Source organism: Hypanus sabinus, chromosome 27 (genome assembly GCF_030144855.1).
Source record: "Hypanus sabinus isolate sHypSab1 chromosome 27, sHypSab1.hap1, whole genome shotgun sequence".
Lineage (NCBI taxonomy): Eukaryota > Metazoa > Chordata > Chondrichthyes > Myliobatiformes > Dasyatidae > Hypanus > Hypanus sabinus.
This window is the reverse complement of record NC_082732.1, coordinates 23,053,668-23,197,846: the sequence shown is the minus strand read 5'-3', so window position 1 is coordinate 23,197,846 and position 144,179 is coordinate 23,053,668. Positions and strand designations below refer to the sequence as shown.

General features: G+C 44.8%; 2 protein-coding genes and 1 long non-coding RNA gene across 4 annotated transcripts in view; 2 read left to right on the top strand and 1 right to left on the bottom strand.

Moving 5' to 3' along the window:
• si:ch73-15b2.5 (rho guanine nucleotide exchange factor 19) overlaps positions 1 to 11,899 on the bottom strand; it is a 37,262-nt gene extending 25,363 nt beyond the window's left edge. The window contains exons 1-4 of the mRNA XM_059951948.1: positions 10,327 to 11,899; positions 8,461 to 8,702; positions 3,038 to 3,198; positions 1,339 to 1,491 (exon numbers count right to left, since the gene is read on the bottom strand). Coding sequence (XP_059807931.1) covers positions 1,339 to 1,491; positions 3,038 to 3,198; positions 8,461 to 8,702; positions 10,327 to 10,381 — 611 coding nt within the window. The 5' untranslated portion in view covers positions 10,382 to 11,899. The remainder of the gene's footprint in view (positions 1 to 1,338; positions 1,492 to 3,037; positions 3,199 to 8,460; positions 8,703 to 10,326) is intronic.
• Positions 1 to 37,412, top strand: part of LOC132382085 (uncharacterized) — a 46,862-nt gene extending 9,450 nt beyond the window's left edge. The window contains exons 2-3 of one of the 2 annotated variants that reach the window (XR_009508200.1): positions 3,008 to 3,162; positions 37,195 to 37,412. This is a non-coding gene — a long non-coding RNA (uncharacterized LOC132382085). Of the gene's footprint in view, positions 1 to 3,007; positions 3,163 to 8,372; positions 8,502 to 37,194 lie in introns of those variants that run through there. The other variant, XR_009508199.1, reaches the window with a different exon arrangement.
• A 33,958-nt stretch (positions 37,413 to 71,370) lies between these two features.
• On the top strand, positions 71,371 to 117,753 carry epha2b (eph receptor A2 b). Its single transcript, XM_059951943.1, has 17 exons — positions 71,371 to 71,597; positions 76,183 to 76,250; positions 77,550 to 78,210; positions 96,106 to 96,261; positions 96,998 to 97,327; positions 98,102 to 98,226; positions 101,568 to 101,730; positions 103,328 to 103,415; positions 104,154 to 104,212; positions 104,606 to 104,731; positions 105,256 to 105,438; positions 105,556 to 105,617; positions 106,607 to 106,816; positions 108,239 to 108,388; positions 110,195 to 110,388; positions 113,470 to 113,625; positions 115,866 to 117,753. The coding sequence occupies exons 1-17, from the start codon at positions 71,513 to 71,515 to the stop codon at positions 115,972 to 115,974; spliced, it is 2,925 nt and encodes a 974-aa protein (XP_059807926.1). The 5' UTR covers positions 71,371 to 71,512; the 3' UTR covers positions 115,975 to 117,753.
• The last annotated feature ends 26,426 nt before the right edge of the window (positions 117,754 to 144,179 follow it).

Here is a 144,179-nt window from a genome sequence, read left to right as displayed (position 1 = left end):
AACTGCAATGAGGTTTCTACATCAGACGTGCAAGATTACCACACAGATACATGTGGTATATATCTACATATCTATGTATGTACATAGATAATGCCTGAACAGACCTTATTACTTTGAGATAAAGTGCTAGATGAATGGGATGTTAACGAGCTTTCACACCTCCAAGTGACAAGGTCCCAGGAGGCATTTGGTTATCCCTAGTGGTCGTTAGGTCAGAACAAACAGGTTTTGCAAATTAGTTTAGAGTTTGAAGAGCATGGATGTCTTCCACGCGAGCACTGTGCAGAATGACCGAGTCCGGGCGCTGTTCCAGCAGCCTTTACAGGTACATTGACCAAGTCTTCTCGTAGGCAAAGGCTTGCTCGCCATCTGGACAACTATCGTCAGACCAATGAAGTCCAAATTTCCCCCCATTGTGAATTTTGGACAAGTTTGGCAATGGATAAACAGCAATGCCAATGCAGACAAATTTATTCCAGCTCATATAATGGTAGCAACTCATACCAAAAATATGCAAACACAAAATATATTCACTATATGCATGATTGCCAATTGCATGGCTTTTTTTAAAAAATGGTGTGCAAACTAATTTCTAGTCTTGACTTCTGGAAGAAAAGCACAGCAGTAACTGAGCTGCAAATATTGTTGAACATGGGAATAGAGGTCTTGAATACAACAGCAGGGATCTGATGCGATGTTGAGCCTTTAAAAGGCACTGGTGAGGCCTCACCTTGAGTATTGTAAGAGTTTTGGGTTCCTCATCTAAGAAAGGATGAGCTGGCGTTGGAGAAGGGAATGAAATTTATCATATGAGGAATGTTTGATAGCTCTGGGTCTGTACTTGCTGGAATTTATAAGGATGGGGGGGGCGGGGATCTCGTTGAAACCATTCGATTGCTAAACGGCCTAGACAGTAGGTGTGGGAAGGATGTTTCCCATGGAGGGGGAGCCTACAAGAGGGCACAACCTCAGGATAGAGGGGCATCCATTTAAAACAGATGTGGAGACATTTCCTTAGCTGGAGGGTGGTGAATTTGTGGGATTTATTACCACAGACAGCTGTGGAGGCCAGGTCATTGGGTACATTTAGGACATGGCATCAAAGGTTGCGGGGAGTGGGGTTCAGGAGGCGATAAAAGGATCAGCCATGATTGAATGGTGGAGCAGACTCGATGGGCCAATTCTGCCTCGGTGTCTTATAAGAGAGGTTAACCCGTTTCTTCTGGTCTCTATCACAATGCACAGCTTCAGACTGGATCCTTGCTGGATTGCTTTCAGGGTGACTGATGCTGTTCCATCAAACTAAGATGCAGATCTTTGCAAGCGAACTTCACTCACATGAGCTGCTGTAGCATCTTCTCCTGGTACATCTGATTGGTGACATACGGGACATAGACCCTGCGAAAATCAATGCAGTGCTGCAGCACGATGTCACTGATGTCTCTGACAAAGACGTTCTCCTCCAGACGTTCCTCCAGGTCCAGCAGAAACCTGTTCGACAACCACAAAATGCAAGTTAACCTGCAAGCAGAACAGTGGTGTTAAACAAAATGCAGCGCCAAGCACCATGTTCCAGGCAATTACAGTTACAGCACGAATGAGAGAAACCAGCAACCGTCCATCTCAATGGCTTGTGAAGAAGCGTCTCACAATCAAGACAAGGTGGCTACACAGTCACTCTTCACCCTTCATCTCCAATCACCCCACTCAGTCGAATGTTTTCATCCATTTCCAGACTTCTGGCAGCCAACAGATTTTCAATCCATGTTGGGAAATCATCCCACTCTTTCTGTCTTACGTTAACCATCCTTGTCACATGTTGCAAAATGCTAATTTTCAAAATACACTTATCGAAGTATGTACGAGGGATGATTGATAAGTTTGTGGCCTGAGGTAGAAGGAGTCAGTTTTAGAAAACCTAGCACATTTATTTTTCCTACATGTGCACACTTAGTCCAGCGGTCGTGGAGCATACGGATCCCTTCTTTGTAGAAGTCAGCGTCTTGGGCCTCCAGAAGTGGTCCACAGCAGGGATGATTGGTAAGTTTGTGGCCCAAGGTAGAAGGAGATGGGTTATACAGCTCTCGTTACATGCACGTGCAGGTCAACTCTTTTGAGTGATCATGCAGAAAGTTTGAAGAAGTTCTGGAGGGCAAGACGCCGTCTTCTACAAAGAAGGATCCGTATGCTCCACAACTGCTGGACTAAGTGTGTACGTGTCGGAGGGTACCATGTTGCAAAATAAATGTGCTAGGTTTTCTAAAATTGACTCCTTCTACCTTAGGCCATGAACTTATCAATCACCCCTCGTATACATTATACAAACGAGATTTGTCTTACAGGCACCCACAAAGAAACCCAAAAGAACTTATTTTTTTAAAAAATTGCCAAATACCCAATGTGTGCATAAGGGAAAAACAATCATGCAAACAATAAAAGTAAACAAATAGCATTCAAAACGAAAGCAAGTTCACAGACACAAAGCCTGGAGCAGTCAGAGCAGGCCTTAGCCTAGTGCAGAGTCGAGTAAATGTTGCCAAACTCACAGACACAAAGCCTGGAGCAGGGCCACACCCTCATCTTCAGCATGACATTCATACCCAGCAAATGTACACCTTTGACAGTAACTTGACCAAGTCTGACCCTTTCCATGAACCCGCAGTTCTCTCAAGTCACTGTCAGAGGTTGCCATCTCGGTGTTTACTCATGGCAAAGCCTTGAGCTGACAAACCCCAGGTCCCAGTGACACTAAGGAGTTCAACCATACATTTAAGATTTCCAGCACAAAGATAGTAGTATCTGTGCAAGATAAAGAGGGAAATACTTTGAATGTCCATGTTCCAGTTCTAGTTGAGAGTTATTGTTCAAGGGTTGTGTGCTTCTGCCCCACCATCCTTTTAAACTAGCTTACACGGCGATAAATAAAAGTGGTATAATTAAATAGTTATTGAAAGTCACTGTTCAGTGTTTACATGCTGCATAATTTAAAATATTTTTCACTTTCTAGAGGCATTGATGCTGTTCTACTTACACCCACCTCTCACTTGCTTCTTTCACTTCCGGCATGTTGGAGAACAGCGTGTGCCTCTCTGTGGGAGTTAGTACGTTCAACAGCTCTGGACACTTACTGAAATGATTGACAGCCACCGTCAAACTGCGCAGGTAAGAAGCCTCTGATGTGATAACTTCAAACATCGCCTGGAGAGAGGAGAGAGAGCGGCTGACAATGTTTAGTGGAGTTGAGCAGACTCAAGTTCAGTTCCCAATGACCCAGCAGCAGAACAATTACAAAAGAGAATCTTTATTTAGAGCACAAGACAAAGGAGTAGAATTGGGACATTTGGCCCATCAATTCCACTCCTCCATTCCATCATGGCTGGTTTCTTATCCCTTAACCTCATTCTCTTGCCTTCTCCCTTCAATTTTAACACCCTTACAAATTAACAACATCAACCTCCACTTTAAAATCTCAAATTTAGGCTGCAACAACAATGATCTGGAACAGCAACTAGATGCATACCAGGTCCAAATATCACACCTCCCACAACAAACATCTCTACTCGTGTCTCCAACAAAATTATCTTTAACACCTTTGGTTTAATAAATGCCATTGATCAGTCAGATCAGCATCCAGACAATTTCCAAGATGTCTACATCACAATCTCTGGGCGTCAATAAAAACTGAAGTCATTAAAACAACAATGATTAATCAATGTGATATGAGCTTTGCCTAGACTAGACATCCTGTTCCAAGCCCCATTAACCTTTCAGACCCCACCCTCAAGGATTTTATTTGCAGGTGCCCAAGATCCCTACATAACACTACAGCATAGAAATAGGCCCTTTGGCCCATCTAGTCTGGGTCAAACTAGTATTCTGCCTAGTCCCCTCAATCCACAGCCCTCCATACTCTAATCACCCGTTTACTATACACAGAACTACAGCACAGAAACAGGTACATGCTGAAATATTATTCTGCCTAATCCCATTAACCTATACATCACATTAAACTACGAACAGAAGGGCCTACAATAGAGAATACTAGAGTCAATCAAGGCTGTGTCTTGTCCCAACATTGTATCTCACCAATAAACTTCTAGTGGAGCTATCCTTCAGAATTGCTGCATGGTGTTCACCTTAGAACCAAAGTTACCCCAATTCAGTGGCTGAGCTACGACAGACAGTCAGGCTCACCTCCAAGCCCTGAACACTACCACTGAAGCAAAAGGTGATGGGCCTTCAACACAAGGAAAAGGTTATCTAATAACCTTCCTAGAACAATGAAGCTGCACGACAAGGCCCTTGGGAGTACAACACAAACATCCTAAGGCAAATGCAGATGAAATTTACCACCACCTTCAAAGTACCAGCATCATCTGTGGCCCGTTTAGCAGGATTCAAAACCCGGTTCCTCAGCCCAAGTCATCGTATTCTTCCAGTAAAACTTAATGATTTAGTAGAGTTAGTTGTGTGTTCCAAGTGTTTTGAGATGCTTAGTGACTTAAGGTCAACAGGTGAGCCCAACATCCCATACATTTGAGACCTGGGTTATGTCACTCGTCATCTCAAGACACTTGGGACATATAAATAACTGCCTCTACTAAATCATCTAGTTTTACTGGAAGGGCAAGATGACTCTCCCAAGTCAACATTCCTAGTCCAGACCTTAGGTACTCTAAGACAGCTTTGTTGGACAGGCCAGGACACCTACTTGCCCAAAACCAGACCTCAAACAAACATGCTCACGGGAAGAGATTACCAAGTGCAGAGAGAGAAAAAGGTGAAAGGATGAGCTCAAAGACTCTTACGTGAAATCCAAACCATCTATCGGTTCCAGGAAGCTCTACCCCACCAAAATTTAAAATTAAGAATAGTGTTGAGAATCAAGGGGACACATTAGGAGCATACACTCAGGGCCCTGCTTGCACAGTAGAAGGAACAAACATACCAAGCTATCCAGCCACCAGTCACCTGCTGTGGAAGAGGCTGCAGTTTCCACAGTGGACACATCATCCACCTCAGAACCCACAAATCCAGAGCAGATTAACAAGTCATCCTTTACCACAAGGGGACTTCATACGATTTAAGAACTCAATGAATTGCCTTACCCCCATCCTGGCCATGATACTTTCTATCAGCACCTCCAATCCAATATTGCTCTCCTGTTGTCCTCATCCCTCTGTTAAACCATCTTCGACGGCTGCACCTTCAACAACATGGCTCCACTGCCTAAATTCCTTCCTTAAAAAGTTTCTCTGCTCCTTGACCCTTTCTTTGTACGTACGTTTCTTTATCACTTATTCTGCCTAACCTCTCGTTTTCTCGTGCACCTGTGAAAACATCCTGGATTGTTTTAAGGATAAAGGACCTGTACAAGTGTTTCTGGTAGCTGCATTTGATTCAAACCATTGCCTATTCTACTTGCGAGATAAAGATGGAACAATGCAAAGATGAAAAAACTAAAGTTGGAAGGATACTACAAAAATCAAATATTCACTACTTCCAACAGCAGCAGGAATTGACTTTACATGTATTTGCACTAAGTACTCTCATCATTCCTTGTTAAAGTAATCCTATTGTTCTTGGGAAACCAGCATAGACTTTGGTCCCAAGCTCTAATAGCAACTCAGATTCAATGAGTTAACCACTCATCCCAGTTTAAAGGTACAGCTTCCAATTTCTCTTAGCAAACTCATTGCCATCACAAATAAGACACACATCGTTCTTCACCTTGATGTTTGGTAGCATGAGGAATGATCAAAAAGGGACATTAAGTTTAAGATTGCAAGGAAGATTTCCACTGGAAGTTTGTGAATGTTTTAGAAGGCTTTATTTCAATCTGAGGAGTTCCCAATTAACAATCTTGACTGCATGAAGATCTTTTATCAGAATCAGGTTTATTAATATTTACATGCATCTTGGATTTTGCTGTTTTGTGGCAGCAGTACGGTGCAATACATAACATTACAAGAAATTTACAAAAATAGTGTGGAGAGAGCAAAAATAAGGCAGTTCCATTCAGAAATCTGATGGCAGAGGGGAAGAAGCCATTGTGCGAGTTTCAGGCTCCTGTACCTCCTCCCTGATGGTAGTAATGAGAAGGGGGCACATCCTTGGAAGGTGAGGGTCTTTCAAGATGGATGCCACCTTCTTGAGGCATTTCGTTTTTGACGAGGTCCTCAGCGCTGGGGAGGCTAATGCCCACAGTGGAGCTGGCTCTGCAGTTTTTCGTCATGCTGTTTATTGGCCCCTCTATACCAGACAGTGATGCACCCAGTCAGAATCCTCCCCATGGTACATCTGCAGAAATGTCCTACTGTCTGGTGACACACCAAATCTCCTCAAATTCCCGAGTATAGCTGCCAGTCTTCCGTGTAATTACATATTTTGGGCCCAGGTTAGATTCTCTGAGATGTTTCATGCCCAGGAACTTGAAGCTGCTCACCCTCTCCACTGCCAACACTTCAATAAGGACTGGTGTGTGTTCTCCCAACTTCCCCTTCCTGAATTCCACGATTCCTTGGCCCTTCTGATGTTGAGTGCAAGGCTGTTGTTGTAACACCACTCAACCAGCTGACCTACCTCACCCCTGTAGGCTCCATCACCACCTGAGATTCTGCAAACAGTTGTGTCATCTGCAAATTTATAGATGCTGCTGGAGCTGTGCCCAGCCACACAGTCATGGGTGTAGAGAGTAGAGCAGTGGGCAGAGCACACATCCCTGAGGTGCGCCAGAGTTATTTGTCAATGAGGAGGCGTTATTTCTGATCTGCACTGACTGTGATCTGCTAACAAGGAAGTCAAGAATCTAGATGCAAAGGGAGATAGAGGTCAAGGTTTAGAGGTTGTGGATTAGTACTGAGGGGGTGATGGCATTGACCATTGAGCTGTAATCAGTAAGCAGCATCCTGACAAGTAGGCTCTGTCCAGGGTGGAAAGCCAGTAATATGACATCCTCTGCAGACCTGTTGTGGTAGTGGCCAGTCTGCACCAACTCCATGATATTGCTTAGGCAGGAATTAATTCTGGCTTTGATCAATCTCTCTGAGCATTTCATCACAGCTACTGGGCGATAGTCATTGAGGTAGCTCACCTTACTCTTCCTGGGGAAGAGTATGGCTGATGCACTCGAAGCAGATGGGATATCCAACTGCAGCAGTGAGAGATTAACAATGTCCTCGAACACATTGGCCTGTTGGTTGGCACAAGTTTTCAGTGTCCTGCCGGGTACATCATTGGAGCCTGACGCCTTCTTAAAAGAATCTGACATCAGCCTCCGAGACAGCGGTCACAGGGTTGCCAGATGCTGCAGGGATTCTCACAGGTGTAGTTTTGTTCTCTTTTTCAAAGCGTGAATAAAAGGCATTGAGCTCACTGAGGAGTAAAGCATCAGAGGCATTTATGATGTTAGGCTTCACCTTATAGGAAGTAATTACCTGAAAAACCCTGCCACAGCTGACATGCACCCAACTGAGCCTCGAACTTTGCCTTTTCTCCTGGATTTCTTGTAAAGTTCTGATTCACCAGTCTTGAACACCATAGATCTAATCCTCAGCAGACTGCGAATCTCCTGGTTCACTGTGGCTTCCAGTTTGCTTTGGTCCAGTTTGTCCTCAAAGGCACACAGATCTTAAAGACAGCAATGACTGGGATATTCTTTCAGATCCAAAGATGACTCCCTGTACAAGAATTCAAAGCAGTCTTGTAAGCACTCCCCCACCTGCCAATGAACTGTTGGTTAAGAGAGGATCTCCATTCAAACAACTATAAAAGAAATGGAGGGTTCAGTATTGTTAGATAAACAAAAAGGATTTCAAGCTGCTGATCTTTTATCCAGATTTCTATTGAAGTAAGTTTTACAGCCTCCACTTCCATTGTATTGGTTCTCCTTCGCCTTTCACACCTGAACTAGATCTCGTTTCAAAATATTCAATTCAACAGCACTGACGGTCCACTATCCACAGCATCATCCCTTCTGGGTCCCCCTTTTCACCTCACAGTGCTTTTAATCTTATGTCACCTCCATTCCTTTTCCTGGGCTGTTTATTTGCTGACTGAGAAAGAAACTGGGGAAACAGCCTCCCCCCAAGTTCTGCCGTCCCTCAACCACCCATTTACACTATTCCCACATTCTCAACAACCGCTCCAGATTCGACAGCTCACCCCTGCACCAGGATCAAACACCCTGCACATTTTTTTAGGAAGTGGCAGGAAAGATGTGCAGCCACTGGGAGAGGCTGCAAACCCACGGTCGGGATTGAGCCTGGGGCCGAGACACTGCTCCTGTCTGCCACCCACTCTTTTGCGGGACTCTTTACATCTTCAGCCCTCATAAAAGGACAGCAACCAAACCTCAGTTTCTTCCTTCACAGATGCTGCCTGACCTGCTGAGCTTTCACCACCCTCTTACCGTGTACAAACAGCACTGCACCTGTCTGTTTGTTACACAGCACTACTCACCTCCTGCAGCTTCTGCTCCTGGGCTGTAAGTACGTCCAACAAGCCACTGTTCTTCACCTCTGGGACCTGATGCCAGAACAAGAAGCTGGAGTCTTTGGGAGAAAGCTCGGAGGAGGTATTCACAATGGAGGATGCAACCAAGCCAGCGAGGGACAGAGTTGCATCCACGACAGAAGGGTCAGGCGCTGGCTTCGCAGGGGCTCTGTGCACGGACCGGAACCAATAATTCTGGTACAACGGCTCTGCAGGAATTAAACAAAAAACAACAACAACGAAGACAGTCTCAATGATCTATTACATCACAGAACATATAAAACCTACAGTACAATACAGGCCCTTTGGCCCACAATGCTGTGCTGAACATGTACTTACTTTAGAAATTACTTAGGGTTAACCATAGCCCTCTATTTTTCTAAGCTCCATATACCTGTCCAGGAGTCTCTTAGACCCTATCATATCCGCCTCCACCACTGTTGCCGGCAGCCCATTCCAAGCACTCACCACTCTCTGAGTAAAAAACTTACCCCTGACATCTCCTCTGTACCTCCTTCCAAGCACCTTAAATCTGTGCCCTCTCGTGTTAGCCATTTCAGCCCTGGGAAAAAGCCTCTGCTTATGCACATGATCAATGAAATATCTTTCAGCATGGAAAGAGATATTCAGTTAATTCACTAGGATAACTCAGAGACGAGATTCTGCAGATACTGGAAACCTTGAACAGTCCTCTCAAATGCTGGAGGAACTCAGCAGGCCAGGCACCATCTACAGAAGTCCCTTCCCTTCCTGATTGGGGGGGGGGGGGTCTCAGCTGAAATGTTGACTCTCTATTCCTCTCTGTATATGCTGCCTGACCAGCTGTTTCTCCAGCATTGTGCGTGTTACTTACATTAGACAACAGAGACCTGAAAAACATTGTCTCGTTTTACTGTGTACTGTACGACAATAAAAAGCAACTTGACTTGAGAGTCAGGTTCCATTCCCATACACCCGCGATTTCCTTTTAACCACTTAACCTTCAGAGACATGATGGTTAATTCTACAAGATTTCCTAATCATTTCCTGCACGAAGATTTCTTCCAGTTTTTCCACTGGTGGGGAGGATCTTAAACTGAGAAACTAATTCCCTAGTGAACCTCCAACATTAATAACGCCTACTGACACCTGAAAAATGCTCACAAAACATCTTTCATAAAATTAAGCATCCAGCTGCTGCACTTGAGGGTGAAGTCCCTTAGGAGATTTATAGCCATCGAAGGGAGGGCTATTGGTGCTGCATCAGCCTCCACGTTTTGTGATTGATGGAAGCCAAGCTTCAACCAACACAAGTCACTTTGGGACACAGCAATCAGGTCCCAGGTTCAGGCACAAGTTCAAACACTGAACTTTGACCTTAAAGGAGGCCCAGGTAACTTTAGTTGTTAGTTCAGAGTTCACCAGAGTTACTCCAACAGTTAAGCTATTACAAATCTGAGGGAGACGTGTAGAATACCACAGACCAGGCCCAGGCAGCACTATTGAAAAGAGAATCTTCAGGTTAGCAGTAATACTGTGATCTGGAGCATTAACTAGTGCTCTTTCCAGTTGCTACCTAACTTGTGGAGTATTCAGAGAGAGATATATAATGAAGGGTCTCTGCCCGGAACGCCGACTGTTCATTCCTTACCACATATGCTGCCAGGCCTGCTGAGTTTTTCCAGAATTCTATGTTAAACTGGATTTCCAGCATCAGCAGAATCTCGCGTTTCAATTAAAAAAAAATTAATTGCATACTATACAATCTACATAGACAGAATATTAAATATTAACCGTTTCCATGCCAAAATGACATGGGCCGAACCTTAGTGCCAGGCTACCCTCTCCACTTACGTGTTTTGACGTATTTGGATTTTCTCTTCGGTAAAGATTCACTTTTTTCAGACATTTCTCTTTCGCCCGTGGAATCTTCCAAGTCTTGACCACAAGTGAAAAGAAACCGCCCAGCACTCAAACTGAACACTAAACCTTGTCTTTAAAACCGTGCATGGTGGAGAAAGGAGGACTGTGCAAACCCGGGTGAAGCGTGTGGGGGAGGGTGGTTAGCCGAACCAAACCCAACAACCTCAAACGCCAAAACCGTGACAAAATTTCTCCACAACTCAGGAGTTATCCTGAGATAGATTCAGTCGGCTCACCCCAACACCTGAACCCAGTCCGCACTTAATCACGTCCAATTCTTAAATCCCTTCAATGGGGGATTCAGCCTCGATAATAATAAAAGATATCAGGCTCTCGCTAACGTTAATTATGCCAGCGGGTCAATAAATAAGCGCTCCCTCAGAGATCTCCACGGTGAGAGATGCCGGTTGGAAAGTGCCTTCGTCAGGTTAAACATTTCCCTCGGATTCCCCAGAAGCATCTAATTATCTGGAGCTGCCTGATGCCATTGCCACTAAATGCAAATAAATTATCATCTTCACGCACTGACACCGCCACTTTCCCCCTTCTGCTTGCTAATGCTTCCAATCTGTGACACTTAGCTGAAAGGCTAGAAACAAGCAATTAATTCCTCCCACCATCTACAGCTCGGTTTGGCATTTCCACATCCGGGGTTCATGCTCAGTGTTTGTTTCATTCTTCGCTAAGGCCTTTCTGATTTTAATTATTGCAAAGTTAGGATTCACCCACGGGAGTTGTGTTTAAAGAGGGATTTTTTGTGCGTGTGCCCGCCAGCCTCGGGTGACACCTTCTCCACAAACTCTCCAGATCGTTGCACGCATTTCAACGTGCATTGCCTCCTCCCGTGCTCCCCCCCACCACATACAGATAGCAGTTGCCATGGTTACTGCCGGAATTGTTGGTGTCCTTTCAATTATGTCCCCGTAGTGTTTTCATCAGCTCAGTAACGGTGCCTGTTGGAGATGTGGATGTATATTTTTAGAAACGGAGGGTGAAGTAGGGAGGGTCAAAAGTGCGAAGGCTAAATTTGTATCACAAAGCAACAAATATATGTATAATTAGTAAAGGAAAAGACAAAATTCCCCAAGCCGCGGAAAGAAACGAAGGTAGATTTGTTCAAACGCAATACTTCAATTTTTTTCCCCAAATAAAAGCGCGATAGGCAGTTCTTTTGAATGTAACAGCTACAGGAACTTATCTAACTCCACGGGATAGCGCAAAGCTATTACAGTTCGGGGCTTTTCGGAATTGGCAGGTGTTCCGCTCTCCCCCCACAGTCAATAGCCCTACCGGTTAGTAGGTTAATTGGTCATTGTAAATTGTCCTGGGATTAGGCTAACGTTTAATAGGTGGGTTGCTGAGCGGTGCTTGCTGGGCCTCTGCTGTGCTTCTGAATAATAATGAAAAATAAAAACAATTTTCCTGGAGATGTGAAAGGTGTGTTTGTTTTCAAATTGGAGGGTGCCTCTTAACTGCAACCTCAATCCGATGGAGGGATCCCCTGCCTTCAAAGTTCAAATGTTCACAGTAATTTTTTATTATCAGAGTATGTACATCACCACATACAACCCTAAGATTCTTTTTCCTGCTGGCCTACTCAACAATCTATAGAATAATAACTATAACAAGACTCAATGAAAGAGCAAGAAGAGTGCGGAAGACAACAGACAGCAAATGCAAATATAAATAAATTGCAATAAATAAGAAATCAAGTCAAGTCACTTTTTATTGTCATTTTGATCATAACTGCCGGTACAGTTCACAGTAAAACTGAGACAATGTTTTTCAGGACCATGGTGTTACATAACACAGTACAAAAATTAGACTGAGCTACGTAAAACACAACACAGAAAAAAACTACACTAGACTACAGACCTACCCAAGACTGCATAAAGTGCACAAAACAGTGCAGGCATGACAATAAATAATAAACAGGACAATAGGGCAGTAAGGTGTCAGTCCAGGCTCTGGGTATTGAGGAGTCTGATGGCTTGGGGGAAGAAACTGTTACATAGTCTGGTCGTGAGAGCCCGATTGCTTCGGTGCCTTTTCCCAGACAGCAGGAGGGGGAAGAGTTTGTATGAGGGGTGCGTGAGGTCCTTCATAATGCTGTCTGCTTTGCAGATGCAGTGTGTGGTGTAAATGTCCGTGATGGCGGGAAGAGAGACAACAAGATAAAGAGCCCTTAGGGTGAGATCACTGGGAACATCTCCTGCAGCTCCAGTGACCTGGATTCAGGTCACGATCTCCAACACCGTAGCGTCTATGTGTTCTCTCTACGACTGTGTAGTTTCCCCTGCAGATGTTCTGGTTTCCTCCCAAACCCCCAGAAATATTTGGGTAAATTGACCCTAGATTCCCCTCAACTCAACTTGGAAATGTATTGTTCTTGCAACATCAATGCAGCTTTCTGTTCAACAGCACCATGGGGAGTACCGTTCATGGAAGGACAGCACCACCACCTACTGAAGGGCAATGAAGGGTGGGCAATAAATGCTGACCTTTAAATAAATTAAAAACAAGTGGCTATTTTATAAACCCATTCTGCATCCATTAGGGGATTAGCTCTATTCATGAGGTAAGTATCATTGCACTGGTGACCATTGACGGTTCTACACACATGAATAAGCTAGGAAACAATGAAAGTACTTTTTTGTTAGGGATATTGGTTTAAGACTACAAGACCCTAGGAGCACAATTAGTCTGCTTGGCCCACTGGGTCTGTTCCGCCATTCAACCGTGCCTGATCTATTATCTTTCTCAACTCCATTCTTCTGGCTTTTCCCTCTAGCCTTTGGTGCCTTGACTAATCAAGAAGCTGTGAACCTCAGCTTTAAGTAAACTCAAAGACTGGGCCTCCACGGCTGTCTGTGCCAATGAATTCCATAGATTCACCACCCTCTGGCTAAAGAAATTCTTCCTCATCTCTCTTCAAAATGGATGCCCCTCAATTCTGAGGCTGTGTCTGCTTGTCCTAGAGTCCTCCAACTGTAGGACACATTCACTCCACATCCATACTATCCAGGCCTTTCAATATTTGACAGGTTTAATGCCTTAATCATTTTAATTTCCATTTCTTTCATCATAAATCTAGTTAGAGCTTTATTGTCATGGCTAATGACAACAGATTGCAGTGCCACCCCATTCAGTACACAACAGCATAAAAACACAATGACTAAATTTTAAAATAACATCTGAATTATTTTGAGTGACATCTATGTTGCAATTGAATTAAAGACAAACAACTCTAAACTTGAAATAAACAGAGGCTGCCCCATTCAACTGTTGCACCTGACCATGTTATAAAATATAATGATCAACTATGAAATAGCTTCAAGAATTATGCTTATGGATTGTACTTAGAGGTTGTCCATAGATGGGTAGTAGGGGCATTGTTCAATTGCACAACAGCCCTGGGGGAGAAAAACTTTTTTTGGTCTGGATGTTTGTGCAGAATTGTTTCTGTATCTCCTGCCAGATGGTACGAGATTGAACAGGTGAATACTGGGTGGGGTGAATCCTTCATGATTTTGCAAGCCTTCCATAGACATTGTAGATGGTTTCTGTATCTAGTAGTTGTGTCCCGTTGATGTTCTGTGCAGTCCTGATCACTTGTTGAAGTGCTCTTTGGCTGACCTTGTACCATACAGTCATGCAGTAGGTCAGTATGCTCTCAATTACACATCGATAAAAACTTACCAGCAGCTTTTGGAGTAGATTTGCTCTCTTTAAACTCCCAAGGTAGTATAGACCCTGCTGATCCTTCACTTCTGTCAAGGAGATGTTGGTGGTCCAAGAGAGCTCCTCTGTGATGTTCACTCCCAAAAACTTAAAGATGGAGACCTTTTCCTCTGTTTCACCATTTACGAGTAGTGGAGAAATTTTCCAGAAATCGATAATAATTTCTTTGTTTTTTATGTTGAGTGAAAGGCTATGGTTATTGTACCGTTCACCTCCTCTCCGTATGCTGCTTCAGTGTTGTTTGTAATTAATCCAATCGCTGTGGTGTCATCTGCAAATCTGATGATGGAGTCGGTGGCATAGGCAGGGGCACAGTCACATGTAATTGAGAGGGCTCGGTACATGCCCCTGCAGTGCACCAGCATTCAGGCTCAGGAAGGTTGCGGTGCACTTGCCTAGACCGATTGTCTGGGTGCCATTGGTAAGAAAGTCCAGAATACAGTTGGAAATTGATGTATTGAGCCTCAGATTGTGTAGTTGGGGAGTGTGGACTTGGAGGCAGAGCTGTAGTAGATAAAATGTATTCTGGTGTCGGTGTCCTTATGCTCCAGGTGTTCCAGTGCATTGTGGAGAGCGATGGAGATGGCATCCTTATAGGCAAACTGGTGCCGGTCCAAAGTAGCAGGGATGATGTTCTTAACGTGGGAGGTAACCAGTCTCTCCAGGGACTTGGTATGATGGTTGATGCTTTGAAGCATGCAGGGACCACAGCAAGGGACAGACAGAGGTAACAGATTTCAGTAAAAGCCTCTGCCAGCTAGTCAGCATATTGACCTCTCAATTACTCTCTCGTGACATCATTTCCGATTTCTTCAAACATTTCACGACATTCTTTATTGCCCCTTTATGTTCTTTTTCTGAATTCAAATTGACTTTCTTGTTTTGTTAGTCCTAAATTCGAAAATGTTAATGTAATACCTCCTTCATGCTATGCTGCTGACTTATCCATGGTGAATAACTGTGATGCTTATTGATTTAATTTTTCTATTCATTCACGGAACATTTGCTGTACTTTGTATTTTGTGTGAGTGTATATCTACTCTGCACCCTAGTTGCCTTCAGGTTGAAAGTCTCCCATTGTTTATGCACACTGTGTTATTCTATATAGCTTTTTATTTAGCTTGGTATAATCTCTCAGAAACTGGCCTTTTCCCCCAGTCATGAACTTCCTCAGCATCTCACTGGAAGGTCTACCCACTGCAGTTGATAACAGTTCCTTGACATGGGAAGCAAGATAGAGATGTGAACTAAACAGGATAACCTGTCACAACCAGTTTACCCAAGAATGATTTATTTGGTAACATATCTGCCTCCGAGTCAGGAGGTTGTGGGTTAAATTCTGACTCCAGTGACTTCAATGCAAACCTTAGTCTGATGCTGAGGAAGTTCATTTCAATGAGAGTTTAATTAGAGGTCTTGCCTGTCCTCCTGGGTAGATGTAGGAGGGTTTACACAGCAGATGCAAACGGCAGTGCGGTATCTCAAAGATAGTTCAGTAGTTGCATTTAATATCAGAAAATGTATACAATATATAAACTGAAATTCTTACTCTCCACAGACACCCTTGAAACAGAACAAAAACCCCAAAGAATGAATGATAGAACAAATTATAAGAGCCCCAAAGCTGCCTACCCCCTCCCACACATAAACAGCAGCAAGCAGCATCAACTCTCCCCCTCCCCACTTATTCTAGCACAAAGCATCAGCTTTCCCACCACCCACCATGCAAGCAAAAGCAAAGCTCCCAAAGAGAGACCATGGTCTACAGTCCATCAAAAACTAACTGTTCACTCCAACTTTTTGACATCCTGTGTCTCTCACTAACAATGTGTCGTTCCTTCCAAAGCAGCGGGGAGACAACACTAACTACCTTGATGTTACTATCAGTCTGAAGCATTGCTTTTTAATTCGAGTTTCCCAAATCTAGAATCAGCAAATTGATTACCGAGTGCTGAGTCCTCTGACAGCCACTCTTTCCATCTTCGATGTTCCGGTTTTCAGGAAGCAACACTGGTGAGAATTTGTGTCCACAGGGCCACACAGGCCCCAAGGGCATCTGACCGCAGACTGTACCTGGACATGCTGAAACACAGCTGATTGGTGAGGTCCAAGAACGGGAATGCGCTGTCGTGCAGAACCTGTTTTTGAATGCTGCTGTAGATCAAAGATCCCGATAGGACCTAACAACCCTGGAAAGGAAAACAGAGATATTAGAATAGGAAGAACTTAACTGTTTCACTGATGAACTGGGAGAAGTTAGTGAGTTAATTCCCTATGCGGTTCTTCAGTCGACATCATTAAAGCATGACTTATTGACTGGGTCACATTAAAGTCCATGGGAGCTTGCTATGTGTAAAATGGCTGACTGCTATTCTTCATTCCTCCAAGGGGACCACACCTTGTTGTGGTTTGGAGGCTTGCACGCCTCAATGGCCTGGAGAGCGACGTTGGTCGTACTCAGAGCTTTATGGCTCTTGATAGGGTCACGCATGCTCAACAGGTCAAAGGGTAAAGGCCAGACTAGGAGCGGTCCACTGGTCCTCTAGCTTTGGAGGTTCAGCTCAGGGCTAACAACCCTGACTGGTCAATCAAAATTGTCACGGAAACACCAATGAAGAGTCCTTCTACATCTGAGGGCAACAGCATTCTTGAGTCCCCACCCAGGACTTGCATGACTGATAGTAGTGAAAACTGAGAGGAAGCTACTGACATGGTGAAGGAAGCCCTGAACACCGCCAGAGATGGAGGAGTTTCATTGCTGCCCTAAACACCAGTGGCTTAACAGAATAGTAAGCATTCTTCGTTACATTAGTGCTTAACAACAAAAAATATTGTAGATTATAGAAAATGTTTACTATTATTTCACAGATTTTGTTGAGGTAGAGAATTTGCTTTTTTCATCTTTATTAATGCCCTTAGTTAACAGTTCCACTCACCTCATTCAGTCCTAAAGAGAACCAAAATGATGGATGTATTCAAATGTGCCAAAACTTTATTCAACTGATGTCACTCAAGGGTTTAACAAAGGATGCATTTGCAACTTGTGATGATATCGGTAGATAGGTTGTATGTGAGCAGGCAAGTGTCATATAATGAACAATTACCTGGAGGCCTGGATGCCTGTCCTGGGTGTTGGAGGACTAACGGTGTGAGTAAATGGGAGGGAGGAAAGGGTCTTGTTTTGCTGTTGTTGTTTTGTTCCGTCTTATGTTTAGTTGTGTTCTCTTCTTGTTGCCGTGATGTTCTGTAAACATTGTCAGCGTGCTATTTTGGTGCTGGAATGTGTGACAACATTTGCAGGCTGCCCCCAGCGCATCCTTAGGATGTGTTGGTTGTTAATGTAAAATAACACATTTCACTGCATGTTCCGATAGTCATGTGGTAAATAAAATGTTTGTGAACACTTTGCAATGACCTGGTTTTCTGCATTAATTACTCATAAAATGTGGTCTGATCTTCATCCAAGTCACAATAATAGACAAACATAATCTGCCCCAAATTAATCATTGTCCCAAATTAAGCATTGAGGAACATCCAGGTGGACCTTTGCAAACTTGAGGTGTGCAGCAATGTCTTTTTTTTGGGAAAGCTGTGGATTCCTCTGTAGTGTCCTTCCATGAACACACCCTTCAACATGTGGACACATGAACAGAGACTTCGGTAAGTTTTAGAGATTTCTGCAGGTCTTTTGTTGTTACCTTTGGGTTCTTTATCTCCTCCTTCACCACTGCACATTATGCTCTTTGTGTGATCTTTGCAGGACACCCACTCCTAAGGAGAGTAGCAACAGTACTGAATTTCCTCCATCTGTAGACAATTTCTCTTATTGTGGACTGATAAACACTCGGGTCTTTAGTAATACTTTTGTACCCTTTTCCAGCTTCATGCATCTCTACAATTCTTCTTCTAAGGTCCTCTGAGAGTTCTGATCAAGGCACGGTGCACATAAAAAGATCTTTCTTGAGAAGCACGAGGAAATCTGCAGATGCTGGAAATTCAAACAACAACACACACAAAATGCTGGTAGAACGCAGCAGGCTAGGCAGCATCTATAGGGAGAAGTGCTGTCGACGTTTCGGGCCGAGACCCTTCGTCAGGACTAACCAAAAGGAAAGATAGTAAGAGATTTGAAAGTAGTGGGGGGAGGGGGAAATGCGAAATGATAGGAGAAGACCGGAGGGGGTGGGATGAAGCTAAGAGCTGGAAAAGTGATTGGTGAAAATGATACAGAGCTGGAGAAGGGAAAGGATCATGGGACGGGAGGCCTCAGGAGAAAGAAAGGAGGGAGGTGGGAAGCACCAGAGGGAGATGGAGAACAGGCAAACAACTAAATATGTCAGGGATGGGATAAGAAGGGGAGGAGGGGCATTAACGGAAGTTAGAGAAGTCAATGTTCATGCCATCAGGTTGGAGGCTACCCAACCAGTATATAAGGTGTTGTTCCTCCAACCTGAGTTTGGATTCATTTTGACAATAGAGGAGGCCATGGATAGACATATCAGAATGGGAATGGGACGTGGAATTAAAATGTGTGGCCACTGGGAGATCCTGCTTTTCCTGGTGGACCGAGCATAGGTGTTCCGTGAAACGGTCTCCCAGTCTGCGTCGGGTCTCACCAATATATAAAAGGCCACACTGGGAGCACCGGACGCAGTATACCACACCAGCTGACTCACAGGTGAAGTGTCACCTCACCTGGAAGGACTGTCTGGGGCCCTGAATGGTGGTGAGGGAGGAAGTGTAAGGGCAGGTGTAGCACTTGTTCCGTTTACAAGGATAAGTGCCAGGAGGGAGATCGGTGGGAAGGGATGGGGGGTCAAATGGACAAGGGAGTCGTGTAGGGAGTGATCCCCGTGGAAAGCAGAAAGGTGGGGGAGGGGAAGATGTGCTTGGTGGTGGGATCCCGTTGGAGATGGCAGAAGTTACGGAGAATTATATATTGGACCTGGAGGCTGGTGGGGTGGTAGGTAAGGACAAGGGGAACCCTATCCCGAGTGGGGTGGTGGGTGGATGGGGTGAGGGCAGATGTGCGGGAAATGGGAGAGATGCATTTGAGAGCAGAGTTGATGGTGGACAAAGGGAAGCCCCTTTGTTTAAAAAAGGAAGACATCTCCTTCGTCCTGGAGTGAAAAGCCTCATCCTGAGAGCAGATGCGGCAGAGATGGAGGAATTGTGAGAAGGGGATGGCATTTTTGCAAGAGGCAGGGTGGGAAGAGGAATAGTCCAGGTAGCTGAGAGAGTCTGTAGGTTTATAGTAGATAACAGTAGATAGGCCATCTCCAGAGATGGAGACAGAAAGATCAAGAAAGGGGAGGGAGGTGTCGGAAATGGACCAGGTAAATTGTAGGGCAGGGTGAAAGTTGGAGGCAAAGTTAATGAAGTCGACGAGCTCAGCACACGTGCAAGAGGTAGCACCAGTGCAGTCATCGATGTAACGAAGGAAAAGAAGGGGATGGATACCCGTATAGACTTGGAACATGGACTGTTCCACAAAGCCAACAAAAAGGCAGGCTTAACCGGGACCCATACAGATGCCCACGGCTACACCCTTGGTTTGGAGGAAGTGGGAGGAGCCAAAGGAGAAATTATTGAGAGTAAGAACTAATTCTGCTAGACAGAGGAGAGTGGTGGTAGAGGGGATTTGGTTAGGTCTGGAATCCAAAAAAACCGAAGAGCTTCGAGACCATCTCGGTGGGGGATGGAAGTATATAGGGGCTGAACGTCCATGGTGAAAATAAGACGGAGGGGGCCAGGGAAGTTAAGATCATTGAAAAAATTCAAAGTATGAGAAGTGTCACAACATAGGGTGGGAGAGATTGAACAAGGGGGGATAAGACAATGTCAAGGTATGCAGAAATGAGTTTGGTGGGGCAGGAACAAGCTGAGACAGTAGGTCTATCTGGACAGGCAGGTTTGTGGATCTTGGGTAGGAGGTACAAATGGGAAGTGCGGGGTGTGGGAACTATGAGGTTTGTGGCAGTGGATGGGAGATCCCCAGAGCTAATAAGGTTGGTGATGGTATTGGAGACAATGGCCTGGTGCTCCTTAGTGGGATCATGATCAAGGGGTAAATAAGAGGAGGTATCAGAGAGTTGTCACTGTGCCTCGGCCGGGTAGAGGTCAGTACGCCAGACAACAACAACTCCCCCCTTATCAGCAGGTTTTATAGTGAGGTTGGGATTGTTGCGGAGGGAGCGGAGAGCAGAGCGTTCAGAAGGAGTGAGGTTGGAATTGGAACAGGGTGTGGTGAAGTCGAGACGGTTGATGTCCCGTCGGCAATTAGCAATACAGAGATCCAGAGCAGGCAGAAGACCAGAGCAGGGTGTCCATGAAGAGGAGGAGGGTTGAAGACGGGAGAAGGGGTCATCGGTGGGGGTAGGAGAGTCCTTGTCAAAGAAGTAAACTCGGAGACGGAGCCGGCGGAAGAAGAGTTCAGCGTCATGGCGTACGCGGAACTCGCTGAGGTGTGGGCGAAGGGGGACAAAGCTGAGGCCCTTACTGAGGACAGAGCGCTCTGCCTCAGAGAGTTGAAGGTTGGAGGGAATGGTGAAGACCCGGCACGGATGAGAGATGGGATCAGAGGGGGGAGGGAGGCTGGTGGTGTCAGTGGAGAGGGAAGGGTTGGGGTGAGAGGAAGATGGAGCCTCTGAGGGCCCAGGAGCTGACGATGGGATCTCAGGGAGAGGGGATGGCAGAGTGGTGGTGGGGGAAGGAGAGATGGGAGGTACAATTGCAGCAGGTGTAGACCCGGCCTGGAGTTCAAGGCTGGAGTCTCAGTCGGTGGTTGTGCAATCGCTTTGAAGCTGTCCATGGTCGCTAGAACACGCGTTGATGGTGCTGGAGTCCTGTGTTTCAAAATCCCCTGGGTCACTGGGGCAGCCGAGATCGACGGCCAAAGCCAATCCATGGCTGTTGGAACACATGGTGATGACACTGGAGTCCGGGTTTTCAATATGCCCTGGGTCGCTGGGGCAGCCGAGATCGACGGCCAAAGCCAATCCATGGCCGTTGGAACACGTGGTGATGGCACTGGAGTCCGGGTTTTCAATATGCCCTGGGTCGCTGAGGACCCAGTAAGAAGATAGTTGAAAGAGAGGCAAAAAGCAAGGTGGAAATGCTCATTTCCCCAGAAGAGTCACAGATCCAAGGCGAAGATAAGCATTGTGGCTCTTTGGAGGTTGAGTTCCTGTGTGTCAGTGAGCATAACTTGTACAACATTCAGGGTTTGGTCCATTCAGCCACATTCCATTCACTCATTCAGAGATGGTGCTTGGCTGTCTGCTTTCTCCCAGCACCTCAGATTCCAGCAAATACAGTTTATTTGTTTTCCGTAGCTTTTCTCATTACAACTGTTGGAGTTCACTGTATCAATCAAGAAATTTGAACCAACTCACAAATGAGCTTATAAAACAGGCCTCATGTCCTAGACTGGGGTCATGGACTATACTGAACCATAGTTTAGGCACATTAGATCCTCATTAGTTTCTGTTTGCCTTATTGGAAAAGTAGATGGAAATAGTAGGTGGAAGTAGGTATGAAGACATTTCTGATTCAAAAGTTCAAAGTTAAAAGCAAATTTATTATCAAGGTACATATATGTCACCATATACAACCCTGAGATTCATTTTCTTCTGGGAATACTCAATAAATCCATAATAGAATAATAACCAAAATAGAATCAATGAAAGTTCACACTAACTGGGCTTCAACCAGCATGCAGAAGTCAACAAACCATGCCAATCCAAAATAAATAAATATCGAGAACGTGAGTTATGAAGAGTCCTTGAAAGTGGGTCCATTGGTTGTGGGAACATTTCCACGACAGGGCAAGTGAAGTTATCCCCTTTGGTTCAAGAGCCTAATTGCTGAGGGGTAGTAACTGTTCCTGAACCTGGTAGTTCCTGAGGTTCCTGCACCTTTTTTCCTGATGGCAGCAGCGAGAAGAGAGCATGACCCGGGTGGTGGGGTTACCTGATGATGGATGCTGCTTTCTCATGACAACATACCATGCAGTTGTGCTCAAAGGTGGGGATGGGCTATATCCAATTCTTTTTGTAAGATTTTCTGTTTAAGAACATTGGCGTTTCCATGCCAGGCTATGATACAGCCAGTCAATATACTCTCCACCAAACATCTATAGAAGTTTGACAAAGTTTTAGATGTCATGTCAAATCTTTGCAAACTCCAAAGGAAGTAGAGGTGTTGTCGTGCTTTCTTCATACACACACGTGCTGGGCCCTGGACAGATTCTCTGAAGTCATAACACAAAGGAATTTAAAATTGCTTATCATCCAATGAGAACTGGCTCATGGACTTCTACTTTCATCCTCCAGAAGTCAATAATCACCTATTTTGACTTGCTGACATTGAGTAAGAGGTTGTTGTTGTGGCACCACTCAGCCAGATTTTCAATCTCTCTCTTATATGCTGACTTGTCACCTCTTTTTATTTGACCTACAATAGTGGTGTCATTGGCAAACTTGAAACGGGCATCGAAGCTGTGCTTAGCCACACAGTCATAAGTGTAGAGCAGGGGGCTAAGCACACAGCCTTGTGGTGCACCTGTGCTGGAGATTGTGGAGATGTTGCCAATCTGAACTGACTGGGTTCTCCACGTGAGGAAATCGAGGTTCCAACTGTACAAGGAGGTATTCTGGTCAAGGTCTTGAAGCTTCTTGATTAGTTTTGAGAGGATGATAGTATTGAATGCTGAAATGTAGTTGATAAAGAGCATGCTGACATATGCATCTTTGCTATCCAGATGTTCCAGGGTTGAGTGAAGAGCCAACGAGATGGCATCTGCTGCAAATTGGAGTCAATCCAAGTCATTTCTCAGGCAGGAGTTGATATGTTTTGTCATCGACCTGCCAAAACACTTCATCACTGTGGATATAAGTACTACTGGATGATAGTTATTGAGGCAGGTTACCACATTCTTCTTAGACATCAGCATAGGTGAAGCCTGCTTGAAGCAAAAGTACCTCAGACTGTCGAAGCGAGAGGTTATAGATCTCAGCCATTTGATCAGCACAAGTCTTCGGTCCTTGGCCAGGTACCTCATCTGGGCTGGATGCTTTTTGCGGGTCCATCCTCCTGAAGGATGCACTGATGTTGGCCCCAGAGACGGAAATCACAGGATCATCGGGGCCGTGAGAGTTTGTGATGGTTCCTCCAGGTTTTTGATGGTCGAAGAGTGTATCGGAGGTGTTGAGCTCACCTGGAAGCAAAGCCCTATTGTCACCTATGCCGCATGATTTTACTTTGTAAGAGGTAATGGCCTTCAAGCCCTGACACAACTGTCGAGCATGCTTCATTGGTTTAAGTTTAGTCTGGTATTGCCACGTCACCCACGTAATGGCTTTCCGGAGACCATACCTGGACCTTTTATAACTTGCTCGGTTGCCAGACTTGAATGTCTCTCATCTGCCCTCAGCAGATTGTGGGTCTCGTGTTTTATCCAGGGCTTCTGATTGCGGAAGGCTCTGAATGAGTTTCTGGGGCCACAAATGTCTACAACAGTTTTTATAAAGTCTGTGACGACCACGGTGTAGTCATTCAGACCCACAGATGAGTTCTTGAACTCAGCCCAATCCACTGACTCGGTAATCCCATAGGCACTCCTCTGCCTTCTGCGACCACCTCTTTGTTGTCTGTAAATCTGCAGCTTTGCTCTTTAGCCTCTCTCTGTAAGCAGGTAGGGAAAGGACAGCCATGTGATCCTATTTACCAAAATGTGGGCTGGGCATGGAATGATAGGCATTCCTTATCTGAGGATAACAGTGATCTAGTGTGTTGGGATCCCTGCTGCTACAGGTTATATACTGCTAGTGATTGGCAGGGATTTCTTCAAACAAGCCTGGTGGAAGTTAATCCCCGACTATAATTTGAAATGTGTTTGGGATAGAGTGATTCTTGTTTGGTGATGGCATCGCGCAGTATCAAAAGCACTTGATTATAGACAGCTGCTGATGGTATGTAAACTGTGGTCAGGATTATGGAGAACTCCCTAGTTAGAACAGATGGCATTTGATCATTAGGTTTTCAAGGTCAGAGGAACACAAGTTTGACAAAATCACATCTGAGAGTTTATCATGGAACATACACCTCCTCCTTTTGCCTTTACTGAATCAGCAGTCTGGTTCATCCTGTGAATCGAGAACTCTTTGAGTCTGATTGCTGTATCTGGCATGCTGGGAGTAAGCCCTGTCTCAGTTAGACATGGAACACAACAATCTCTTATTTCCCTTCAATACAGTCACCTTGCACTCAGGTCCTCAGTTTGCCTCTTCTGCCGAAGTAGCTATTATCGGGGTAAAGAATAACCCTTGAGTGCAGATGATAGTTGGACATTGTTCCATCTCCTTCAGGTGGACAAAGCTTGAAGAGAATTGAGATGGGGGGGGGGGGCAGTGGAAAAAACAAATAGTAGGTAATTGTTTAACTGGTAGCATAAAGAGAACTCAGGAGAGGAATGGAAGTCATTAGATAAGATTTACTAAATACCACAGCAAATCTGTAAACCTATGAACATTGCCAAAGTCATGTTGAAACATTAAGACAAATTAATTGTCAAAACATATGTACTTAAGAAAATAATAGTCATTATTTCTCAATGATCTGTAACACCCTACATTCAATGTGACCTGTTAGGCAGACCTCATGGTTATTGCTGCTTTACCTCAGCAGTAATGTCTCAGTGATAATCATATGCTTCAGTTTCAAGAAAGCCTTTGTTACTTAAGTGGACTCATAATAATTATGTTCAATCAAATACCAACTATGATCGTTGAGACAAAGCATCCATTATCACCGACTGCATCTTTCTCACCTGATTAAACTCTTAGGTCTGAAATGGGTGATCAATCCTGACATTGTGTAATGTAATTCTAAGAATAAAAATACCACAATAATCTGACGAAAGAGTACTTATGTTCTTAGCTTGTTATATTTAATAACACCAAAAATCCTGTTGAATAAACAAAAGCCACCCTGATTTTAAACCCATCTGCAATTGCAAAGGATCTTTCACAAGGAGGCAGGATTAAACTTAATGCTGGAAATGTTGAAAGGCAACAGTAAACATCACTTAGATCTATAGATTATCCAAAATTAAATATGATTGCACAGACAAGAGGAAATGATTTGCTCCATATCATAATCTTCAGAGCTTCCTCAAAATAATTCACTCACTTAATTGCTTTGAAGTGTGACTATTGTTATTCTCTCTGCATGCAAAGGCAACCTTTTCAAGAGCAAACCTGGTGTACAAAAGGCTCTCTCCAAGGACAATGAGTTGAAGATCAATTGATCCATCCCTGATCTACAGGCCTAGGAAGAATTTCCTTCATGTCATCACATGATCTTCCTGTGCATTCCTGCCTGCCAAGGAACCCGAGTACCTGCCGCAGTCAACAGAACCAATCGTCCATGACCTGAACTTTATTCAGGTTCGTTCGAGCAGGAGGATTCATGGATTCCAAACTGCCTTTTCGACTCTGAGAAGTGAGCTTTACCTGCAGAACTCGATTGAGATTCAACTCCCAACAAGTTACTGAAAGCCAAGTGATAGAGAGGCCTCCAGAGTTTTACGTGTTTTCTTATGACATCGATGGAGTCCATTTGGCCCATCGAGTCTCTGCCAGCTCCCATTCCCCCATTACTGGATGGCTGAGTACAATGGAAGTATACACAGCTCCAGCGACCCTGGGTCAATCCAGGCCTCCAATGGCACCTGCATGGACTTTGCATGTTCTAATTGTGACTGTGAGGGTTTACCCCAGGACATTCATTTCCCAAAGACATCTGGGTTGGCAAGGTAACTTGCTACTGTAAAAATTGCCTCTACTATAGGTGTGTGGTAGAAGAATCTGAGACCATTAATGGACATGTGTTGGAGAATAGGTCATAGGGAAATAAATGGGAGAATGGGATCTCAACAAGAGAAATGGGCTGAATGGCCTCCTTCTTTGCCGTGAGAAAATCCAAAATAGGAAAATGAAATTTCCTTTCTCAGCCACATGTTCACCAACTTCTCCCTAATTTTCCTGCCACCCTCTTAGTCGAGGGATAACTTGGAGCCAACACATATAAAATGCTGGAGGAGCTCAGCAGGTCGGGCAGCATCTATGGAGGAGGAAAATGAAGAGTTAACTTTCCAGTTCTGATGAAGGATCTCAGCCTGAAATGAGGTCTATTCATTTTTTTTCCCAGAGAAGCTGCCTTCCTCCAGCATTTTTGTGTGTGCTGATCCAGATTTCTGGCATCTGTAATCTGAGTAATTTACAGTAGCTGAGATTAACCCTCCAGCATGATTTGGGATGTGGGAGGCAACAAGTATGCCCGGAGCAAAGCTATGAGGTCACTAGGACAACATGAAAACTCCACAGTGTCAGCATCAGGCTCTGCGGCTGGGGCTGCGAGACAGCCCTATTACACAACCGCACAGCCAGCTTTCTAGAGTGTTATTTGCAAAATGTCAGGCATTGAAGTGAAAGTTCAGAGCCCGTGTTTGAATCCCAGCATCAGCACTGGGGAACGAAAGAGCTGATATTGATGAGCATGCTCACAAAGTTACTATGTCACCAAAGACTCCAGCAAATTGCTACAGGCGTACTTTGGAGAGCAGTTTGACCGATCACAGGACAGTATTAGGTTAGAGCAGGGGTCGGCAACGTTTACCACTGAAAGAGCCAATATGGACCCATTTCCCACAGAAGAGAAAACACTGGGAGCCACAAAACCCGTTTGACATTTAAAATGAAATAACACTGCATACAACGGTTTTTTTTGCCTTTATGCTATGTATAAACAAACTATAATGTGTTGCATTTATGAAATTGATGAACTCCTGCAGAGAAAACGAAATTACATTTCTGCATGCAACAAAAACATTTTGAACTCCGAAAAAAAGACGTTGGGTTGAAGGTTATTCCATAGGTAGTCTACCTTGGATCGAAGAATTAAAAGAAAGCGCGCACTGGCGGGTGTCAGGCATTGGCAGTGGTGATGTATATTAATAGCGATAAAAAAACACGTTGTAGCGGTGTGCTACGCGCAGCGCTAAAATAACGACACTACAGTCAAATATAACTTTATTCGGACTAAACAGCCTTGCTTTAAAGCCTCCCTCAACCAGTCCCCATGGGCGCGGATGCTCCAAAAGACAAGTACTCACAAACCCCTGTAGGCTATCTCCCTTAGCCGGAACGGTGGCTAATTGTGAGCCGGTTCGGATGTGCCAGGAAATGGGGTCTCCACAACGTTTTATTTAGATTGTACAAGATCACCATAATCTTCAAATTTCGAATTACATTTCAAAAACTAACAAACCACGGGGAGCCGCAGCACAGAGATGAAAGAGCCGCGGGTTGCCGACCCCTGGGTTAGAGGAACAACACCTTGCATTCCGTCTGGGAAGCCTCCAACCTGACGACATGAACATTGATTTCTCGAACTTCTAGTAATGACCCCTCCCCTTTTACCATTTTCCTTCTCTCACCTTGCCCGCTCATCGCCTCCCTCTGGTGCTCCTCCCCCATTTTTCTTTCTTCCATGGCCTTCTGTCTCTTTCACCAATCAACCTCCCAGCTCTTCACTTCATCCCTCCCCGGAAGGTTTCATCTATCACCTGGTGGGTCTCTCCCAGCTTTTAAATCTACTCCTCAGCTTTTTTCTCTCCGGCCCTGCCGAAGGGTTTCGGCCCGAAACGTTGACTGTGCTTTTTTTCCACAGACGCTGCCTGGCCTGCTGAGTTCCTCCGGCGTTTTTGTGTGTGTGGCACAGAACAGTTTAGGCCAGTTTGGCCAATGATATTTGTGCAAATCTTTCACCCTTCTCCAAGATCAATCTAACCCTTTCCTCCCTCATAGCCCCCCACTTTCCTTTCATCCATTCACCCACTTTTGAGTCCCTTAAATACCCCTACCTCTATCACCATTCCTGGCAATACATTTAATGCATCTCCCACTCTGTGTATTAAAAAAAACGTATCCCTGACACCCCTCCCTCCCCATACTTCCCTCCGGTTACCTTAAATACATTCACCTTGTATTAGGCATTGCCACGCCGGGAACAGGCCCATCACTGCCTGCGGCAGAGGTTCCAACGCACAGGATTGAAAGATGCTCCAGGGAGTTGTAGAGTCGACCAGCTCCATCATGAGCACAAGCCCACTCCGGCCCCTCACACCCCCCACCCTCCCCCCACCAGCCATTGAGGGCACCTTCAAAAGGCAGATTCTCAAGGAGGCAGCATCTATCCTTTAGGACCCTCACGTTCCAGCCATGGCCTCTTCTCACCATCAGGGAGGAGGTAGACACACACTCAGTACTTTTGGAACTATTCTTCCCCTCTGCCATCAGATTTCTGAATAGTCTTTCTTGCACTATTTATTAATTTTGTTTTTTATTGATATGCACAGCAAATTTCTGTCTTGTAGTGAGTGTACTGCTGCTGTGAAAGCAGCAAATTCCTTGGCATGTCTGAGGTCATTCAATATGTCTGAGGATTCAACAGTGGCTGGATGGGAGATGCCAGAGAGTAGTGGAGGATAACTGTTTGTCAGGTTGGAGGCCGGTGACTAGTGGTGTGCCTCAGGGATCTGTACTGGGTCCAATGTTGTTTGTCAACATTGGAGTGGAGGCCAAGTCTCTGGATACATTCAAGAGAGAGTTAGAGAGAGCTCTTATAGATAGTGGGGTCAAGGGATATAGGGAGAGGGCAGGAACGGGGTACTGATTGTGTGTGATCAGCCATGATCACAGTGAATGGCAGTGCTGGCTAGAAGGGCCGAATGGCCTACTCCTGCACCTACTGTCTATTGTCTATTGTCTTATACATTAATGATCTGGATGATGGGGTGGTAAATTGCATTAGTAAGTATACAGATGATACTAAAGTAAGTGGCGTTGTGGATAATGAAGTAGGTTGTCAAAGTTTGCAGAGAGATTTAGGCCAGTTAGAAGAGTGGGCTGAAAGATGGCAGATGGAGTTTAATGCTGATAAGTGTGAGGTGCCACATTTTGGTAGGAATAATCCAAATAGGACATACATGGTAAATGGTAGGGCATTGAAGAATGCAGTAGAACAGAGTGATCTAGGAATAATGGTGCATAGTTCCCTAAAGGTGGAATCTTATGTGGATAGAGTGGTGAAGAAAGGTTTTGGTATGCTGGCCTTTATAAATCAGAGCATTGAGTATAGGAGCTGGGATGTAATGTTAAAATTGTACAAGGCATTGGTAAGGCCAAATTTGGAGTATTGTATACAGTTCTGGTCACTGAATTTTAGGAAAGATGTCAACAAAATAGAGAGAGAACAGAAAAGATTTACTAGAATGTTACCTGGGTTTCAGCACCTAAGTTACAGGGAAAGGTTAAACAAGTTAGGTCTTTATTCTTTGGAGCGTAGAAGGTTGAGGGGGGACTTGATAGAGGTATTTAAAATTATCAGGGGAATAAAGAGAGTTGACGTGGATAGGCTTTTTCCATTGAGAGTAGGGGAGATTCAATCAAAAGGACATGAGTTGAAAGTTAGGGGGCAAAAGTTTAAGGGTAACACGAGGGGGAATTTCTTTACTCAGAGAGTGGTAGCTGTGTGGAATGAGCTTCCAGTAGAAGTGGTAGAGGCAGGTTCGGTACTGTCATTTAAAGTAAAATTGGATAGGTGTATGGACAGGAAAGGAATGGAGGGTTATGGGCTGAGTGCAGGTCAGTGGGACTAGGTGAAAGTAAGCATTCGGCACGGACTAGAAGGGCTGAGATGGCCTGTTTCCGTGCTGTGATTGTTATATGGTTATAATAAACTCGATTCTGATTCTAGTAATCCTTCTGCCTTACTGTTCTTTAGGTGGCAAAAGTCTGCTAATCATAACCAGCCTGGAATGTATTTGTGACAATAGGAGTGATCCGAACAGCCCACTGAAGTGCTTTCGCAAGCCATTCAATACTATCATCCCCTCAAAACTGATCAATAAGCTTCGAGACCTCCTTTTGCAATTGGATCTTCGATTTCCTCACCTGCAGACTCCAGTCAGTTCAGATTGGCAACAACATCTCCTCCACAATCTCTGTCAGCACAGGTTCACCACAAGGCTGTGTGTTTAGCTGCCTTCTCTGGTCGCTTTACACTTCTGTGTGGCCAAGCACAGCTCCAATGCCATATTTAAGTTCTCTGACAATACCAGTGTTGTTGGCCGAATGAAAGGTGGCCATGAATCAGCGTATCAAAAGGGAGATTAAAAATCTGGCTGAGAGGTGCCACGACAACAACCTCTCGCTCAATGTCAGCGAGACCAAGGAACTAGTTATTGACATCAGGAGGAGGAAACTAGATGTCTGTGAGCCAGCTCTCAATGGGGAAATGAGAGGTGGAGAGGGTCAGCAACTTTAAATTCCTCAATGTCATCATTTCAGAGAACCCGTCCTGGACCCAGCACGTAAATGCAGTTATGTCTGAATGACTGTGGTGTCCTGTCACACTCACCTCAATAATAAGCAAATGCTTTGAGAGGCTGGTCAAGTACTACATCTGTATCACCCATACTGGACCCCTACAATTCACCTACCAGCACAATAAATTGATAGATGATGCGATAGCCACAGCTCTGCACACCGTCCTTACACATCTGAGAAGGATGCTTATGTGAGAATGCTGTTCTTAGACTGCAGTTTAGCATTCAGCATTCAACACCATAATTCCCTCCAGGCTCAACAAGAAGCTCAGAGACCTCGGCCTTCTTGTGTTGCTGGATCCTGGGCTTCCTGTCAGATCACCAGCAGGTGGTAAAAGTGGGCTCCCTCACCTCCAACCCTCTGACCCGCAACACAAGTGCCCCATTAGGGCTGTGTACTAAGCTCCCTCCTTTACTCTCTGTACACCCATGACTGTGTCACCGCCCACAGCTCCAATCTGCTAATTAAGTTTGCTGACACTACACTGATTGGCCTAATCTCCAATAATAATGAGGCAGCCTACAGGGAAGAAGTCATCACCCTGACACAGTGGTGTCAAGAAAACAGCCTCTCCCTCAATGTTGCAAAAAGAAAGGAGCTGATTCTGAACTACAGGAGGAATGGAGACGGGCTGACCCCTATTGACATCAATGGATCTGGGATTGAGAGGGTGAACAACTTTAAATTCCTCGGCATCCACATCACCGAGGACCTCACGTGGTCAGTACATACTGGCTGTGTGATGAAAAAGGCACAACAGCGCCTCTTTTACCTCAGACAGTTGAAGAAGTTTGGCATGAGTCCCCAAATCCTGAGAACCTTCTACAAGGTCAAAGTTAAGAGCATCCCAACTGGCTGCATCACTGCCCGGTATGGAAACTATACTCCCCTCAATTGCAGGACTCTACAGAGAGTTGTGCGGACAGCCCAGCGCATCTGTAGTTGTGAACTTCCCACTATTCAGGACATTTACAAAGACAGTGTGTAAAAAGGGCCCAAAGGGTCATTGGGTACCCGAGTCACCCCAACCACAAACTGTTCCAGCTGCTACCATCTGGGAAACGGTACTGCAGCATAAAAGCCAGGACCAACAGGCTCCGGGACAGCTTCTTCCACCAGGCCATCAGACAGATTAACTCGCGCTGACTCAACTGTATTTCTATGTTACATTGACTACCTTGTTGTACATACTATTTATTATAAGTTATTACAAATTGCACATTGCACACTTAGCCAAAGATGTAACATAAAGATTTTTACTCCTCATGTATATGAAGGATGTAAGTAATAAAGTCAATTCAATGAAGAAACCTTTACTTCCCTAGAAGTTGCAAAGATTCAGCATGACATCTAAAACTTTGACAAACTTCTATAGGTGTCTGTTGGAGAGTATATTGACTGGTTGTATCACATTCTGGTGTAGAAAACCAATGCCCTTGAACGGAAAATCCTACAAAAAGTAGTGGATATGACCAGTCCATCACGGATAAAGCCCCCCCCCCCCACCATTGAGCACATCTACACGGAGTGCTGTTGCACAAAAGCAGCATCCATCATCAAAGACCTCCACCATCCAGGTCATGCTCCCTTCTCGCTGCTGCCATCAGGAAGAAGGTACAGGAGCTTCAGGACTCACATCAGCAGGTTTAGGAATACTTATTATCCCTTAGCCATCAGGCTCTTGAACTGAAGGGGATAACTTCACTCAGCTTCTCCTGTTCCATCACTGAATTGTTCTCACAACCTATGGACTCACTTTCAAGGACTCTTTCTCTTGTGTTCTTGATATTTATTGCTTGCTTATTTATCTATCTATCTATTTATTTATTTTTATTTTTTTTCTTTCTCCTCGTGTAGCCTCCATGCCCCCAGTTGACACCAGTTCGCCTAGGGTGAACTGCCGTCGCCCCACCAGTAGTGCAATACTTCTGTGTAATTACGGTGTAATGCCCCCATTACACGCTCACAAGACAAATACCAGACAATACCCAAAAGCGAGTAAATAATTGCAACTTTATATTGATTTCTTAGTGATGGGTTAGTAGAAACAGATAACCTAAAGGCGCCAAAGTAATAATCAGTTTGTTAGTTTGTGCACATATTTTAATACGTTGGAGCTCACGCTTCCTGTTCTCTTCCACAACGACCATCCGAGCCTTCGGCCACTGTCTGAACCACCGACATCTGGTATCCGTTGCTCTGGAACCGCTGTCCGCTCCACACACGTCCGTCCTCCTCGCCCTCCTCCCGAGAAAGACTGCGAACTCCCGCTCCGCTTACACAGACAAGATAGCATAACAATTCTCCATTGGTTACTTTTCCCCTTATCAATACCCATAACCCAAACATATGAGACACAGGATCCCATTACAGCATTACAGAGAAGCCATTTTGTTAGCCTGAACAGCTAACACCACTGTTACCGGTACTGAGAACCCTACACTTGTATTTGAACAGTTTGTCGTGTTTTGCATGGTTTGTCACCCTGTTGCTGTGGTCTTTCATTGATTCTATTACTATTATCCGATTTATTGAGTATGCCCACAAGAAAATGAATCTCAGGGTTGTATATGGTGACATATGCTATATGTACTTTGATAATAAATCTATTTTGAACTTTGAAGCCAGTCGGGCCATGGACTCTAACACTTAGAATTAGAAAGAAAATGAATCAAGCTTGAGTCTGAAGTTGGGAAGTGCCGTTCACACAATGAATGGTTAATTCCTGGGATGGCTTGTTACCATGGCAATGCCCCCAACCCTTCAGTCATTCTCCTGGCCTTCAGGTTTTGTGACAGCAGCTCTATGTCAGGATGGAATAGATGGGCAGAATAGCCTTCTTACTGTTGGATTTTTATGAATTTTCCAAGAGGCTGGTTCACTACTTGCAGTTTGATCTGAATCTTCCAATTCAGCCCCAGGCCTGAAAGTTTGCTCTGTTCTTGGTGATGAAAGTGTTAAGCAGTGTGAGACAGTTTCGCCGAAACTTTCCATTTGAGGCTCCGTGCTCTCATTGGTGACAGCACAATCCACGGTGTGCTGAGCCAGCTGCTCTTTGTAGTCATGGTGCTGGTCTACATTGCCACAGCATTATTTCTCACAGCATAAACAGGAAGTGCAAAGGTTGAACAATGACTGGGATCTTGTTCATTGTATGCACTAATGTCCTGATTGTTGTGTTGTTATCTTTTTATGCATCCCACTGTGCCATGAATTGTGAGGCTTCATCTCTCTATCTATGAATGCCATCTAACTTTGTACATCTCTCTCTCTCTCTCTCTCTCTCTCTGTTCCATTCATGTATTTCTCCAGTGCAGTCAGTGATCTCTTTATTGCCGGGTGTAATCTCCATTGTATTTACAGTAGATAACAGAAGAAACTTACCTGACTCAAAAAGCACAACCATTCACAGCTTTGTGAACGGTCAAGTCAAGTCACTTTTATTGTCATTTCGATCATAACTGCGGGTACAGTACATAGGAAAAATGAGATGATGTTTTTTCAGGACCATGGTGTTACATGACACAGTACAAAAATTAGACTGAACTACGGGGAAAAAAACAACACAGAAAAAAACTACAGTAGACTACAGACCTACCCAGGACTGTATAAAGTGCACAAAACAGTGCAGGCATTACAATAAATAATAAACAGGACAATAGGGCAGTAAGATATCAGTCCAGGCTCTGGGTATTGAGGAGTCTGATAGCTTGGGGAAGAAACTGTTACATAGTCTGGTCGTGAGAGCCCGAATACTTTGGAGCCTTTTCCCAGACAGCAGGAGGGAGAAGAGTTTGTATGAGGGGTGCGTGGGGTCCTTCATAATGCTGTTTGCTTTACGGATGCAGAGAGTAGTGTAAATGTCTGTAATGATGGGAAGAGAGACCCCAATGATCTTCTCAGCTGACCTCACTATCCTCTGCAGGGTTTTGCGTTCTGAGATGGTGCAATTTCCGAACCAGGCAGTGATGCAGCTGCTCAGGATGCTCTCGATACATTCTCTGTAGAATGTGATGAGGATGGGGGTTGGGAGATGAACTTCTCTCATCCTTTGCAGAAAGTAGAGACGCTGCTGGGCTCTCTTTGCTATGGAGCTGGTGCTGAGGGACCAGAATAGTTAGGCCAGTAACAGCAGCTCGTATTGTAGAAGCTCTGTTCTACGGAGTTTGTTCAGAAGAGAGTATTGTCATTAAAAAGATTTTGTGATACCAACAGGAGTATCAGGTGAGACACCAGAAGCCTCTCAAGGCAAAGCACACAAAATGCTGGAGGAGCTCAGCAGGTCAGGCAGCATCTATGGAGATGAATAAACAGGCGACCTTTCACATTGAGACCCTTCCATGACAGGAATTGTTCCAAGACGCTTATTCTAAACCTCGGGCCAACTCTATTCTGTTCATAAATGTGGCATATCGCTGAACTCTAGATCGTATAATGTATTCTGGGGTGATTCTAAAGTATGGTTTCATCCTAAATTCCAGCATAATCTAAAGGCACCTTCACTCTCTGGTATGGGGAGGGGGAGGTTGGAGGGGGCTACTGCACAGGAACGAAGCAAGTTGCAAAATCAGTCAGCTCCATCACGGGTACGAGCCTCTGTAGTATCCAAGACATCTTCAAGGAGCGGTGCCTCGGGAAGGTGGACTCCATCATTAAGGAGCCCCAGCACTCAGACCATGCCCTCTTCTTATTGTTACTGTCAGGAAGGAGATACAGAAGCCTGAGGCACACACTCAGCTTCTTCCCCTGAGCAAACACCAGGAAATCTGCAGATGCTGGAAATTCAAGCAACACACACAAAATGCTGGTGGAATGCAGCAGGCCCGGCAGCGTCTATAGGGAGAAGCACTGTCGACGTTTCGGGCTGAGACCCTTCGTCAGGACTAACTGAAAGGGAGTCATGGGACGGGAGGCCTCGGGAGAAAGAAAGGGGGAGGGGAGCACCAGAATGAGATGGAGAACAGGCAGAGCGATGGGCAGAAAGAGAGGGGAAAAAAAAGTAAATATATCAGGGATGGGGTAAGAAGGGGAGGAGGGGCATTAACAGAAGTTAGAGAAGTCAATGTTCATGCCATCAGGTTGGAGGCTACCCAGATGGAATATAAGGTGTTGTTCCTCCAACCTGAGTGTGGCTTCATCTTGACAGTAGAGGAGGCCATGGATAGACATATCAGAATGGGAATGGGACGTGGAATTAAAATGTGTGGCCACTGGGAGATCCTGCTTTCTCTGGCGGACCGAGTGTAGGTGTTCAGCGAAACGGTCTCCCAGTCTGCGTCGGGTCTCACCAATATATAAAAGGCCACACCGGGAGCACCGGACGCAGTATACCACACCAGCCGACTCACAGGTGGTGTCGCCTCACCTGGAAGAACTGTCTGGGGCCCTGAATGGTGGTGAGGGAGGAAGTGTAAGGGCAGGTGTAGCACTTGTTCCACTTGCAAGGATAAGTGCCAGGAGGGAGATCGGTGGGAAGGCATGGGTGGGGGGGCGGGGGGGGGGGAATGAATAGGCAAGGGAGTCACGTAGGAAAGCAGAAAGAGGCCCCTGAGCCATCTGATTTCTAAATGGACAGGAACACTACCTAACTACTTTTTTAAATTTGTTTTTGCACCACTTATTTTAACTTAACTATTTAATATACATACATATATATTTGCTATAATTGAGCTTTTCTCTACATTATCATGTATTGCATTGTACCGTTGCTGCAAAGTTAACAAATTTCACGACATATGGCGGTGGCATTAAACTTGATCCTGACTCTGAGATTCCACACCTGATCACTTGGAAATGTGATCAATTTCAGTGCACTCTCCGTGGTGGAATCTTTCCAGAAAGTATCTGATCATGAAGCTGAACACCATCCACACTGTCCACGTGATCTGTGATCTTCCTGTTGGGTTGTTTGTTCATGTGGTGCACTGAGGTGGTTGTGGTGTCCAATGGTATGTATTGTATGTCCAGATGCTACAATCATGATTTTCATTGATACCTCCTTAGCCACTACTGCAGAGATGGAAACATGAGGTCTGTTACTGTATAATTTAAAGGGAACCTGTTCAAGCTCCCAGCCTGTCGTGAACCATCTTCAAGCCTCATCCTCATCAACTCTCAACCATCCCCTTCTGTGACGTCCATCGCCAATACATTCAACAGCACAAAATTCTCCCACCAGCCCTTTGTAACTCCCTGCCCAACTTACTGACCCCACCCTGAAAATCCTAATCCTCCCACAACCTTAAGAGTCCTACCCTCCTACCGCCCATCTGTAAAAGGCCTGCTACCACTGCATTTTTCTCTGCTGTCTCCGCCATGGAGGGGCAAGCAAGGAAAATGACCTTTGAATCATTATTCTTACAAAACCTGTTCTAATACACACATATCACCTTGTGCCTATTGAGTAAATGGAATTTCAATTTGGGGGTGGCAGATGAACAATTGGACTTTAAAATGTACCCTGTGGGGTGGTAATGAATTTCTAATGGTGCGATTTAAAGACATAGGCCCATTCTTAATTCAGAGGAGCTAACGATGGTACCATCTTAGAGTTCATCGAGAAACAGTTTAAATTCTTCTCTTTGATGTAGTTTCTTTCCTTTTCAAGGTCTCTGGGGTCCTGTTTGAGTCCGTGATCTACAGCTGCACTCAAACTGTGGTTCTTCGCGGCGGTGGGTTTCCGCTCTTGGAGCTCCCAGTGTTTTCGCTATCTCCAGGAGCAGGCTGGAAGACGTGCGCCTATGGCCCTGTGGACGATCCAATTCCTCACTAGTGTCGGCGACTGAGGCACCGCGGGAGGTTGGAACGTCAAGATAGCTGTGCATGTTGCTGCCAAAATAAGCAATGCTGCAGATTGTAACACTGAAACAGCGAGCTGTTGGTCTTCCTCTCACTGTGGCAGGAGCATTACCTCTCTCTCCCTTGTTAGAGAGGTGTCAAAGTGTTGAGATGAACAGTGGTTTTTTTTAATGGACTCTGGATCATGGTCTCTTTGGGGCTTTGCTTTTGCTTGCATGCCGAGTGGTTGGGGGGGGGGGAGTGCTGATGCTTTTACTGAGACGGTGGGGGGAGAGTTGATGCTTTTGTTGCTGCTTGTGTGTGGGAGGGAAAGGGGGGCTTTGGGGTTCTAACATTTCCTGCCATTCATTCTTTGGTGTTTTCCTTGTGTTTCGAGGATGCCTGTGGAGAGTAAGAATTTCAGGTTGTATATGTATACATACTCTGATATTAAATGGAATAATCGAACCATAGAATACAAACACTGGGTGTTATTCTGAGTCCTAGGCCAAACCCAGAAATATGAGTGCATTGTTACCCATCATAAACCCCAGTTCAGATAATGCTCTTCCTGGTGTACAGTTCTTGTTTTGTTTACTTGCAAATCACTTCTCTTCATTGTATCTGTTCTATTTCTGCAGTCTACCAAACAAACATGAATAATTTCCTCTAATTACACTCTTCCTACCCCCTCAAATATTTCCCCATCATAATATGTCTCTGCTTTGGGCTCTATGAGAGCTCTGACCTTTGAAAGGCCTCTTTCCTGGCTGAGCAGATGGTCTATTTTACCGTAAGTATGGAGAGGCCAGTGTCTGTCAGAAGTAGGAGTAAAAGTAGTTTTAATTGGTTGGGAGTTGTTATGGAAACCACCACCCTTGCATTACTGGACAGTTGCAGTCCATCATGCAAACACATTCATACCTCTGCTTTGACACAGGCTAGTCTCTCTCTCCCATTCCTCAGGTTCCATGTAACACAGGTTGCAAAGCCTTAATCCAGTTCCAAAGCGTGCTGGTCCACACCTCAAATTTGCCCATAATTTCGTTGTAATTAGCAACCTCACTCAGAATGGCAGCAAAACTGGTGCAGAGAATAGAGTGGAGAGGGTACAAAATCACATACCAGAGATTCCCAGCTTTATCTGGAATCTCAACAAAACTATGGATCATTTGGGAAATTAAAAAAACATTTGCATAGAAAACATTTGGCAATTATTTTCTAGGGACAAGATTCTTTGATAAGCGTTGTAAAGAAAAATGATTATCTGTCAAGTAACCATATCTAGTCAAAAGCCAAAGTCCGCCATATATGATTTTGCTATATAGGAATAATTTATAGGGATTATTATTTCCTCAGCTGGTCTGGCTGTTGTACCCTGGGGCGTTGGGGGAATTGATTGACCCGGTGTGTGGATTGGACTCTGTAGTTCACGTTATGATGTGCTTCTGGTTTCTGGTTTCTGTTTTGTGTGATTTTGATCGCGGTGGACGGGCTCTGTGGCCTGAAGTTAATGAGCATCAGACAGAGAGCTAGGTTGAACTGATCTGAATATGCCTGGACTGCTTGGATGATTTGTGGTTTGGTGTTTCATATTCCGTGTTTTTCTCTCAGTTTCTTGTGCCGTTTGCACAACTTGTTCTTTTTTTTTTGCACATGGGGGTGTTGATGTTTTCCTTTGAACATGTTCCATGGGTATCTCTTTCTTTGTTTCGTGGCTGTCAGTGGGAAGGTAAATCTCAGGGCTGTATACTGCATACATACTTTGATAATAAGTGTACTTTGAATCTTTGACTAGGGGATGACTTTTCCTTTGATCAGCAAAACCCTGAGCAAGGGACTCAAAGCACCGACAGTTAAATATTTATCCAGTGACTGACTACACCTCTGTATGAAGTCATTTACAATAAGTCATGTGCCATAATAGTTAAGGTAGTTTGAAGACTATACACATACTTGGTAAATGAGTTAGTGGTGTGCAGATGGTGCAGGAAACAGAGTTAAAAGGAGGTTTCAAGGCTAATTTTTTAAAAACAAAATATACTTTATTCAAAAATAAAATTATGTACAATAAACCATTCAACGACTCTCAATCCTTTACAAATGTTTTCATTACGGTCTTTACATTTCCACACTCTTTGCCACCCAGGTGGCACTCTGTAATTCCATATTTACATACCTTTCTTGAGGGGTATACACCCCGTCCCCCTACCCCTCAACTTCCGCGGGAGAAGAACCCTAGACCGTGGTCCTTCCCCACCGGGCCCTTGCGGTGGCTGCACCAAGTTTCAGTGTGTCCCTCAGCACATACTCTTGCAGGTTTCAAGGCTAATTAAATAAATGAATCTCACTCTTATTGGCCATTTTCTGTATCTCATGAGTACTAGCTGATTCTGAGGTAACTGAAGCCAATCACTTTTCACTCAGTGTTGCTAATGGTGTAAGTAAAATTTTAAAACTGCAGTCAGCATGCTAAACTAAATTTCAGTTTGAAATCCATCCCCTCCACCATTCACGTGCTGGCCAACTTCCTCTGCGAACGCTTGACTCGTCCGTTTGCTCTGTGTGCTTATTCACACTTTCACAGCCAGGAAAGGTGACAGGGAGATCAGAGGTACTTTCATCAGCAATGGGAGACAAGCAACATGAAACATTCCAGGCGAAAAAGTCATATTCATGAGAAATGAGAAATACCTCACCTCTGATGTGGCAGCTGACAACAACTCCCACCCATACCTGTGCACATGCAATGTTTACTGACTTGGCCTGCTCTTTAGGCATTTCTCTGCTTAAACTGCTTTAACGGCAATCCAGTGGCCATTTTAGTAGGCCTTACATTGTGTAATACAGAGAGTACCTTGTCCAAAACTATTGCGATCAATCTTGCTCCCAATGTCTACACACGTTCATAACAGGTATTGGATCAAAAGTGAGAATCTTGCGGATACTTTTACCTATATCTTACCCCAAGTTCAAAGTACATTTATTATCAAAGTATCTATACTAAATACAATCTTGAAATTTGGCTCCTTACAGGCAGCCACAAAACATGAGAAACCCAGTGGAACTCATTTTGAAAAAGAAGAGCAGAAAAGAGAAGTTGTGTAAACAATAAGAGTAATCAAGTAACCTTCAGAACTGAAGTTCACGAAGCCATGAAGCCAGTCATTGCTTCAGCTGGTCCAGTAGCCTGTTTGTTGCAGGCCACAGCCCCAGTTCAATGCAAACCTCGTGGGCAGCGAGCTGTTGCACTGGCCTGTCCCCTGCCTCCTGAGTTTTTCGATCTGGCCAGACGCTCTAATCAACCAAACCTCGGGTCATTCCTCGCTCTGAGACTCGGGCCCTGCCACTTCGAAAGGCTCTCGGGTCTGGCCCCCCCCCCCCCCCCGGCTCGATTTGGCCCGTACCTCACCTTGCCAATCTGGCCCGGCGCTTAAGTCGGCCGATCAGTGGGATGTTCCTCACTCTCGAGCCTGGGACTCGTGAGTTGAAAGCAACAGATCCATATGGAGAAGCGGGAGAAGCAGTCAATTGCACGTGAGCACCTGGGGTCCCCAGAGGGTCCAAGTCGAGAAGCTGGATCCATGTTCCTGTCACATTGTCTGTGTTCAAAGTTAGGTCAGAATCAGTGTCAGATTTTTTAGCATTGACGTATGTTGTGAAATTTGTTGTTCTGTGGCAGGAGTACACGTTTAAAAACTGTAGATTACCAAGTAAATAAACAGTGCAAAAGTGCAATAGTAAGGCATTCTTGGGTTCAGAAATCCAATGATGGAGGGGACAAAGCTGTTCTTAAAACATGGACTGTGGGTCTTCAGGCTCCTGTATCTCTTGATGACCATATTGAGCCTTCCTGAAGTTAACAGTAGACTTCTATACTTGGAAGTGGAACCAATATTGACACTAGGTGCCTAAACTCACTGCCTGGGAATATAAATCATGCACACAGTAAAATAATTTCCCACTGTCAATCTCAGTCAGATTGAAGATTAAAACTAAAACTCAGTGCCAAAGTCACTTGTAGTCACCCATTCTGGCATCCTAAACTACATTAGCTAAGGTCGAAGTCACAATGGAAATTAATTTTTCAACTGATAATTCTGGGTCTGATCCCATTCTGTATGAGCCCACGCCAGGCAGCGGAAATGTTTCATGGAAAATCCTGCTTTGGTCTAAGTTTTGTGGAGGAATTTTTCATCCCTATTTAGAAACACCGTTTACTTGCCCACAGGGAAGGGAAGCATTTAGTGAATGGTTTAAAGGGACAGAGGAAGTTGAATTATGTGAGATGTCTGCATTTCAAATTATCTGCCCTACCCTGTAATGAAGCTAATGGTTGAAATTAATAGCATTACCAAGAGTCAATTAAACCCAATTTCCAATCCAGTCATTTTCCATGAGTTTTTATACAACAGACATGCATCATATTTAAAAGTTTTTTTTATTTCATAAGAATGGGAGAACCTCAAGAGATTGCAGATGCTGGTATCTGCAGCAACAACAAAAAATCTGGTCGAGTAGCATCTGTCAGAGTTGTCAGAGTTGACATTTCGGGTTGAAAATTTGCATCAGGACTGAGAGTGGAGAGGAAAGGTGGTCAGTATAAAGAGGAGAAGGGGAGTAGAGAGCAAAGATCCCTCATCAAGCGGAGGGCTGAGGACACTATAAGACATAGGAGCAGAATTAGGCCAGTTGGCTCAATGAGTCTGCTCCACCATTCAATCATGTCTGATTTATTTTCCTTCTCAACTCCATTTTCCTGCCTTCTCCCTGTATCCTTTGACACCCTTACTAATCAAGAACCTATCAAACTCTATTTTAAACGTAACTTGGCTTCCACAGCCATTGTGACAATGAATTCCACAATTCACCACCCTCTGGCTGAAGAAATTTCTCCACACCTTTATTCTAAAGGGACGTCCTTGTTGGTGATGAATAAGATGACAGGCAGGTAGTTCCAGGTAGGGGAGGTGTGAGGGGGAATGGAGTTTGAATACAGTTTGAATGGAGTTTGAATGATAGATGGAGGCAAAGAGAGATGCTGTTTGACCCCCTGAATTCTTCCAGTAGATTGTTTGTTGGACCTGAAAGTAATTGTCTGGAAACACCAGATGCTGTCTGATGTCATAAGCTGAAAAGACTCAGTCTTGGATGAATTAGAATTAGAATTTCTTCCATCCATCTCACAACTTGAGGGAGTAAAAATCTTTATGTTGCTTCTCTGTCGCTATATACAAGCAATAAGACCATAAGACATAGGAGTATAATTAGGCATTCAGTCCATCGAGTCTGTTCTGCCATTCTATCCTGGCTGATCCTGGATCCCACTCAACCCCATACGCCTGCCTTCTTGCCATATCCTTTGAAGCCCTGACTGATCAGGAAACGGTCAACTTCCACCTTAAATATACCCATGGACTTGGCCTCCACCACGGTCTGTGGCAGAGCATTCCACAGATTCACTACTGTCTGTCTAAAAAAATTCCTCCTTACCTCTGTTCTAAAAGGTTGCCCCTCAATTTTGAGGCTGTGCCCTTTAGATCTGGATACCTCCACCATCAGAAGCGTCCTCTCTACATCCACCCTATCCAATAGACAATAGACAATAGACAGTAGGTGCAGGAGTAGGCCATTCAGCCCTTCTAGCCAGCACCACCATTCACTGTGATCATGGCTGATCATACACAATCAGTACCCCGTTCCTGCCCTCTCCCTATATCCCTTGACCCCGCTATATATAAGAGCTCTATCTAACTCTCTCTTGAATGCATCCAAAGACTTGGCTTCCACTGCCTTCTGGGGCAGAGCATTCCAGATATCCACCACTCTCTGGGTGAAAAAGTTTTTCCGCATCTCTGTTCTAAATGGCCTACCCCTTATTCTCAAACTGTGGCCTCTAGTTCTGGACTCCCCCATCATCGGGAACATGCTTCTTGCCTCCAGTGTGTCCAATCCCTTAATAATCTTATATGTTTCAATTAGATCCCCTCTCATCCTTCTAAATTCCAGTGTATACAAGCCCAGTCGCTCCAATCTTTCAACATATGATAGTCCCTCCATTCCGGGAATTAACCTTATGAACCTACGCTGCACTCCCTCAATAGCAAGAATGTCCTTCCTCAAATTTGGAGACCAAAACTGCACACAATACTCCAGGTGGGGTCTCACCAGGGCCCTGTACAGCTGCAGAAGGACCTCTTTACTCCTATACTCAATTCCTCTTGTTATTAAGGCCAGCATGCCATTAGCTTTCTTCACTGCCTGCTGTACCTGCATGCTTACTTTCATTGACTGGTGTACAAGAACACCTAGATCTCGTTGTACTTCCCCTTTTCCTAACTTGACTCCATTTAGATAGTGATCTGCCTTCCTGTTCTTGCCACCAAAGTGGATAACCTCACATTTATCAACATTAAGCTGCATCTGCCATACATTTGCCCAATCATCCAACCTGTCCAAGTCACCCTGCATTCTCATAACATCCTCCTGACATTTCACACTGCCACCCAGCTTTGTGTCATCGGCAAATTTGCTAATGTTACTTTTAATCCCTTCACCTAAATCATTAATGTATATCGTAAACAGCTGCGGTCCCAGCACCGAACCTTGCAGTACCCCACTGGTCACAGCCTGCCATTCCGAAAGGGACCTGTTAATCACAACTCTTTGTTTCCTGTCAGCCAGCCAATTTTCAATCCATGTCAGTACCCTACCCCCAATACCATGTGCCCTAATTTTGCCCACTAATCTCCTATGTGGGACTTTATCAAAAGCTTTCTGGAAGTCCAGGTACACTACATCCACTGGCTCTCCCTTGTCCATTTTCATAGTTACATCCTCAAAAAACTCCAGAAGATTAGTCAAGCATGATTTTCCCTTCATAAATCCATGAATCCAGTCGTTTCAACATTCGGTTGAGATCCCGCAACCCCCCCCCCCCCCCGCATTCTTCTAAATTCCAGTGAGTACAGGCCCAAAGCTGCCAACCGCTCATCATATGTTAACCCTTTCACTCCTGGAATCATCGTCATGAACCTTCTCTGGACTCTCTCAAATGACAATACATCCTTTCTGAGATATGGGGCCCAAAACTGTTGAAGATATTCCAAGTGCAGCAGAAGGGAAATGTGGGAGGATATTGTCCAAACACCAAGACCGTATACATAATTGTTTTGTATACGTGTTAAGTACAGTCAGATATGCAATCAGATAGACAATAGACAATAGGTGCACAAGTAGACCATTCAGCCCTTTGAGCCTGCACCGGCATTTTGAGATCATGGCTGATCATCTACTATCAATACCCAGTTTCTGCCTTGTCCCCATACCCCTTGATTCCCCTATCCATAAGATACCTATCTAGCTCCTTCTTGAAAACATACAGAGAATTGGTCTCCACTGCCTTCTGAGGCAGTGCATTCCAGACCCCCACAACTCTCTGGGAGAAGAAGTTTTTCCTTAACTCTGTCCTAAATGACCTACCCCTTATTCTCAAACCATGCCCTCTGGTACTGGACTCTCCCAGCATCTGGAACATATTTCCTGCCTCTATCTTGTCCAAACCCTTAATAATCTTATATGTTTCAATCAGATCCCCTCTCAATCTCCTTAATTCCAGCGTGTTCAAGCCCAGTCTCTCTAACCTCTCTGCGTAAGACAGTCCAGACATCCCAGGAATTAACCTCGTGAATCTGCGCTGTACTTCCTCTATAGCCAGGATGTCCTTCCTTAACCCTGGAGACCAAAACTGTACACAATACTCCAGGTGTGGTCTCACCAGGGCTCTGTACAAATCCAAGAGGATTTCTTTGCTCTTGTACTAAATTCCCTTTGTAATAAAGGCCAACATTTCATTAGCCTTCTTCACTGCCTGCTGCACTTGCTCATTCACCTTCAGTGACTGATGAACAAGGACTTCTAGATCTCTTTGTATTTCTCCCTTACCTAACTCTACACCGTTCAGATAATAATCTGCCTTCCTGTTCTTACTCCAAAGTGGATAACCTCACACTTATTCACATTAAACGTCATCTGCCAAGTATCTGCCCACTCTCCCAGCCTATCCAAGTCTCCCTGAATTCTCCTAACATCCTCATCACATGTCACACTGCCACCCAGCTTAGTATCATCAGCAAATTTGCTGATGTTTATCTCAATGCCTTCATCTAAATCGTTGACATAAATTGAAAACGGTATTGATCAGTCTGATGGCCTGGTGAGAGAAGCTGCCCTGTAGCATGTTGCCTGGCCTTGATACTGTTTGCCAGACAGAAGCAGCAGAACCTGTTTGCGGTTGGGGTGATCTGGAGTCCCTGATAATCCTCCCGGCCCTTTTTATGCACCTGCTACTGTTAACATCCTGAGTAGAGAGAAGTTCACACCACAGATGCACTGGGCTGTCCGTTCCACTCTCTGCAGAGTCCTGCGACTGAGGGTAGTGCATTTCCCATACCAGACCTGGATGCAGCCAGTCACAATGCTCACAATAGTGCCCCTGCAGAAAGTCCCGAGGATCAGGGGGCTCGTGCTATTTGGGGATGGCAGGTTTTACCAGGGGAGGAGATGATTAGCCTGGGTCACCCTACCTGAGGGTGCTTTATGGTCATTAGGACTTCTGGTGAAAGCGGAGTCGTTTAAAAATAGAAAGTAGCAATGGCTACCAGTTGCTCCCGTTCTAAAGTGGCGTCCTGTAAGCCAGGGACTTTTCCTCGTTTACCTTGAGTCATACTTTGAGAATGTCAAACGTGGCCAGTAGTTTCCCTTCGATTCCACTTCCTCTGGACTTAGACACTCCCTTCCTGAAGAATGCCGAGTCCTACTGGATTCAGTAATGACCGGAATATCGAGCTCATCTTCCAAACCTGGCGTGAACGAATGCGCAGTGTGAGTCACCTTCAGTGAGAGTATTAAAATTAAAACAGTTAGTCCTTTGTTGTTCAGCTTTATCAGATAATAGCTGTATAAAGCAAGGATTAATAAATCCAAGGAATTTATTGTAGCTTTTCTTTTATCCGGTGGATAGCATGAAGGGGCATGTCGATGGAGTTCCTGCTTCTGGGTTCCAGCCTTTCCGAACCATTATCCGAAAGGCTAGGCTTAGATAGAGTAAGCACTCAGAATCTTTTTCCAAGTGTAAAAATGTCAAGGTACTCAAGGACACGCACTTACGTTGAGAGAGGAAGTTGAAATGGAACGTGCAGGGCAGGACTTTTACACAAGGAAGGCTGGGTGCAGGGAACGGGCTGCCAGGAGTAACAGCAGACGCAGACGTGATTGTGGTGTTTAAAAGGCATTTGCATAGCCACAGTAATGTGCAGAGAGTGGATCGTGTGCGGGGAGAAGAGATTTCGTTGAGTTTGGCATAACGTTCAGCACGGTCACTGTGGGCCAGAAGGCCTCTTCCTGTGCTGTTCTATGCTCACTGAGCTTCAACTGGAGAGATGATCTTTAACTGTGGTGCTTCTTGAGTTAACACTAAACTGGCTGTCCTCTCAAGTGGATGTAACAGTATCGCAATGTATATTCCTCATTATCTGGTTTCCTTACATTATCACATGTGGGATCTTTTTGTGCATGATTTGGAGGCTGTATTTCCTTTGCATTTATACTTGCAAAGTAAGTGCAGCTTTAACTTGCTTTGGAAGCATCTAGTACAGTGCCAGTGACTAACAATATGAAGTTCAGGGTGAGAAGAAGGGAAGCTGGAGGAGGCTCCTTCTGACCATTCACACCAACATGAACCAGATGGGCTGAATGGCCTGGTATTCCAAATTAAGTCACGTGAAATTGCATCTAATTATATCTCAGTTAGGATCATTTCCTCAACAGCTGTTGGAAAGCAACTTCAGTTTGTTTATTCGCAATTCTTCCAAATGGATACCAAGAGTACATTCAAGTAACAGCTCTTTCAGGTGTCAACAGCTTCAGCTACGGAGTGAAGGACGCTTACAAAGGTGTAAATGAGCCTGCTAGTGCAGTATCCATTTCTACAATGGTTCCTTAGACAACTAATGCTTGTTTTTTCACTCTCACCAACACAAGAAGTGAAATGCTGCCTTCAGGTTATTCCCTGCCAGAAATCCATCTGATTATGTTTACATTGGAGAGAATGTCATATAGCTGCATTCTTAAATTAGTTACAATTCACCACGTATGGCAGTGTCTTTTGTGCTGGTGGGGTAAGAGCTTGTTTGCAGGATCTTGTGCTTAGCATTGGTCTGGAGTGAGGTTACCAATAGGTCGGGCAGTTTCCTGGTCTTTAAACATCAAATGACCCATTGCCCACCCTACCCCCTCCTGCCTGGTCAAACAGTCTTTCATTCCTGATATTTATATGGATAATGAACTAAAACGTACAAAATGCAGAGTCAGGAAATTCTAGTAGGCTGGATGGTAAAGGTGTGACCACTTTGGTTTTTTGGTCCCTGCTGCCACCGAACGTGTAGGTCCTGCAGAGCGAACTATCTGCCATCTGGGACAGATACGGAAAGTCTGTGTTGGGGATTTACCTGTTCACATTGTGGGATCTAGCATGGATTTATTGGCCATCCCACCCATGCACCGGTTTGCAAGAGGGTGCAGAGGGCTGTGTCTCGGCCAGTTTCATCGCGGGCACAACCAGAAGACCAATAGACATAGGAGCAGAATAAGGCTATTTGGCCCATCGAGTCTTCCTCACCCACAAACCTCATTTTTAATAATAACTAACATCTTGCTAACCCATGAAACCAGGTTAACTAGTCCATAATTACCTCTCTGCCATCATATTTCAGAATGATGCATAAACCCATGAACACCATTTATTAGTCCTTTTTCAGCACTATTCTTTGGTTTTTGTAACTCATTGTAATTTTATATATTTGCACTGTACTGCTAGCACAGAAAAACAAATTTTATGACATATACACTCAGTGGCCAGTTTATTACACCTGCTCGTTAAAGGAAACATCTAACCAGCCAATCATGTGGCAGTGACTCAATGCATAAAAGCATGCAGACATGGTCAAGAGGTTCAGTTGTTGTTCAGACCAAACATCAGAATGGGGGAGAAGTGTGATCGAAGTGATTTTGACTGTGGAACGATGGTTGGTGCCAGACAGGATGTTTTGAGTTTTTCAGAAACTGCTGATCTCCTGGGATTTCCACACACAAGAGTTTCTTGCAATTACAGAGACTGGTATGAAAAGGAAAATATACCCAATAAGTGGCAGTTCTGTGGGTGAAAATGCCTTGTTAATGTGAGAGGTGATTGGCCAGACTGGCTCAAGCGGACGGTAGCTCAAATAACCACGTATTACAACAGTGGAGTGCAGAAGAGCATCTCAGAATGCACAGCACCTCGAACCTTGAAGTAGATGGTCTGCTGCAGCAGAAGACCACACCGGGGTCCATCCTGTACCTAATAAAATGGCCTCTGAGTGTTAGTGATAATAAATCTGATTCTGATTGTCCATGAGAAACTGGCGAGAACTGCTGCAGTCTATCTAATGAAGGTGTTTCCACTGTGCTGCCAAGTAGGGAGTTTGAACATTTAGATACAGAAATGATAGAGGAATAATAATATACTTGCAGGTCAGTTTAGCTTGTAACTCGCAGCATAACCCACTGGTGGTGTACTCTTAGGTTCCTGAAGCTCATGTTCTTCTTGGTTGTAGAGACTGTGTTTTTGGGAAGTGCTATCAGAGTACTCTAGACATCAAAGTTCAAAGTACATTTATTGTCAAAGTATGTATTACAGAATACAACTCTGAGATTCATCCTCCCACAGTCAGCCATGAAACAAAGAGACACCATGGAACCTGTTCAAGAAAACATCAAACACCCAATGTATGAAAAAAAAGAACGAATTGTGCAGAAGGCAAAATGTGAGTGAACGACAATGTATAGAATATCAAACATCAAACCAGCAGTCCAGTGGCATTCAGTTTAGTTCAGCTCAGCGTCGCGCTGTTAGCCAATGCTGACCGCGGGATCATTCTTCACCATAGTGCCACATTCCACTCGATTACCTGCTCAAAAACAACAAAAACAGAGGAGCATCCAGACCTTTCTCCCTCAGAGACAACAAAGTACCAGATCGCTAAATCAGCCCCAAAACACACCCATCAAAGAGTCAATCACTGGTTCCAATCACATGCAGCTTAGTAGCAGAAGGACAAAGAATTAAAAGTAGTTTCCAAGTGTATTCAGTGACTACAATAACACAACAAAACCCCATACATATTGTTTAAGAACACACCAAATACACAATTTACAGTTTCACGTTAAAACCTCGTCATTACTACCTACAACGCACTTGAACCCCAGTTGGTTGTGTTGTACACCGGCACCATCTTTTAAAAAGAGGTTACTGCAGTGAATTTTAAAGATGGTATGTACCAGTAATGGAAGACATGAATAGTTAGGGAATGTTTAGGGTATAGGGGAATGTCGAGCTTAAGAGATGTTCCCACTATATTTATCCTGGTAAGCTGGGAGTCTTCCATTGTACTTCTGATGTCCTGTCAATATTGGAATAGCTTTAACATCTCAGACATGAGATTGCCTGATCCAGAATATCTGGTCTCCAACTTGTTCTCATGGCCACCTTTGGTCTTCCAGGGTAAGGAGACATAAGCAACTGGATGCTGCCGCAGGAATGAGTGCATACTCTGGGGTTCAAGTGTGTTGTAGGTAGGAATGACAATATTTTAATTTTAAACTGTAAATAGTGTGCTTGATGTGTTCTTGAACTGCATCTGGGTTTTTGTTTTGTCATTGTAGCCATTGAATACACTTGGGATATGTTTTTTAAGGTGCATGCTGAGGGTTAGACTCAGTATAGCCACTGTAAAGGCTCTGTGGATCTTACTGCCACTGGATACTGGGACTGAGCCATGTGTAATGCTCTCCTGAATGTTTCACTGATACAATCTTTAAAGATGAGACATTAGGGATGTTGATATTGGAAGTGGGTGTATTGAATTGCTTGGTTCTGTGAATGAAGAGACTAACGTGTCCTAATCTGTACTTCTGTATATGTTATGAATAAAGTATATTCTTGGAAAATATAATTTCCTCAGCATTGGATAGCTGCCAAAATTGTACTGGAACAGTTTGGCTAATTCTGGAGCAGAATTATGTTGGCTTATTATTAATTGGTCCCATTGCCTTTGCTACATCCAGTGATAATTTCCTGATATAATGTGGAGCGAACACAAGGAACAGGTCGGACTTCTGTGATGGTGAGGAAGCTGAGGTGAATTATCCACTCTGTATGTCTGGCTGATTATGATTGTGAATCCTTTAGCCTTGTTGTTCATTTTAGAGAACATCCTTGGAGTCTCTTTCTTTCTGTTAGTTGTTTGATTGCCACCACCATTCAATATAGATGTGTCAGGGCTTCAGGGGTTTGATCTGCTCTGTTGGTTGTAAGATTGTACAGATCTACCGCAACTAGCTTGTTGAGGAGAGGGTCAAGGCAGTTTACCCCAAGGTTGTTTTGGTCACTATCTGCTCCACTATATTGTTGAGGATGCACCTACCTTCGAGCCATTCTTTCAGAGTGCCATGTCCTGCCTCAAGGAGAGAACGTCCACTGTGATTGTGTGGTTCTGTGAGTGCTGCCACCTTGGGCTTTGCTTGACCAGCCTGAGAGATTTCCCAATTTGGATACTGGTGCCCTGACAATCGTAAGGAGAACTTTGCAAGGTTCGTCCAGATTTGGTGATAGCAGACTGCGCGATGGAGAAGATCATTTCAATATTCCCGCCATCGTGTTGTAAGCGACCCGAGTGGAATATGAGATGTTGTTCTTCCAGTTTTCATTTGGGCTCCAAATAACAAGGGAGAAGGCCTGGCTTCACCAATGTGGAAGAAAGAGGCCACAGTGTGAGAAGACCAGGTTGGAAGAGGGGCAGGTGAACCACTGCCTCACTTGTAAGAGCTGTTTAGGTCACTGGTTGGAGGTGAGGGAGCAGATGAACGGAAAGGTTTATACTTCCTTGGGTTGCGGAAGGAACTGTTGGAGGATGGGGGTGGGTGGGTGGGACTCAATGAAGAGATGATCCCTGTGAGAAGTAGGAAAGCAGGGGAAGAGGAAGCTGTAGTTCGTGGTGGGATCTTAGAGCTGGCAGAAAAGATGGAGGATGATGACGTGTTGGATGCAGAGGATAGTGGGAGAAAGGTGAGTACCAAGGGAACCCTATCTCTGTTCCTTTTGGGAGGCGGGAGAGAGCAGACTGGCAGTAATTGGAAGGAGCACTAGTAAGGGCAACACCAGTAAGGGCAACATTGACAATTGCATTTGGCAGCTTGCACATTCTTGTGGCTCGGTTCTTCCGTCTCTGTTCTTGCCCTCTAATTTTTCCCATTCACTCACTGGTCAGGTAACCTTGTTTGCAATTTACAGCCCACATCAGCTGTCCTCAACTCCCGGCTGCAGGTCACTACAGCTCCGCACTCCATTCTCACACTGACCTGTCTGTCCACCCTTGAGCTTGTCTACTGCCAGGCTGAAGTTGAGGAGCAACGCCTTGCATTCTACCTGTGCAGTCCACAACCCAATGGCATGAGCTCTCTTCCTTTCTCCCCTTTCCCTCCCCACTTCCTTCCTTCTGACCACACCCCCCTAATTTTGTCTCTTTCCCACATGCTTATCTTGATTATCCTGTTTTACCACCCTTCAGCAGGCAACTGTTCATACCCCTACCTCCCCATCTTGGTCCAACTGCTTACCCCCTTTTCTTCTCTCCCTTTGTCTGCCTCCACCTGTTGTTCACCCGCCACAGTCTTCCAAGTCCACACTTGCTCACCTTCTCTACCTGCCTGCCATTTCATCCATTCTCAGTGCTCTGATCACCTGGGAATCCTTCTCCATCTCTATACTGGCCATCTCCCCTCTACTCTTAGTCCTGATACAACGCTTTGACTTGAAGTGTCAACAATACTTCCATTCAGATGCTGATTGACCTGCTGAGTTCCTCTATTCAAAGTCAAAAGTTCAAAGTTAATTTATTATCAAAGTACATATATGTCACAATGTACTACCCTAATTCATTTTCTTGCGGGCATTCACCGTTGAACAAAGACTGACAACCAATGTGCAAATATAAAATTAATTAACAGGCAAACAAACAAATAAATAATACAGAGAACACAAGTTGTAGAGTCCTTGAAAGTGAAGCCATAGGCTGTGGCATTTGTTCAGAGTTGAGATGGGTGAAGTTATCCACACTTGTTCAGGGACCTGATGGTTGAAGGGTAATAACTGTTCCTGAACCTGCTGGTGCGGGACCTAAGGCTCCCGTTCCTCCTTTCTGAAGGTAGTAGCGAGAAGACAGCATGGCCTGGATGGTGGGGGTCCTTGATGATGGACGCTGCTTTCTTGTGGCAGCGTTCCTTGTAGATGTGCTCAGTGCCAGGGTGGGCTTTGTCTGTGATGGACTGGGCCCTATCCACCACATTTTGTAAGCTTTTCCATTCCCGGGCATTGGCGTTTCCATTCTGGACCATGACGTCACTAGTCAGGATCTATTAGATTGCTTGTTGTTACAAATTCTCTCCGTGGCCTCTCCGGATTTACCCTATCAGAGACATCCTTCTCCCCTCCCCACCCTCCCTGCACCCTTACAAACTTCTTTTGTCTCATTCTCAGTTCTGAAATGCTAACTCTGTTCCTGCTCCCCTGGGTGCAGCCTAACCTGCTAAGTATTTCAAACACTTTATGTTACCACTTTATCCAGGATCTGCGGTTTTTTAAAATTTTGATTTTCTCCTCCATGAGTTTTTTTTTGCTCCTCATTCCAGTATCCCACACTCACGCCATTCTACAGATGCGCAGTAGGGATCATCCTGACAAGGGGCGTCACTGCTTGGTACAGAAACCGTTACTGCGATGGACAGGAAGGGTCTGCAACAGGTAGTTGACCCTTCCCAATTTTACTATCAGTAGATGCCATCAGAATGAGAGTTTATACCTGAACTTTGAATTGTTCTGGGTGTATCAAGTTGCTCAAGTTTGTTCATTTGCATTACACATCACCATGGTTACGACCACAGTGCCAAGAAAGGATTTAGGTAAAGGTCTTGCGTTAGACTAGTCATCACAGGCACACCCTCTAGTTCATTTTCATATCCATTTTCTAATGACACACACCGATTGAAAATGTATTACTGTGGCTGTGGTTAAGATCGGCACAGAAGACATCAGGAAGGAATGGGTGTGGGTGTGAGTGTCAGAATGATGTTGGACGCCAGGGTGAAGGATCAATAGATTCAACTTAATGTCAGAGAAATGCATACAATATACATCCTGAAATCCTTTTTCTTTGCAAACATCCACGAATGTGCCCCAAAGAATGAATGACAGTTAAATGTTAGAACCCCGAAGCCCCCCGATTCCCCCCTCACGTGCACAAGCGGCAGCAAAGCAATGACCCCCCTCCCCAACCAGCAAAAAAGCATCAGCACCCCCCACGAGCTCTCAAACGTGCAGCAAAGCATCAATAAAGACACAGTCTTGCAGTACCCCAAAGAATACTTGTTCACCCGGTAACTTGACCTACCACAGACTCTCTCTCCCGGATAATGGAAAAGGAGGTGTCCCCATTTCACAGCGAGAGGGGAGACATAACAAAACAACTTACCAATTTATGCTGTTAAAAGTCTGTTGTGTCGCTTTTTCCGAGCTCTGTGCCCAAGGATCTCGGTTCTCTGGGCACACAGCCACCAGCCAGCTTGCTGCTTTCGATCTCCCATGTACTCCCACGGCACCGACCTCGAACCTGCCTGTCTCCAGAGCCACGAAAATCCGGCACCCTGAAGGCGCGCTAGACTTCTAGGCCGTGTCCTTGGCATACCGAGAAACGGCTGGACGTGAGGCCCCAAGATTAGGTCCTGTTCCTGCAAAGAACCAAAGAGAGCATCTAACTCCAGGTCAGGGTCTTCAAGAGAACTCTGAAAAGGGAAAAAGGAGATAGTAACGATCGAAATAGAGCTGTTTCCAAAGATACAAACAAGGGAGTCGCCATTAGACACCATCATCCCACGCTCAGCAGCGTTAATCACTACCCAGTCAAACCATGCTTCACCAGGAGACTGGAAGCTGTGGAGTCTTAACACAGGAATGGACATCTGGCAAAGAGTAAAATTGGAAGAAAAATGAAAATATATCACTTCCAAAATGTATTTAAAAGGGGGTTTAGTGAGCTTTAAATTGCTTACACAAGGTGCACATTTAGAGGGAATGGGGAATTGTTGTTCCACAAAAGACAATCATACTGAACTTCCCCAGCCTTTCCCAATCACCTCCCTCTTCCCTTATTGCTCTCCTCTCCCCTCTCCCTCCTGGTAATAGTACACTGTTTTGTCCGTGTAATTAGAGATGCAGATAAGCTGGGAATGTTACTAAACAGCACAGTTCAACTGTGACCACAGATCTTATTTGTTAAAGTGAAGTACAGTCATCCTTCCAGTAGTGAACCAGAACTCCTTCTCACAGCCCCGTTCGTTTTACTGTTAAAGTGTAGTTCTATTACCGTACAGCCACATCTGAAAGCATGAAATTAAAAATATGTGCATTTCAAAGCACTATAGTTAGCTCAATTGAGTAATCAATTCTGTGGCTTTGTATCTCAGTTTTATGGACCACGAAAATGTAAATGACCTCATCCTCAGCCCAAAAAATTCTGGCAACACAGAGCTGAAAGTTGTTGAAGTGCTGAGAGCATTCGGACTGTCACCGATAGATTTGCAAAAACTCCCCGACCTTCTTACTCCGATTTATCCACTTCCTTTCCAGACCTGATGAAGGGTCTCAGCCCAAAACATTGACTGTTTCTCTTTTCCATAGGCGCTGCCTGGCCTGCTGAGTTCCTCCAGCATTTTATGTGTATAGCCCTGATAGATTAGGACCACTGATCGTAATATAAAGGAAAAGCTCCGTGTGCTTAGGGAGGCAATTGGAAGTCCATTAGAGTGCGATGGTGAAAAATAAATGAATTGATAAGTTCCTGAAGAATATAATTGGAAACCCTAAACCTAAGCCCAAGAAAGAACTCCAAACATGCCCTATTCCTTCAGTGTCACCAAGATGACCTGGCCACTATCATCATGAGGAAGTGTTGGAGATGGATTGGGAATGTGGTGAGAAGAGAGGCCAACTCCTTCACCAAGACAGCACATCATTGAATCTCTGAAGGGTGGAGGTAACACAGGAAACCAAACACAACTTGGCGCTGAAATTTAGATGTCACGAGGTTCGGATATGGCCCAAGTGCAGAGGGAGAGACACCGAAGTGGGTCGATAGTTTACAGACTTTAATGTGAACAGTGTTAAAGGGGAAAGAAAACAATAAATGCTAGGCCAAACAGGGCTGCTAACTAAAACTCTCGAATGGAAAAAAATGAAGCCTACACGGCGGCTGAAAAGAACAACTAAAATATAAAGAAATTACCGCTAGTCTTCAAAGTCAGTTGACTCGATAGTCCTATTTCTCAGGCAAGGCCAAATGCAAACAGGCAGCAAAATGTTGCTGTGCTGTGTCCAAGTCTCAAACAGCACTACAACAACAAGAATGGAGTTAAATACTATCACAATTAAATAATAATTAGCTGACATGTGCATATTCACAAGCGCAATTGCCATATCTACTGCGCTGCCGAAGCCATGGATGTGACAGTAGAGGCAGAAATAAGGACGAGCCAACCACACCTGGAGATAATGGAAAAGATGGCCAAGGACAAACAGAGATGGAGGACCTTCATTGCAGCCCTAAACATCAGTGGTGTAATAAGTTCTTTCCTCCTTCCTAAACCCAAGCAGTAATAATTCCTACCATATGTAAAAGTTCTCAGCATAGCTTAGTCTTGCAGTTCATTCTGCTCACTGTTGGTTGTCCAATAAAGGATTGCTGTATGCCATACTTTGGAAAGCTAACTTGACAATGCATCAGCACATACAAAATACTGGAAGAACTCATCAGGTCAGGCTATAAATAGTTAATGTTTCAGGCCAAGCCCCTTCAGCTAGACTATCCAGGTAATGCATGATTAGCTAGCTTTTCTTTAAAAGTTGATATACACTGAGGAGAAAGAAATGTTACTTATCAATTGTTTCGATACCCTTTGCAGTGGTCTTCTGCACTAGACTTGGCTGAAAGCATTTTATTTTTCTCCATCAAAGTCTGAGTTCTAAGCGTGGCAATGTGCCAGTCTGAAAACTTTAGCACAATAGATGGTGGTTTTCTTTCTGTAATGGATATCATGGGCTTGTTGAAGGTTGATGCATGATATCGTGAGCAGAAACTTTTATGACATGGATCTGAGTCAGCTGATGGGAACGGTAATGTACTGATTCACCCACACCTTAAGCTTTACTGGTAAACCAGTCCTGACAAAGATCAGCCCTCCTGTGGTCCCAGATTGTCAGGAACTCATGTTTCTGCTGTATTCAGCTGCCCATGATCCTTCCAAAGAGGGCACTACACAATTTGGGGGGGGGGGGGTTAGGCGGTAAATGCCCATAATTTCCCCTGGAACATCTGGACAGCAAGAATACATACATCAGGATGCTCTTTATTGAAAACAGCATGGCATTCAATACGTCACCCCCTCAAAACTAATCACTAATCGTCAAGACCTTGGCCTCAGTACCTCCTTGTGCAATTCGATACTTGACTTCCTCACTTGCAGACCCCAGTCAGTTCAGATTGGCAACAACATCTCCTCCACGACTTCCAACAGCATAGGTTCACCACAAGGCTGTGTGCTTAGCCCCCTGTTCAACTCACTTTACACTTATGGCTGTGTGGCTAAACACAGCTCCAATGCCATATGTAAGTTTGCTGATGATACCATTGCCATTGGCCAAATCAAAGGTGGTGCTGAAACAGCATATAGGAGGGAGGTTGAAAATCTGGCTGGGTGATGCCACAACAACAGCCTCTCACTCAATGTCAGCAAGACCAACGAACTGATTATTGAATACAGGAGGAGGAAACCAGAGGTCCATGAGCCAGTCCTCATCGAGGGATCAGAGGTGGAGAGGGTCAGCAGCCATAAACTCCTTGGTGTTATCATTTCAGAGGACGTGTTCCGGGCCCAGCACGTAAGTGGAATTACAAAGAAAACACAGCAGTGCCTCTACTTCCTTAGAAATTTGTGAGAGTAAGAATTCCATGTTGTATACTGTATACATTCTCTGATAGTAAATGGAACCATTGAACTACTGAAGACTCAGCATAACATCTAAAACTTTGACAAACTTCTATAAATGTGTGGTGGAGAGTATATTGACTGATTGCATCATAGCCTAGTATGGAAACACCAATGCCCTTGAATGGAAAATCCTACAAAAAGTAGTATGCCCACAAGAAATTGAATCTCAGTGCTGTATATGGTGACGTGTACCGTATGTATTTTGATAATGAATTTACTTTGAACTTTGAAAGCATTTCCCAAAGCTCCGACCAACTAGAAAGACAGAGTTTTGAATTTAAATCAACAATCCTTCATAATAATGCCAGGGAAATCCTGAAATTCTCCCACCCAAGATGGACTGTAGTGATTTAAGCAGGAAACCCACTTAAAAAGTCAGAGGCAATTAATGACTAGGGATCCCCATTGCTTTGAAATGTTTTTATATACATGAAGAGCAAGCAACTATTAAGGGATTACTACCTAAAAGGAAATAAACCAATTGATTAATTTACAGGGCTGCCTTTCATTTGAGCTTTGAAATCCCAGTTTGCTGCTCTCCGTCCGGTACGTGCAGGATGCTGACCATTTGAGGTTAGTGCTCTCACTTCCTTCCCTCTTCAAGTCACATTCATTTTGCTCCCTGTTTCTTTTTCTTTAAAACAGTTTTTCTGTGAGTGACCTGGCATGGATCTTTGTGGAGCGGGTTCCAATCTCTATTGCAATGCCCCTGAATTTTGTAGTGCAGCCATCTCCTTCGGCATCTTCCTCTAATGGAAGGAAAACAAAATCATTTTAAATTTTTAAAAAAGGCGAACAGACACCTTCTTCTTTACGGCTGAGTATCGCAGCCCAGATGGAGGGTCTCGGCCCAAAACGTCAGCTGTTTACTCTTTTCCACAGATGCTGCCTGGCCTCCAGCACTTTGTGTATGTTGCTTGGGATTATTTATTTATTTATTCATTTCGAGATACAGAGTGGAATAGGTTCTTCTGGCCCTTTAAGAAGCACCCCCCCCCCCAGCAACCCCCGAGAACCCCGATTTAACCCTAGCCTACCTGGTATGGCTTCAGACTGTGGGAGGAAACCAGAGGGCCCAGAGAAAATCCACTCATTGTTACAAACACCTCACACAGGACACCATGAATGAACTCTGAACCCCAAGTCCCCGAGCTGTGGTACCTGCTCAGTGGATGGGAAATGAGAAATCCAAATCTGAAAGTACAATTTGATTGAGTTAATTGATCTCAGGTAGTAAGGAGAAAGGACTGTTGAATCGGGTGAAACTCCACTTAACTTTGAGGGGAAACTCAAAGTTTCTGATTATAAGCACAAGAGGCTGAAGATCACACACAAAATGCTGGAGGGACTCAGCAGATCAGGCAGCAGCTATGGAGAGGAATGAACTATTGATGATTCGGGCCGAGACCCTTCATCAGGACTGGAAAGGAAGGGGGAAGAAGCCAGAAAAAGAGGTTGGGGGAGTACAAGCTGGCGGGTGATAGGTGAATGCACGTGAAGGGGAAGGTAGGTGGGTGGGGGGGGGGGAACGAAGTGAGAGATTGGTGGATTGAAGGAGGTGATAGGTGGAAACAGTGAAGGCTGAAGAAGAAGGAATTTGATAGGATAGGGGAGCAGACTGTGGGAGAAAAGGAAGTAAGAGGGACACAAGAGGTGGATGATGGGCAGGTGAGGATAAAAGAAGGGGTAAAAGGGGATCAGCATGGAGAATGGAAAAGGAGTGAAGCTGGAGGGGGGAATGGGAAAGAAATTACCACAAGTTACAGAAATCAAAGTTCATGCCTTCAGATTGGAGGCTAACCAGATGGAATATAAAGTGTTGCTCCTCCAACATGTGAGTGGCCTCATCATGACCGTAGAGGAGGCCATGGACCAACATGTTGGAGTGAGAATGGGAAGTAACGTCTTTGACTACAATTTTATTTGTCCTGCTGGGAAGTAGCTACTTGGCGACATTGGGTGAGTACCGGACTAATGTGGGCTGTCAAGTGCCTGAAGGCAAATGTTAACGCCGGTCCAAAACTTGCACATGCAGACGGATACACTGGAGATTTAACGTAATGAATTCACTCCTGTGGGATAGTCCTCTTTCACTCTTCACCAGGAGAGGGATGAAGGACAAACATTAAGAATGAATGAACTTCAGACTTCAATGAAAATCTACTAGATCGGAGGACAGAGAGCTGATGAATGCACTGATACATAAGGAAGCAAAGGTAAAACTTGATTCACGTGTGGTCACTGATTAATCTGTTTGATCTGTTCCGTAGAAGACTCCAGGAAGGTGTGGCTAGATATTATTTCCTAAATTGACATTTCAACACTTTGGAAATTTGCCCGATCAAATCATTCTGAGGTTGGGAATTCAGTCTGCCTTTCAGTCGCACGTAAAGGGTTCCCAGCACACCCTGAAGTAGAACGATATGAATGTCTCTGGTATTCTGGTTGAGGCAGGGCACTGGAAATCCCTTTCAAAGCCCGTGTTACCTGAGAAGGGAGACAGGATTTAAAGCGTCCAGCTACACCTGCCTTTTTGTTGGCTACGTTGAATAGTCCATGTTCCAAGCCTTCCCCAGTAATGCTCCCCAACTCTTCCTCCACTATATTGATGACTCTATTGGTGCTGCTTCATGTGCTCATGCTGAGCTCATCAAATTAATCAACTTTGCCTCCCATTTCCACATTGACCTTAAATTCACTTGGTCCGTTTCTGACACCTCCCTCTCCTTTCTCAGACTCTGTGTCTCCATCTCTGGAGATAAACTGTCGACCAACATCTCTTATAAACCTACCGATGCCCATGGTTATCGTGACTATATCTCTTCCCACCCTATCTCCTGTAAAAATGCTATTCCGTTTTTCTTAGGTCATTCGTCTCCAGTGCCTTTATTCCCAGGATGAGTCTTTCCTTTCCAGGACGTCAGAGATATCCTCCTTCTTCAAAGAACAGGGTTTCCCTTTCTCCACCATTGATGCTGCCCTCACCTGCATTTCCCAAACATCTGCACTCACTCCAGCTCAGTGATAGAGTTCCTCCTGTCCTTAACTACCGCCCCATGAGCCTCCACATCCAACACATCATTCTCCACAACTTCCGCCACCTCCAAAGGGTTCCTACTACTAAGCATATTTTTTTTTTACCTCTCCCCCACCCCCTCCCACAGAGGGATCGTTCCCTCTGTGATTCCATTGTCCATTCATCCCCTCCAGGCACTTGTCCATGCAAGTGGATGAAGTGTTGCACCTGCCCGTTCACCTCCGTTCAGCGCCCCAAACGGTCCTTCCAGGTGAGGCAACGCTTCATCTGTGAATCTGCTGAGGTCGTCTGGTGCTCCCGAGGCCATCTCTGTTGGGCACCTCTACTCCACTCGCCGCAGGTGGGACTTCCTGGTGTCCAGAGATTTTAATTCCCATTTCCCATTCCTCTTCTGACACGTTGGTCCATGGCGTCCTCTTGTGCCACAATGAGGCCACCTTTGGGGTGGAAGAACAACACCTTATGACGTAAATATACATTTCTCCTTCTGTTAAAAAAATTCCCTCCCCCCCCCCTTGTATTTCTCACTCTGGCTTCCTACATCTTCTCACCCACCTATCACCTCCCCGTCCACCTTCCCTTACCCCTGTGGTCCACTCTCCTCTCCTCTCAGATTCTTCCTTCTCCAGCCCTTTACCTTTTCCAATCACCTGGCTTCACCTCTCATCTTTTAACTAGCCTCCTTCCTTTCCTCCCCCCACCTTTTTATTCTGGTGACTTCCGGCTTTCCCTTCCAGTCCTGAAGAACGGTCTCAGCCTGAAACGTCGACATTTCCATAGATGTTGCCTGACCTGCTGAGTTCCTCCAGCTTTCTGTACGTGTTGCTTTGGATTTAAAGTATTATTGAAAAGGAGAGAAAGCCCTTCCTTCAGGCAACTCCTCTGACAGTTTACTGCTAACTAGAAACCTGCTAACTGATGGACGCTGATTGATTAATAGCAGTTGGCTGACAATAAAAAAAAATCCAGTTTTTGATTAACAAATGCCAAATAAACTATACGGGTGATTAGGATTGTTTACTTACCTCCTTTTTGGATCGCAGGAGGATAAAGCAGCTCTTCCACCTACTGTATTCTTATTTGTTACTGGGTGTGTCGCTGTTTTCCTATGTTCTTATACAGAGAAGGAGGCCATTCAGCCCATTAGTAGAGAGGGATCGATTAACCAAATCCCTCTCTTCTAGTTATTTCCCTCTATTCGCTTTCGCATGCCATTAACTTCCCTTTCATCCTCCTACAACCACGGGCCCCAGGAGTAATTAAGATTCCAATTAGAACATCTTTAGGCTAAAGAAGGAAACTGGAGCTTCCAGAGGAAATACACGTCAATCAAACTCAAAGTCAACTTTATTGTCATGTGCACAAAGAATATTATCATATTCTTACAGCAACAAGCTTACATGACAGTCAGCGTCTCCAGTTGAGACCCGTCATCTGGAGCCGATGAAAGAACTTGATAAGAAATATCAACTGTCCATTCAGAACATAAGAAATAGGAGCAGGAGTAGGCCATCTGGCCTGTCGGGCTTCCTCCACCAGTCAATAAGATCATGGCTGATCTGGCCATGGACTCATCTCCACCTACCTGCCTTTTCCCCATAACCCTTAATTCCCCTACTGTGCAAAAACTATCCAACCTTGTCTTAAGTATATTTGCTGAGGTAGCCCCCACTGCTTCATTGGGCAGAGAATTCCACAGATTCACCCCTTTCTGGGAAAAGCAGTCCCTCCTCATCTCCGCCCCAAATCCACTCCCCCGAATCTTAAGGCTATGTCCCCTAGTTCTAGTCTCACCTACCAGTGGAGACAACTTTCCTGCCTTTATCTTATCTATCCCTTTCATATTTGTATACGTTTTTACATTTAATATATATAAAATGTATTTCCTGCCACAGATGCTACCTGGACTGCTGAGTTCCTCCAGCAGTTTGGTTATTGACATGGATGACTGAGGATTATGAGAGAACTTCTACAGATGTACAGTGGCTTTTGGCTAGTTGCATCACAGCCCGACGCACTGGAATGCAAGAGGCTTTAGGGAGTGGTGGATTCAGCCTGGTCCAGCATGGGCACAGCTCCCCCACCATCTGGAATATCTACAGGGGGTAGTTTCTCAGGAAGGCAACATCTAACATTAAGAACTGTAAGCATCTGACCATGCCCCCCCCCCCCCCCCGCCGAATCTCACTGCCTCCTTCAAGCGGGAGGTACAGGAGCCTGAAGACCCACACCTCAAGGTTCAACAACAGTTTCTTCCCCACTGTTTCTTAAGCTGAGCAGGAAAACCCCATCATTACCTCGGACTATACCTCCCTCAACTAGCGCTAATGTACCAAGCTGGATGAACTCAGCAGGTCAGGCAGCATCTGTTGACCGCACATTTCAACGGATGCTGCCCGACCTGCTGAGTTCATCCAGCTTGTTTGTACGTGTTAATTTGACCACAGCATCTGCAGTGTACTTTGTGTTTACTAATGTTTGCCTTTTCTCCTGTTACGTAAGTTATGTATAATGTATGTCACTTAAAGATTATATAGACTTGTATTGTCATGTTTGTTGTCAAGTTGTCAATAAAAACCTTGTTGAACAGAATTCTGCTTCTCATACTATAGTTAAAAATAGTATGATTTTATATTCCCAGTACAATTATTCTCAATACTCACAAGGAGGAAGACAAGAATTAGAGAAATGAGTCCCTTGTGCCAGCTTGGGTCTTCCGTCTGTGTCTGTATCAAACATTTGGGAACATTGGCTGCAATCACTGCTTGTCTTTGTCTGCGTGATAATTGGCATTCGTGCCAGTCCAAAGGGCCTTCCTGCTGTCATCAGTGCACATGCAGACACGCTCCTGTACCTCAGCCAAGAGGCTCTTTATTATATGTGAGTTAGGATCCTGCGTGGCCAGGCCAAAGAAGATATTGTTGTACAGAGAGTACATCCCAATGTGAGCGTGTGTGCTGACAGTGGGAGTTTTGTAGCTATTGTAACACGGTCAGTGCACATCAGAAGCTGCTGGTGAACACTTGGTTCCTCTAACACAGTAAATGAGCCAAGAAGCTCATTTAGATTTCCATGTCAACAAATGTCCTTTATGTATGGAGGGCAACGAGATGCCCCATGACACTTTACAGCAAAGTTACCAATATCTCCCTACCATCCATCAGGGACATTTATCAGGAGCACTGCGTACAGAGGGTCCTTCGTATTATCAAGGGACCCGTCCATCCATCCAGCATCTTTTTTGAAATTCCACTATCAGGTAGGAGACTCTGATGCAGAAGTACAAGAATGGACAGGATAAGAAGTAGTTTCTTCCCCCAGGCCATTAGGCTTCTGAACTCCCTGCCACAATGCATTCGAAGTGCCACCAGTTAAGTTGTACTATACCCTACAATATTTAATTTATCCACTTCACTTTGTATATGTATGCATAATTCATTTGTAGATTTAATTCTTACTTTCCTACGTTATTGTGCATTATATGTGTGGTATGTGCTTCACACCCTGGTCTGGTGAAACGTCTCATTAGGCGACATACCTGTGTATAGTTAGACGACAATAAACTTGACTTGACATGTAGGGAGCTATCAGTTTGAATTACAGTGTGAATGAGATAATAACAGATAGGAAGGAGATTTAAAGGAGCATTCTTACCACAGAAGAGATTTAGTATAGTAGCAGGATTCCAGGATTTAGGGCTTTGGCAGCCAAAGCCACGGATGTCAGTGGAGAAGCAATTAATCAAAATCAGAATAATTTTATTTTTAATCTTTTTTTATTGATTTAAAAGAAATAATATATAAAGACAAATACAAATCAGAGGAGAAATTATATCAAATACATATACCAATAAAATACAAACAAAAAAGGAGTGTACACTATCAAAAATCATATATAGTATAATATTGAGCTAATATATAAAAGGAACCACAACTCCTCTTAACAATTCAAGAAAAAAAAGACTAAACATTTCTATTATTAAGAAGAAAAAACCCACTAAACTAACTTAAAACAAAAAAAAACTGGGCATTCCATTTGAGGATATAATTACAAAAAAAAGGGGGAAAATCCTTCCGGTCAAATCTGAAAAGTCACGGAGAAGAAGAAAAAAGATTACCTAAAAAAGTGAAAAAAAGTAAAAGAAAAGAAAATTTAAAACATATGAGATTATTGAATGAAAGGTCGCTAGGTTTATTCAAATTCAAAAGATGTATCAAACGTCCGACTGCTAGTTTTCTCCAAGCTTAAACATGACATAATGGAGGAGAGCCAAAAAAAAACAGTAGGTGGATGAGGATCTTTCCAATACAACGAAACAGCTCTCCTAGCCAATAAAGTTGGAAAGGCTATCATACATTGAGCGGAAGCAGAAACATTTCCTGCTTCCTTTGGAGTGATCCCAAAGATTGCCCTAAGTGAATTAGGTTGTAGGTCCAAACCTATGACTTTGGATAACGTTCTAAAAACATCTCTCCAAAAATTATTTAACTTTATACAAGACCAAAATATATGAGTTAACCTAGCCACCTCAGCGTTACATCTATCACAGTTGGGATTTATATTAGAAACAATATGCGCTAGTTTATCTTTTGATATATGCACCCTGCGCACCACCTTGAACTGAATCAAGGAGTGACGGGCGCAGATGGATGAATTGTTAACTAAATGATAAATTTTATTCCATTGATCATCTGAAAGTGACTGCCGAAGTTCCAGTTCCCAAGCACGTTTAACCTTATCATTAGACATCATTTGTAAATTCATAAGCTGTTTATATATAATGGCTATCAATCCTTTTTGAAATGGTTTAAGATGAAAAATAACATCTATCATATTTGGTAAATGATCAAAATGATCAAAGTCAGAATCAGGTGTATTATTAGTGATAGGTGATGCAAAACTTGTTGTCTTGTGGCAGCAGTACAATGCAATATATAAAAAATATTATCAGTTACAATAAGAATATATGAAAAATAGAGAGTGCAAAAGAATGCAAAATAGTGAAGTAGTGTTCATGAGTTTATGGACTTTTCAGAAATCTGATGGCAAAAAAGGAAGAAGCTAAAACACTGAGAGTGCGTCTTCAAGCTCCTGTACCTCTTCCCTGATGGTGGTAATGAGAAGAAGGTAAGTCCTGGGTGATGAGGGTCTTTCATGATGGATACCGCCTTCTTGAGGCATTCCTCCTCGAAGGTGGGGAGGCTAGAGCCCTCGATGGAGCTGGCTGAGTCTACAAAGTTCTGTAGCTTTTTCTGATCCTGTCCATTGGCACCCCTAAACCAGCTGATGATGCCAACAGTCTGAATGGTCTCCATGGTACATCTGCAGAAATTTGCTATGGTCTTTGGTGTCATACCAAATTTCCTCAAACTCCTAATGAAATATAGCCACTGGCACGCCTTCTTCATAACTGCATCAATAGGTTGGGCCCAGGATAGATCTTCTCACCCTTTCCTCTGCTGACCCCTCGATGAGGACTGGTGCCAGGATTACAGGTATCTCAGGACCATGAGGGACTGAAGATGCTGGAGGAACCCAGTGGGTCAGGCAGCATCTGATGATCCTTGGGTTGGTGGAGTTTACGGAAGTGTGGAGGAGCTGAGACCACTAAAGAGTGTAGATAAAATTTACAAGTGTTTTGCCAGGACTTGAGGACCAGAGCTACAGGGAAAGACTGAATAGTTTAGGACATTATTCACTGGAGCGCAGGAGAACGAAGGATGATCTTATAGATGTACACAAGATTATGAGGGGCATAGAAAGGGTGAATGATTGTAGACATTTCCCCTAAGATTGGGTGAAACTGGATCTAGAGGTTACAGTTTAAGGGTGAAAGGTGAAGTACTTAGGGTGAATCTAAAGGGAGGCCTCTTTATTCAGAGTGGTGAATATTCAAGGTGGTGTGAGCATGGAATGAGCTGCCAGCAGAAGTGGTAGATGCAGGTTCAATTGTAACATTTCAGAGAAGTCTGGATAGGTACATGGATGAGAAAGGTATGGAGGGCTATGGTCCGGATGCAGGCAGAAGTCTAGATGAGCATGGACAAGATGGGCTGAAGGGTCTGATTCTGTGCTGTAGCACCCTATCATTTGTAAACAATGCCAGGAACTTAAATTTAATTTGAACAAATGAAGTAAACTGAAGTCTGGATGGGGGTTAGGGGTCAGTTCTGGATGGGGGGGGGCTGTAGGATGGGGAAGTGGTGAATTAAGACGAGGATTGGCAGCTGGCTGGAAGGTTGCGATGGGTTGCAGAGGGCTGTGCAGTAGGTTCCAGAGGGACAGTGGTGTGTGTAGGACAGGTGGTGGTTTTATTTGGTGGGGCCGGTGTGAAGATCATGGACACAGGCCCAGCTCAGTAGCTGGAAAAGAGTTTTCAGGCAGAGGGTCAAACAATAGGCAACTGCAACCCTGGAGCTGCATTTAACCCCAGCCTGGATGATGAAAGGAATGAAACAGCCCTACTGCGCCCCAGTCACCCCCGGTCCACAATGAAGAATGATATCCAGTGGCTGACGAGGGAGAGCAGCCTGTTCTCAGCAGGGACCACGGGCAGCTGCAGCAAGCTTTACAAAGCGTAAACTGTGTTTTAAGTTTATTTTCTCTCAGAAAGAAAAGTCTTGCAAATTACCGCTATTAATCAAAAGTCAATATAACTTTTCTGCAATTATGTCTGCTTTGCTCACAACTCCACCACAATTCATTCTGCAGTTTATACGGTGCCTTCTCTATTATCATTCAAAGTAGACGGATTCAAAGATAGGACAGTACCAGTGATGCCAAAATAACTATCAGAAGAAAAATCTGTTCAGATTCAGATTCAGTTTATTGTCATTTACAAACCACAAATGCAATTCAGTTAAAAAATGAGACAACGTTCCTCCAGAATGATATCACAAAAGCACACGACAGAACAGACTACACGAGAAACAGAACAGAATATGAATCAATTTACTGGTTATTCAGATTAACGTTTGGGGTTAGGTACACAGAGAAATCTAAAACTTGCAAACAAAATGTCACATTTCACTTTTTCAATGTAGTATGGCAAATTTGGACAGGACAAGCTTAGTTGAAACCCCTTCTGATGTCAATTAGTTTGCCATTATTATTTCATAATATTTTTAAATTTTGCAGGACCACATAATTGATTGTGGTCTTCAGGAAGAGGAAGTCAGGAGAACCCACAGCGGTGCTAATTGGTGGAAAGGGTGAGCACCTTCAAATTCCTGGGCATCAACCATCTCAGAGTATCTGTCCTGGCCCCAATAAATATATTGATGCAATGGAGAAAATGGCACACCAGAGCCTCTCATTCATTAGGAATTTAGTGTGTCACCAAAGACTCTTGCAAATTCCTATACAGGTGGAGAGTATTCTGACTGGTTGCATCTCAGCCTGGTCTGGAGCCTCCCATGCACAGGATCGCAGAAGTTTACAGGTTGAACTGGTGACATCACAGTCACAACCCTCCCTATCATCAACTGGTGATGCTTCAAGAGGGTGGTTCCCATCATTAAAGACCTACGCTCTCAGGGACATGCCTTCTTCCCATTACCGCCATTGGGTAGGAGGTACAGAAGCCACACACGTCATGAAACAGCCTACAAGCTCGAGGTGGATCATCTGACGGAGTGGTGTAAGGACAACGACCTGGTCCATAACACTTCTAAAACAAAAGAGATGATCATTGACTTCAGGAGATCAAAGGACAGAGTACACCACCCCCCCCCTCCATATACATGGAGAGGTAGTGGAAAGTGTGGAAAACCTAAAGTTCCTTGGAGTTATGTTGTCAAAGCAGCTGACGTGGATCACCAACACCTCGCTGACATGGACCACCAACACCTTGCTGACATGGCCCACCAACAACTCGCTGACATGGACCACCAACACCTTGCTGACATGGACCACCAACACCTCGCTGACATGGACCACCAACACCTCGCTGACATGGACCACCAACACCTCACTGACATGGACCACCAACACCTCGCTGACATGGACCACCAACACCGCGCTGACCTGGACAACCAACACCTCGCTGACATGGACCACCAACACCTCGCTGACATGGACCACCAACACCTCACTGACATGGACCACCAACACCTCGCTGACATGGACCCCCAACACCTCGCTGACATGGAGCACCAACACCTCACTGACATGGAGCACCAACACCTCGCTGACATGGAGCACCAACACCTCGCTGACATGGACCACCAACACCTCACTGACATGGACCACCAACACCTCGCTGACATGGAGCACCAACATCTCACTGACATGGACCACCAACACCTCGCTGCTTGTAAAAAAGGCACAACAAAAACTCTTCTTCCTCAGAAAGCTGAAACAGGCCAAACTCCCACAAAAGCTGTTGCTTAACTTCTACAGAAGCACAATTCAAACCATCCTGACCAACAGCGCCACAGTGTGGTGTGCCAGCTGCACAGCCGCTGAGCGACAAGACCTGCATCGCGTGGTGAAGGCGGCCCGGCGAATTGTCAGGATGGAGCTCCCAGGACTGGACACCATCTATTCCAGCAGACTCAGGAGGAAAGCAATCAGCATAACCAGAGACACCACACACCCCGGTCACTCCGTTTGACCCGCTGCCGTCCAACAAAAGGTTCAGGACACTAAAAACCAGAACAAATAGACTGAGGAACAGCTTCTACCCCAGAGCTGTGGCCTCTATCACACCACTCCCACAGAACAATGACTGAAATTGTGACTCAAATACTTGCACTAACGGCACTTTGTGCATTACTGTGATATTCTGGCGCTGCTGCAACTTATTTTCTGCTACTTATCTATTTAATACCGTTTTTCTATTACTGTCTTGTTTTTATCTGCCGCTTTGTTTGATTGCCTGAGAGGAAGGCAAACAGAGTTTCATTGTACCTATGTATAATGACAATAAAGATCATTCATTCATTTAAGAACAGCTTTGTTTTCTCCACTCCACAATCAGATTTCGAAATCCATCAAACCCTCCTACGTGTTTTTACCATTCAACAAGATAAAAGCCGATCTCCGGCGTCACTTCCTGCACTAACCCCAAACCTTTGAAGATATGAATATGGTGGAAGGGCGCCATAGTGGCGCAGCATTTAGCGTGACGCTATTACAGTTTGGGGTCGGCCTTTCATTGATTCTGTTATGGCTATTATTCTATTGAGCATCCCCGCAACAAAGTGAATCTCAGGCTTGTATATGGTGACATATTACGTGCTAAGATAATACATTTACTTTGAACTTTCAACGCCGGCGTTCGCTGCGAGCAAGTCTGCACGTTCCTTCCCGTGTGCATGTGGGTTTCCTCCGGGTGTCCCGGTTTCCTCCCACAGTCCAGAGACGTACTGGTAGGTCGTTGTAGACTGCCCCACGATCAGGCTCGGGTTAAATTGGTGGGGTCGCTGCAACTCACAGGACAAGAAGGGCCCGTTCGGCGCTGGATAAAACCAAATGAAATAGGTTGATGCTGAGGCTGCGCTGATGGCTGTTGTCAGCTCCACCATGCAGGACTTTGACTGATCTCACAGACCAGGTTCATGATGGTGACATTATTTATTTACACTTTCACAGGCAATTGCTTCCCTCCACCAGTCAACGTGAGAGCAATTAGGAGGACCATCTATTAGGGAAGGGACAGTAGATTCAATTAAACTGATAACGGGTAAACAGGGAGAAAGATTGTAGTAGCTGAGTAGGTGGTGTCTGAGAGAGCCAGTGGGTTGGTTCCTGCTAACACGTACACAAAGCTGGAGGAACTCAGAAGGCCAGACAGGACCTATAGAAAGGAATAAACAGTAGACCTTTCAGGCTGAGACCTTTGTTCCTGTTGCTAGGCTTGACCTCACACAAGTCATTGCATGGTGTCAAGTTTTTTTTTGTAAATTTTATTTAGAGATACAGCGTGGAACAGGCCCTTTACAAAATAGTTTTGGGGGGCCTTCAAACATTTTGACAAGGGACACACCGTTCAGTGGTCATCGCCACGACCAGACCTTCCCCAGACAGATGCACCAAGCTGGTTAATGATAGGCAGGCCAACGACCGGGCAGTAAAACTGGCCGTGGAATGCCTGAGCGCAGGAGAATGGGGCGGGGGAGATCATCTTCCCAAAGAGGACAGGGTCCACGTTGCTTCTATATTGGCCGCATTTGGCACTTCGGTTTCAGTGCGCTTTCATACACCGAAGTGTAATAAAGAAACGCAGATCAAAGCCCAGGGTTTGAGTCAGACACGCCCTTTCAAAGTGTACCTAGAATCAGGATCTCGGACCTGAAACTTCAGCGGTGTCGTTTTCCGCAGAAGCTGCCTGGGTTCTTTCCGGAATTTTGTATTTGTTTATAATCAGATTTCCTGCATTTGTAGTTATTTTAATGTTTTTTCAAGAGTCTATTGAGCTGCCTTTTGAAAGCAGGCGGAAGGAAAGGTGTAAAATTAATCGTGATTTTGATTGCCTGACAGTAACAGTGATTATGGTGCAATTACTCTTGATTTCGATATGAGGACAAGACTCTGGTCTAAGTAGGGCTTGCTTGGGGCGAGTGGGCGATTTGACTTGGGGGCTAACACCAGTCTTTTCGAAGCTTGAATTAAACTCTGCCGCCGGGCTTTTAACCGACCTGTCTGTGCTTGTTCAGCCGCGGGTAATGACAGACTAACACGCCGTGTAGGAGTGTGGGAATAGCTTCACTCTCAAGCGAGGCTCGGCAGCTCCCTCCCTCCCTGTTCAGGAATGTCGTTGTGTTCTGATTGGACGTCTGCAGGTCGGGTTCCATTGTTCGGTGGGAGGGGCGGGACGCCGACGTCACCGGGCATGAATGAAACTTTGGCAAAAGTTTGCAGCAACTTCTTCCCAAGGTTTGCTCGACACTCGCACGGTGGTGGCGTTTAAGCAATGGAGCCGCGGCACTTGTACCTCACCGCTTTACTGCCACTGCTCCTCATCGCCCGAGCCAGCCCCACACTCCAAGCCAAAGAGGGTAAGAGCACAGTTTTTCGATCCTTAACCTCCCCGCTAATACCTAATTATTGATGTTCCGATTGACTACGATTTGGGAAGGAGGGAGTTTCGGATTTTCTTAGGGTGATGTTCGGCGATTCTTGGAAGGCGTTCAGTGAGCCTTGAATCTTGGTCCTCGCCCGCCAGCACTTCGATCCTGGGGTCGGGGGCTGGTCACAAAGTTTAACCTACTTGGAGTGCTGTGTCACTCTGGTCAGTGTGTTTCCTGCTGGATTGTAGCGGAGGGGGTCCGGTTTCGTACACCTGCGGCTCCCTCCCGTCTGTGTGACCGGCCTGTCCAGAAAGTTTGCTTAAAATCTCACCTTCTAACACAGGGGGCAATTCGATCGATGGTGTCTGTACAGATCGAGAGTTTTCCATGAATCCTAGTTTCCACTTTAGTTTTCAGTTTGGTTAAAGAGACGCGATCCTGCCATGAAGGGGCCTTTTCCTTAGAGGTGGGGAGGGGGTCGAGACTTTTTTTTAAAGGAGGGGAACGGTGCAGAATGCGAATATTGATACTGTTAGAGATATTCACCAGAGCGGTCAGCGCTTGAAGTGGGCCAGTATTCCACAGGAGATATTCCTGACCGCTGCGCTACTTGTGTCGGGAGCTGGGCAGTTTGGAACCCCGGGACCGTTCTAGTCGAAAGGGCTGGAGATTTCAATGGGTGTCCCTCATTTTAAAGTCCAAATGCGGGGCGGTGCACCGAGGCGAGACGAGAGCACACTGCTAAGGTATTCCGGAGTGCGCGGGGAGGACTGGGTTGGGCACCAGCTACCAGCGATGGTTTCCACACCTGTGACCGTGTACAAGGTGGCAAACAGAATATGGGTTGTGGGGGAGGGGGACCAGTCAGATCAGGGTGATAAAAATCAAGCGAGAATTCCCGTGTTTGAAGTTCTAGCGCAGTGTGAAATGGAAGGGGCTGGTTTAGATTTCAAAGAATTGGTTCAGCCCTTTGAAGCTGTAACGAGTCTGTGTCCAGGTTTCTACGAGGAAACATAAGCAGGCTAAGGAAGAGACGGACTGTAATAACCCCAGTGTCGTAACTGAGGGGAATTACTCTTTCATTTCGTCTTCTTGCGATGTGATACGCTTCTGTCAAAATTGTTCACTGCTTGTACCCTCGCTTAAATTCCACTGGAATTGTTCCTCGGCTCCAAGTCTTTGCCCCATCCTGTCGCAAAATTCTTTCGAGCCACAAACAACATTATTCCTGTTTTCAGGAAATGTAAAGTTAAAACGCAGCTGCCGGAGTTCCGTTAAGCTCTCCCCTGTTCTGTGATAGCGTCTTCCCGTTTGGCTCCCGAATGTGTTGCTCGGGAGGATGTGAGTGTTGTGAATGCTTGCTCCTGAGCCGCTTTTCCTGTGAAACCAACAGGCATTCCCGGGGGATTTCCGCGGGCGTCCTGTTGCAGGCTGAGTTCATCTGATTTCTGGAGTCCGGTGGGGGGGGGGGGGAGAGATATGAGGCCGGAATCCTACCTGTACCCCGCAGTGAATGAACCCTGTTATTATTGTGCTCATATTGTCTCCCTGGGTCCAAAAGATTGGATGTTGATTTTTGGCGTGAGGGTCCAAACCAGCCAGGAACAGTGATTGGAGATTCCTTAAAATTAATGGGAAAACTCGCATTCCCTTGGCTCTCCGAGGTTCCACTGTCAGCATGAGTTGGCTCCCTCTGGTCTAGGTAATCGGTAATATTTCCCTGCAGTGTGTAACTGAAGACCGGGACACTGCAGAAGCGACCGACGTGACAATTTCACGCTGCACTTAACCGAGTATTGCTGTCTGCCCTCACGCTCACTGCTATGTATTTTATCTTTGGGTTGGCCAGACTGTTCCCTGGGGACCGAGCACCAGATAATAAAGCTGTTTAAATCGTTCCAGTCGGGAGGTCCCTGTGTGCAACCAGAGGCGCTCCACCGCAGATCCAATTTCAGAAGGCGCGGCCCCTCCACTCCACCCCTGTTAACTTCCTTGGCCGTTTCCCTTAAAAGTTAGAAAACTCTCGGAAGATGCTGGATGTTAAATGTGCAGGCAGGTAGTAGAAGGCTGTCGCCAGTTGCCCGGGTTTCACCCTGCTCTCCAGAGCTGTCTGTGTGGAGTTCGCACGTTCTCCCTCAGATGGCGTGGAGTGGTCCCGCTCATTTCCCCCCTCCATATCCCAGAGAGACGCGGATTAGTGGGTTAATTAGTCACTGTGAATGGCTCCTGGGATCTAGATATTATGACTCAGAAACAATTTCTTTCCTTCGCTTCAGTTTTCAGAACGGCCCACGAGTACGTCCCCGTTATTCCTTTTTTTCTGCGCTATTTAATTATTCTCGTAATTTATAGTTTTTGTCTTAGCACTGTACCGCTGTCGCAAAACTACAATTCACGACATATGTCAGTGATAACCATTCTTATTTCTGAATCCGAGTGATAGAGGGTGTGACACTGAGAGGAAAATACAATTAGTCTAAACGGGTCTTTAATGGTTGGAACAGATTTGGCGAGGTGAGGGGCCAGATTTCCTGCTGTATCACTTAATTACGCCACACAAAAGCATTGCTATGTATTCCGGTGTTCAACTTGCTTGGGGACCCATTTTAATTTTTTTCTCCATTCTGTGAAATGTGTTTTTTTTTAATTATCGTATTCTTTATCTTAATCTGTTTTCATTACGCTGCATTGGAGTCGGAGTAATAACTATTCGTCCCCCTTTTCACTTGTATAATGGAAATTACCTTAAACTCTCTTGAATCCGAGAGGAGGCGGCGAAGGTAACGGAAGATCGGAAAGGCGGCAAAAAGCTGACCTTTGAACCTAGGGATTTCTAAAAGATGGGAGGGTTTGACAAAGTAGGGACCATCACTTGTAGAGATGGTTAACAGTTCCTTTCAGTCTGGTTAGAGTTGAACCATTAGCAGAGGTGCTGCTTCCATGAGGGAGTGAATGTAACAGAGATGGAAAACCAGTGCTCTGGTGGATGAAGTGAATTGCGGATTCGGTGCTGTAAATCCCCCGTAATGTAGTCTTGAACACACTCATTAAAGGTCGGCAGAGGGACAAAGGGGCAGTGAAGGGGAGCACCAAGTGTACTCCTACAGCAGATTTGTCCTGCTCTGGATTTCCAGCGCCTGCAAAATCTCTTCTGTTTAGCCACCTTGATATTGTGAATTATATGGTTCAGTGAATGAAAGTATAGCCAAGTGCTGATCTGCTTATTAAGAATGAAGTTTTTTTTTAGGTGGGGAAAGATAGGAGATTTGAAGATGGGAGTGGATGCAATAATCTCTAGAGGCCTTTTGAGACTGCTGGATACCACTGGCTGGAGTGTATTCTAAACAAGGAGGCAAATATTTTGATTTAGTGTTTTAACAATATGTATTTGTAATTTCGGAATTGCAGGTGATGTGACTATGTAAGTCTTTAAAAATGACGTTGGCCATAGAAACCAGTTTGAGTTTCGCTTCAGATGGGGATGATAACAGCTGACACCTATCGAGACTCTGCAATAGCAGATTACCACAGCGGGATAAGAAGGGTAATTCAGTTTGTGGGAGGGGTAGAGAAATCTCCTGTCGTCTTTGTTCTGCCACTTTTGGGACTGTTTTACACCAGGGGTCCTCCACTCCAGCTGGTGAAGGGAATCTGTGCAAGTGTTCAAAGACTGAATGTAGGTCGGACCCTCACGGCTTCTGACAGGTCCAGTGGTAAAATAGAGATTTCTTCATGCACCAACAAATAAAAACCCTTAGCAGGTTACAGTATGACCTTCTGAGGCTCACAGGTCACTCCATTTAGCTGTTGTGTTCTGTCTGATTAGCTGCAAGTGTATCCCTGTATAGTGGGTGGGAGGAGAGTACGGTACTGCAGGAGGTTTAGGTGCCAAGTTCACTTAAAAATGAGTGGTTTCTATGCAGGTATTTTAAAAATAATGATACCAGGGAGATGGATGAGGGGGATAAAACCAACCTGAGCATTAATTAATTCAAAGATTCAGGGTATGGAAGTTTTAGAAATAGGGGGAAAACTGAGGAGTGAAGTGAGGTTGAGTTGGTGGGATGAACCTGAGTTAATGGAGTGAGTCTTGGCTGGGGTGGGGGGAGAACATTTTGGGTCTGGTCATTGGAACCTGGCTGGGATGCCAGAGCGTCGAGTTCTGCAGGGGTTTATGAGGGTGCTGTGCTTGTTTTGGGGGGAGGTTCTTTGCAGCTTATTGTCAGGAGTATTGAGCTCTATCTTTATTCAAGTTTATTGTTGTAGGCATACATAAATGAGGTATAAATGCCATTAAAGTTAGCTTCTTGCAGCAGCAGTAAATCCCAAAGTACAAACCAGCTCCGAGTGGGGTTTTTGCACTGGGACTCGGAGTCAGGTCTGAGTGAAAAATCGTGTGGTTAAATATATGTCCTGCACAAGACATCAATGCTTCGTCTTTGCCTGTAGTTCACATACAGAGTGATTCTTTACAGTGCCTCGCTGAACGATTTCTGGATATTCTAGACAGAGCTTTGTGACAATCATTCCTTCGAAGTATGTTGTACATTACGTCTTTGTTTCTCTCCCTCAGTTGTTCTGTTGGATTTTGCTTCGGCGCACGGAGAACTCGGCTGGCTCACCAACCCGTACAATGCCGCTGTAAGTACAAAGACACGTCACTCCCTTCCCATGAAACGGCCCAAGTTCATCTCCGAACCGAGCCCTAACCCATTCGGGTGGGTGGGCGGCATCTGTAGTTTTAAGTTCCGGGGGAGGGGGGGGGCACAGTATGATATTTGGTGGGTTAATCTTTGAGAACGTCACGCGCAAAGTGACTGAGGAACCCTGCAGATCCAGCAGCATCTACCCAGAGGTATAAACAGTCAATGTTTCAGACTGAGCCCTTCCTCAGGGAAGCTGGGGGTGGGGTGGGGGGGTAGCCAGATGAAGGAGTACAAGCTGCCAGGTGAAACCACATTAGGGGGAAGGGGGGGGGGGCTGAAGTAAGAAGCTGAGAAGGGATAGGAGGAAGAGGTAAAGGGCTTAAGAAACAATGTACCATGGGAGGGGCAACAGAGGGAGGTGAAGGGCGAGTGAAAAGAAGAGAAGGGATAAAAGGCGAGACAATGGGGAATGGAAGCAAAGAGAGCGGGGAGAAATTACTGGAGTTCAGTGAAATCGACGTTTAATCCTTGAGGATGTGCCTCTGATACTCATTATTTAGATTAGATAGATACTTTATTGATCCCAAAGGAAATTACAGTATCACAGTAGCATTACAAGTGCACAGATAGACAAATATTAGAAGAGAGACAACAAAGAATTAAAAAAAGTCACCTTAAAAATTAGATGTGCAAGATTTACAACTCAGAGATGACAATATTTCCAAGTAATATTACACAGTAATGGTTCAAGTTCACACTGTCCAGATAAGAAGTGATGGTAATATTGCACAAGGTGTTCGCGATAGCAGGGTGTGGTGAACAGAACTCTGGTTAATAACAGTCCAACAGAAGGGGTTTATCACTTCTCCTTCATAATAAAAGGAGAAAATGCTGGAAGTACCCAAAGGGCTTGACAATTTTTACAGAGGAATGGTTTCCAAAAATAGGGAGAAAGAAAAACATATACACACTAAAGTTGGCGAAGAGTGGGAGAAGGAAAATAAAGTGCAGTAAGGCTGTGGGCGAGGAATGTGAGAGATTAAATACCAGCAGGGTGGTGGTGCAAGGTCAAACACATGTTAGGTTCACCTGAACTAGTTCCCTGTTCTCTTCTAGAATATTGCAAGTGCCTGCTGTCACGAATATGGAAGGTTGTTTCTTTCCCACTGGAGTCGAGGATGTGAGGGTGGGGGTGCATGGTGGGTGATTGGTTTCTTTTGCCTGGGAAACTTTTCATCCTTGGGTTTGAAACATTGTTTGATGGCGATTTTTTTTTCCCCGTTTTCCTTGAAAGTGGGATCTTCTCCAGAATGTGTGGAACAACACGCCCATCTACATGTATAGTGTGTGCAACGTGGTGGAAGGTGACCAGGACAACTGGCTACGGACCAACTGGATCTACCGCGGAGAGGCGCAGCGGATCTTTGTCGAGCTCAAGTTCACCGTGCGCGATTGCAACAGCTTCCCCAGCATTGCCACCACTTGCAAGGAGACCTTCAATCTCTTCTACGCTGAGTCAGACTATGATTATGGGACAATCTTTAGGAAGAGCCAGTTCAGGAAAATTGACACCATTGCACCCGATGAGGTGACACGGAAAGAGGACCTAAATTCACGAAATGTCAAGGTGAACATGGAGGTGCGTTCCGTTGGCTCACTGAGGAAGAAGGGCTTCTACCTGGCATTTCAAGACGTCGGTGCGTGCGTAGCCCTCATATCTGTGCGGGTGTACTACAAGAAGTGCCCATCCATGGTGCTTAATATGGCCATCTTCCCAGAGACGACAGCCGGGGCAGATTCCCAAGCACTCTCTGAAGTTACCGGCACCTGTATTGACCATGCAGTGGCTCAGGAGGCCCCGAAGATGCACTGCACTACCGACGGCAAGTGGCTGGTTCCTGTCGGTCAGTGCGTGTGTGAGGCTGGCTATGAGATGGTGAACAGTAAATGCCAAGGTAAGCAAGGCGGCTGAAATTAAACGTTTCCCTGTCTGATAGAATTAGGACCAAGTGCAGTTTGGAATGGGAAGGACTGCAGCTGAGCGATGGGACAGATAAGGGTAGTGTCTGACCTCTTCTTCATTGTCCTGTTCGATCCATTTTATATCATCACTAAGGAACAGGAGAATGGCACCTGGTCCCTCATACCTGCCCCCGGAGTCAATGTCCCGTGTAGCGGTCACAGCAGGATCCACCTTTACCAAATTTGTGACATCAGTTGAGTTCAAGATAACTTGCCTCACCTCAACACGAAACTGATTTCACAACCTGTGGCTGGATCTATCTGTCTATTGTTTTTGCACAGTTTGTCATATTCTGCACAGTGGTTGTTTGCCCAGCCGCATTTCTTTGTAACCACTATGAATGCCCGCAAGGAAATGAATTTCGAGTTTGTAAGCGCGTGGTGACGAATATCCATTGCATTTTGAACCACCAGTCTTCGAGAAAGCAGACATTAGCTGATGTGTGCAAGATGTTCAGTACTTCTGTTTATATTGTCTGTTAAATTGAAACAGTGAAACAGAAAATTAAGACTAAATGTAAGAAAGCCCTTAACTCACCTTCTGTGCCCGTTCCCCATAGCCCTCAATTCCCTGATCTTTCAAAAATGAGATGAAATCATTTGCTTGTGTTCTGTGTATTAATGGGACGTGTGCACTGTTGATTGACTAAGCAGTCATTGAATGCCAGGAATTGGTGGTGAGCCACTACAGTTCTTGTGGTAAAGGTACTTCCACAGTGCTGAAGAATCATTGAGATTAGGAGTGGACAGAAGCCTCTCACTCTGTTTAGTCTGTGCTGGCTGATCAAGAGCGACTCAACTGATTTCCAGTTCTCGCTTCATGGCTTAGAGTAGGAAGTTCCCACAGCTTGGCCCAGCAATGATAATTTCAAACTGAACTGCCAGCAATTGTGTATTATTTGCATCGATGCTGTTGTTTCTTCTGCTGTGCACCTCTGAAATGCTGGATTTGCCTATTCTCACGCTAGTACTTCTGGTGTGAGATTGAGGAAGCAGAACGCACTCAGTGGCCACTTTATCAGATATGTCCTCTACCTAATCAAGTGACCGCTCAGTGTATGTTCGTGGCCTTCTGGTGTTGTGGCCCATCCACTCCAAGGTTCAACATGTTGTGTGCACGCCACTGTTGTAACACGTGGTTATTTGAGTTGCTGTCGCCTTCCCGTCAGCTTGAACCAGTCTGGCCATTCTCCTCATTATCAAGGCGTTTTCACTCACACTGGATCCTTTTTGGTTTTTGCACCATTCTCTCTAAACTCTAGAGACTGTTGCGTGTGAAAATCCCAGGAGATCAGCAGTTTTTGAGATACTCAAACCACCCCATCTGGCACCAACAATCTTTCCACGGTCAAAGTTACTGACCGTAACTTCTTCCCCCATTCTGATGTTTGGTCGGACCTCCTGACTGTGTCTGCATGCTGTTACGCAGTGAGTTGCTGTCCCATGATTATTTGTTTGCATTAACGAGCAGGGGTACTGGTGTACCTAATAAAGTGGCCGCTGAGTGAAATGAACACGCTGATCCTATCAGATTGGATATGCCCTATCTGCTGCATAAACAGTGCATTGCTTGCAGAGTTCGTGTGTGCACAATCCGCTTTATTTTAAACTGCGCGGAGATTTATTGGGTTCTGATCTCAGGAGCTGTTGCACCTGGGTGTAACCCAAGGAGGTGGTTCTGCAGACAGGAGCTGATGCTCAGTTTGATGAAATGCTTTCCACGAGGTCTGCATGGGAGGGGGATGGGGTGGGAGTGGGGGGAGGGAAGGGAGCTGCAGAAAGAATACATTGGACAATGGGCACCGTTGTGCGGTGAGGTTGTTTCATGAGATATGGCCTCCATCATTCATCAGTGATTTATGGAGACTCGCCCTACTTCTGTGCATTGGTGAAATTCCATAACGGCATGTAATAAACAGGCATTCCACAGGATTTGCCGGCCTGTTACTGGGGGAGGTTCTCCTCTTTGAATTTGACATGATTTTGAAAAGTTACAGGGGAGGATTTTGAGGAGCAGAAGGGGCTTGCTTTGTGCTGGCCGGCTTGTCAGAGAGGAGGGGGGAGAAATCTCGGGGATCTTCCTTTCCCCGGTGCTGTGTTGGTGAAGTTGGAATGTTAAACCATTTAGTTTGGGCTTGTGTTGGTGGGGTTAATTGCTGACCCTGCCAGCACCAAAGAGTTTTCTGGAGCAGTTGTAAGTCAATAACCCTGCCCCTTATAATCCACTTACTCTCCTTATCCCTTTATCCTGTTTTGGCTTTGTTATTTTAGTTACTTTGCTGCAGTGTCCTTGTTAACAACTTTCCTCTGGGAAGGATAATGCCTGGCTTGTTTTGTGCTGGTGTTCTTTCTGCTTGTGTTCCTTGGCGGAACTTTTCAGCACTGGATCAGATTTTTTTTGTCAGTTTGATGTAATCTCTCTCCTTTTATTTATTTGTTCCTTCAGTTCAAGCAGATTTCTAATAGAATGAAGCAAATCAGTTCTTCAGAATTCATCAGAGTCTCCAAGTGCATTGGGGCGTGTTACTGGATCCCCAGATACTGTTCGATGACCCCTGACTCTCTCCAGGGAATAAAATCTGAAAGTTTGGGAACAGTCTACAGCTACCTGACCTGCTGAATGTTTCCCGCATTTTTCGTTTTTACTGTAGATTTTGAGTATCTGCCCTTTTGTGGTGCTGTTTTCAGGCAAAGTATGTTTAAAGGGCAGTTTTTGTACTGGACTCTAAAAGCTCAGAAACAGTGTATGTAGCCTCTTAGATGACTGTGTTTCAGTCAGGAGTCAAGAGTCTGATAAATGATTGACTTGCTTCCCAGGTGTTTAGTCCATTTGGGAGCGGCTGCCTCTGCTCAAAGAATGTGGATGCGCTGCTTCCCTGAGGAGGCGGAGAGAATAGCCCTGACCGTAGGGAGCCTGTGTATCGACCCTTTTCCTACGCTGAGGCATCAACGGGCCTTTGTGCACCACTCAGCTAATTACAGGCTGCTGGCCCGTGGAATATCCTTCCTTTGCAAAGCAAGCAAGTTCATTGCTCTTCAGAGGTAGAGTGACTGACAAAGGCGCGGCGTTTACTGGTTCTGTCGAGCTCCACGTCCATGGGATCTACGCACTTGAACTTTAAATGTGCAACGCAGGTCTTGCCCACTGGGAAGAAAATACTTATGAGGAAAGGACCCCCCACCCCCCACTCATTGTCAATGTTCAGTCGTAGGTAGAATACTTAGGCAGAGACTGAATTGACTGCCACTGTGCTGCTTTGTGTGGCCAAGTGGCCTCCAATACTGACTGTCGATTTTTGTTGAAGTCGATCTGCTCTTGTGGAGTCCCGGGATATCAAATAGAAAGACGCTTGATGGATTTTCAAACACAAAAGCAAAATACCGCAGGTGCTGCAAATCTGAAATAAAAATACAGAAGATAGCCTGCAGTTCTGGTGGAAGAAACAGAAGAATCTCCATAGATGCTGCCTGACACACGTTTACTCCTCGTTTCTCTAAATTCTGTTCACGTGTTGCCCTGCAGCGCAACTATGTTCAAGGCCATGTCAAAGTTGGCCGACATTCTGAGACAGAGGAGCTCTGTTCCTATTTTCTTGTAAGCATTCACAGTAGAAAATAGAAATGCAATAGAATTGATGAAAAACTGATAATATTATTATTATTACAATAATTTTAAATAAATAAGTAGGTTAGTTCGTTTGTGCCACGTCACATAACATGGGCAGTCGTGGTCTTTCCATGACCATGATTGTTCTTGGCACATTTTTCTACAGAAGTGGCTTGCCATTGCTGCTTTCTGAGCAGTGTCTTTACAAGGCGGGTGACCCCAGCCAATATCAATACTTTTCAGGGATTGTCTGCCTGGTGTCAGCGTAACATAACCAGGACTTGTGACAAGCACCGGCTGCTCATACAACCATCCACCACCATGGTTTCACGTGACCCTGATAGGGGCGGTGGTGGTGGGAGGGGCTAAGCAGGTGCTACACTTTACTCAAGCGTGGCCGGCAGGCTAATGGAGGGAAGGACAGCCTTATGCCTCCTTTGATAGAAGCATATTTTCTCCCCCCCCCACCCAAAGCAAACGGATAAGTGAGTAATACTGAGGACGTGAGTTGTAGAGTCCTTGAAAATGAGTCTGTAGATTGTGGGATCAGTTCAGTGTTGAGGTGAGGGAAGCTATCCACGCTGATTCAGGAGCCTGATAATTGAAGGATAATGACTGTTCCTCAACCTGGTGGTGCGGGAGCTAAGTCTCCTTCTGATGGCAACAGTGAGAATAGAGCATAGCTTGGATGTTTTTGATTCTTGACATCATGTACCCTCACCAATCTTATCCTTCTGTACAGAAAAGGAGAAATCATTGATTTGAACATCATACTAATTAGCCAAGTATTTCCTGCCTTTTCTGCCTTTTCCTTTATATTTTAAGTGTCTTTCTTTTTGCTGTAGCTTACTGGCAAGAATATTTATAAAGGTGGTTTTGGTACCAGAGTCCGAACTTCAACCCTTTGGACCTCCGCTCCAATGAGCCTGTTGTTAATATTGGGATGTAATCTCTGCACATAGTGGTGAACAGCCTGTTCCTGCAGCGTGAATGGGGGCGAGCTAGCTGGCTGTGCATGGCGGTCAGCTTGGGTGTTTGTAAAACAGTCCAATGAGAAGTCTGCTCTTGGCCTTGTCTGCTCCATTCCGGCGCGGAATTCCCTGCCAGATGCGTGCTTTTGCTATCTTGATTATATCCCACAAGCTAAAATGGCACTTCCCTTTTTTGTGTCTTATCATCCACTGGCCAAGGTGCCTAAAGGGCTCTGACCTTGGTTATTCTAATATTTCAATAGCGTATGCGTGACATTCCATTCCACTTAGGATGATGCCCAGAAGCAGGGATTAGTTGACACAAGTAGAGTTTGTATAACCGGTATTGTTTCTTCTACTTTAACCTTGATGTTGTTACACAGTATACTCTCCTACCTTCAATTGCATTTCTTCATTAAATGGGAGGGAAAATTGGCCTTGCCTCAATTGACATTTAGCGCTGGTGATTGATCTTAGCGCAGGACATGGATTCTGGCTCTTGCATTTAGTTTTGCAGTGTGTACAAACCCAATGCCTTCTGCCACTGTCTCACGGTGCCAGAAATCCAGATTCTATCCTGACCTCGGGCGCTGTCTGGGGTTCCACCAGTGGGTTTCCTCTGGGGCACCCCAGTTTCCTTCCACATCCCAAAGAAGTGTGGGCTGCTAGGTTAACTGGCCACAAAACTTGAGGGGTTGAAGAGAATGTGAGGAGCATTAAAAAAAAATGGGATTAGTGTAGAATGGTTTTGTGTGGACTTAATGAGCTGAAGGGCCTTTATAACTGTGAGTGATGTAACTGCTCATTTTAACTTGAAAATATTTAATTTCTTCATGGTGGATTTTGTTGCGTGATTGCCTAACTTTAGTATTGTGGCTTTTATCACAAGCCAGAAGAGTGAATGAAGTATCTGGATATGAGAAGGAGATGGAAAGGCATAGGAAACTGTAAGGCTAACCAAAGACTGAAGTAGTTACCCTTAACTGTATTGACTGCAGTTAATTGGAATGTCCCACACGTTCTACCGCTTGTTTGTGGATTGGCTGAAGACCACAAGCACTGGTGAGCATGTAGCTGGATCATCTCCCTTGAAAGCTGGAAATGCAAAGCCTGAAATTGCTGGTACAGGTTTTGTTGTGCTGTTCTTGGACCCCGACCAATGTGTCATTCTCCCTTCAGTACAAAGGCTTCCCACAAACGCTAATGAGGATTTCTAACCTCAGCTCCAGCGTATTCTTACAATCTGTTGAATTCTTTCAAAATGAGTATCTCTTTCCACCCCGACCTCCTCCAGAACAGGTGTTTAACTAAATCTTCTCCACTCCAGGTCCCTGTTGTCATTTGGACTTGTGGAGTCCTTCTGGAGTAATTGACTTTATCATCACACTGATCCCAGGGCTCCAGAAATAATCAGGTCTTTGATGTGTCCAGAGTGTGGGTCATTTACTGCTGCAATACTCCCCCGTTTCCAGCAGCCCCGTCAACTTGCTAAGTGTCTCACTCACTGCTCTGCTCCAGCCAAATCTTTCTTGCATGAGTCACCCTGTTATCGTTACCAGTTGAGTGCTAGTCAGTTCCTTCCTTAACCGTGAGACTGATTTTTTGTGTGGGTGTGGTGGGATATTGGTGTTTGCTGCTCCATTTCTCAGCCTGCTTGTCATGACTCTATTCCAATTTGTAACAGCTCAGTCTTGACTGAAGCCCAGCCTGGAAGTTTTCCTTTCAGTTTTCCTTTGCTTAGGAGCCGTTTGACCCAGGAGTACATCTCTGGGGTACTTGTGTGAGGTACAGGGGGAGCACGAGGGAGCTGTGGCAACATTTACAATGTACTGAGATCTTACCTGAGTCGGGAGACTGAACCCAGAATCCCCGGAACAGTTTTTTAATTTACCCTGCTAAAAGCACCAGGTCCTATTTCATAAACATTGTCCCCTATCATCTGTAATCCATCTGGAGGAATTTCATTCGTCCTCAGTAGTCCATGCCTACTTTAAAGATATCGCTGTTCCTGGTTGATTTCCTCATGAGAACTTTGTGTAAAATGCACAAAAAAAAACCCCCAAACTTGCCAAGTGGTTCAGTTTTGCCGAGCTGAATGGGATCCTTTAGTCCTCTGGCTCAATGTGTCGTTGTGCTTGGTGTCTTGCTGGTTAGGGACAGCGAGCTTTGTCACTGATGCCCAGGGTCCCGTTGGTTCATGTGACTGCAGTCCCAGTTCGTGCTGGTTCGGGCAGCAACCTCGGCGATGGCATCAAACTGTCCTCTTGGTCGCCGGGACAGGCAGAAAGATGCAGTAGAGACCACCTTTTTGCCAGTGGTGCTGCTGAGAGGTGAAGCAACTTCTGCAGGTGTCATTTCTAATTAACGGATCTCACTTGGGAGGAGCTGCAATTAGCTTCAGCGCCTTGAGGCAAAGGAAGGAAGAAAATCATTCGGGGATGACAGCCTCCTGCGTGGTGGACGCAGAAAGTTGGGAGGGCTAGAGACTCAGAATCAGGTCACCAGCATGTGTTGTGAGATTTATTGTTACGAGTCGGCAGTACATTACAATACATAATAATAAAAACTGTGAATTATAGTGAATATATAAATAAGTAGTACACAAAAAAAACTAGTGAGATAGTGTTTGTGGGTTCATAAATCTGATTTCAGAGGGGAAGAAGCTGTTCCTGAGTCACTGAGTGCGTGTACTCAGATTGGGTGTGTTTATTGTTTATTCAGTACATGAGTGTAAAAATCGAAATGGTTGTTACTCTTGGATCCAATGTAACACTACAAAACCTCAACGAGCATAAAGCAGACAGTAAATATAAATATAAAACACAGTGCACAAGTAACTGTTTGAGTGCGGCTGCAGAGAAGTAAGATTTAGTTTATATACTGTGTCTGTACATGGTGTGACACTAGGTGCAGGAGTATCTGTACATCAGGTGACTCAGGCAGGAAATGATAGAGTGATAAAGTGACTCTTGACAAAGGGGAATTCTTCTACGTACTGTCAGTGCATTCAGTGAGGGAAAGGAGAAAATCAAACCTGTACCATTTGGTGATGCACTTCCTCCTGCAGAAATGATTGGCGGCTTGGGGGTTATCACTGATTGAAAACAACTCCCAAGGATCCATCAGACGGGATTAGTGGTAACCTTGTGCTTCAGTTTGGGTCCACACCTTCCCTCTCAGCAGGAGAGTTCACACATGTAACATTTAAACTGGGTTTTTTGTGACTTGCCTCTGTACTATTGCCACATCCTGTAGTAAATGAGAATACTTTTTAAATTTTGAACGTGCTTATTTACAGGTGCCATTATGAGCTCAGTAGTAATTATGTTTTTAATTTCCTCTCTCTTTGGAGCTGTCCCAGTAACCAGTTTTACTGTGGAGCGGCTCTGGGGCCGTGCCGCCATAAATGTGCACTTAGGCTGTGGATTTGCACCTCATCGCAGCGGGAGAGGAGACATATAACCAGCTGGGCTGTGACCTGGAGGCAAAAGGCCTCTCCGGTGCTTTTCCCCATGCTGCCCGCAGGACGGGGAAAGTCTTAGTCCTTGCTGCTGGGCTGCATTTCCATTTCCTAGGCCTTGTCCTCTGCAACCTTTTATCCGCACAGACTAATTGGGAGTAGCTACTTTTAAGGCCAGCTAAAGGGGTTAGCACCAGGGTCACGGTGGAGGGGAAGTGCACCAGGATTGACAGTAAAAGTGTAATTTGGTTCGTGTTCTGACTGGACAAGTCTGAATTCTAATGACTGATCTTACCTTGAAACTTTAACACGACACTTCTCTTAGCCGTGAGCTCTCTGAACTAATACAGGGGCAGTGTTCATTACCATTATGCAGATGTCTTTGCTCTTGCGCTCTGCCTGTTCCAGTGCATTGCCGGCTTGGAGCCTGATTCTTGGGATTTTTGCCCCCAGCCGACACATGCCTAAGGTATGCTGTCTTAGCCTGAACAGGGTGCTGTGGAATCCTTGTTCTGCGGCCATTTTCTGCTAATTACTGTCTCTCCTTGTTCCCCTAGCACTCAGTGGTGGGGGCCGATGTGGAGCTGTGAGTTGCAAGGTTTCTGTAGCGACTAATTGTGTAGAAATGCTTTCTCTGTAAATTTGTTAATTAACGCTCCATGTGCCTCAGCCATTGATTGGCAAAGTCGTGAAGACTCTGGGTGCTCTGCTGTGATGGTGGCCGGGCTCTGTGTAATTGGACTAATCACGGCCAGGTGCTGACAGGGAAAAATGTACTTCCATTTGGGTTCCAGGGCTTTTCCACACTCTTAAATATGCACATTGATGAAAGAAATATGGAGGGAAGTGTTGAAATGATCTTGGCACAACATCGCGGGGTGAACATCTTCTAAGTATCTCACTGAAACTCGTTAGCACTTGGGAAAGCGTAAAGCGGGGGAATCCCCAGTCCTTGGGACTGTTGTTCAGTAAATTACATTATCTTCAGGACAGCTGATCAAGAGAAGGATGGAAATATCTTGCGCAGAAACCAAATATAAGATTTGGAATTTAATGTTAATTTACAGGCATTCAGGACACGCCCTGACTAATGAGAGTGAAATTAACTTTTCCACAATGGCAGTGTTTGAACTTGCCCCTGCTGTTCCTCATACAGACCCAGTGTATCCCCGCCTGATAGCTTGAAAGTGTGATGTGGTATTGGAGGCTGAATTCTTCTGAACATTTTTGAAGTGTTTGCTCACTTCCTTTGGCCATAGGATAGAGATAGGTAGTGGATGTGCTCGGGCTTGTCCCTCCCAGGGTCCTGTCATCATATTTTGTAAGAGGCCTGAATTGCTGATGTTATTCACTTCCTTAGGCAATCCGGTGTGTATTGTATCTCAAAGGAAACTCTGACCCATTCGCTCAAAGCCCCTGCTTGGCAGACAGCCAGCTGAACCCAATTTAGTTTTATTAGTCAGACCATAGTATACCCTAGCTTGTTACTGAGTAGGGTTGTACAGCCCCAGAAACTGGCCGATCATCAGCCCTCGTTTATACCCAGTGCATCTCACTCTTAGACTGCTGTGCTTTGTGATTGTAAGTGACCGTCCATATACCTCCCCCACCGACGCCTTGAGCAGCAAGTTCCATTTGTCTGACCACCAATGGAAACCACAGCACCTGATTGTGAAATGGCGGAGGAATTTCGAACATCTGCTCGGTTTAAAATGAAAAGTTAATTCTTGATTTCAAGTGGATCCTGTGGCTGGTAGCGGATGACCTCATCCGCTGTTCGTGGTTTTGAATGACTGGTTCCGCAGGATGCACCAGCAGCTCCGAGCTTCCTCACCAGATGCAGGGGCACCATCTGGAAAGCACCGATCTGTCCTTCAGAGGGAGAATGAGACTTCTTGGGTCAATGCCAGCCCCCTTTGTTCCTCTCTCTCTCGCCATTCTCCAGAAAATTAAGCAAGCACCAATATCCCCCACCCACCCATGAAACATTTATAACACAGTTTTTGCTGGGCTTTGACTGTGCTTCATTTTTTAACAGGCTGCTCCAGGTAAATGGGTAGGGAGGATAGTGTGATGGAGCAACTTGTGTGCTGGTGACCCAGCTCTGTCAGAGCACAACCACCCATCCAGTTAATTTACACACGTGCCCTTGCCTCACAGCTCGAACCAGCTCCCAGTTCTCCCTGCATTATTTCCCTGTGGATCCCCCTGATTTGGATGTACTGTTTTTCCACATACACACACGTCTTCCATATTTTCCTGGATCCAGTCGGAATAGCGCTCTCTTCCGTTTGGCTATTCAATTGCACTTTCATCCTGTAATCATTCAGCCCCCCCCCCATCAGTGGACAACTCATCAGCTTACTTTCCTCTCGCCTGCGTGTTGTTGCTGTGTTTGACCCCGGCTGAACGCAGGTAGCAATTGAAAGCTGGGAGGGAGGGTGAGGTTTGTAACAGGGTTTGTTCCAGCTCTCTCTCTCTCTCTCTCTCTCTCTTCCCCCCCCCCCCCCCACCAATGGGTCAGCAGGCACATCTGCCTGAGGCAGAACTTTCGTACCAGGACACCAGATGAACTCCATTCCCTTTGGTTGATTTAGCCACTTGCTGGGCGTTCAGAGCTTCTGGATTACTGAGGTGTGGGCTCCAGGGTCTAATCCCTGTCCCTAACAACCCTATTCCCACCTGAACCCCTCCTCCGGAAAGCGCACATGAGCTTTCGAATGTGATCAGAATCAAGTTTATTATCACCGGCGTATGACATGAGATCTGTGAATCACAGCAAGTGTGTGTATATTAAATAGTTAAATAAGTAGTGGCAAAAAAAACCTTGAAATAAATCGAGTAGTGAGGGTTCAAAGTCCATTTCGGAATCGGATGGCAGAGGGGAAGAAGCTGTTCCTGAATCATTGAGTGTGTCCCTTCAGGCTTCTGTACATCTGTCCTGATGGTAGCAATGAGAAGGGGGCATGTCCGGGTGGTGGGGGTCCTTAGTGATGGATGCCGCCTTTCTGAGCGGAGATGACCTGGTTACTGCGGAGGCTCGTGCCCGGGACGGGACATGGTTTCAGAATGGTCTGTTTGATGGGGCACCAGGCTCCAGCTGGCACCTGAGGGCATGTAGATGTTGATGTCTGTGGTGGGGGTGGAAGTAGGGTGGGCTGAGCTCTACGCGGGGCAGCAGGTAGCGTGTTTGGAGGTCGTGGATGCTGTGCATGCTTTTCACATACACCTGCAAAGTTGTTACTCACGGCATTGCCAGTGTTCTCAGCCAAATTCTTTCACTGACAAGGCACCTTCCCGAATCGGCCTTACTGGGTACGTCCCGTCAAGCTCCTGTTATGCACTCTGACCAATCACTGCCCCCACTTTCCTGGTCGTATCCTTTTCAACAGCCTGGTTGCCGAGACCTCATTGTCCCTGAGGGATTGATGCATTTATGTTTGTGTTGCCGGTTAATTGGAGGATCACAGGCAACGGAACTGCAGCCGGGCTGGTGCTGACAGCTCAGTTCTAATGACGAGTCATTATCCGCTCCTAAAGCTCCATGCGGCCTACATGATAAGCTTCCAGCTTCCTTTCAACTCTGCTCACTTACTGGTAGGTTAAGAGCCGTGACCTCTTTCTGTCTGGCTACTCTCTCTTCCCCGACAAGCCCCAGTCGATCGTAATGCATTTGAAACGAGGTTGAGGCGCTGTTGCCACGACCGTCTCAAGGAGATGGTCCTGCTTCTTCTCGGTTGTAAAGATCAGCCGTAAAACTTGATGATAATTAAATCGGGGAACATGACCGTGGCGATGCTTCATTTGTTCAGGATGAGCATCAGACTTGATCTCATTCAAATGTTTGAATATTTCACTCTGTATTCTTTCAGATCAAAACCTTCCTTAGGAATATTGAGTTTGATTTGTGAACTGGCAGCTGTATCCAGATTGAGGCCATTGGATGTTTGCCCAAAGATTAGCAGAAATGACTTGTGGGACTGTGATCTTGACAAAGACCAACAAATCTCTTTGGCCTCACCCAGAACCATGTCATATGACCTCATTTCTTTGACTTTAATGTTCTGGCTGTCTTTGATCTTGCCTTCCAGAAAAATGTTTGCTAACCGCTCTCTGATCAGAGTTTTATCTCCTTGACTAAACTTCCCACCTTGACTTGGTGCTCGTTTCCATTTTTCCTTCTGGGACACTTTTTCCTACATGGAAGTTTCTTCTGAACCCAATCCAGCTTGGGTTTATATGGTGGGACACTCTCGTGTTTGTCAATTACAATTACCGGACAAACCCGCACAACTCACTGACTTACAGTTTCATTGTTTCTGCCTTTGTGTCTGTGAAACAGGTTGGCCGTGATGGCTGTGTGACTAATTAGGCTTGAAACTGCTCCATTTGGATGCAAATGATGTTTGAACATTCTGTTGAGAAGAACCGATCCCCTTGTGGTGAATCTGCTAAATCCTCAGTGGGTTGGCTTAAACACTCTTTCTGTTATAAAGAAAACAGCTGGACTGTGTTTACCTTACGTTACTGATTTACATGCCTGTGATTTAAGGTGAAAATTATAATGTATGATGTTCCCCACCCAGGAAATACCAGACCTCAAAGATCAACAGTGCTGCGCAATCTGCTTCAAAACTGCATGTACCTCCTGTGACTGTACCAACCTTCCCTGTCCTTGTTTGAGGTGTTTTAACACCTTTGTCCTTGTCGTTCTAGCCCTGTAACTCTTATCGATCAATAGGTCTATCTAAACTTAACTGGTGTATTCTCCAGAAAGACTTCCCTCTCCTACACTACCCCTTCTGGTCTCCCAAGGAGCATTCATTTAATATCAGAGAATGCATACGGTATACAGCCTGAAATTCGTACTCCTCACAGACATCCTCGAAACAAGAAACCCCATGATAGAAACTTCAAAGCCCTGAAGCCCCCCCTCGCACAAGCATCAGCAGAAGCATCGACCCCCCACCCCCACCATGCAAGCAATGGCAGAAGCCCCCCCACACCCCACAAAGAGAATTTGATCCAGAGTCCATCGACACTACAGCCCACAACCCAGCACTTTGGTATCTCAGACTCTCTCTCCCTCTCCGTGGAGGGGGAGAGAGGTCGCTCCTGCAGCAGCAACGAGAGCGGAGACTAGCAACTCGCCGTTCCAGTTTTCCAATCCGCCTCGCTGAGTTCTGTTCTGACATCACCCAGCTCTATTGCTTTCCTCAGTCAGTTTAGTGACCTTTACTCCTGGGGGACACAAGCCTAGACAGCAGATGATCCTTCACAATCTATTTCTCCACGAAGGGATACATGGGAGGGAGGAGGTGCGGGGGAAGGCTGGAGGTTGGGGCTGAGAAGAAGATGGATTAGCCATGATGAAATGATGGAGCAGACTCGATGGGCCAAATGACCTAACTCTGGTCACGTCTTATGATTTTATATTTGCATTAGTCTCCCCTGACTTTTATCACAGCACTCACAATATTGGGAGGTCATTTGATGTAGACGTGAAAGGTTTGTGCCCGAACCATCAATGAGGTGGTTGTGAATCCCAGCCACGGCACAGATGTCTGTCAGCTGCCTGGGCCAGAGGCACGATGAATGCCCTGGAAGACATACCAGAACGGTCTCTTTGTAATCTTGCTGGAATTTGGAAGACAGTTGCCTTCAGCAATGTATCCACCACAGCAGGTCCAGTGGGCTGAATCTTGGGTGGTAAGGCTAAACTTTCACAGTCAGAGTAATTCCCTAAATTCCCAGTCACATCTGACTCTTGGCAATGAGTGTTCCAAACTAGAAATGTCTCCTGACCCCTATAAACATTGGGCTGCAATGGAAGAAATTCCTCTTTCTCACACACAGCCCCCCCCCCAAACTTCCCAGCTAATGGCTCTGCCTATTTATAAGCTTGCGGGGGCAATCTGAAGTAAAGATAGGTCGTACTGTGTCAAAATGTCTGACGCCCTTGGCCACCAGTGCAATGGAGGCTGCTGGCTAACCAGTGAATGGTTCAGGACAATCCTATCGGAGCTTAAAGGAATTTTGCTTTCAGGGCTGTATCCAGCTCGGCTTATCCACTGCGGACGCCAAGCCACAGTCGTATCGCATTTAAATCAGAGCTCTCCTCCAAAACTGGAAGATCACCGCTGACCCAGAATAAATAAACTCTGATATTTTTTAAATTCCTCCTCTCCACAGGAGACTAGAAGACAATCCCTGCTTTACATGGGAATTCTGAGCTGCCATTGAGCTGCTAACATCTGTGTGCCCTGCTGTTCCATCTGCAATGTATGCCTGATACCAGGGCAAAGGACTTCAAAGAGTCTGTTTACCAAGTCTGGCAGGAAGGCTACCACAGTATTAGAGAGAGGCCGGTGGAGGGGTTGGAGGGGGAAGGGCGTTGATCCTGCAGCTAAAATTCCTTTCTCTGATTTTTAAAAAAAAGTACACTCAGTGGCCACTTCATTAGGTACCTCCCGTACCAGATTAAATGACCAGTGAGTGTGTGTTTGTGGTCTTCTGCTGCTGTAGCCCATCCACTTCAATGTTTTTGACACGTCGTGCGTTCAGAGATGCTCTCTGCACACCACTGTTGTAAGACGCGGTTTGTCAGCTTGAACCTGTCTGGCCGTTCTCCTCTGTCCACTCTCGTTTTAAGAAAAAACGTTTTTGTGCTGCGGCCTACTGGATTTTTTTCCTTTGTTTTTCTCACGATTCTCTGTAAACTATGGAGACTGCTGTGCTGAAAATCCCAGGAGATCAGCAATTTCTTATTCTGTTTAACCACCCTGTCTGGCGGCAGCTATCATTCCATGGCCGAAGCCACTTAGATAGTGTTTCTCCCTATTCTGACGTTTAGTCTTGACCAAGCCTGCATGTTTTTATGTATTGAGTTGCTGCCCCATGATTGGAGGTGAGGTATTTTCATTAACACAGGTGTGCCTAATAAAGCGTAACTTTACTTCAGGCAATTTTCTTTCACGCCCTCTTCCCCCTCCCCGTCGCTTTCTGTCTTGCCAGGTCCTCTGGACAGGATCTCTGCCGCGAGCTATTCAGTGCAGGCCGGCCATAGCCAGCACCAGACACAAAGATATTTTCCCGCTTCTGGCCCTCTCGCTGCAGCACGAAGGAGACAGTTGGACCGCGGTTTGGCAATAAATGCTCGCATTTATTCTCGGGTCATCGGCACCATTCGGAGCCCCGTGCAATCTAAAACCTTCCCCACTGATGAATTCCCGTGTACTGTGGGGCCGCGGGAATACGACAGGATCTGCGTTAATCCCGCAGCAACGAGCAGCATTGAGGCAGCCTGTAGGGGCTCAGCTTCACTTTGTGTTCGCAGAGGAAAAAGAGAGAATAGACGGGCATTCTGACTGAGCTCTGAATATGTCAGCGCCACTCCTAAGTGCATTCGTATTACTGCTGCTGAGATAGACATTCCTATTCTATTAACCGCAAACAGGGCTCTCTGTGAGCTCCCAGCTCAAACAAAGCAGCTTCACCATTCCTGCTCTCCCAGGGTCTCTGTAGTACAGCTGTGCCGTTTGAGGTCCCCTTGCTATTTGAGCAGCTGTCTGACATCATTATTAGGTGGAATGCTGGTGTTGACACGACCCTGTCAGTAAACGTCCTCTGGAATATAAAATAGCCGTCTGCATTGCTGTCAAAGTGACCCTGATTTCCTTTTGAGTCTGATGAGTAATGGTCCAGTGAAGTGGGGACAACTGAAAGGCAGGCTAAACCCTTTGAGGAGAAGAGCATATGAACTTTGCAGGTCCTGATGGTTGTTAACGCAGACAATTAAGTGGGGCTGCAGGGGTGGTGTTTAAAGGTCTGAATCCCAGGCAGTCTGAAGCACTCCGCAAACAGAAATTTTCTTATAATCCTGTTAGGTATTTTAGTTGGCAGGTGAGGGTTGAAGCCATACACTTCAGAGCAGTCGGAAGTGCAGTTGAAAAAGCACAGGAGGCTCTGCAGATGCTGGAAATCCAGAGCAACACACAAAACGTGCCGGAGGAGCTCGGCAGGTCAGGCAGTGCCAGTCGACGCTTTGGGCCGAGACCCTCCGTCCGGACGCTCTGTCGGAAGTGAGGCCACAAGACAGCCCTGTTTGATCTGTTGGGCCCGTCGAGTCTGCTCACTCATTCCGTCATGGCCGATTTATTATCCCTCTCGATCCCAGAGTGTTGTTCCAGTACCGGGATGTGGCAAGGTAGGGCACTGTGCACGATTTGGGGTACCGTCCAGCATTCTCCCTGATGTCCTGGGCACTATTTAGTGACCGTCACTGAACAAGGTCATCTTCCTTGTTGGAGGCAGCAGCACTGCACTGCTCGTGGAAACCATTGGACGTATGCTTGTCCGAATGCAAACCCGCCAATTTCTCCTGGTCATTTAAGTGCCCAGTGAAGCCATATACCATAGTAGTGGGAAATACTGCTAATAAACACAAGTGGTTGAGCAGATGCTGGAAATCCAGGGTAACACACTCCTCTGCACAAAACTCCTGCTATTCACATATGTCTGCCTACTTTTCGGAGGTACAATAGAGACCTCTCGCCTGAAGTATAGCTACTGGCCCCCCGGCGTTACGAGTGGTGATTCCCACGCGCGGGACGTGAGCACTTGATGGAACGCTCAGCACTGGCGGGGTGTCCTCAGGACGAGAAGCGTGAATCTGTCCGTACGGTTGATCCGTGGGCGAGCGGATGGGTCGGGTTGGCCGCCCGGCAGTCAGACATGGGACGGATAGTTCAGCTGCGGCAAGAAAGCCCCAGAGTCACGTGAAAGGACCTTGTCCTTTCTGCCCCGTCCTTGGAAACACTCTCTCCCTGTGCGAGTGTGCTGGGCACGAGCGATCAGCTGCGTTCTGCTGTGTGCACAGAGGAGTTGCTGTGACCCCCCCCCCCTTCCAGAAACCCGGGGGCCGCACTGTGACCAACAGGAGGTGGCTGCTGGAGTGGAGCAGTTGTCCCCCCAGCTGCTGAGGACGTGCCTGGTTGGCACGCAGGGAAGATGCCAGGAATTCCCCCCAGCGCGAGCGCGGAAGAAGCCCCTGCACCGGGGCTTCACGGCTGCACAATTGGTACCTGCTGGCGCTTTTCATTCGGAGCGAGGAGCTCGATGTCGACAATGGGCTGATTGTCAGGCATTTGACCCTCTGTTTATATAAGCAAACTGAAGTCACTTAACCCCACTGCTCACAAGCTCTCAACTGGAAAGCCGAGTTAAATCCTCCTCTGCAAGTAGCCACCTGTCGCATTCTCCGGTCGGTGTACAGCCACTGCTGACTGTTCCTGCGCTGGGCTCAGTGGGTTACTGGTGGTGGGTTTGGGGCTTCCTGCAGAATATCAGGCCGAAGAAATCCACTGATTGTCACGTTGATAGTGAGTGAGTGAGTGAGAAGAGGATTTTTTTTTCCCTCAGTGACATCCTATCAGTGTCCAAGTCGGTACAACTTTAACATTGAGTAGTTATTGGCTGATTTTGTTTTAAAGAAACCCCAACACCACCAGTCTCTATTTAGCCAACTGCAGAATTCCTAGTTCCTCACTTCTGTTCCAGACCCCTATATACCCAAGTCCAGGTTCCGAGGATATTTTATTCATCTGCCTGTGTTCATACTGTATGTTGCCATAGGTCCCCCAACACCATTTGAAAATTGGGAGCTGGAGCGGGCCATTCGGCCTCTCAAGTGTGTCCTGTTATTGGGTATGAACACAGCTGATCTGATGGTAATCCCACCCCTGCACTTCTGTTGTTGACCCTGTACTGACCCCTGAATCTTGTTTTTCAGTGTGCAACGAAGGGTTCTTCAAGTTCGAGGCCAGCAACAAGCCCTGCCTGGGGTGTCCCGCCAATACCCAGCGCTCGGCAGCAGGGTCCACATCGTGCCCGTGTGCCGAAGGCTTCTACCGGGCCTCCAGTGACCCTGCCACCTCCGCCTGCTCCTGTGAGTACACCCGCAACTTCCTGCACCTTGCACCCCACCCGCGATCCTTCCCAGAACAATGCACGCTAGCTGAGATTCTTCGTGTCATATAGCCCAACTGGTCCGTGATGACCAATAGCACCTTTTAATGCTATTACTTGTACCTGCCTCAACCACTTACTCTGGCAGCTCATTCCATACACTGTACATCTCACCCTCTGAGCGAGCTTGCCCCTCAGGTCCCTATTAAATCTCCCTCCTCCCACCTTCAATCTTGATTCCACAAGCCTGGGTAAAGGGCTCTACACTGACCCTATTGCCCTTCAGGCTGCCCAGAGAAAACTTAGTCTACCCCAGGAGCAATGGTGTGTGATGTTGCTCAAGGAATCTCCTTCGCTGAGCTGCCTACCATGTGGTGGTTTAAGGTCGATGGGAGGATTTGAGAGAAGATTAAAATGATTCAACGTACACTGGTCTGGAACTCATGTCCTGAAAGGAAGAAACTCTCATGAGATGAGACCATAAGAGGAGAATTAGGCCGTTTTGCATACCGAGTCTGCTCCGCCGTTCGAAAGTGACTGGGTTTATTTTCCCTCTCCACCCCATTCTCCCCGTAACCATGTGTGAAAAGTGTCCTCTGTGCTGCCTGCAGACTTGTGAGCCACGGGCGAGAAGGTGGGATTGGGTGGGCACCTGTCTCTAGGCTGGCACAGCGAAAGTGTTCCCTGTTGTAACCTCCCGTCATTCCGACCTGCAGCGTTGCCCTCAGCGCCGGAGGACGTCAGTGCCACCGTCTCGGGCTCCACTGTCCTGCTGAAATGGAGGACGCCCAACGACACCGGGGGCCGCAGTGACCTCACCTACAGCGTGATGTGTGAGCGCTGCACCCGGGGCGGTGGGAATTGCCAGCCCTGCGAGGCCGATGTCCGCTTCACCCGCCAGTCGCCCTTCGCGGAGACCGCTGTCAATGTGCTGGAGCTGAGCCCCTACACCAACTACACTTTCACGGTGGAGGCGCGGAACGGAGTGTCCGACCAGAGCTCAGTACACAGCGTGGCCAAAGTCGTCGCTTACGTCAATGAGACGGGTGAGTGTTGGGCAGGTCGGGAATCATTGCGAGTGCTGAAAAGGTAACATTTTTAAAGGAAGCGCTGATAATACTCAGTTGGCCAGGCAGCATCTGTGACTACTGTTTCCAGCTTTATCTGTGTTAGAGTGGGAGATGGTGTGCATGTTGCAGAGTGGGTAACTAGGAGAGTCCGTCCAGGAGCTGGCGAAGGACACCAGTTCAAATTGTTCCCCATGGTCCATAACATAGGAACTGCAGTGGGAATAGCAAACAGAAAGCTGGGTGAACTTAGGGTTAGCAGGGGGGCAGTGGCCTTTATGTAAAAGAATCATTAAAATGTTCTTCTTTCTCTTCTCTCACCTCTCCTTGCCCGCCCACCTCCTTTCCCCTTCTCTTTCTTCCACAGCCTTCTGTCCATTCCCAGTTTACTTCCCAGCTCTTCACTTCATTCCCTCCCTCTTCAGGTTTACAACTATCACCTTGTGTTTCTCTCACCTCTTCCCCCCCCCCCCCACACACTTTTAAATCTACTCCTCAGCTTTTTTTCTGCTGTCCTGCCAAAGGTTCTCGGCCTGAAACGTCGACTGTATCCTTTTCCGTAGCTGCTGCCTGGCCTGCTGAGTTCCTCCAGCATTTTGTGTGTGTTGTTCAAAATGTACTTGTTTTCTTGAAGCCACTGGACTGGGCAATCGTCCTGGTGGGACCTGTTTGGTCAGCACCGGGGTGTCCCCAGGTTAAATTCGGCTAAGTTACTCGCACAAAATTTTTAACCACTTCTCCTCGCTTCCACAGAGCCTCCAAAAATCACTTCAATTATCATGGAGAACCGAGAGAAGGCTAGCCTGACTCTGTCCTGGACTGTCCCAAACAGGCAGATGGGGAGCATTACAGGCTACAAGATCATGTACAGCAAGAAGGTGAGTGGGTCTGTCTTGGTGAGGGGTGCTATGATTGTCCAACTTCTTTCACGGCTTCAGTAAATAGTGCAGATGGGGAAGTGGGTGCTGAGCTGGTGGCATGGGCCCTAAATATCAAAGACTCTGGCATGGTCTATCAAAGGTCTGCACTGGGAAAACTCCCTTCAGCTTTGGTGTCACTTTCTCAGCAGCTTGACTCCAGATTTGAAACTGGTGAAGGTTTCCTTGCATTTATACGCCTAGGAGAATGGCCAGGGAGAATTTCACACCAGGAGACGCACTTAAACTAGAAGAGATCTGAAGCTAGTTTGCAATTTAATTAAGAGTACAAGTTGGCATGGATGTTGGACTTTTGGACAGCTGCAAGGCGCTGTTACCTTCAATAACATCCTGAAACACAGATACTGTTACATACATTTGAGGACTAGTTACACTAATCCCTCATTGAAACGAGTCAGAAACGCCCTGATTAATTCCCTTGAGGTGTTGCTTGTAAACTGACAAACTGTCAATTCACATTAGCAGAACTCCAGGCAGTACGTGTTATGTAGAAACAAAAGCGATTGCAGATGCTGGATCTAAGGCAACAAGTAAACTGCTGGGAAACCCGCTGAGTTGTTCCAGCAGTTTTTTTTTTGGCATCATATCATCTGGAAAGTGGCGTCCCTGTGTGGATCAGGCTCAAAAAATAAACTTGAGGTAAAGTTATTGTAATTTGAGAGCAGTTTGCAACAGCTACACGCAGAATGCTGGAAGAACTCAACAAGTCAGGCGGCATCAATGGAGGGGAATAAAGAGTCAGCGTTTTGCACCAGTAACTTTCATCAGGATCGGAAAGGAAGGGTAGAAGCCAGATAAAAGGAGGTGGGCAGAGGCAAAGGAGTGTAAGATGACAGGTGACACCAGGTGAGGGGGAAGGTGGGTGGGTGGGGAAGGAGGGGGTAAGAATCTGAAAGGGGATCACAAAATGAACAAATCTGTTGATGCTGGAAATCCAAAAATCAGTCCTGATGAGGGGTCCCAGCACGAAACGTCAACTGTTCACTCTAGGTGCTGTCTGCTGAGTTCCTCCAGCGTTTGGTGTGTGTGGCTGAGAGAGGATAGTCAGAAGAGGTAAAGGGTCGAAGAAGAAGGAATCTGATAGGAGATTCAGATTTGGACCATGAGAGGAAGAGAAGGGACAACTGAGAGAAGCTCCTAAGGAAACAGCAACAGCAGTCGGAGACACTGCTGGCTTCTGGTTCGATGTTTAAAAGCAATACTCCAGGTTCCATTCATGGTGTACCCTCAATGTGTTGGTCTCAGCAGGAGCAACTGTTGAAGATGCTAAACAAGTGTTAACATCCCTGGGCTAAAGCAGGTTACAGGAGCTGATGTAGGCGAGGGGTCAGAGTGCTATGTGCTAGGTTGGTATAGATGAACAAATTCAGTAAGAAAAGTTCCGGTGAAGGATTTTTGACCTGAAATGTTGGTGCTTCTCCCTTCACAGTGGCTGCCTGATCTGAGTTTTCCAGCACACCCTGTCTTTTGTTATTGTAAATGCAAATAAAACCCTGCAGATGCTGGAAAATTGAAAAAAATAGCAGGTCAGGCAGCATATCCGGAAAGAGAAACAGTCAAAGTTTACAAGAGGACTGGAAGTATAGATTGAGTGGACAGTCAGAAACTTTTCTTCCCCCAGCAGAAATAGCTAATGCGAGAAGGCAAAGCATTAAGCTGACTGGAGGAAAGTATAGGGGTGTGTCAGTTGTAAGTTCTTTACACTGACTGGTTGGTGTGTGGAACGCCCTGAAAAGATAAGATACATTAACGACATTTAAGAAACACTTAGATAGACACATGGGTAACAAAAAATTGGAGGGTTGTGGGGGGGAGGTGTTCCATTGAATTAGAGGATGTTAAAATGCTGGCACAACACCAGGGGCCGAGGGGGCTGTACTGTGCTGTTACGTTCTGTGTTCAAAATTTTGGGTCAGCGACTCTCTAAATGAACTAAATTCTTTATTACAAGTCACAGACTCCCAGTGGAGTCAGTATTGGTTATTTACTGTCACTTGTACTGAGATACAGTGAAAAGCTTCTGTGTATACTGTTCATACAGATCAAATCGTTACACAGCTTATTGAGGTAGAATAAAATGAGAGTGCAGAATACAGAGAAAGTGCAGAGCGGGTAGACAATAAGGTCATAACAAGAAGGTCAAGAGTCCATCTTGACATACTAGGGAACTACTCAATAGTGGATTCAGTCTTTTAATAATGGGTGTAATTTAATGGTCAAAGGTTCATATCATTGACAGAGTATGCATGTACAATACAACCCTAATATTCGTCTTCTCCAGATAGCCACGAAATACAAAGAAAGCCACGGGAGTTGTTCAAAGAAAAGACATCAAACCCCCCCCCCACACACACACGAAAAGTAAAAAGAACAAAACTCGCAAACCCCAACCCCCTCATTCCTCGCACTAAAAATAGATTGCCCACATGGAAAACAAGCATCAAAAAAACCTAACCCCCACCGCAAAAAAAACAGTGACAATAAAATCAAACCCCCGTCCCCCTTCACACCTAATCCACACTGGGGTGTGAGTGGCTAATCTGCATGGGAGTCTATCCCTAGACAAAAAGCACACAAACTGCTGAAGGAACTCAGTGGGTCAGGCAGCATCTGTGGAGGAAAATGACGAGTTGACATTGACCCAGCCCAGGTGAAGGGTCTTCAACTGAAACATCGACTGTCCGTTTCCCTCCATCGATGCTGCCTGGCCCCCCCCCCCCCCTGATTTCCATCTGAAGTTTGTTTTTCGCTGTTCCAGATTCCGGCAGCTGTACTATCTCCCGAGCCCATTCCTGAATTCATCTTGAAACTGGGGGGGGGGGGGGGGGAGAGAAAATCGTGCCAATCCTGTTGTGATAACTGTCTACTGCACGTGGTAACTCCACATTTGCAACCTCCCCAGTAAGCACTGGTAGTAGCTGTGCTTTGTGGAGGCTGATCCATTGTTCTGTGAATTACAAAAGCCATGTTGGTCCTGATACTTGCCATTCATGTATTCCTTGTGCTGAAACCCCAGTACATAAAGGTTTTACATATGAATAAGAATCCTTGAGAACCATGTTCCTCTTTATATGATATTGGCCATTCACTGCTCCATTAGCACCTCTTAATCACAGAAATCTCATTGCAACTCCGAACAAGAGAGATCACAAAAGGGAGAAGTTTAATTCCTATTGCTTAACATTCCGCTGACAGCAGCTGACCCCGGGAGGCTGGGGTCAGCCCGCTCTGCCCTGATGGGAGCTTCTGTTTCATGTGACCTTTCCTCCTGGTGTCTGTAGGTGGATCAGCAGACTTACACGGTGCTGCAGTCCAGCAAGAACTCTGTGAAGGTTTCCGACTTGCTACCTGGTACAGCGTACATTTTCCGCGTGCAGGCACTGACGCGGGATGGAGCCGGGTTTTACAGTGAGACTCACGAGTTCCTGACACTTGCAGCAAAAGGTGATTGAATTCTCCTGTTTTTAAGACTTAATGTGTTTGTTGAATCTCCCCCTCCTGTTAATTGAAATCTGGATAAGCAAGGTATATTGAGGAAATAACTTGAGGTGAAAGTTAATTAAATTCATTATTTTTAAAAGATATGAACATTAGCTTTATTTGTCATATGTACGTCAAGACATACAGTACTGTGCAAAAGTCTTGGGCAACCTAGATTTGTTATATGGTTTTGGATGGCCTCCACAGAGCCCTGATCTCAACATCATCGAGGCTGTCTGGGAGAGACAGAAGAGACAGAGGTAAGTAAAACAGCCAAAGTCTACAGAAGAACTGCGGCAAGTTCTCCAAGATACTTGGAACAACTTACCTGTTAATTTTCTTATAAAACTGCACGACAGTGTACCTAAGAGCATTGATGCAGTTTTAAAGGCAAATGGTGGTCACATCAAAAATTGATTTGATTTTGGTTTTTACCGTTTACTGCTCTTTGTAGAAAATTTATTGATGTTTAGAAACTTCATTTCATTATTCCTTATAACTTCTCTGCTTTGCTGATTCTTTGTTACATGTGCTGAAGACTTTTGCACAGTATGTACAGTGAAATGCATTGTTTGTGTCAGCAACCAACACGTCTGCGGCAATGTGTGTGACCATTGCTTCCAGGGTCAACGTAGCATGCCCACTAGTTAGGGTTACTAACTATCTTGGAATGTGGGAGGAACCCCACGTAGTGACAAGGAGAACATACAAACTCCTCACAGACGGCAGCAGGAATTGAACGCCGATCTTCCGGCTTGCGCTGTAAGGCGTTGCACTAACTACATCACTACCACGTTCTACTTGATGAAAGCATGCGATCGGTTTTCGATTGAGCTTTTGGGATTTCCCATTTCATTCTCCCTCCCCCTTTTCCCTTTTAAAAGTCCCCAGGGTGCCTGCAGTCCCTCACAAGAGCTCAGTCTAGTTTGTGAAACTGCTGTCAGTGTGCTCTGTGAATGCACTGGGGTTAGTGCTATGCCTGGCGCTCACTACTGTAGGAACTACCCGGATGGAGGCAGGAAGATGCTTCCAGCCATTTTCAGAGCTGCTTGAAAGGGAGCATGGGACTAGCTCCGCTAATAGGTCTCAAGGTCAAGGCATTAGAATCAGGAGTTTTTCTTAAGGCCCCTGAACTTGCTGTACCATTCTAATGTTAACCCACATGCCTACAACCTCTCACGACAGGCCCCACCCTCTATATTCCTTCATTCACATCCTACACAAACTTCTAACTGCAGCCATGGAAGTAGTTAATGGCTGCACATCCTCTGACTTGACGGATGAAGAATCTGAAACTTTTAAACCTGAGAAGAATTTTATTCTTAAAAACAGGATCTAGTGCTATATTTTAATTTATTCTTATCTCAAGAGTAGCCTCCTCCTTTTTCTGAGCGCATCTCCATTGTCCACCTGTTCTAAAAGCTTCACCAGGAACAAAATAACTCTGTTCAAAATCAAAAGGAAATCCTACACACATAGTGTAAATCTTAAATATAATTCGAGTGTACAGCAGTTGGGACTTGGGAGAAGGAAATAATTCTCTTCTCATTTCCCCCGGCAGATAATAATTGGATAATTCTCGCAGTGGTGATGGCAGCTGCTGGAATTCTTGTGGTCATAATGATCGCCTTTATCTACTTCAGGCGGAGGTGAGTTTTTAACTTGAATCGATTAAATCTTGAGAGGTCTTGGTTGTAGGAGTTCATTTCACTCTGCAGTTTCAGCTGCAGATGTGATTGTTGTCAAGGTAAGAACAGTGAAGTCAAGACCCTTCAGAACATCCAAGTCTTGACTGAACTGTCCCACTCCATTTCCCAACACTGTCTCCAAGACCCTTGACTCCCTCATTATCGAGAAACCCATCAATCTTTGTTTTAAATGAAAGCTCTTGGAAGAGGGAATTCATACAAATTCCTTGGAATAAGGCAGGCAAACGATTTGCCACCCTCTGAGTGAGGAAGTGTCTCCTCATTACAGTCCTGGCATTCTAAGCTCTGAGCGCTGGTTCCACCACACTCCTAAACCAGAGGAAATCGCCTCCCTGCAGCCACACTGTTGAGCCCAGTTAGAGTATCCAAAGCTGCAGTGAGATTACCTCAAACAAGAGAACAACCTGCAGATAGGACAATATCTTCTAAACCTCATTTGTAAGCCAGAAGAGAGGGAGCACAGAGTATCTTTCAAACTGTTCCAGTTAAGCTGATGAGAAATTGCATGTGGAAATCAAATGAACAAATCCGCTCACAGCTCATGATAATTAAAAATGGTTTAGTGTGTAGATTTTGGTGACAAAATTACAAACAATTCCTTCTGAAACCCATATTGGTCTTATATTTTTTCTTCTTGGATTTTTTTTGTGTTTTAATAAACATTTGTTTTGCTTAAAGGAAACATAGTTCCCGAGCCCGGCAGGGTCCCGAGGATATTTATTTCACCAAACACGCTGGTAAGTCTCGTTTAATTAAAGGTCCTCTCTTTAGGAAATGAAGTTGGAGGGCTGGCAGGGGAAGGTTCCTTTTTAACTATTTATAAACCGAGCAACCTTTTTCTGTTGTTCCAATTACTTTGAAACTACATATTTTCAGCAAAGCTTTTCAAATTGGCCCCAATTTTGTGGTCGCCTTTTCTACTGGTGATAGCTGTAAGGCTTGAATGCATCTGGAAAAAACTCTTCGCAAGAACCCACCCCACACCTGGTTTAGTGATCCACCAGTCCCCGAGATTTGGCTGTTGTAGCTCTCTTCTGCGGTCAAACTGCAGTTAACGTATTATTTGTGATCGTTAGTGCTGGCATTTCATCTGCTGAGTATAAGAAAGGACGATGTTTCTATACCGACAGACCAGCTGAAGCCGCTGAAGACGTACGTTGACCCACACACGTACGAGGACCCAAACCAAGCTGTCCTAAAGTTTGCCGATGAGATCCACCCATCTGCCATCACCAAGCAAAAAGTGATTGGAGCTGGTATGTAAAACTTTGTATCTCGACAGATAGTATTTTTTTTTCCCCCAGGGGTAAAATGTCTAGTACCAGAGGGGGTGCATTTAAGGCGAGAGGAGGTCATTTCAAAGGAAGCTGTGAGGGGCAAGTTTTTTTACACTGAGTGGTGGGTGTCTGAAATGTGCTGCCTGGAACGGTGGTAGTGGCAGATACTTCAGGATCATTCAGGAGTCGTCGAAATGGAGGGATATGGACTTTGTACAGGGTTTAGTTAAATTGGCCATTTGAATGCTAATTTAAATGTGGGCTGAATGGCCTGTTCCTGTGCTATACTGTTCTATGACATTCATTTCCAATACCCAGATGTGGAACTGTGCCCTCAGCAGTACACTGACAGCTGAACAGCATCTTAACCGGAGGACCACAGCTGACATTGAACCAAGCCCCCTTACTGTAACTCGTGATAGTACTCTGTCCGTACCTGGTGGTGTTGTCCTGTTCAGCGTGATTTTTGTCTTGATAGATTGTTGCCTTTATTCCTTTCTCAGGTGAGTTTGGCGAGGTCTACAAAGGAATTTTGAAGAAAGGGAGGAAGGAGATTGGGGTAGCCATTAAAACGCTGAAAGCTGGTTACACCGAGAGCCAAAGGATCGACTTTCTCAGTGAAGCAAGCATCATGGGCCAGTTCAGTCATCACAACGTCATCCACCTGGAAGGAGTTGTCACCAAATGTGAGTAACTCAGTCAAATGAAAATAGAGAGTTGGTTGGGGAAATACCCATATTCAATGATCGAAGTGAATGTGTGACTCTCCATTGATGATACATATTTCTCTTGTCCCCTCACAGACAAACCCATGATGATTGTTACAGAATATATGGAAAATGGAGCACTCGATGCCTACCTCCGTGTAAGTAACTACAACATGGATCAGTGCTTAAAGTCTTATTACATCGAAGCCTCTTAAAGTAGTTTTCATTGAAACCTTTTAAACAATAGTATCTGATTTGTTACAACTTTACTGTAGTTCATTCTAATTCCTTGTCTCAGCTGGTTGAGATGGATGTATAAGGCTATCACAGATATCTGTAATGATGTATACGCTCAGTGGCCATATTATCAGGTACCCCGTCTACCTAACAAAGCGGCCACTGAGTCTGTGTTCATGATCTTCTGCTGCTGTAGCCCATCCACTCCCAGGTTTGATGCACTGTGCATTCAGATATGCTCCTCTGCACACCACTGTTGTAGAGCATGGTTGTTTGGGTTACTGCCATCTTGAACCAGTCTGACCATTCTCCTCTGACCTCTCATTAACAAGGTATATTCACCCACAGAACAGCTGCTCAGTGGATGTCTTTTGTTAATTGCACCATTCTGCATAAATTCTGGAGGCTGCTGTGCATGAAGATCCCAGGAGATCAGCAATTTCTAAAATACTTAAACCACCCCATCTGGACCAACAATTGTTCCACAATCAAAGACACTTGGAACACATTTCTTCCCCATTCTGACGTTTGGTCTGAACAACAACTGAACCTCTTGACCATGTCTGCATGTTTTTATGCACTGAGTTGCTGCCGCATGATTGGCCAATTGGATATTTGATAAAACGAGCAGGTGTACCTAATAAAGTTGGCCACTGTTTGTTTCTATATTTTGATACATTTCAACCCTACAGTTGAAATGCATAAAAGTGCATTAAAATCTTGACTGTTTCCTTGAATTTGATTTCATCACTTTTAAACATTTGTCAATGGAATCCTACCCTAACTAAAAGATCAGAAGATTTCCTTGACTTTTCAATGAGCTTCAGTTTCATAAAAATAGTTATTAATCTGAAAGGAGTGGATCTGAATACACTTTGTCACTAATTTGTACCAATTCCTTCTTTCACAGAATAATGATGGTGAGTTCTCTTCTCTCCAACTTGTTGGAATGCTTCGAGGGATTTCCTCTGGCATGAAGTACCTTTCCGATATGAACTACGTACACCGGGACCTGGCGGCACGGAATATCCTGGTTAACAGTCAGCTGGTGTGCAAAGTGTCTGACTTCGGTCTCTCGCGAGTGTTGGAAGATGACACGGAGGGCACATACACCACCAGCGTGAGTATCTTTTGCAGAAAGAGTGGCTCAGTGTGGAGAGGAGGGCAAGACACTGGAGAGAGACATACAGGAGAAGATCCCAGTAGCGCACACAAAATGCTAGAGGGACTCATCAGGCTAGGCAGCATCTATGGAGAAGAGTGAACGGTAGACTCTTCAGGCCAAACCCCTTAATTGGGGCTGAAGGGTTCGTGATGCAGGATTTCAGCCTGAAATGTCGACTGTTCATTTTCTTCCATAGGTACTGCCTGGTCTGCAGAGTCCCTCCGGCATCTTGTGTGTGTTAATTAGAGAGATGTTTGGCCGCACATTCCTTTAGTGCTTGAGGAAAAGCCTTGTGAGTGGGACCACTTAAACAACTGCAAAATGCAGCACTCTTCCAACTAGCCTGGCCACAGTTTAATGAGATCTGGAGGAGCAGGTGGGCAAGAGCTGGATAAACACAAGAAAGTCTGCAGATGCTGCAAAGCCAAAATGCTGGAGGAACTCAGAGCTCGATATGAACACTGCCTGAGTATATCTCCTGAGCAGAGAGCTGGTGTTGATATGGCCTGAATGTAACACTCTGTCTAAACTCAACACTTAAGACTATTTCAAAAGAATGTAAGATTTAAGTTTCTGTATATTTTCCATGATAGGGCAGCACGACACAAGTTCTATCCCCATGTCAGGAGAGATGCTGTTTGTGTAAGCTCCCCCTCCAGAACCTGAATCCCAGGAAGTGTCCAGACTGGCATCTCTTGCTGCATTTGTCTGCTATTCCACACAACAAGTACAAATTCTGTCTCATGTAGTGATTGGGACTTAAGGCACAGAAACAGGCCCCCCAGCTCCAACCATTAGCCAGTGTTCATCCCACTTACATGAAAAGCCCTTGTCTCTTCCTACCCTCTTATGAGCAGTCTCTTCATGAATTGTTCAAAGAACGGGTGATGTTTAAGAGTTTGGTCCAATAATCTCCAGTCGTCACTCCATTTGTGTACGTGACCTAGTCAGTGTCAGACCCTGTCTGTGCTGATGATCTCTGCCTTCGAACAAAAGGCATACTACTAGCCTGCTTCTCTCAGTCCCTCTGGTACGCAGCTGATTGTTTCTCTAGGACATCTGTCAATGGGGCGATGCTATTTATTTGCTGTAACCTGCTACCTGGCAGAGACTGGAAATGGGCGCTGGACAACTGCTTGGGAGTTGTCCAGTTTGGCAAACTCTGCCCGAGAACTTGGCTGCGATTTCACTGAGAGAATTTTAAATGAATGTCTTGAGGGGATGTGTTCGAATATCAGAGCTTGAATATGATTGCTGCCTAACTGCCTTGTGATAAGATGGGAGCAAAGCTGTGACCTGATTCCTAGGATTTATTTTTAATCCTGTCCAAGGAGATTCTGTGATCCTCAGTTGCTGATAATAGGTGTTGTTTTTCAGGGTGGGAAGATCCCGATTCGTTGGACTGCGCCAGAGGCGATCGCTTACCGAAAGTTCACCTCAGCAAGTGATGTCTGGAGCTTTGGCATTGTAATGTGGGAAGTCTTGTCCTATGGAGAGAGACCTTACTGGGAAATGTCCAATCACGAGGTGAGAGGCAGAGCTGTGCAATTCTGGCCTGCACTGATACCTGCAGCCTGACGCAGCAAAAATGTCTCGAGCAATTTGTCGGGAGTGTTAATGGCCCAAAAAAAATAGTTCCATAAGGAGGTACCAGAGCATGTGACTAAGAACCACAGTGAAAGCAGTTTGAGGAAAGGGATGGAGAGGTTTAGGATGGAATTCGAGAGTGGAGGGCCTTGTCAGTTATGAACTGTGGGTTTATGGGAGTGGTGGCGATTGTTGAGATGGGGATTGACATGATGGAGAGTGAAAGCTAGATGAGGATTTTAAAACCGAATCTGCTTAACTGAGAGCCAGCACAGTTCGTGTGTGTGGGGAACTGGGTTGTTACCAAGTCAGCAGACTGTTGGGTGAAGTCAGGTTTAAGGAGAGCTGAATGGAGAAGGCTGGTTGACATTTAAGAGTCCCTTGATGTTTAATGTCTGGATCATTACCGAGCTCTGTTTTGCCTGCCATTTCAAGTTGCAAGAAAGCGGAGCAGCAGATGAAGAGCTGGAGCGTCTGTGGAGAGAAATGGACAGTTGACGTTACAGCTTGAGGTCCCTCGTCTAGACTGAAAGTTAGACTGGAGCTAGCCCATGTAAAGGGGTAGGGAGAGCTAGCAGGTGGGTTCAGGGAGATGAGGTGGGACAGGTAGATGAGGGAGTGGAATGTGGGAATAATGCAGCTTCTAACTCTGTTCCCACTAACTGCCACCCAGCGCCTCCCATCTTCTGGTGCCTTTCCCCCTCCTTTTCCCGATCTTCCTTATTCTCTCCCAATGTCCCCCCCCCCCCCCGTCACCAACTGCACTAATCTATCTCCTCACCCCTTTATCTGCCACCTTTCTGTACTGTCCACCTGTCCACCTCCCCTGTAACACTCATTCGGGATGCAGGGTGTTGACCCGAAATGCTTTGACCATCCACAGGCGCGACCTGAGCCATTGAGTTGCTCCTGATTCCGGCACATGCGGTCTCCCGTGTGTGAGCAGATGGAACAGTCGAGGCAAGACCCAGTGATGACAAGAGGCTGTCAGCAGTAAATGAGTGGAGCTAACGTTAGACAGTAAAATAGATGTAGAAAATAAGTGATTATCTGGTTCAAAACTTCAAGTATGACCCCACTGTTGTTGTGGATGCTAACTGTAAATACATGAAGAATGCTGGGGGTGATCTTAGCATGACATGAGAGATTAAAGAGTTTAGAAAGATCGCTGAGATAATGTGAGCGGGTGGGACTTGGAGTATTGGTTGGTGGAAGGGCATCTGATAGAGCAGATAGCACAATCCCAGCTACCGGAGCGTTTGCAGAACCTTTTTTTTGGAACCTGAAGCGGCCACAAATTGCAGGTGTGGAATAGTCAGGGCAAGGGTCCAGTAAAAAATGAACTCCATGGATTCCTGTCGTGTTGGCTGTTTGAATCGGTATTTGCAACGGAAAAATTGGGCTACTTAAGCCCTCCAAAACTGAAGTTGCTATCTATTGCCAATAGGAGTGAAGGTGGGAACTGAAAATTCAAGCTTGAAGCCTCTGCGCCAAGCACTCTTGACTTCCATGCACCATGACATTTTCCACCTCCCACACAATACAGGGAGTGGCTGTCTGTTGATCCGAGACCGTTCCGCCTACTGGGCTTTATACTAGCAGTTGTTTAAAGAGTCCCTAGCCTGTCTTGACATGTCATCATTTATCATCTTGAGCTTTTACTGCCCTGCCGTTTCCAACTGTATACAGAGTCCAACCAGCCATATCCCGGGTTACTGATTTCAACTGCCTTTTCTCCCCCTGAAGGTGATGAAGTCGATAAATGAGGGGTTCCGACTGCCCGCTCCGATGGAGTGCCCCTCTGCCATCTATCAGCTGATGATGCAGTGCTGGCAGCAAGAAAGGACAAAGCGACCCAAGTTCTGTGACATCGTCAACATCCTCGACAAACTGATCCGTAGCCCGGAATCCTTGAAAAGCATCGCGGATTTTGATCCACGGTATGTGCCGGTGCCGCGTATTTTTGTGTGAATTGATCCCAGGTCTGGTTGGTTCCCTGTGTTTAGATGGGGTGGGGCAGCAAACCTAGTGCAGGTAGGGCAGGAGGTGAGTGCTGAAGAAACCCCGGCTTCCTACCAGTTGGGCCTTCAGGGATCACCTGTAAACTAAACATCCAGGAACTTGTGGGACTTACTAGAACCGCCAAAGAGATTGGCGAAGACAAGTGCTTCCAATTCACAAGGCAACCATTCCTTAGGTCACCCTCTTTGCGTTCAGACAGTGCCAGGCTTGGCTATCTCTTATGATATTAGGCTGCTGGTGGGAATGTGATTAAGGGATACTTCCTTGTGCTTACAGTGATTTTTCCAGCTGAGTGTTGGTTTGCATGGACGATAATGAGATAATCCCACCCATGCGACATTCTTTATGTATGGGAGCCAAGCTCCAGCTGAAGGTGTGTGTGGTGGGTGGGGGGGGTGGGGTTGGGTTATCTGCGCTCTACGGATTGATAGAAAAATGATTTACATAAAAATGATGTCTTTTACTCACTGCCTAAAGAAACATGGAAAGCTTAGGGACTTGGTGACTTCTCTGTGTCGAGTGGGAACTGGTCAAAGATCCAGCAACATATACATGGGTTTTTGAAACACACTGGGCAACTCCCAGTTCTGGTCAAGCCCTGGTAATTTCCATTTATACTGGGGTGCCAAACTGGCCCAACTAGTATTAAATGTAGCTTTGGTAATGAAATCTCTCCTGGCAGTGTTCCAGTTCGCTTATAGCCCTATGGTCCCAGAAGTGTACATTCCTATGCTCCAGGTGCATGAACAATGGAGAAACCACAAAATCCTATTAGTGCAATGACTGTAGGCAATCTGATCAGGTCTCTGCACTGAAGGCATGTCTGACTGGCTTGGGACAGAAAATAATTAAGGATTAATCTTCACTATGGATGAGCAAGTGAATTTGGGCAGACCTGTTTTATTGCATTCTGCTGTGAACCAGCCTCCTTTTATAGTCTGATATTTTAACCCCTCGCTGCCCTGGGTCGCAATAAACAGAGCTAAATTTTAATAGCGGGAACAGCCTTCCAATAAGGTTACGGACCAAAATGAGCTTGTCACCCGGGCGGTGGGGATGGGACTGGATATGAAACAGATTCCAGTAAATCTCACTGACGCAGGAGCCAATTGAAAGAAAAACGCAATGTAATTTAGTTTTAGGAGGGATTACTGATTGTAGGTGGAATAAAAGGATCAAGCGTTCCAGTCTGATTCAATGATGCCTCTGTGAGTACAGGCATAATTTTGCATTGATATTTGCGTTTGGATAATAGTGAGTACCTGCATCAAGCTGTCTGCGTCAATGGTTGGGGTGGGACTTGACTGATTGTGCATGTTCCACAAAAGGAGAGTTTTTTCCGTCCTGGGAGAAGCCACTCTTGTAGTGCTTGAGTTCAAAGTCATGCCTAAATCATGGAAGATTTACAGAATATTTGGATATAGCTACAAAAGCATCAGTAATCTATGAGGCCCATACACTGGTGTGATATCTTCTTGTATTGGTGGGCATGTTCAGTTAGTACTCCGTAGTCTGCTGAGCTGCCAAACTATTCAATACTTTTGGTTTTATAGAAATAAAACCTTGTGTAATTTTTAGATTTGCTGTAATAATGTGATGTTAATGTTCCCCATAACTCCACCAGTCAGAAACTTTATTACGTAGGCCATGGAACAGTACAGCAGGGGACAGGCCATTCGGCCTGCAATGTTGCGTTGAACCAGCTAAAAGGTAAATCAAAAGCCCCTTAGAAAAACTAATCCCTCCTACCTACACAATGTCCATATCACTCCATCTTCCTCATATTCGTCTAAACATCTCTTAAAAACCTCTAATATATTTGCCTCTACCACCTTACCAGGCAGCTCATTCCAGGCATCCACCTCTCTCTGAGTAAAAAAAACTTACCCCCTCACATCCCCTTTGAAACCACCCCCTCTCACCCTCAATGCATGCCTTCTGATATTAGACATTTCTACCCTCAGAAAAAGATACTCCCTGTCTATTCTATCTATGCCTCTGATAATCTTGTAAACCTCTCTCAGATCTCCCCTCAGCCTCCGCCGGTCCAAAGAAAACAACCCAAGTTTGCCCAGCCTCTCAAGATAACATGTGCCCTCTAAATCAGGCAGTATAAACCTCTTCTGCATCCTCAATATCCTTCCTATAGGGGGTGACGAGAACAGTGTTGTTAGGAAAATGTTAGAAAGGAATTTCTAACATTAGCATAACTGCACTCCTCAAGAAATATTTAACCTGCCAAATGTTTTTTTTTAAATTAAAACAAGGGTAACTTGACTTGCCAACATTTCCCATAGCTCAACCTGTAACTAGCTCCTGGACTGAGGTAAGTGTCTCTAACCAGTAAGGAAAGGTGGTCCATTGTAATGAGGCAAGTCTAGAGGAAAATAATCCATGATGTGACATGGTTTGTCGTCAAGTCAAAAAGAAGAGGTTTATAGATCGCAGTCTTCACCTACTGCTTGTTACGCCACTGGCATTTAGGGCAGGAATGAAGATCCTCCGTCTCTGGTGGAGTTCAGGACTTCCTTCATCGTGTCTGTAGCTTCCTCTCCATTTTCACAGCTATCATCCATGCAAGTTCTGGCTGGAGACTCAGGAATACCTTCGCACTCAGCTGCAGAAGGATTCTTCAATGCTGTTTTTGTCATTTTGCTTTACCAGTCAGGGTTGTTAGCCCCAAACCTGAAGGACCGGTGGACCACTCTTGGTCTGGCCTCTACCCTTTGACCTGTTTGGCGTGGGTGACCCCAAAGCATAAAGCCCTGACTCCAGCCAACGTAGCTCTCCGGGTCATTGAGGCACGCAAGCCTCCAAAGCCAACGTACGACAAGGAGGACTGCAGCCTCCAATGCTAAGTATATTGAAGAGACCAATGGCTTTAGCCATTGCACGCAGCTGTGCCCTGGAGTACTGTGTTGCGACGTGGCTGGCATTAGCCCATGTGTATCTACAGCCTGTAATAAAGTCTCATGGCTGATGTTCTGCTCTTCCTGCAGCGTGTCCATCCGACTGCCCAGCACCAGTGGGACCGACGGTATGATCTTCCGCACGGTCAGCGAGTGGTTGGAGTCTATAAAGATGGGACAGTATTTGGAGAATTTCATGGCAGCGGGATATAATACCATGGAGCACATTGTTCAGCTAACCTCAGAGTGAGTAAATACTTGGGCCGTTACTTTGCTTTTCTCTTTGTGGATTAAGGCGCGAGACTAGCTGGAGGAAATGCTTCCTGCTCATCGGCCCAGCCTGATTGTGCCTGTTAATTTCCCTTTGGATTTTCTGGGGTGGCTCCAAACAGTTATGACATGATCCCAGAGTGAGTTAGAGCTTGCGGCCAATGCGCAGCTGAGCAGCTTAGAAACGACGAGTTTGCGCTCTCTCTCAAATCGCGACCATCAGCGCTGGGGGTAGTGGATGAGTCAATCTGCAAAAATGTCATTCCAGTGCACCCCCCCCCCCCCCACCCGTATGCTTTTTGTCCTAGCTAGAACCCGCAGTCTTCCCCAGATCACCAACGCCTGTACCATCTAGAGCTGTTAATCTTATTCCATTCATCACTTCACACCTAGAGAGCTCAGCACAGAAGGGCACGTCTCAATCGAATCGTATCTCAAGTTGCTGGGAAAATGTTTGCTTTCCCGAGGAATTTCACACATATAGGCAGACGCTTCAAGGAAGTGATATTAATAGTTTCTATCGCACTGCGGAAGACGACAGTCTCACCCTCACCCAGAACTGCCACTGGCTAAATACACATGTCAGGTCCGGTGCACTCTAATCAACACGGTGACCTGATTTTCTCTGGTGGAGCAGAATTCCCACTGAGATGAGAAAGAGAGGAGACAAAGCTCTTTGAAACAGTGGGGGTCTGCTGTGGAGCCTTTTGCGCAAGCTTTGCTTTCAATACCAGAAACCGATTCAAAATGTAATAACAGAGGCAGACAGATAATGGGCTTTGGGAGTGACCTGACTGAACAAAGTATAATAAAAAAGAGAGTGATTACATATTAAATAAAAATGTTAAGGAAAGAAAATAATGTGGGGAGGTGCCGTGAACAAGAAAGAAAATCAAAAAGTTCACAAACCAGGTGTTTTTATTTTTTAAAAACATTATTTATTGATGAAATTTTCAATTAAGTAATATAGAACACATATCTTTCATCATTTCTTCTGTTCAACATATAATTACATTTCTTCATAATATTTGGATCAGGTTGCTATAGAATCAGTGTCCATCCCCAAACGTTACATCATTGCTAAGTTTGAGAGGTTTTCCACAGGACCTTGTTTTCTCGTGTCTGGTAGCAGCAGGAAGCATTGACCTCGATGAGAAAGCCGATCAGCAACCAGCCCCAGATTCAGTTCATTCCTCAGCACGTAGCCCTACACCTTGTCATGTGCCCCTAACGACAGATCCTCTTACCAGAAGACCAAAGTGTTTTTTTTCATTAAGTTTATGATCTTCCAACAACTGTCCATATTTGACTTGATATGTGTCCCTGGGACTAGCCCAAGGAGCACAGCATTCTGTAGTTTGAAGTGGGCTTTGACAATACTGCTGCATCCCTTCCAGATTCCAGAAGGAAATGGATGATCATTAGACAGAGGGCCCACACAAAACGCCGTCTAGTTTTGAAGGAATTTAAGGAAGATGGTGATGGGATGTTTATGAGTGATGGCAATTTTATTACATTCCAAAGTGAAGGGTAAATAAATGAAGGTATCCTGGAAATAGGCGGCTTCTTTTGGAAAACGGACTTTAATATCAGGGTGTAGCAAGGGGGGGAGAAAAGCTCTGCTGAGGGTTAAAGTGGGTCCTGTAAACAGTGAAAGAATTCTCATTCATTGCAAGGAGATGGGGCAGAGGAGTGAAATGCCCTAGGGTTGCCTGTCTGGCCCCAGTAGCAGGAAATGTTTGAATATAAACACCAGGTTCTTATCTCTATGGAAACAAGGACAAATTGATGCCTTTCTTTGTGCTCCAATATAGCACAGGATTCTACAGACTTTCCTCATTTGGGAGAACAGAGTGAAAGGAAGGAAAGTGTCAGTGCCAAGCTCTGCAGAAGACGAGCCCAAATGCATTCTTACAACTGGACATCATTTCCCTTGCGTTTGCATTTCCTCTGAGCACTGCAGCTCTTGGCTAATTGTGTGAATTCCCTTCTTATTTTGTTTGATTTGCCCTTACCTAATTACCCATGACTTGAAAATAGGCCAGCTGGTTATTTATTAAAGTTCATCGCTGGAATGCTAAGCATTTCATTACATGCTAACTACACTGCAGCCAGCTGGCAGCGCTGGTACAGGTGACTGAGATGAACTGAAATGTATAACTGGGATCTCTAGCGAGTCTCTTCCACTCTACATATTCTGATTCTGTGCTTTTCAGGGACGTGAAGAAGATTGGAATCCGGTTGCCGGGGCATCAGAAGCGGATTGCGTTCAGCATTTTGGGACTGCAGGAACAAGCTAACAGCATGGGTGTATACACAGTGTGATGTCTCCCGGCACACGGGAGGTGCAAACCCATTTTCCACGGACTTGCGTTACTTGAATAGTTCTGCACTCGAGTGCTGGAGGGACCGGTGCTGAAGAGAAACTCGATTCTTTATTGAGAACTAAAGAAGGGGGGGGAAAAAAGGAACACTTAGCCATCCTGCCTCCATGGCTCCCTCTTCCCCTGCTGGCTATTGTCCGAGGTGGCCGTACGACAGAAAAGATGAAACCTTTCAACCTCACTGAATCTGCCTGGCTGTGATTGAATTGATGAGGAGTGTGTTTGTGTGTATGTGTGTGTAGCAGGTTTAGTGGAATCTAAACAGCATTCATTTCCTTGGGTGTTGGATTTAATCAGTAGATTGATTTGTTGATTTCATTCTTTGTGCCAGTAATGTGGTAGGGGATGTCTCCTTATCTAATACCATCTTCACAGTCTGTTATATCATTGAGGCTCCTCTCTCTGGAAACATAGCTTTTGACTGTCTTGGGATTTTATGCTTGATAGTGGCAAGAAATGGAGTTAAACCTGGCCTGGTTGAATGGAAGGTGTGCAGAACACCACCAAGGTTTGTGAACTTTGTGGGGCGACGGGCCTGTACTGTGCTGTAATGTTCTATGTTAAGTATGCTGAGAATTCCGATTTTAAACTTCAGCAGTGCTGTGCCAATCGTGTTTCCCACATCTCCCATTGTGCCTGCTTTACAGCAGATTCTTTTTGCATAAGATGCAATCACAGTCACCCAGGATTAATACTTGATGACGGCAAGTTTAATGGATGGCATGCGGCAGATAGTGGGGAGAGTTGCGGCCATGGAGGCAGTAGAGCAGAACTTTTCATGAACGGTCCTTAGAACGATTGGTCCCGATGGGGGGGATGTATAGGGGTGGGCTAGTACTCCCAGGATTGGGGCATCAAGCCCCAAAAGATGATTGTTCCTGTGAGGGATCTAACAGTCAGAACCCACCATCAAGCAACAAGACACTGGATTACAGGCAAGTGTTCAGAATTCGACTGGGTTGTTACTTTCTAATGTGAGCAAACCAATTGTTCATGAACTTCTACTGCAACTACGCTAAGGAACTCATTTGCTTTCAGTAATTCAGACCAGCTGTGCTCATCCTGGTTAGGCAGCAATGAGTACTGTAGCTCTTCGGAAGTGTTAACAATGCATCCCATCCCAAAATCCCAGGGGCAAACTCTCCCAAATTTCAGTGTCTCCTCTCTGCATCCTGCAAACATCCCCATTTTTCCAGAAATCCTTCTTCCCAGATGTTTTATAATTATAATATTGTTGCCTTAGGAAGAGGGTGACGAGGGAAGGAATTTTGCACACAAAAAAATTACAGCGGGGGAGAAGAAGAAAGAGGGCTAGGAAGTATAATTTTTTCCCCCAAATCGAGTTATTTTATAAATTAAAAATATCAAATTTGCACAGGCTGAATTTTTATTTCCTGATTTATAGGAATCTGACAGATATATTTTGTAAAATCTTTTCAGAAATAGTTCGATAGAAACCCTTGCTGTTTTTTTTAAAAAAGAAAAAAATGATTAATTTAAAGTGTATTTATTCTGCGCTTTCCCTTCTGACTGATTTTATTTATTTAACTTAGTTAATGTTGTTGCCTCTGGCAGCAAGTGTGTGAGATCTTGCTTTTTGTCCTTTAATTTGCTTGTATTTAGAACATGATTTATTTATTCAGACCAAAGTGAATGGAGCACATCAACAAGCTCTCTGCTCAAGATGTTTCTTTTTGTAATAAAAGTTGGTGTTCTGGTAGAGTGTTTCCTGTGAATTTTCCTTCCTCTCAATTTTAAGATGTTGGGAATCAGTTTCTCCTTAGAAGTTCAAAGTTCAATGTAAGTTTATTATCAAAGTTTTGTATACCACGTAGAACCTTGTGATTCATTTTCTTGAAAAAACAAAGAAATACAATATCCATCAAAAACCAAACACTGACAAACATCCGGTGTGCAAAAGAGGACAAATTGTGCAAGTAATAAACAAGAACTACTGAGGACATGAGCTGTAGAGACCAGCGCTGTATGAAATTAAAATGATTCAGTGAAAGGGCAACAAATGCCATAGTTGATAATGAAGCTACAGTTGGAGCTGGCCTTAGCATTCTGCTAACTCTCTCCTCGAAGAAAGAAAGATGCAATTGAGACCATCTTGCCAGGGGCAGTTCTTTGAAAGGATGACCTAATTAGTCCAATCCCCTGCATTTTCCTCCTCAGTTCTGTGGATTTTTTTCCTTTCCAGGCCTGTATCAAATTTCCCTTTAAAAGTTGCTATTAAATCTACTTGTACTCCCCTTTCAAGCATTGCATTCCAGATCATAAGCACTCAGTGCAAAAGAATTTATCCTGGTCTCTCCCTTCTGGTTCTTTTGTCAGTAGTCTTAAGTCTGTGATCTCTGATTACAGGCACTGGCGATGATGCTTTCTTAGTCCTTCAGTTCTGAATTAAGCTTTTTTAGCTGATTAAGCCAAAAGTAATCATGCATACTGGGAGGTGAGAAGATAGGTATGGAATTCCTAGCCTTGCTAGAAAGATACTGAAAAAAAAATTCCTTCCTAATTGTAATGAATGTGTTTCACAGTGAAACAATACCCAAACTTTTTCACCACTTGACTTGGTCTGCCCCATGGACTAGTCTCTTGTAGCTTGCTCACACAGGTTTGAGATTTCATGACACTTGGATTCCTGCCAGTGTGGTCTAATACATTTAATTACTCATTTCTTTCTGTGAGAGTAAAACTTCAATTAACTAATTCTAAAGAGCATGAAACTTGAACTTTAAATAATATGGGTGTGTGGTTTGAGATTGGGAAATTAGATTATAATGTTGCCAACAGATAAACAATAGTATACCTTTAAAGAAATATTCCATAACTCTAATAAATATTCATTGCTTCAAAAAGCAAAGACCCTATGAGGAGTTTGATCCAACTACTGGTAACTAACGTGGCTTATGATGGTATTAGTTTAAAATAGATTATACTGCTGCGGAGAACATTAACTCAAGGACAGATAAAACTTTAGTAACTAACAAAAGGTGATAAAAGTGGTGGAGAAAATAGAAAGTCATTGTATATGATGAGCAAGGGGCACAAAAAACTAAGAGTTTCTGCAAATATTGCAAGAAAAAGTAGCAAATGTAGTTCCCTAGGATATGGGCAAAAGAAACACACAAAATGATGGCGGAACTCAGTAGGTCAGACAGGGAAATGCAGGGAAATAAGTCACCGCCTTGGGCAGAGACCTTTAATCAAGAGAAATTATTTGGTCCCTGTCTTCACTGGATAACAAGAATAGGACAGAGATTGTAGGGAAACAGGGATTTAACAATTTAAAGTAATCAACATTAGTAAGGAGAAACCAGGGGATTTAGAGCCAACAAGCCACTCCCCTGCAGGCCAGAACCACGCATCAAGATAAACGATATGGGAACAAAACTCCCTCGATTCTGGAACAGTCCCAGTGGATTGGGAGGTAACAGACTTATTCAAGGAGGAAGGGAGATGCTAAAGCTCGGTTGTTGAGAGAAAACTGCAATTGAAAGGCACGATGGCTCCATTAAAGGGCGGAAAATGTTCTTGGGATCAGCAGGCTGAGCTATTCACAGTCTACGTGAATGGACAGTATAAAGTGTCCCAAGTTTTCTGTTGAAAATGTAACCTGTAAACCTGTGGTTGTAAGCTGATACAGTCAGGCTAACTGAGTGAATTGAAGGTGGCAGATGAAGTATAATTGATAATGTGGATTTATTAATTTTGCTAGAATAGTTGCAGGTATACTTGAATTGTCTCTCAAGGGATCTGTGCAGAAATTGCACTAGCAAAGCAAAATATATGTTGGCCTTCATGGACAGAGTAAGGACTTGGAGCAACTATACAGGGCACTGGAGGAGTGCTATGTCTAGTTTTGGTTTCCAAACCTACTTGAATTAGAACCCGATTTATTGTCACTGGCATTTGATGTAAAATTTGTTTTTTTTTTCACGGCAGCAGTACAGTGCAAAAATGTAAAAGTTCATAAATTGCATAGCACACACACAAAACAGAATAATGAGGTAAAATTCATGGGCTGTTCAGATGGTAAAGAGGGAGACGCTATTCCTAAATTGCTGAATGTGGATCTTAATTCATTGCTACCACACCAGCGACCTTGGTTGAATCCCCATCACTGTCTGCATGGAGTTTGTACGTTCACTCAGTGACTACGCTGGTTCTCCCTCATTCCAATGACATGTGGGTCTGTAGGTTAATTGGTCACATGGGTACAAAGGGGCAGCGTGGGCTCATGGGCCAGCAGGGCCTGTTACTCTGCAGTATCTTTAAACAAACGCAGAATTAATGGTAGATGCTGCCTTCTTGATGCTTGGAGATGTTCTTGATGGTGAGGAGGCTTGTGCCTATGGAGTACAAATTTTCACAAACTGTCCGTTGATTTGAGTGGTCCTGTGAAGGGACTGAGTAGGGTGGGCCACTACTCACTGGAAGAATGAGAGGTAATTTGGCTTAAATGTGCACATTTCCATTAGAGGTGGACAGGATAGATGCCGATAGTCTGCTTCCTCTGGCTGGAGAGTCTGGAAATCTCCACACAGACAGCCCCTGAGGTCAGGAGCAAACCATGGTCACTGGGACTGTCCAATGGATCTGAAGGAAAGGAATGATGAGGTAATGTTCATTCACCCCACTGAGAGAAATCTTAACTCTGGCTTCTGCCTCCCAACACAGATCTTTTTGTCACTACCTCACTCAGGAGTTGCAGGGAGGGAAACGGAGTTGAGATTTGGCCGTTTAGGTGATGGGTGACTACCTTAAATCCTTCGGAGCAATTCCAAAGAAGGGATAGGTCAGAAAATGAGTTCCAACTTCCCTTGGGACGTAAAATAAGTGATAGTAATGGTGGATGAACTGAATAAGTATTTTACATCAGTCTTCACTGTGGAAGACACCAGCAGTATGGTGAAAGTTCCATGTGTTGGGGTCATGAAGTGTTTGGAGTTAACATTACTAGAGAGAAGGCTTTTGGGAGACTGAAAGGTCTGAAGGTAGGTAAGTCACCTGGACCAGAAGGTGTACACCCCAGAGTTCTGAAAGAAGTGGCTGAAGAGATTGTGGAGGCATTAGTAATAATCTTTAAAGAATCACTAGATTCTTGAAAGGTTCCGGAAGACTGGAAAATAGCAAATGGCACTCAACTCTTCAAGAAGGGAGAGAAGCGGAAGAAAGGAAAATATAGGCCAGTTAGTCTGACCTCAGTGGTTGGGAAGATGTTGGAGTCAATTGTTAAGGATGTGGTTTTGGTGTGCTTAGAGACATATGATTAAAAAAAGGCCATAGTCAGCATGGTTTCTCAAGAGAAAATCTTGCCCGACATATCTGTTGAAATTCTTTGAAGAAACAACAATTAAGATAGACAAAGGAGAATTGGTTGATGTTGGTTACCTGGATTTTCAGAAAGCCTTTGACAAGATGCCACAAATGAGGCTGCTTAACAAGCTACAAGCCCATGGTATTACAGGAAAGATTCTAGCATGGATTAAGTTGTGGCTGATTGCCAGGAGGCCAAGAGTGGGAATAAGGGAGCCTTTTCTGGTTGGCTGCTGGTGACCAGGGTGTTCCACAGGGGTCTGTGTTGTTTATGTTATATGTCAATGATTTGGATGATGGAATTGATGGCGTAATTGCAAAGTTTGCAGACAATATGAAGATAGGTGGAGGGGCAGGTAGTTTTGAGGAAATGGAGAGGCAGTTTAGGAAAAGAGGCAAAGAAGTGGCCGATGGAATACAGTGTTGGCAAGTGTATGGTCATGCATTTTGGAAGAAGAAATGAAAGGGCTATTTGTTAAACAGAGAGAAATTATAAAAATCTGAGGGGCAAAGAAATTAGTGAGTCCTCGTGCAGGATTCCCTGAAGGTTAATTAGCAGGTTGAGCCTGTGGTGAGGAAGGCAAATGTGATGTTGGCATTCATTTCAAGAGACTCAATTCTGTTTGGATCCTGCAACCTTTTTGTGGAAAGGCTGCCATAAAAGCAAGGATGTAATGTTGAGGCTTTATAAAGCACTGGTGAGGCGTCACTTGGAGTATTGTGAGCAGTTTTGGGCCCCTTATCTTAGACAGGATGTGCTGAGACTGGAGAGGGTTCAAAGGAGGTTCACAAAAATGATTCCAGGATTAAACACTAGGAAATCTGTAGATGCTGGAAATTCAAACAACAACACACACAAAATGCTGGTGGAACACAGCAAGCCAGGCAGCATCTATAGGGAGAAGTGCTGTCGATGTTTCGGGCCGAGACCCTTCGTCAGGACTAACCGAAAGGAGCGATAGTAAGAGATTTGAAAGTAGAGGGGGGAGGGGGAAATGCGAAATGATAGGAGAAGACCGGAGGGGGTGGGATGAAGCTAAGAGCTGGAAAGGTGATTAGCGAAAGTGATACAGAGCTGGAGAAGGGAAAGGATCATGGGACGGGAAGCCTCAGGAGAAAGAAAGGGGGGAGAGCACCAGAGGGAGATGGAGAACAGGCAAACAACTAAATATGTCAGGGATGGGATAAAAAGGGGAGGAGGGGCATTAACGGAAGTTAGAGAAGTCAATGTTCAAATTCTAGGATTAAATGGCTTATAGACAATAGGTGCAGGCCATTCGGCCCTTAGAGCCTGCACCGCCATTCAATCTGATCACGGCTGATCATCCACAATCAGTACCCCGTTCCTGCATTCTACCCATATCCCTTGACTCCGCTATCTTTAAGAGATCTATCTAACTTTTTCTTGAAAGCATCCAGAGAATTGACCTCCACTGCCTTCTGAGGCAGAGCATTCCTTAGATCCACAACTCTTTGGGTGAAAAAGTTTTTCCTGAACTCCATTCTAAATGGCCTACCCCTTACTCTTAAACTGTGGCCTTTGGTTCTGGACTCCCCCAACATCGGGAACATATTTCCTGCCTCTAGCGTGTCCAATCCCTTAATAATCTTATATGTCATATGAGGCTTGTCATATGAAGAGTGTTTAGTTAGTTCTGGGCCTGTATTCACTGGAATTTAGAAGAATGAGGGGTGACCTCATTGAAACCTATCAAATGGTGAAAGATCTTGATAGAGTGGATGTGAAGAGGATGTTTTCTATTGTGGGAGAGTCTAAGACTGGAGGACACAGCCTCAAAATAGAGGGGTGTCCTTTCAGAATGGAGATGAAGAGGAACTTCTTTAGCCAGAGAGTGGAGAATCTGCGGAATTCTTTGCCACAGGCAGCTGTGGAGACAGAGGTCGATAGATTCTTGATTGGTCAGGGCATATGTGGGAGAAAGTGGGAGATTGGGGCTGAGTGGAAAAGTGGATCAGCCATAGTGAAATGGAGGAGCAGAGTCGATGGGCCAAATAGTGTAATTCTCCTCCTATATCTTGTGGTCTTAGGTCTTATGTCCAGGTACTTGATCACTAATATTCAGACCAATACTCCATTGTTAGAATTTTTGAGTTGCCCTTTTAAAGGCAAAGCATAAGAACACACCCCACCAAACTGTCTTAAGAAAGAGAAGGGAGTTACTTCTGGTGTTCCAGAGAATATTTCTCCTCAGTAATGAAATAGAAATGTTAGCATGCACTGTATAAATTATTTCACCATGTTCCCCTTATTACAACAGTAATGGTAATTCAAGAAAGTAATCAATGGGGTTTTTAAGATTTGAAGGTCAGGAAAACTGGAAAGATTTCCTTCAAAATTAGCATCAGACTTAAGATCGGTCCAGTTGTGGAACAATTAGGAATGTGCACGTGAGGAGTCACACGAAAGATACCATGTAGTAATTGATCACACGTGGAATATTGATGGCTGTGCCCTGGTTGATGGAATTGATTGGCTGGCTTGTGGGAAGAATGGGCAAACTCTGTAAGGTGAAGAGACCTATTTTGGGAGTAACTGGAACTATTGGTTAATATGGAAACGTCTAACACCCCAATTTATTTAAGAGGATGTTAACAAATCCCGGGCAGTTGCATGTGGGCTGTACGTAACCAGTCGCAGCGCACAGACTAACAATGCAAATTCCAAGATGGTGAATTTTATACAGTTCAGATATGGATTCCAGATGTCTCGAAACACCAGCTCCCAGAAACATGTGCTCCACTGATGGCTTTCCTCATTAACCACCTCATTGTATCTGTGGTGCCAGAGGGTAATAAAGAGGAAATAACGTAATACTGGGAACAAGCCATCTTTCATCTAGGTAAACTGAGACTTTTTAAATTACTTTCAGCCAACACAATACACCCACATAGTCCTGTGTAGAAATAACCAGGTAGAACGGCACGCAATCTGATCACTGATGCGTGCAGCAAAAAAAAAGTCTTCGATCATCGGTGTCTTGTCAGCAGAGTATGAGTTTACTGGAGAGAGTCAAATCAACAAAGCCGATTTCACTGACCATTCCTGCTTCATTCATCTCGGTACAAGGTCATGGTGCAAACAGCAAACTGCACGGTTCTCTGAACCTCCAGGATTTTTGCAGCTCCTGCCACATTCTGTCTCACCGTACTGCACACTTTCTTTTGTTTTCTGCTTTTTCTCTCTTCAGTGGATTTGTTTTGATTGGTTCCATAACAGATAATGTTTTTCTTTTAAAGTCCTCCTTGCCTTTTTCTTTTTCTCCCCATTCCTCTCCTTGAAAACATCTCCTTATCTCCACTTCTGAGGAAAAGATGTCTGTTTCATTTTGTGTTACATCATTGTTCTTTGATGAAGATTTAGACTGACTGATGTTTCTGTGGGGGGGGGGGGAGCGGCTGAGATCAAAACAGATTGGACTCTCTTCCAGATGTTCACTAAGCTTTCTGCAGTCTGTTGTAGCACTGCACTATGTACACAAATAGCCCAACTGATCTTAACGCTCAGGGTTAGAGAAGGAGAGCTGTTGTTTAGGTTCTGTGTGTGTATTAGGTATAGAGATGGAATTGGAGGGGGGAAGTACAGATCGATACGAGTTCTCACTCCTAAATACCACTCAGTGACCTTCAAAAATGGGCGAGTATATGAATCCAGGGCAGTTGGGACAAATGGGAAACCAGTAATATTGATACTGAAACACAAAAATGTCTGCAGATGCTATAAGTGCAAAACAACACACACACACACACACACACACACACACACACACACACACACACACACACACACACACACACACACACACACACACACACACAAATGCTGGAGGAACTCAGCCAGCCAGGTATCATCTATGGAGATGAATAAACAGTCAACATTTCAGGCTGAGCCCCTTCATTAGGACTGAGAAGGAAGGGGGAATGTGCCAGAATAAAAAGCTAGGGGGAGGGGAAGGAGACTAGCTAGAAGGTGGTAGTAAAGCCAAGAGGGTGGGAAAGATAAAGGGCTGAAGAAGAAGGAATATTAAGATTTACTCCTTACTTTTTTTTCTATCTGGTAATAAAATTATTTGGACTTTCTTAAAGTTGCCCCTCTTTTGCCTGAGTCAAGAAAAATCTAACTATGAATACAGCTTAAAGCCCTTCTAATCTGCAGCTTTCGAGAGAGGAAGGGAACAAGCAGAATGCATGAAGGAGCTGACATTAGGCCGTTAGCTCCTGGATTTATTAAGCAACATCTTCATCCTCATGTTTCATTTAGGGATTTTCCGTAGGCACAGAAGATCAGACAAGTGAGAAGGTATAGAATAAGCAATCAAACCCCAGGAATGTGTGCCAAATCGCTCATCTTTCCCTAGAACAAATGCATCACACCTTGAAACAGTTGAAAGTTGCTGCCCATTTAACAGTTCCTTTTTTTTTATTTATTATTTTATTGAAGTTCATCATCAAACAAACATTTCCATAAGATGTATTTCAGACATTGTACATATATATCATATAATCATATATATCACAAATCTCCACAAAGTATTTATCTGTGGTATACACTTATAGAAAAGAGTGGAAAGAAAAAACAAGCAAAAGGAAAGAACTATGTACAAGTAGGGAGTGATCTTTTTTTTACAACAGATTCATTGATTTGTGAGAATAAAATCAGGCCTATGAGGCATTATGTAGTTAAACCATTTTTCCCAGTATGAATCAAATTGTTCCAGCTTATGGTTAACAGATGCTGTTATCTTCTCAATTTTGTAAATGTCCATTGTAATTTCCATCCATGTATTTAAAGTTGGGCTCTCCTGTGATAACCATTTCCTAGTAAGAGTCTTTTTACCAGCCACCAACAGTAAATTCATTAAATATTTAACTCTTTTCAACCATTAACAGTTTCTTAGTTTTTTTTTTGCCATTGGATTCTTGGAACAACTACATACATAGATGATTTGTCAAGCTTCACAACCTGCATTGAGCAACCCATGGAGAACATTCTAGCATTCTAGAGCATTGCATCACTGTCTGGTATGGAGACGCCACTGCGCAGGATCGGGAAAAAGCTGCAGAAAATTGTAAACATCATGGACACCAGACTCCCCAGCGTCGAGGACACATTTTAAAGGTGATGCCTCGAGAAGGCAGCATCATCATTAAGGACTCTGGCATGGTGCCAGAGGACTGGAAAATTGCAACTGTCACTCCGCTCTTTAAGAAAGGAGGAAGGCAGCAGAAAGGAAATATAGACCAGTTAGCCTGTCTTCAGTGGTTGGGAAGATGTTAGAGTCAATTGTTAAGGATGAGATGATGGAGTACTTGGAGACACAGGACAAGACAGGACAAAGTCAGCATGGTTTCCTTCAGTGAAAATCCTGCCTGATGAACCTGTTGGAATTGTTTGAGGAGATTACAAGTAGGATAGATAAAGGAGATGTAGTAGATGTTGTTTATTTGGACTTTCAGAGGGCCTTTGACAAGATGCCTCACATGAGGCTGCTTACCAAGTTAAGAGCCCATGGTATTACAGGAAAGTTACTAACATGGTTAGAGCATTAGCTGATTGGTAGGAGGCAGCAAGCGAAGATAAAAGGATCCGTTTCTGGTTGGCTGCCTGAGACTAGTGGTGTTCCATAGGGGTTGGTGTTGCGACTTCTTTCTATGCTCTATATAAATGATTTAGATTATGGAATAGATAGTTTTATTGTCAAGTTTGCAGATGATACGAAGATTGGTGGAGGGGCAGGTAGTGTTGAGGAAACAGGTAGGATGCAGAAGGACTTAGACAGATTGGGAGAATGGGCAAGAAATTGGCAAATGAAATACAATGTTGGAAAGTGCATGGTCATGCACTTTGGTAGTAGAAATAAGTGTGCAGACTATTTTCTAAATGGGGAGAAAATCCAGGAATCTGAGATGCAGAGGGACATGGGAATCCTTGTGCAGGATACTCTGAAGGTTAGCTTGCAGGCAGAGTTGGTGGTGAGGAAGGCAAATGCCATGTTAGCATTCATTTCAAGAGGTCTAGAATACAAGAGCAGGGATGTGATGCTGAGGTTTTATAAGGCACTGGTGAGGCCTCACCTTGAGTATTGTGAACAGTTCTGGGCCCCTCATCTTAGAAAAGATGTGCTGGCATTGGAGAGGGTCCAGAGGAGGTTCACAAGGATGATTCCAGGAATGAAAGGATTATCATATGAGGAACGTTTGATGGCTCTGGGTCTGTACTCACTGGAATTCTGAAGGATGAAGGAGGATCTCATTGAAAACTTTCAAATGTTGAAAGGGCTAGATACAGTAGATGTGAAAGGGATGTTTTCCATGATGGGAGAGTCTAGAACAAGAGGGCACAGTTTCAGGATAGAGGGCCCCCCTTCAAAACAGAGATGCGGAGAAATTTCTTTAGCCAAAGGGTGGTGAGTTTGAGGAATTTGTTGCACACGCAGCTGTGGAGGCCAAGTCGTTGAGTGTATTTAAGGCAGAGATTGATAGGTTCTTGATTGGCCATGGCATCAAAGGTTATGGGGAGAAGGCTGAGAACTGGGGTTCAGGAGGAGACAAGAAAAAGGATCAGCCATGCTTGAATGGGGGAGCAGACTCGATGGGTCAGATGGCCTAATTCTACTTGTACGTCTTAAGGTCTTATGGACCCCGGTAACCCAGGACACACCCTCTTCTCATTGCTACCATCAAAGAGGAGGTACAGGAGCCTAAAGACACACACTCACCCATAGAACCATAGAACACCACAGCACAGTACAGGCCCTTCAGCCCTCCATGTTGTGTCGACCCATATAATCCTTAAAAAGAAGTACTAAACCCACACTACCCCATAACCCTCCATTTTTCTTTCATCCATGTGCCTGTCCAAGAGGCTCTTAAATACCCCTAATGTTTTAACCTCCACAACCATCCCTGGCAAGTCATTCCAGGCACTCACAACCCTCTGTGTAAAAAAACTTACCCCTGACGTCTTCCCCAAACTTCCCTCCCTTAATTTTGTACATATTCCCTCTGGTGTTTGCTATTGGTGCCCTGGGAAACAGCTACTGACTATTGACCCTATCTATGGCTCTCATAATCTTGTAGACCTCTATCAAGTCCCCTTCTTATTAACCCAAATATTCCCTTTGAACATAATAAAATATCTGATATAAATGGCCGTTTTATTATTGTTTCTGGCAAACTATATAACACTAAAATTGTACTAGCAAACCTGTATGCCCCCAACTTTGATGATGTTAATTTTTTTGAACGGTTTTTTTCCTCACTACCAGACTTAAACTCATACTCTCTTATACTGGGTGGTGACTTTAATTGTTGGTTAGATCCCAATTTGGATCGATTGTCCTCTGTTACTAGACTACCTACTAAATCTGCCTTAGCTATCCAATCGTTTCTCTCTAATTATGGTATCTCTGAAATATGGCGTTTCCTCCATCCTACGGAGAGAGATTATTCTTTTTTCTCACATGTTCACCATACCTTCACTAGAATTGATTATTTCTTACTCAATAACCAACTTATTCCATTTGCCCACTCTTGTGACTATCAGAGTATACTGATTTCTGACCATGCCCCAATTACTCTCTCTCTGAATTTGCCTGGTCTCCCTCAGAGGAATAAACACTGGCGGTTTGATTCAACTTTACTATCGGATGATGATTTTTTAAAATTTATTAAGGATCAGATAACCTTTTATTTTAACACTAATACATCACCTGAAGTGCCATCCCAGATTGTCTGGGATGCCATGAAAGCATATCTGAGGGGGCAAATAATCTCTTACACAGCAAATCTCCACAGAAGATCCCATGCAGATCGATTAGACCTCATTAACCAGATTAAAGAATTGGATCAAATATATGCCCAAACTAAGAACCCTGAATTATACAAGAAGCATGTTGAATTCCAAACTAAATTTAACCTTCTGTCCACTCAACCTGCCGAATGCCAACTTCTCGAAAGCAAGAGTCGCTTTTACATTCATGGGGATAAGTCTGGTAAATTCCTAGCCAATCAGCTGAGGCGTTCCAAAGCCAAACAACATATTACAAAGATCCGGAAGGAGAACGGAGACTTTACATCGTTTAGAAATCATTTAGAAATTAATGACGCATTTAAAATTTTTTATTTTCGGCTTTATTCCTCTGAATCTCTGAATGACAATATCTCTGTTGATCAATTTTTACAGAATCTGAATATCCCCTCACTTTCATCTGACTTCAAAGCCAAACTCAATGCGCCTATGTCATTAGAAGAAATATCTCTTTGATTTGGCTATGGAACCTCTGGCGACAGCATTTCGAAACTGCCCTGAATTGACTGGGATTTGGAGAGGGGGTGTTGAGCATAAAGTTTTTCTCTATGCTGATGACTTATTACTCTTTCTCTCAAATCCGTCTACATTCTTACCTCTAATGTTTTCACTTCTTGACCAGTTTAGCCAGATCTCTGGCTATAAACTTAATTTACATAAGAGTGAACTTCTCCCAATTAATAAAGAAGCACAAGAACTAACATTTCATGATCTCCCTTTTAAAGTAGTCCATAATCAATTTACTTATCTTGGAATTACAGTCACAAGGAAGTTTAAAGATCTCTTTCGTGAAAACTTTGCCAACCTTTCATATGCTATAAAACAGTCTGGTTCAATGGTCACCTCTATCTATGTCTTTGGTAGGTCGTATTAATGTTGTTAAAATGTATGTTCTCCCCAAATTTTTATACCTATTTCAATCTATCCCAATTTTTATTCCTAAATCTTTTTTTGATTCCTTAGACTCTATTATTTTGTCATTTCTGTGGCAGAATAAGCACTCTAGAATTAATAAAATCCATCTCCAAAAATCTAAAAAAGAGGGTAGCATGGCTTTACCTAACTTTCGTTTATATTATTGGGCAGCTAATATACGTTGTGCTACCTTCTGGTCTTTCTTCCATGGCCAACCCGAGTGCCCTAACTGGGTGGCGATGGAGCTGAGCTCCACCAAAGAATTATCTATCTCTGCACTTCTTGGCTCTGCACTCCCCAGTAGTCTGCCCAGATCAATAGCTAATTGATCTTGTTAGACACACTTTGCGTATATGGGCTCAGATCAGGAAATGCTATGGTTTCCAGGGGTTTTCCGTTTCCAGCCCTATTGCTCATAATCACCTTTTTTTACCTACTACATACGATTCAGCATTCCAGGTTTGGTATTGGAAGGGCATTAGACATTTTGAAGATCTTTTCATTGATAATCGCTTCGCTTCTTTTCAGCAGCTCTCTGTTAAGTTCAATCTGCCCAATGCTCATTTTTTCAGATATCTCCAAATCCGACACTTTATTGCTCCTTTAATTTCTAACTTCCCTGAAATGCCTGCGAAAAATGCTATGGACCTATTTCTTTCCATGAATCCACTAGGTAAAGGCTTAATATCAATCATCCGAGATAAACTAGCGGCCTTGCGACGGGCCCGCATGGATAAAATCAAAATGGCCTGGGAGCAGGATTTAAATATCTCCTTATCTGAGGAGAGCTGGGATTCAATTCTCAAATCGGTTAACTCAACCTCTCTTTGTGCTCGCCACTGCCTTTTACAGTTTAAGATTGTTCCTAGAGCCCATATGTCTAAATCTAAACTATCTCGATTCTACCCTAGCGTTAGTCCGCTCTGCAATAAATGCAAGAGGGGCGTGGCCTCTCTCATCCATATGTACTGGTTCTGTCCTAGCTTGGAGAAATTCTGGAAAGATGTCTTCACTACGTTATCGTGTATTCTGAATCAGCACCTAGAACCAAACCCCTTAATTGCTCTGTTCCGTTTTTGGGGCGAGACAGATTTATGTCTGGGTCCGACCAAATGCCGAATATTATCCTTTGCCTCTCTTCTGGCTAGACGCTTGATCCTCCTTAGATGGAGATGTTGCCCTGCCCACTCATGCCCAATGGCTTAACGACATCATGGCCTGTTTGGACCTCGAAAAAATTCATTATTCAGTTCTCAATTCGGATCTAAAGTTCCATAAGGTCTGGGGACCTTTTATCGAGTACTTTCATAACCTTCCTCTTGACTAGGGTTTTTTTTTCTCTTCGGTCCCTTGGTTTCAGCTCCTTTTTTTTTCTGGTAGAAGGCATTATTATCCTCTGTTGCTGAGTGTATTCACAGTCTGGGAGCTTGGCTGTCCTGACTTATTCTCTGTATATTGTGTTGTGGTTGGTCTGGAGTTGCTGTTGTTTTTTCTTGTGTTGTGGGGCTTGGGGAGGACACTAAGCTTACTTGTCTTTAATTTAGGTGCTTTTTTTTGCTAAATTCTCTTCCTTTGTAACATATTGTTATTGTATGCTTAATTTTGCACTGTTTTAATGTTCCTCATTGGGATTTTGGGTTTTTAATTTGTAAAATTTTTTGAAAAACTAATAAAAAAATTAAAAAAAAACATATTTGAAAATTAAATAAGAAGTGCAAAATTAGTGAGGTAGTTTTCATGGGTTTCATGGATTGTCTGCTCAGAAATCTGATGGCAAAGGGAAAGAAGCTGTTCCTAAAATATTGAGTGTGTGCCTTCAGGCTCCTGTACCTCCTCCCTGATGGTCGCAGTGAGAAGAGGGCATGTCCTGGCTGATGGGGGTCTTTAGTGAGGTGGAGAAGGCTCCACCCGTTGGAGAGGAGGTTCTGTCCTTCCCAGCAAAGAATCCCAATCACCAGTGTAGATGAAGTGACACCCTCATTAGTCTGCGGGCACGCTGTTCTTCGAGGCTTCAGCCATAAAGAAATAGGGAAGAGACAAGTGCTGGGACAAAAATATACCTGCGGGTGATACTGTACCATCATTGTAACCTTCTTCTGACTCATGAGCACATCATAGTTTAAAAAAAGGACCTAGTGCTTTCCTGGCTTACGTGATGAATAAACTCTTCTAGGGCTTCCAGCCGGGTACAAGTATCAATTATCACCAAAGTTTCGATGACAAACTTTGCCATCTTCATCAGGGACGATGCCCAGACATGGCCAGACTTCATCCAAGAAGAAGATGGCAGAGTTTGTCGGTTATTGTCGATACCTGTATACCTGGCTGGAAGCCCGAGAAGTGTTTATTTGACATTAAGCTATCCTGACATTTAGAGTGCTGATCACATTTGCCCCTTTCCGAACTCCTCAGCCTGGCCAATTCTGCAGGCACACCCACGATTTTGAACAAAGAGGAATAGTTCCGAGAATGCATGCAGCCATCCTCTTTGATACTCTTCAAAGCAACATGCAAAAATACTCCTCATCTTGTGACTTTGCTGAGATCAGCGGGGTAGAGCTCTGATAACAGGCGACCAGATCATTTAGAAATCGGGATGGTTGGGCACCTGGTTTATCAGGTGACGTTGGCAGCTTCCACTCGACAGGGCACCATCACCTGCACTCCCTTTAAACTCAACTGTCCTACCAGCTGCACCTGCTTGAAACTTGTTTCTATCTCCTCTGCTCTCTTCAGACTAACAGGCTTCACTGAATTGTAACTATGTGACAGCTTTAAAATAAATCAAATAGGCGTTGTAGTTATAATGAAATGATATCAGGTAATCTGGAAAATTTGCTGGTGGGGCACTTCTCGAATGTGCTGGATTATCAGAGCTTATTTGCATATTTCCCGTGAGGATCAAAGTAAAGTGCGGAGGGTTGTTAAATTAGTCAGCTCCACTATGGGTACTAGCCTCCGTAGTACCCAGGTCACCTTCAAAAGGCGACATCTGTCATTAGGGACCCCCACCACCCAGGACATGCCCTCTTCTCATTGATACCATCAGGGAGGAGGTACAGGAGCCTGAAGACACACACTCAGTGATTCAGGAACAGCTTCTTCCCCTCTGCCATCCGATTCCTAAATGAACATTGAACCCGTGGACACTACTTCACTACTTTCTCAAAATTTCACTACTTATTTTAATTTAACTATTTAATATACGTATATATTTAGTGTAATCCTCTGCTTTCTTTTCCTCTCTATTATCTTGCATTGCATTGTACAGCTGCCACAAGGCTGACGAATATCACGCCACATGCCGGTGACATTAAACCTGATTCTAAAAAATTGAACCCCTCCAGGCTGCAAGATCTGCAGCGGGGCTAATAGCTCCCAAGAAGCACACTCTCGCTGCCCGAGTCAGAGCGAAATCACATCACACCAAGGTGAAGAATACTGCTGGCACTTTCCCAACCATTTTCAGTGTCACAGAGAACCCTGCCCAATGTCTGTCACCGTCTCCACAACGCTATTATCACCCAACATGTTCCAAGATGTGGAAGAGGTGACCATAGCGATTATGTTACTTATTGAGTAACTATCTCACAGCAGATAAATTGCTTGACATTTTTCCAAGCCTGGCTGATTACATCTGGATGAAATCATTCATTAAGTGCTGCACCCATCGGCTTTGAAGCTGTAATCAGGGCGCAGCGAGTAAGCAATGTGCTCAGACTTCAGGTATTCCTGTGAAAGTGATAGGAGCGGCTATTTGTTCAGCTCAGTGCCTGGTAACGCAGGACGAATTTCACATCTCTTCACCGCTGTCAGACGCTATAAAACGCAGCCCGCTTTGATGGGGGGGGCATTCCTTTCATCGTAAAATAGCTAACTTCGCAAATTCCTCTCGGCGTACGATCGGGTAGTTTTAGTGCAAGCACAACTCCAGTGTGAAGTGGGGCAAAATGAATGAACTCTTATCAATTACACTACCCACTTCAACGCAGTTCACCTGCTGGCTCGGTGACAAGTGCAGCAAACGCGCAGAATAGCTGTTATCTTAATCCCATACTTGTGGCAATTTGACTTCTTCTATGTAAACAGTAGGGCTTTTTAAAAATCCATTTCCAGTGGTGTTCCGCAGCGATCTGTTCTGGAACCCCTGCTCTTTGGGATTTTTTTTAATAAACGACTGGGATGTGGAAGTAAGCTGTCAACTTGCAAATAGGTCCCACTGACGAGTCTCGGCCCGAAATGTAGACTGTTTACTCTTTTCCCTAGATGCTGCCCGGCCTGCTGAGTTAATCCGGCATTGTGTGTGTGTGTGTGTTGCAAATAGATCGGTGGCATTGGGACATTGACGGGATGCAGAGCTGGGCTGAGAAGTGGCAGGTGGAGTTCTATCTGGAAAGAGTCAAGTGTTGCACCTTGGACGGTCAAAGGAGGAGTAAAAGTTAATGGCAGGATTCTTAGCAGCGCGGAGGAACAGTGAGATCCTGAAGTCCGCGTCTTCAGTTGCCACACAAGTGGATGAGGTGATTAAGACGGTCTGAGCTGTGTTGGCCCTCATTATTCAGGGGGACTGAGCTCAGGAGCTGCCAGCTAATAATGGAACTCCGTAAGACTCTGCTTAGATCACGCTTGGAGTGTTCCCTTCGTTTCCAGTCACCTATTAGGAAGGATGCGGAAGCTTTAGAGAGCGTGCAGAGGAGATTTACCAGGATGCTGCCTGTATTAAGGAGCATCTCTAATGAGGATAGGTTCAGCGAGCTGGAGGTTTTCTCTTTGGGGAAAAGGAAGACAAGGGGTGACTTGATAGAGGCGTACAAAATGATAAACAGCATAGATAGAGTGGTCAGGCAGCACCTTTTTCCCCAGCGTGGAAATGGTTAATATGAGAAGGCATAATTTTGAGATGACTGGAGGAAAGAATAGGGGGGATATCAAAGGTAGCTTTTTTTATATGCAGAGCATGTTAAGTGTGTGGAACACAAGGTCGGGGGATGTGATGGAGGCAATAGAGGCAGATATATTAGGGAGATAGGCACATGGATGAAAAAGAAAAGGAGGTCTATGTTGAGGGAAGCATAAAATTAATCTTGGAGTAGATAAATAAATAGATCGATACCTTACTGATCCCAAAGGGAATTACAATGTCACAGTAGCATTACAGGTGGACAGATAAAAACATGAGAAGAGAAGTAGAGAAAAAATAAGTTACCAAAAACAGGCTAACAGGAGCGGCGGGGGGTCATCACTCCTCCTGCTATAGGTTATAAAGCCTAATGGCCAAAAATAGGAACGACCTCTTCGGAGCAGCATAGTTCTCTCAGTCTATTACTAAAAGTGCTTCTCCGTTCAGGCAAGGTGGCATGCAGAGGGTGAGAAACATTGCCCAGGATTGGCAGGGTTTTCCGGAGGGCCCTTTGTTCTGCCACAGCCTCCAGAGAGTCCAGTTTGACTCCTATCACAGAGCCAGGCTTTCTAATCAGTTTACTGGGCCTGTTGGCATCACCCGCGTTGATGCCATTGCCCCAGCACATCACCACATGGAAGATAGTACAGGTGACAACAGATTAGGAGAGCATGTGAAGGAATCACTTGCAAACCCCAAAGGACCTCAGTCTCCTCAGGAAATAGAGGCAACTCTGGCTCTTTTTGTACACAGCCTCTGTGTTGGTGCTCCACTCAAGTCTCTAATCCAGGTGCACCCCACATACTTGAGTAATTTAAAAAGTTGGCACCATACTAGGGTATGAAAGTCCCTTACTGTTCTATGTTCCCAGCTTTAAGGTGTCCAATACGTAGTGCATTCGGTAAGGTAATCCTTTAGTTTAGATACAGGTGTGATGTAGAAATCAAATGAGATAACATACCAATAGAAAAGATAACATTGGCTGTGTTGGCTGAGGAGTAACTATTGGGCTGAGGACTAGGAAATGCTCACTCCCTCTTCTTCAGGAAGAGTTGTGGGCCCTTTTATGTTCACACAGGGAGATATGTGGGTTTAATATTTCATCCACAGGTCACAACTACAGAAAGAGATGGTTGGGTTGAGTTGTTTGACTGACCCGGCAAGTTACTTGCAAACGTTTCATCACCGTATGAGGAAACATTGTCAGTGTGCTGTTGGCTGTGGTGGATACTTGGCCCTTTTCTACTTTTTAACCAGCCGCTGGGATGTCATTTCGGAAACCCAGTTGCGTCGCGGGGAGGAAATCAGGTCGCTGGTTGGCTGTAGTCAGGAATTTTGTCCGCGTCGACTCACAAATAGGATGGAGGTCTACGTGCTTGCTTACAGAATTGTTCGCGGACAACCACGCTTCTCTCGCATGCCGCACGTTAGCTTGTGCCGTGACTCACCGATGCCCAGTTCAACTTGTGCCCCTCTCGATCGTCATGGGTAGGGACCAGGGAGAGTTGGTGATGCCGCTTTACGACCATGTAAGAAGCTGCCAGAGGGAGTGGTTTGTGAAGGTACATCAGCAACATTTAAAAGCTGCTTTGACAACTATGTGAATAGGAGAGATTTAGAGGGATATGGGCCAAATGCAGGCAACTGGGACAAGCTTAGAGGGTAAATTTGGAACCGTGTGTCCATGCTATATGACTTAACAATGTCTTCAACGATGCACTGTTGCCTCTCCCCCCGGTTACAAGCTGAGAGTCTGCACCTATGACCCCTGACCCATGGAAATGCTGCTGTTCCGCATTATGTCCTTCCTGAATGGGCTTCACGTTTGCTTTTCTCACTGGATCCTATCAGTGGCGGCGAGCTTGTGCCAAGAATCCTATTAGTGTCATCTGCCTCGTGATATATATCCTGTGAACACTGCCCGGGTTCTGATCGCCACTCACAGAATGATATGCGAGCTCAGAAGATTAATTTTGAGGGGAACTGGCGGCATAAACTTTTTAAATCTGCAGGTGAAGTGAAATACTACAGCTATAAAATGACGGCCAAGAGACAGGCTGACCAAAGGACAAAAGGAAAAGCTTAGTTTGAAATGGTAATTCTTGAGTATGTGAAATGCTGAAAGGGCCAGGGAAATACCAACTCCATAGCAACCGGAGATAAGGGATTTCTTTCCCCCAAGGCGGAACGCCAACTACAGAAGAGTTATCTCTGCAACTCGGGTAGAAGTGAGATAATGTTCTGTTTATTTCCTACCTGGTGGTGGCGGTTACGGGGTTGGGAGGTGCTGCTGAAATATTCACTGGCTTAGAAAGGCAAACTTGTTTTTAACTTTTTTTATTGTAATCCATACACGATGCTGGAGGAACTCAGCAGGTCAGGCAGCATTTACGGATAGGAATAAACAGTCTGTGCTGTTTTGATTGCGAAATTAATTGATTTTGATTGCAGTCAGTTTTGATGACTACTGTATACCATGCCCAATTTGATAACGCAGATGGAGACACTTTGCATTATGAGTTCTTCCTGGCTCTTGGACCTTTGTCATAGGTCCCATTGTTTCCCTGTAACTAGTCTCTCAGATGCACACCAATTCACTCTAGTCATCCACCTGCAACGGGGGCAATTTACAGTGGCCGATGAACCTGCCTTTAGGATTTGGGAGGTAACTGGATTACCTGAAGAAACTCACGCAGCCGCAGAGAGAATGTGCAATTGCCTATCGGGCACTACCCAAGGTCGGGATCGAACCCAGAGCTCTGAAACTGTGTGGCGGCACCACTCTCTGCCACAGCACTCTGACCCGTCTATTTGTCCTAATTAGCTCCGGGCGGGCAAGTTAAACCCTCGATCTTGTTAGTGCGAGATCAAATTCCCAGAATATCTCAATCCCCCACCATTAACCCCGAAAGCCGAAGATTGGAGCCAAGAGAAATTCTGCTGGAAATCCAAGGCAAGACACACAAAGTGCTGGAGGAACTCAACAGGTCAGGCTGCGTCTACGGAAAAGAGTAAACAGTCAACATTTCGGGCCAAGAACCTTCTTTAGGATTCAGCTTGGAGGGTTGATTTGACCACATTAAAAAGACCGGTTTGATTAGATAAGGAGATCTATTTCCCTAGAATAGATGAAAGTATCATGATTATTCTTCCCTCCTGAATAGTCTAACTCTGATGTGAAGATTGGAACAGGCCCGTACAAGAACAAACCAGGAATGTTTTTTCACACAACTCCTTGCACACAACTTTTGTTTATACAGTTTGAATAAAGATGCTGTTTTTCATCTGCTGCTGAACATTTCTGACTCATTTAGCAACCATTGACAAAGTGACTGCATGTACTTGCTTCCAGGAGCAACAGTGAATCTCATATGTTCCTGACTTTGGATCTGCATTGAAATGAGATCACATACTGCACAGCATCGCTTCCCGTGATTGCCGAATGTTAAAGGTCCAACTTACAAAGTGCATTCAGGATTCACCCAAAAAAGTAAACAGCAAACCCTGCAGAAGAGTGGAACAGGGACACATTCATTTTGTTTCATCATCATGATTCTAACAGCATCGCTGGGAAGGACCATCAATTTTTTTCACATCAAACCCCACCTTTGACATAGGTCAAAGCTGGATATTGCATAGTTCGAGAGACACCGCAGCGTAGCGGCTATCACAACCGTGCAGTTTCGGGCGTAAGCTCAGGGTTGATTCCCGCTGCTGTCTGTAAGGAGTTTTGTGCATTCTCCACGTCACCACATGGATTTCTTCCGGGTGCTCCGGGTTTCTTCCATATTCCAAGATAGATAGGCTTAGTGAGTTGTGGGCATGCATTGTTGGCGCTGGAAGACGATTATGGAATGCTCAGCCCAATCCTCACCGCTTTGATTTGATTCAAGAGCTGCATTCCACTGTATTTTTCGATGTACGTGTGACAAACAGAACTAATCTTGTCTTATTCATACTGCACCAACCGTCGCCACTGGGCTAGTGGAGCAGTGTGTGGTTAAGTGCCTTACTCAATGACACACATGCTGCCTTGGCCGAGGCTCGAACTAACAACCTTCAGATTGCCAGCCCAAAGCCTTAACCACTTGGCCACACACCAAATAAAACTAATCTTAATCAAGCTCTTCAACAGTTATGAAGATCTGGTGCCATAACACTGGAGTTGCTGCAGCATTGAAGGAGCCACCAGGTTAGAGTTAAATAACTGACACAATTCACGATGGAGATGGAGAACTGCAAATTCTGTTCTCCTGAGCCCAGACCTTGCAGTAAACTTGGCACCCACTAAGATTCACTAGAGGCTCTTGTGTCCTCTGCGTGTGAGTTTCCTCTCTCCCATGGTCATCTGTTCTGCAGCTGCTCCTCCTGGGTTTCTCTAGAATTGGTAACCTTCCCAAGCCTCATGGGGGCAGTGAAACAACTCCTGATAACTCAGCGGGCTACTGCCGTTCGACAGTGGCACGGGTAAAGTATGAAATATTAGTCAGGGTGACACGTTTGAAACTATGTTTTCCCTGTCTCGTAGGCAACCAGACCGCTTGATTGGTGCTCCAAAACCTTGGCATTTGAATTCTCTTTCCCAAATGCCTGTAAGTGTCACAAGTCAGATTTGGCTTTCAAAATCGAGTTCAATAACACTCTATAAATGATGGGTCTGGAAGGAAAAGGAGTAAAATCAGGTATGAGATGTGGATCAGCCAAGACCATCGAGCATAGACGTCTATAAGCACATTACAATGTTGTGCTGACTTCTCTAGAAACTGCCTAGAAATTCCCTGCCTTTTAACCCTCTATTTTTCTAAGCTTCATGTATCTTTTCAAAGTCTTTTCAAAGACCCTTTTGTATCCGCCTCCACCACCTTCGCCAGCAGTGCATTCCACACCCCCACCACTTCTACCAGCCAAGAGATAAAAGAAGAGCAGATTACTATCGGATGATTGACTAAAGTCCTCTTATCGTCATACATTGATTAACACTGACTGCACTTACATGTAGTCCTTGTTTTAGTTACCTGGGCCACACTAAACAACCATCACCACTATCTGAGGTGCATGCTGTTAATGTAGCAGACTGGGTTGTACTCTCTGCATTTACTGGGCTAGTGTGGGAACTGTGAACGGAACAATACTGTGGGTGTCTTATTACCATCACATCCAGTTTAATTCTTCTGCATCAGACCTTGCCTTTGATATAAATCAAGGCTGGATTTTTCTCTTTAGCTTGGTAAATACACAGTATAACTGTCTGGATTTGTGAGCAACGTAATTAGAGCAGGTATTTTTGCAACAATCTATAAAAAAGTATCTCAAAGTATTTCACGCAATGGAAGTTATGAACTAGATAAGGGGAAGTGGAAGTTCATGTGAGGAAATAACTTGCTGAACTGCTGAAGCCAGGCGGAGGCTAGAAGCAGGAAGAACTCTGCCTTTCTGGAGCTACGGTCATATTCTCCAAACTCTACCTGGGTGTTGAGTATACATTTTGTCAGAGTGGTTGTACCATCTTTAAATAGGGTGACAAATCAGTGAAGTATCCTCCATAACACACTGTTGTAGAAAACCGCAAATGTTCAAAGTCTTCTGAGAATATTAATTCTTCTTCACCATCCAAAAGTCTGCGGATATTCGGCATGTCATCAAAAACCTTGGGAAACTTCTATAGGTGTGTGGTGGAAAGTGTGCTGACTGGCTCTATTATGGCCTGGTACGGGAACACCAATGCCTTTGAGTGGAAAATCCTACAAAAGGTAGTGGATTCGGCCCAGTATATCATGATTAAAGCCCTCCCAGCCACTGAGCACATCCACATGAAACATAGCCATAGAAAAGCAGCATCCATCATCAAAGATCCTCACCACCAAGGCCATGCTCTTTTCTCGCTGCTGCCATCAGGTAGAAGGTACAGGAGCCTCAGGACTCACACCACCAGGTTCAAGAACAGTTATTACCCCTCAACCATAAGGCTCTTGAACAAAAGGGGATAGGTACATTCACTCTATTTCTGGCATTCTCAAAACCAATTATCTCCCTTTAAGGATTCTTTATCTTGTTATTTCATGCTCTCGTTATTTATTGCTATTGTTTATATTTGATTTGCACCATTTGTTATTTATTGATCCTGTTTACAGTTACTGTTCTATAGATTTGCGGAGTATGCCTACAGGAAAAAGAATCTCAGGATTGTATGTGGTGACATGTATGTACTTGGATAATAAATTTAACTTTGAACTTTGGAATGTTTGATCCCCTTGTTCTGAAACCATACATCTTTGTTCTGGATACTTTATAAAGAAAATCATCTTCTCAGCACTTACCTGCTTAACTCCTCTCCCTCCACAGAATCGCAGTTTCAGTAAGATTATTGTGTACCCCTTCAGCTTACGCAGATCCCACTGTGACAGACAGCAATGATACCTCTCTGTAGTTACAGCAGTCAGACTTAGACCATAAGACCACAAGGCATGGGAGTGGAATTAAGCCAATTGGCCCAATGAGTTGGCTCCACCATTTGATCATGGCTGTTCTGTTTCCCTCCCAAACCCATGCTCCTAACTCCTCCCTGTAACCTTTCATGCCCTGACTAAACCTATTGACCTCCACCTTAAAAACACCCATTGACCTGACATCCACAGCTACTTGCGGCAGCGAATTGCATAGATTCAACACTTTCTGGCTGAAGAAGTTCCTCTTCATCTCCGTTCTAAATGGATGTCGCTCTATTCTGAGGCTGTGCCCTCTGACTCTAGACCCCGCCATCAAAGGAATTATCCTCTCCACATCCGCTCTATGTAGGCCTTTCAACATTTCATAACTTTCAATGATATCTCCCATGATTTTTCTAAATTCCAGCAAGCAAAGACCCCCAGAGCTATTTGTCTTCATTGTTGAAGTTGGTCACAACTATAGGATATCTGAGATCCTCAAACATATCCCATGTAAGGAGATGAGGCTGTTGATTTATGATTGAAGTTGCTTATTGCCAAGTTCTTAACTTTAATGGAAGCACCATCTGTTCCTTGCTTTTTTTTCATTTGGTATATCGCCGTTTTGGTTGTGCACAATGAAACAGATAATCAAAGGAATTTGCCAAAACATCCTCACCTTTGTTGATGGCTGGGCCTACCCAGTGAGTGTTAAAGGTTAGCCTGAAGAATTCACAACATATTTAGCTAGAAGTGCTGAATAATTTACCTGTCTCAGTCTCCTCCCAAGATTCTCTCCATCGGAGAAGCCAGTCCCTGGGCAATTTTAATTCACTTCACATGACATCAAGAAAAGATTGAGGGCACTGTGTACACTAAAGGCATGGTGGGTAGCATCTTGACTATAGAACTCAAAATCTGCTCCAGGCAAGCATATCAGCCATACACTGTCTTCCATCCAAGAATGTGGAAAGTTGTCCGAGGACATCCAGTTCACAAAAAGCAGGATAAATCCAATCTGGTTACTTAAAACACAAATCTCAATCATTAGCACAATGATGGAAGGTGTTGTTGAGGGTGCTGTTTCGGAACACTTACTTTCCAATTCCAGGCCCAGTGTTACCGTTCAAAGTTCAAAAAGTTCAGAGTACATTCGTTACCAAAGTATGTGTACATTATACCAGCTTGAGATTCATCTCTTAACTGGCAACCGCAAAACAAAGAAACCCAGAAGAGCCCAAGAAAAGGAGAACCGAACGGGCAGATAGAGAGAAAAAAACCACATCATGCAAATGATTACCACAAGCAAATTGCATTCCGAATTGAAGTCCACAAAAACCCCCCAAATCCGATCACCTTTTATTGACTTTCCTCCAGCATGTCCTGTTTAAGTCTAGAGAAAATAAGAAGTCGGATAATAGATACATCCTTTAAATTTGAAGAAATCTGGCGACCTTTTATTCAATATTTTCATATGATCTGATTTTTGTACTGATTTTCTTCCAGCTATGTTTTTAGAACCTTGGATTTGTTCAGAGAGTCTCTCTTCTCTTGGTTTTTCTCTCAGGATGGACTGCGGGTCCTTTTCTCCCCGTTTAGAATATTGTTTTTTTTCTATAAAAATTTCTGATAGTCCTTCCTTTCTTCATAAATTGATAAGAGGAGAATTATACATTCTATATCAAATTTTTACTTTGTATATCAACACTATGTGTGATTCGGATATTGTTTATTTTACCTTCTGTGTGTACTGCTATTGACATATTGACAGAGATATTCTCCTCTTGTTTGCATACACACTTTTTTTAAAAAAATCAATAAAAAGATTGAAAAAGAAAGAAAAAGCAAATCTGAGACCCTTACTGTTTGGATTTTGTGAAGGGCACCGGAGTCCAGATTTCATCTCAGCCTAGGTTGGTCCAAGTGTGGACTCAAGAGCTGAAAGCAAGAGCTTCAGTCAGAGAAAACAAAGCTCAAACACGAGGAAATCTGCAGATGCTGGAACTTCAGACAACACACACAAAATGCTGGTGGAACACAGCAGGCCAGGCAGCATCTATAGTGAGAAGCACCGTCGACGTTTCGGGCCGAGACCCTGACGAAGACGGTGCTTCTCCCTATAGACGCTGCCTGGCCTGCTGTGTTCCACCAGCATTTTGTGTGTGTTGAGAGAAAAGCACGTTTTTTTTTTCCCTTCTTTGCTCAGTTAGGACAGTAGAGATGATCCTCTTGCTGGATGTGGGAAGGCAAGGAGACCTCCAGTGTCCCCGACGACTACAACTGTGAGAAGTACACCCAGCTGCAGCTTCTAACAAACTGCGTTAAGGAGTTGGAGCACTTCACAAAGCACTGGTGAGGCCTCACTTGGAGTATTGTGAGCAGGTTTGGGCCCCTTAGAAAGGATGTGCTGAAACTGGAGAGGGTTAAAAGGAGGTTCTCAAAAATGTTTCCAGGATTGAATGGCTAGTCATATGAAGAGTGTCTGATGGCTCTGGGTCTGTATTCACTAGAGTTCAGAAGAATGAGGGGTGACCTCATTGAATCCTATCAAATAGTGAAAGACTTTAATAGAGTGGATGTGGAGAGGATATTTCCTATGGTGGGAGAGCTTAAGACCAGAGGACACAGCCTCAGAATAGAGGGACGTCCTTTTAGAATGGAGATGATGAGGAATTTCTTTAAGTAGAAAGTGGTGGATCTGTGCAATTCTTTGCCATAGGCAACTGTGGGGGTAAGTCTTTATGTCTATTTAA

Coding starts and splice junctions, on each gene's coding strand:
- epha2b (XM_059951943.1), top strand. CDS start 71,513: ATGGAGCCGCGGCACTTGTACCTCACCGCTTTACTGCCACTGCTCCTC. Junction 104,213..104,605: donor TTATTTCACCAAACACGCTG/GTAAGTCTCGTT, acceptor CTATACCGACAG/ACCAGCTGAAGCCGCTGAAG. Junction 108,389..110,194: donor GGGAAATGTCCAATCACGAG/GTGAGAGGCAGA, acceptor CTCCCCCTGAAG/GTGATGAAGTCGATAAATGA.